This window comes from Bactrocera tryoni, chromosome 3 (assembly GCF_016617805.1).
Source record: "Bactrocera tryoni isolate S06 chromosome 3, CSIRO_BtryS06_freeze2, whole genome shotgun sequence".
Taxonomy (NCBI): Eukaryota; Metazoa; Arthropoda; class Insecta; order Diptera; family Tephritidae; genus Bactrocera; species Bactrocera tryoni.
The window spans coordinates 68145038-68288408 of record NC_052501.1 but is presented as its reverse complement, the minus strand read 5'-3'; the positions used below and the strand labels follow the sequence as shown (position 1 = coordinate 68288408).

Sequence of the window (143371 nt, the reverse complement as noted above, 5' to 3'; positions counted from 1 at the left end):
TCGCCTTCAAACGAATGATCTTTGGCTACCCAGAGGATACTTGGTCTAAGACCGGAAGTCGTGAGCTGCTTGAGTCATATGTAAAAGAATCGTTTCTGGCCACTCCCAAATGAATGGTGCTTAGAGAACTTTTCTCACTTGCTTGAACTTCTACGCATGACTCCATCCGTCCGAATGGATGAAAACACTCCAGCTCTGAGAATATTTGAAGCCTATTCTTCTTCTTTATTGGCGTAGATACCGCTTACGCGATTATAGCCGAGTTAACAACAGCGCGCCAGTCGTTTCTTCTTTTCGCTACGTGGCCCCAATTGGATATTTCAAGTATCCTACTCCACCTGGCCTTTCCAACAGAGTGGAGGTCTTCCTCTGCTTCCCCCGGCGGGTAATGCGTCGAATATTCTCAGAGCTGGAGTGTTTTCATCATTCGGACTACATGATCTAGCCAGCGTCCGATGTCTCTTTATTTGCTGAACTATGTTAATTTCGTCGTGTATCTCGTATAGCTTATCGTTCCATCGACTGCAGTACTCACCGTTGGCAATGTGCAAAGAACCATAAATCTTTCGCAGAACATTTCTCTCGAAAACGCGCAACGTCAACTCATCAGTTGTTGTTATCGTCCATGCCTCTGCACCATATATCAGGACGAGAATGATTGGTGACTTGTAGAATTTGGTCTTTGTTCGTTGAGAGAGGACTTTGCTTCTCAATTGCCTACATAGTCCGAAGTAGCAACTGTTGGCAAGAGTTATCCTGCGTTGAATTTCGAGTCTGACGCTGTTGTTGGTGTTAATGCTGGTTCCAAGATGTCCGAAATTATCTACGACTTCAAAGTTATGACCGTCAACAGCGAATTATTTTATCGAAATCGGAGAGGTCCTGACGGAGCTTTTGGTACTGCTCAACGTCAATTTACACAGCCGTATTAGTTTTGCGTGGATAACAAATTCAGACATAGCGGCATAAAGGCAACTCCTTTTCGTGCTGTCACGAAAATAAAATTTTAAAATCGTTGAGGAGTTGGTGTGTGCCGATTCTCTTTTCACGCATGATAAATATCTGGTCAGTTGTGAATTTTCCATACCTAAAGCCATACTTATAAAATCTAGTCAGTTTGTTAACGATGGACTTTAATCTTTCACACAATACGCTCGATAGATATGCGATGTTGAGGAAGCTTAACCCAAGGTAGTTGGCAAAGATTGTGGTTCTCCCTTTTTGTGGATTGAGCGGATCACACTTAAATTCCATGCTTTCGTCCGACCATATTCTACAAAGAAGCTGACGCATGCTCCTTATCAGTTCTTTGCAGCCGTATTTGAATAGCTCGGCCCGCAATCCATTGGCCCAAGCCGCTTTGTTGTTCTTCAGACGTGTAATTGCCATACGAATTTGTTTATGGTCGGGGAATGGAACGTCTGCTCCATCGTCATCGTTTGTGGAATCGGGTTTACAATCTCCAGGTGTTAGGTGTTATGTTTTCACTGCCATTCAGCAGACTGGAAAAGTTTTTCCTCCATGATTTCAGTATACTGTGGGGATCAGTCACTAGATCACCTCGGGGTTCTACAAGAGTATGCTCCGGTTTTGAAACCTTTTGTTAGCCGACGCATCTTTTCGCAAACATTTTCGAGCATTACCCCTGTCGGCCAGCTTGTCAAGCTTTTCGTACTCACGCCTTTCGGCCCCTCTCTTTTTTTGTCTGTAAATGCGTTTCGCTTCCCTCTCAACTCCCGGTATCTATCCCAACCTGTATGTGTTGTGGGCTCAAGACATTTAGCTTAATTAATGCGCCTAAAGGCGTTTGAAAAAATGTTTTTAATATTTCGGTTATCTTGCCTTACCTTTCTGCCATGTTCCCAAATTATTATCGAGCACGATCTATGCTTTGCTGTAGTCGTTTTGGTTTTTTCGACCACCTTGAACTATGTATTAAAGAGAGTTTAAGTCTAGTTGGTTTTGTTGTTACGAGTACCTTGACCTTGTTTGGGGGAAGTAACATGTTATCTGTTTTTTTTTGATGGCCGAAAATGTTATCTGTCGTCGAGGTCACTTAAGGGGCTATTCGAGGGATTCGGACCAAAGGGGGAAAGGAGTTAAGTGAATTGGCTTCATGAGGCATGCAAAGAGGTGATTTGTATCGTTGGGTATGGCAGGAACTATTCTAGATAGGTAAAAGTTTAAATATCTGTTCGATCAATTGAAAAAATTCTCCCAAAGAATTTCTTTTAGTTTGATGAGTATGAGCAAACGACTCTAAAAATTAAGCAATAAAACCTAGTGTCCGATATTTATAAATTAATTTTAGCAACAAAACTTCGCTAAAGATTCACTTTACTTACAACCTTCTTTCGTTTTGTCGAAATTTAGTTTTTATCCAAGTTTATGAAAACCTAGCACAAACGTACTTTTTAAATATCAGTGAATTTAACTGTTTACGCAATATTACAAATAATTAAATCTTTTCAAACTTCCTTTAGTTGTAAGTATTTATGTACGCACATCTGTATATGTATTTAACAATGCTTCCTTTAGCTACGAGTGCATTTAAAAGTTGAAAGTGTGCGTTCTATTGATATATTTTTGGCGAAGTTTCACTGTCACTCTCATTCTCACTTTCACTTGAAATGGAAGTTTTTTGTTTGTAGCTTGAATAGTAGTTTTCATACACTCATACTTAATAGTGTACATACATCGGTATTCAGTTTATTCTTTTGTGCATTTTCCTTTTCTACTTCGAATAACTAGTTGCGGGAACTAACTTTCATTTCTGCAACCTGGATAGCTGACTCCATATATGTTGGGTCGACACTTTTTGTCCCTCTTTATTCATTCACATAATAATAGTTGGCAGTTTCTTATGTAAATATGTATATTCAAGCTCAATCAGATGTATACGTATGTTTGTATGTTTTTATATTCGTGGAAGGTCAGAAATATAAGTAACTTCTGTTACCTAATGTTTGCTCAGAAAAAAAAAACATATTGATTTATCCATGCTTCTCTGTATGCTCTTGTACAAAATGCATAAGATTAAACATGTCGTATTGCGAAGTATGGGTATTTTTTTCCAAAACTAAAGTAAATAGCTACTACTTCGATTTTCCTATTTTCTTCTCCGCATGAAACATAACCCGCATCCTCAGTAAAGAAAAGCTTTGGATAAAATATTATGTATTTAAATCAAAACAGGTTCATTCAAAGAAATCATTTGACCATAGATGTAACACACTTTTTAACATCATTCATAGAAAGCCAAAAAGGATCACGAAAAAGAACGTTGCTTGTATCAATTCAATAATTTATATTTAAAACTGCAACCTACAGTAAAAAAAAAGTGTTCGGATGCATTACACAAATCACCATGCTCCCTCGAATTTCTACATTTAAAGCCCTTTTCAGTGTGATCCAGACACGTTACATGAAGTTTTAATAAAGTTAGACGATGTCTATAAAGATTATACATATTTTGATAATAGTCCATACCTACATATGTATGTGTAAGTTTGTTCCTTTTGAGCATAATATTTAAAATATAAAAACCCAAATGTATATGTACATAACAGTGATCTTTATTATGCTATTTTAATAATCTTTTTTTATTTGATTAAAATTAGAATTCAACAGGCTTCAAAGTAATGAATCTCGATAATATGAATGCTACTATAATAGTAGCACATACAAAGCAAAATACGAATGTATAAAATGATTCTTCAGTGAAAATGTCGGTAAAAGCTGGTATATCTTCGTATATCTGTTCAATTACAGCTAATGTACCTTTATGTTTTTTCACCATTTTTTAAATCTTTAGAAGAAGAACTTGATGTAAAATATTTTTAGCTATGCTTTTGATTTAGCTTTGGTTTTATTTTTTCTTCGATCCTTTTTTACCACCAACACCTCCTGCTAGTTTTTGTTTTTCTGCTTTAGTAGTTACCTTTGATGTGATCTCCTCAACTGGCGCTAGCGTAGAGACGTGCTTGTTAAGTAGCTGCAAGAGTTCAAGTGTTGTCAAATTGCTGCTGACAAAACGAACTTCTTTCACTTGAGCTTTTTCTAAAAGAAAAATAACATTAGAAATTTAAAATCATGACAATATGAATCCTTACCTTGTGCGGAATCAATTAAAGAAAATTTCACCTCGGAAGGTTGACGATTGCAAACCACATCTGTTTTTATGACACAGCTGGGATTGGTAAGAGATATTTTAGGAGTTGATAGCAAAGATAGAAAATCCCTAAAGAAAGAAAAAATACATATATATGATTTTAAACATATGTTTATATATTATAAAGCTTCAGACTTGTTTTTACTATTTATTTTTAAACAGATTGTGTCGCTATATCTGAAATAGATAAAATAAAGGCCTCAAACTGACACCGACACCGACAAAGATGTCCACGGAGCGTGAGCTCGCTCCGGGAGGACCAGCACAGCTCCATACTTTACCTGTCGCTTTCTCAGATCTCGGAACTACACTACAATTGAATACCGCTGTTCGAATTATTGGCAAAGTGTATGGTAAGTATTCCACCTTAAATTTGATTTAATATTGCATGCGTATATGCCTCTTGCTTGGTCGGTTGTATAAAAAATTGCATGAATATTCTCGAAGCTTTATATTTTATATATCGTGCAATCTGACAGTCGGTGCTCCGTATTGCGCATGCCACAATATGAGTATTTCATTTTGACAATGTTGAAATAAATTACATGGTTTGGCGAATAAGGAGTAAGAGATTATAAGCGATTCGGTGTAATTGTTTGTACCGTGCTTTAGTTACCTTGTAGACCTCACATTTTCAGAAAATGGATCAAACGTAACAGTTATTCTCTTAACTCCCTTTAAATTTACACTTTTCAATTGTTTGCTTATAGCTGCAATTATCCCATTCGATCGTTTTAAAGCTCCACTGAAGGGTATAGACATTTTGTAGCCTTTTATGTTAAGTTTTTAATAAATTAATTTGTATATCTTCGTACTCGCTTTTAGTTGTTTTATAATATGGCATATTATGTTCACTTCCAAGCGCATGACATTTGCTATCAGAAGCACAGAGTTGCTCTTATTAGACTACTTCAGTGGTCTTGAAACTTATATTTGAGTTAAGATGTGAAAATTAGAATTATTTAATATTTGGAAAATTAAGATATGTCTTCAACTTTTTTATATGTAAGACTACCTAATTTTAAGTTATGAGTGTGTAAACATCATAATAAATTCCAAACTCTTCAATTTCTCCAAGTCATATGAGTTAAAAGCAACATTCGTGAAGGGTTCAAAGTTTGTGAGAATGGCAACACTTTTGCTTACGATATGGTACATCAATGTTCGAAATATTTCGAATTTATGCACACACAAACTTTATTCCGAACACCCAGGTGTACAACAGAGAAAACTCTGTAAACGATTGTTTGTAAATATATCTTATTCACTCACACCCTTTGTTTCTCAGTCCGAAATCTCGTTTAGATGTGCAAGGTGGTGGACTAAGGAAAGTCGTGTGAAGAAAGAACGTTGAGAATCGTGAAAAAATTGTTTCGAGTGCTGCTGCTGAAATTTTCAATAGAATTTTTTGCATAATGTGTGGAGGCAAAGTTAGAAAAAATATCAAAAAAGTTCAGGGCTTGTGCTAAATAATATTATGTGTATGAACTCGAATTGTAAAAATAGTTGAACTATCACAAATCAGTTCTCGAAATTAGCAAAGCACATTTTTACGTCTTCAATCGGTTGGTATGTTCGTGTGTTAAAATCAAAGGAGCCCCACTCGGAAGCAGCAGCAGCCAAATTATTAAAACGGGAATAAAAAAAAACTGCAGTTGTAGATCATCAGCAGAGGTCAATAATACAAGTTATAAATCGCGAAAGTTGAACTTTTATTGTGTTCCGTTTCATTGCTACCTGCCATTTAAGGGGGAAAACGCTAGACATATATTCCCTTCACAAATCAAATTCACAGTTACGAGCGATGCTCAAGTGTGCCAGCTTATTCCCAGTATAAACAAACAACCGATTCTCAAAGCATTTTTACTTATAATAAAATGAGTAAACACAGTTGAGTGAAAAATTGAAAAAAATATTACTACATATACATAACTATATAAATACCTACATTTATATATTAATATATCAATATATATAATGCATATTGTGCCTGAGATTGTGTTCTAGATTACTGCAAATCCAAAAACGAAGTTTGTAGTTCATCATAAACTTCAAAGTGTCTGTTAAGTGAGGTTAATATAAATGTGAGAATATTCAGTTCTTCATAAATACGTCACCACAAATTGTAATACATACAAGATTTTGTGTACTACGAACAGGCAGCTAAACAATAAACTAAAAAAAAATACATTTTATTGAATTAAGAGAATTAAACGAATTCCAACATTTAAGTGATAGTAAGAAGGCTGAAATATTTATTTAGCAATAAAAGCAAATGTGCTGAAGTAAAATCGATAATATTAAACAATTAAAAAAGCAAGTTAGAACTGCGGTATTTATAATAATTACAACTCAATACGAAAAAGACTCATTTTAACGTTTAGTAAATATAAAGTTACAAATCGTACTAAAAATAATTTCGAAAAATGTATCCACACGGACAGCGTAAGTTTAAAATTCCCGAATCTATATAACTACGTAGTGACAGATATTACTTACTATTAACGTACTATATATACAATATCACTGACTTAGTACTAAGATATTCGATATGTATTACAAACTATGATAAAGAATGCACATTCTTGTTCATTTGTTGATCTGGAACATTAAATGTTAAGATAATATTGGTGTGATAACTTTTAGCAAGTCATTATGGCTTTTGTTAAAATATTAAATAAAGATAAAACAACACCAATTATTAATATCAAGGGGTAATGGGTCCAAATGGTTAAGGGTCTTCAACTAGGAGAATATAGTAACAATGGAATTTGAATGTGGCCTTCAACCTGCAGTCTCTTGGGGCTCCATCGTTGGTTTTAGGAACATAGCTTAATAAGTCATTAAAGTCTTATATATGGACAGAATGGTAGGCCATTCACATTTTATTAATAGTATAGTGTTCTGCCAAACTAAATTGTTGGTAATCTACAGATTTTTTTTTCAATAAACATTATAAGATTATATATATATTTTTATAAATTCTCCTTATATATAACTTATACATTATAAATTTTTTATGGCCGACGGAAAATTATATTAGAGTGATCAATTTTCTGAACGTGGTTAAGTTCAATCAACATATGCATACCGCATTTTTGTTTGTTTTCTTTAGGGAACATAAGATTTCGTTCTTATTCACATCTATCTCAAAAATTAATGTTATTTAGCCCGCAAAGGAAAAGATCATACCGTGGCATCGGTAAACCGCCACTGGTACTACAGAACTTATTAATAATGTACATAGATATTTAAAAGTTTGGAGATTGTTTTACAATACAAAACCATTCGTAAACATTAATAAATGTAGCATTTTATCAAATTTGCGTTATTGTTTTAGTACTAATAATAATCTAAATAGAATAGCAAACCTTGAGTCATTCTAATAAATATATCTGCTCTTTAAATACATAGTGGTTTTAATACTTTGTCATAAATATTCAATTTAGATGTTTTACACCACTCTGAAAATTTGTAAAATTTTAAAAATGTTTTGATTTATATATAATTAACCTATAAAAATATTTTGCTTGTATCTATTTAATGATGAGCAATATTTGCTATATAAAATTTAACTAGTTGAACATATTTTCCCATCCCATACAACTACTTTTGTCACACTCTCAAAAGATGATTTAGATAGCATTTAAATGAAATGAAATTAGAAACTTTTTAGAGAGTTTAAATATCTGAAACTTACTTGTTTATTTTAAAAAGAAAAACGCGGTCAAATAGTATAGTATGTATTGTCACTAGTATATAAATATATGTATGTAAATATATACGTACGTATAACATCTATAAGTATATGTGAGTGTTTATATACATGTACATAAGTTTTTTTATCTTATCAGATAGGAATAAAAGAACTTGACGAAACGAAATTATGTCAGCTGCATGGAGAAACCATTGTTTTAACAGTTTAAAAAGACATGACATATTAAATAAGAAAAAAATTACTTCGTTTAACACTATTTAGTATATCTATGTAATATTTATTTCAAACACGGAATCAAAATCAGTGCCTTAATAATTATTTATATTATATAAGAATGTTTTTTTAAGGGTGATTACTTTTACGCCTTGTTGGTGTACTTAGCTCCCACTATAAACAATGTTTTTATATACAAAAAACTGTAGCATAAATTAATTTAAACATTTTTATGGGGAACTATACACTATATGTATATCAAAACGTATCAATGCATTAAGGAATATGTATGTATATTTAGTGTTAGAGTTACTCATGATATATTAATTTCATAGATGAATTATATTATTATATAGGTACTATTTATTATACAATATTAGAGGATGTATATAATATGTACAAACATATGTGTGTATGTTTATGCTTTTAATTTAAGATTAATATTATTACATATGTATGTATACATATTTTATTAAATGGTGCTTCGCATAATATTAATGGTACTAATTCCTCTATTTTATCATCCAATCACATTCCTTCCGAATCAATTGAATTCACATAAATTTCAAATTGGATTCACGTTCATATTTTTCGTTTCTTTATTTTTTATGCACTTTTTATTTTTATTTTTACAACTAAATTGTGTATTCTTTTTGATTTTTTCTTTTTATTTTTCAATTATAGAATCTCAATGGACACCTTCGCCCCCGCGGCCTCAGAGCCCCACTCAATCGCAGACCAGTTTCGAAAACCTCACATGTAAATTGAATTGAAATTATTTAAAAATTGAAAATTTTGAAATTAGTGATTTGAAATGTTTTCTATATTGGCTGACAAAAATTCTCTTTAGTTTCGTTTATTTGCTTGAACATCATTTTTGTTTTTATTATTAAACCTGTATACTTTGGTTGGTTTGTCTTTTGTCCTACGTTATTTCCTAATCGCATTATTGTAACTAAACACATTCTCAAACGTATTGCATAATTACTAATAATATAAACAGGGTTATTGCGGAATCTGATAATTGTCGGAATCAGTATTGAAACCGATAAACATTTGTAGTAGTTATCATGAATTTTTGATATTATTGATTAAAATGTTCGAATCAGAGTTTATTGATTTTCGTTGACATGAAAATGTTATAGTTGATTCGAATATGTTTTGCTTACTTTCGAGAAGACGAAAACCCAATCATGCATCATAAAAAATCAGAATTGATTTGTAATTCTGAGAGCTAAGCAAATATGTCGTGAATTCTTCAACAACCCTGAAATTGTAGATATATGTATGTACTCTTATATTTTTTATATGTAAAATTTTAAACTAACCACAGTTTTATTGGAATTATTAAAAAATATATTTATGCATATTTAATGTAATAATATATTGCAAATGGAATTTTCATCGGATAATACATGTAATTTAACTCTTTAATGCAAATATTTTTTTAATAAGCGTTAGTTTGAGGGATATATGTTCGTACAGAACTATAAATAATTTAACTGTTTCAAAATTAGACAAATATTGCGAATGCTTACCGATCCAAACCGGATTAGATCGCCGAAATAACAGCCCTTGACTGGATAAAATCGGACTCAATTCTGCCAACGTAATATTGGCTGCCGTGGCATGCTAAAAACTTCGCTTAAAAGGTGAACATTCTCTAGAAGTTTTTTAACAGGAAAATAGCGCCAAGGATCAGATTCGTAAAATAAGGGCGATGTTGAATGAATTCGAAGCCTAATTCAAGCCATTTTGTCAACGTTTATATTGATGTGTGCCACGGTGAATTAAACGTTTGTGTGATCTCTCTTAACACCCGCTTTGTTAACGTTACTAGCGACGATCTTTTGGCCCCTTTAGCGCGTAACAATCTCGAAAAAGTCTATTTTAAGGACATGTAATATCAGTTTGTGGATATTTTTATTTTCATCTCTATTACGTTCTTTTGGTGGTCGACTCAGAAAAGTGTTTCCACTCTATTTCGGGCTTTTTATGCTTCTAGACATTATTCTTCATGTATTCGATAATCTTAAAAGCTTATAAAAAACGTAACTTTTATCAGTTTGCTTTACTTAAGTTCAGAAATTACAATTGATAACTGTGGCATATACATAAATTAAATAATAAAAAAGCCATAATAATAAAAGAATGTAATCTAAACATTAGGAAATTAAAAACCTGCTTGGATCGATTTTAATTACATTAGTTGAGAACAATGTTGTATTTTTATATGTTGTTGTATCGTTGTTGTTGTAGCGGCATAATTCTGCCGAGTTGACAGTACTTGACCGGATAAGAAATTGGGGTCCGTTCCGGTTTCGTAGGCCCCACTGTCGTGGGAACGGTTTAGATTTTAATCGATTTTATTGGCTTTTATTTTTTTTTTTTCAAATTTTAGGTAATATATATGTAAATTTATTGGTTTTAATAAACAATAAAATCAAACTAACTATAATTTGTGATTTGTCGATAATTATTTTTACTGTAAAAGAAAATATTAAAATGTTTGTAAACTAAATGAATACTGCTAGAAGTGTCGTGGTACAATGATATTCCTCCTTTTTAGCAATAATCATTTTTTTGTTTTTAGAGGACTTACATATGCTCGAGTATATAAAGACTCTTTTTTTTATTAGCCACAGTATTAATACTAATCCATAGCAAATTTACAGTAGATTATCTATTACTAATCGCATTCATTTTGACGTGCGTAGTTTATTTGTTATTTGAAGCTTCTATAGCAGACCATTGCCTTTAATCGTAGTTTTTATTATTTTTATTTATGATATGTATTATGTTAATTTTATACAACTAACAAAATTTGATGGTCTATAACAGCGCCACCAGCTACCGGTTCATCAGTGAATCCCACCGCCGTGACCAGCCCGAGTGCGCAAAATGTGGCCGTTGGAGGCGCAACTGTGGGTGGCGCTGGTGCCGCTGGTCTGGCTACACAAGCCTCCGCAGTCGCCTCGCCATTGGGTGCGACAGCTGCCGCTTCGCCCACCACGCAACCTGAACTGCCAGTATTCACGTGTCCGCGCAGGCCAAATTTGGGACGTGAAGGCCGACCCATAGTTTTACGCGCCAATCACTTTCAGGTGTCTATGCCGCGCGGTTATGTACATCACTACGATATCAATATACAGCCGGACAAGTGTCCGCGCAAAGTGAATCGCGAAATCATAGAGACTATGGTACATGCATACAGCAAAATATTCGGTGTTCTAAAGCCAGTATTTGATGGACGTAATAATTTATATACGCGTGACCCGCTTCCCATCGGTAACGATCGCTTGGAATTGGAAGTAACACTACCAGGCGAAGGGAAAGATCGTATATTCCGCGTGACGATTAAATGGATGGCTCAAGTGTCGCTTTTTAATTTAGAGGAAGCTTTAGAGGGACGTACACGCCAGATACCATATGATGCAATACTTGCATTAGATGTTGTCATGAGACATTTGCCGAGTATGACCTACACTCCTGTAGGTCGGAGCTTCTTTAGCTCGCCCGATGGTTACTATCATCCCTTGGGTGGTGGCCGTGAAGTTTGGTTTGGTTTTCATCAAAGTGTGCGTCCTTCCCAATGGAAAATGATGTTAAATATTGACGGTGAGTGTGACAAGAAAAATATTACTTAAAATTTACCAAACAATTAAAAAATATATATTATTACTAGGTTTGTGTTTTTTTTCTAACAATTGTTGTCGTTTCTTTTAGTTTCGGCAACGGCATTTTATAAAGCGCAGCCCGTAATAGATTTTATGTGCGAGGTACTCGACATACGAGATATTAACGAGCAAAGAAAACCGCTGACCGATTCACAGCGCGTGAAATTTACAAAAGAAATCAAAGGTCTTAAGATTGAAATTACCCATTGTGGTGCCATGCGTCGCAAATATCGTGTATGCAATGTTACACGTCGTCCAGCACAAATGCAATCGTGAGTGTTTAAATTTATAAATTTTATTACTATTTATTTATTTCTATATTATTATACATATATATTTTTTTTAATTCATTATTTTAGGTTCCCCCTTCAGCTAGAAAATGGTCAAACTGTTGAGTGTACTGTAGCAAAGTACTTCTTGGATAAGTATCGTATGAAATTGCGTTATCCACATTTGCCATGTCTTCAGGTAGGACAGGAACATAAGCATACATATTTACCCTTGGAAGTTTGTAATATTGTCGCCGGTCAACGTTGCATAAAAAAACTCACCGATATGCAAACGTCGACAATGATTAAAGCTACAGCACGTTCGGCTCCCGATCGTGAACGTGAAATCAATAATTTAGTTAAAAGAGCCGACTTCAATAACGATTCATATGTTCAGGAATTCGGCCTGACCATTTCGAACTCTATGATGGAAGTACGTGGGCGTGTGCTACCACCGCCAAAACTACAATACGGCGGACGTGTATCAAGTATGACTGGACAGGTGAGTTGAAAAGACATTAGTGGACCGTTATATTCTTTGGCACGCCAAAGGTTTGCAAATAATATATTAGAATAGAATTAACATTTGAATTATATTTTTTAATTCCAAAAATTTTAATTATTTTTATTTTTAATCGTAAATATCGTATTGAAAAATTTTAATTCCAAACTTGTAATTCAAATTAAAGAAAAGTAATTGTTTTTGGTATTTATATTTTTTCGTATTCTAACATTTTGGTTACATTTTGAAATGTAAGTTTTTGATGAAATATCAGCACAGTTTAGCTTTTTTTGACTTATATACATAAATTTCATTGCTTTTATTTATACTTTTCATTCCAGCTCTTAATTAAATTTTTTTGTATATTTGTTAATCCAATCATTAAATTAAAAAAAATCTCAATTTTTAATCTCAAACGACTAGAATTTCAATTATTTTGTTTTTAATTTTTTTTTTAAATCAATCAAATTATTTTTTAATTTCATTACTTCTTTTAAATTGCAAAATTACTAACACTAATTTTTAATTTATAAAATATTTTCTTAATTTTTATTTCAAGTCATATTTTAATTTTTATTGTTAAATTAAAAAATACAATTTTCTCTTCATAACACATTTTTTGGATTAAAAATTAAATTTTCAATTATATATATATTTTTTTGTAATCAATTAAAAATTTAATTTTTAATACAAATATTTTGAATTAAAAAGTCGCAACCTTAGCTACATTTACATATATGGCTACCATTTTTTATTTATGTTTACCATTGTTTATTCCCATCTGATCGGAGTTTACCGACATAGCCTGCATTTGTACGATTTTTATGATGTCACATATCAAGATATGACCGTTATATAACTTATGCTTTTATTCCCGAACAGCAACTTTTCCCACCCCAAAATAAGGTCAGCTTGGCTTCACCCAATCAAGGTGTCTGGGATATGCGCGGTAAACAATTTTTCACCGGCGTGGAAATTCGTGTTTGGGCTATCGCCTGTTTTGCACCACAAAGAACCGTGCGTGAAGATGCTTTGCGAAATTTTACTCAACAATTGCAGAAAATTTCCAACGACGCTGGTATGCCCATAATCGGACAGCCGTGCTTCTGCAAATACGCCACCGGTCCGGATCAAGTTGAGCCCATGTTTAGATATTTGAAGAATTCGTTCAATGCTCTGCAGTTGGTGGTTGTTGTGCTACCTGGAAAAACACCTGTTTATGGTAATACAAATATTTTCGTAAATGATAAACATAATGCAAATACTCATTGTACTTTTCCCCCCCCTAATTAACAGCTGAGGTAAAACGCGTTGGTGACACAGTATTGGGCATGGCAACACAGTGTGTTCAGGCTAAGAATGTTAATAAAACATCACCGCAAACTTTGTCAAATCTTTGCCTCAAGATTAATGTGAAATTGGGTGGCATCAATTCCATATTGGTACCGTCGATCCGCCCGAAGGTTTTCAATGAACCAGTTATCTTCCTGGGCGCAGATGTCACCCATCCTCCAGCCGGTGATAATAAGAAACCTTCGATTGCCGCAGTTGTTGGCTCTATGGATGCGCATCCATCACGCTATGCCGCTACAGTACGCGTGCAACAGCATCGTCAGGAGATTATACAAGAACTCAGTAGCATGGTGCGCGAATTGTTGATTATGTTTTACAAATCCACTGGCGGTTATAAGCCCCATCGCATTATATTATATCGTGACGGTGTTTCGGAGGGTCAATTCCCGCACGTCTTGCAACATGAGTTAACCGCCATTCGCGAGGCGTGCATTAAACTGGAAGCAGAATATCGCCCAGGCATTACATTTATTGTGGTTCAAAAGCGACATCATACGCGTCTCTTTTGCGCAGAGAAAAAAGAACAGAGCGGCAAGTCTGGCAACATACCGGCTGGCACAACAGTGGATGTCGGTATAACGCACCCGACCGAATTCGATTTTTATCTTTGCAGTCATCAAGGCATACAAGTAAATATTAGCTTAATATTGTGTTGAAAATTTAACTAACAAAGGAATTTTCACAGGGAACAAGCCGACCTTCGCATTATCACGTATTGTGGGATGACAATCATTTTGATTCCGATGAACTCCAATGTTTGACATATCAACTGTGTCACACTTATGTAAGGTGTACACGCTCCGTGTCGATACCAGCACCCGCCTACTATGCCCATTTAGTAGCTTTCAGAGCTAGGTTTGTATAATATCATTTTGTTTACCTCGAAGAGGATGTATTAAGTTTGCTAAAAAGATAAAACACCCAGAAATTATATATATAAATGACGAGCGTGACGTGACGAGTATGTTATAATATGTTAATGAGATGAGTCGATTTAACTCTGCTCATTTGTCTGTCCGCCTGTATATATTTTTGAGATGGTCTTCAGCTCCTTCGGCGAATTTTGTTTAATCTCTTGGATCGACTGATAACGAGTTTTACGGAGCGGCAATTTCACTTTGGGGAACAAGAAAAAATCACACGGGGCCAAATCCGGTGACTACGATGGTTGATCGATGATATTCATTGCGTTTTTGGTTGTAAGTTTGGTCACAATCGTGGCTAGAAGCGATGATGCATTATCATCGTGTAAAATCCATGTTTTCCACATTTTCAGCCACTTCAACGGTTGTTCTCGCGCAAACGCCTCAATATGGTGAAATAAATATACCTGCATAATTACCGTCTGTTTCTCTGCAACAAATTCATGATGCACTAAACCACGAATATCGGCGTGGTTTTTTGGTTTCGGTTCGTTTTTTTTGTTTGCTTGTCAAACTCATAAACTCATGTCTCATCGGAAAGCAAAATGTATTAATTTTAATAAATTATTTTTAAAATCCTTTCGAGCTTTGGTAGAAGCATCTCATCCATCGCCATCTGTTTGTCAGTAGCGAAATGTATCACATTGTCACAGCTGATTTAAACACTACAAAGAAAAAAATGTAAACAAACCAAAAAAATTAAAAGCAATGCATCTGAATTCACCTAACAATCGACTTCCAAAATTAAAAAAATGGAAAATATTTAAAACAAGACAGTTTTTATAAAAGAATACGATATTACAATATTTTATTTTAACAAATACAGTTGAACTTCCCTAACTCGAATCACCAAAATCCACAAAAAAGCTTTTAGTTAAAGAAACTTCGAGTTACGGTAGGAAATTTGTATAAAATGCTACTTCTATTGCCAATTCAAGAGTTCGAGTTATGGAAATTAAGCTGTATTAAATGAAGTGATTCTTTTAATATAAAAAATGGCTGTATTATATATCACTAACTGCACTGAGAACAGACTAGATTATCAACATTAATTTTAACAGAAATATTGTTATTGTATGAAAAATTAAGGCTCCTAATTTCTTTATTGATTCAAACGCTTTGTTTCTTCTTAGATACCATCTAGTTGAGAAGGAACACGATTCAGGCGAAGGATCTCATCAAAGCGGTTGCTCTGAAGACCGCACACCTGGCGCAATGGCACGTGCTATAACGGTGCATGCCGACACGAAAAAGGTCATGTACTTTGCTTAAAGGAACTTTGGATTCTTTTTTATTTTTTGAAGCATACTATTGTAACATTAAAAGTGTACTATAATACAATTAGTTAATATGGAGAATTCATGCTCCGTTCAGTACGCTGAAATGAGCAACAATTCAATAACAACTACAGATTAGTAAAGAATGCTATGGAAAATAGTTGTTAGGCAAATAACAACACAAATCGATGCATTATTTTACTAGAGATAAGTATACAAAATTGTATATTAATTAAAAATCTGCAACAAGGCTATGTAGTGAATACAACGTGCAACTGCAGCAGAACAATAAGTTGAAATGATTTTTTAACATACAATCAATCCTTGTCTAAGCGATTCTGTTTCTTCCAACGCTGTTTGTTTTGTTCTTGCTTGGAGTTAACATTTACAAATTTCGCAAATTTTTCAACTTCTTCGCATATACTGCATGATTTATAGAAAAGCAAAATTTTGAAAACGCTATAATAATTCCAATTTTATAAAAAAAGTAAAATTTTGAAAACGCTATAATAATTCCAATTTTGCTTTTTTTATAAATCATGAAGTACATATATGCGAAGAAGTTGAAAAATTTGCGAAATTTGTTTATATACATACATATATACTTTATTTCCATTGCTTTTCTAAATATAACTATAACAATAATGTTTATTAATTTATGTAATATTACACTGTGCTACACAAATATGAACCGATTGTGTCTACTACATGAATTCTACATATTAACTAATTGTATTATAATACACTTGTAACCAGCTCTCGACATACGTTTACTATGTATATATGTAGTTGGAATTTTTTATTATTTTAATATTTGTTTATAATATGAATATAAACTATTTTTATTTTGTACACGTACATCTCCCATAAAGTGAATAGCTTTATAATAATTCAAATGTTAATTCAATTATTTTTTATTTAATGTATTAATTGTGCAACCCTGTTTCTGACGGGTATCTACAAAAGAATGCATTTGTAATTAATTGCTGTACCGATTTGCATAGTTACCCAAAACTCGAAGTATCACGAATATTCGAAGCTTTCTCAATGAACTCAATTGCATTTCAATATATTTGAAATGTGTTTTACAATGGTACAATTATTTAAAATAAATAAATACAAAAAAAAACGAAATACATTCATTGTGCTGATAAAGAATAAATTAACTTCCGTTTTAAGTTTGCCACAACACGTCGTCATCCGTCTCCGCATTAGTACCTTCCCTGTGTAGTGCATATTACACGCAAATTTACGCTGTAGGTAAATGTAAACTCCAAGCAAAAACAAAACAAACACAAAGTAACACAATGTCACTTACGTTTAATTGAACGTCAATGAACTTTAATTTAGTTAAGTCTAGTTTTTAAGCACCTGAGCTGGGCAATTCTACGCAGCTATAATGGCCAATTTATATATATATTTCTCTCAATCAATTATATGTCAATTAATTTGCTCGTTTTTCACGAATTGCACGAAAATTAGAAAATCGGAAAACGCAAGTTAGAAACTCATACAAACAATTATAAGCGAATAACTTTGTACTCAAAACCCACAGTAAAAGGCAACACTCATACTTATATACATATTTTGTGTTTTTCGCATTTAGTAAAGTTATCAAATAAGACGTTAAGTTCAAATACTTCAAAAATGTATTCATGGTAATATTATTATATTTTCTCATACTTTTAAGTATTGCAAACCTTATCGTAATTTCGAAGAAAAATGTGCCAAAATTTTGTATATTGTATTGTAAATCGTTAAATAGTTTCCAAAAACCAACTCAGAGTAATTTTGATTTCCCAAAACTTGCGTGTGTATTTATTATTATTTGTTTTTGCATAGTTTCCTGTAATCTCTTGTGTTAAATCTCATGTATCCATATCACATGCACATGCACCTGCTCTACACAATAAAAGTAAAATGAGTAAATTTTCGATATTTAAACGAATATGTTTTAACAATAATAACTTAAGCATAAAAATACATAATTACTTGCATACATACATATACATAATTATTTCGCATTAAGTCTTAGTTATACAAAACTGTATTTTCGTGTTTGAAACGAGCAGCAGCAGCCGCAGCCGAAGTAACAGAGCTGCTGGCCATTGGGGCATTTACAAAGCGCCTGGCAATTAACATTTATATCAATTTGTTTAATGACACAGCTTAAAGTTAACATTACATTGTTTTTCTCTCTCTTTAATTTAATTTTATCTAACAACATTTGAGTATATAGTATAATAGAAAGCAAAAAACCAAAAACGAAATATTAATTGTAAGCACTTAAAAAAACCGGGAAGCAAAACAAATACATAAGCATATAAAAAAAAGAAGATCGATATCAAAATGTCGTAAATTTAGTGAAATAAATCAAAAATGTAACTTTTATTTCATAAGTTAACTAAGTTAAGCAACACAAAGAGAGGGTAGCGGGAAAAAACCAAGCATTAGACCTTAACTACGAATATGTATTTATAAAGAGAAAAATCAATTTTATGACGAACCGCTGCGGTGATGTCAATAATGCGATGATTTCATTTCTTCTAAACAAGGGATTAATTATAATTTTTTATTAATATATCATATATTCATATATATACATATATATATGTATGTGTATGGAAACTTATTGTAATTACTTAAAAGCATTCAGAATATACTAAATACAAAAATATAAAAAAATTGCGTTTATATCAACATAAACACGAATGTGTCATTGAATGTTTCAAAACAACAAGTTGAATCGTGTTATATATTTCGAACATTCCAGTAGACTACAGAAATTTTTTTTGAAATTTTAGGTCAAAAGTGTAAGGTGTTATATCCACTTGTAAGTCAGAAAAAAACGTGATTTTTTTTAGATGATTTTTGATTTTGGTTTTTTTGTGATCTTTTTTTGTCACGTTTTGTTTTTCTATGATTATCTTTTGTTTTGTTGTTATTTTTTTTTGATTTTTTATGATTTATTTTTGTTTTTTTTTTTATTTTTTATGATTCATTTTTGGGTTTTTTTTATTTTGATTTTTTGTGGTTTTTTTGGTATTTGTTTGTGGTGTTTTGTGGTTTTACGATTTTTTTTTGTTATTAATTTTTTTGCGATTTTGTGTTTCTAATTTTTTGTTTTTTTTTTTTTAAATTTTGTAATTTTTTGTTTTTGTGATATTTTGTTTACTTTTTGTTTTTTGGATTTTTTTTAACGTATTCTTTTGTGTTTTTTATTGTGATTTTTTGTGTTGTTTTTTTTTGTAATTTTTTGTTTTGTTTTGTTTTTTTGTGATTTTTTGGGCTTGTGTTTTTTGGTTATTTGGAATTTTGTGATCTTTTTTTGTTTTTTATTCGAGGTGTTTCCTATTTGTCAGTTTTTTATGATTTTTTTGCGATTTTGTGTTTCTAATTTTTTGTTTTGTTTTTTTTTTTTAATATTTTTTTTTTTAATTTTGTAATATTTTGTTTTCTTTTGTGTTTTTTTATTGTGATTTTTTGTTTTGGCTTTTTTGTATTTTTTGTGATTTATTTTCGAAGAGGGAATTTTATTTAAGAAATTAATAAAAAAGTTGTGGTTTTACAGAATTTAATTTTTATATAAGTTATTGGCCCTGTAGCCGATATCCAGGAAGACCTCCGAAATATGCATGTATGTCTGGCGTTGAGGAAGATTTTTCTGCTTAAAATTGCACAAATCCAAAAAACAAAAAAAAATATTACATAGATGAATGAATACATATGTATTTCTTACGAAATGGAGGTTCCCAAACAAATGTTGTTTTTGTGAAAAAATTTACACTGAAAAGTGGTTTCAAAAAATCGAAATTATTATCAAAAATCGTATACCTTCCATTGTGTTATAGCTTACAAGTATAACTAAAAAGATTATGTTAAAATTTTAAGTCGATAAGGCCAATGGTTTCGAAGAAATTTTCCAGACAGTGTTTCGAGACAAAAACCCATTACAGTTTTGGCAGCATATTACAATTTAACATTATATTATATTACATATTAGAAAATGTTTACAAATTCGCTTCTATAACCAAAACTATTCGCCAGTTCAACTTAAAATTTCCCGAGAATATTTTGAAATATACATACATGGAATATATCCATATTAATACAGAAAAAGAAATCTAGTTTTTGAAATTCACAAGTGGATATAACCCCTTGAGAGGGTATTCTAGTCTGTAAGGATGGTTTTTAGGTTGTTTTTGAAGTGTATAAAGAAGCATATAATATAAAGAAAACTTTCTAAAAATTTCCGTTCAATCGGCGCAGTAGAACCTGATAAATCATGGGTATCGTTTTGAACAAGACAGTTACGAGAATAGCGCCTTTCTTTTTTCCCGTAAAGCCGAACCGGTTTGTATGCTGAGTCGGCAAATCCAACCGAAATATTTTGAATTTTGAAAAATCCTATTGTCGATATATGTTTGAATAGTTAAACTTAGAATATCAATTTTATTTTATTTCTAGACTAGAATACCCTTTTCAATTAAAATGTAGTTGTCTACTTCCACACAAAGAATGGTTGAGACTGTTGCTATATTCCGGTAATTAGTAAAGTGACAAAATAAGATACTCGAATTTGTTAACTCGATCGTGACATTTGTACGTTGTAATTATATACATTAGATCCCTGTGCGAAGCCATTAACAAATTTACAAATCTAGGGTTATAAGAGAGCCTCTTTAAGGAAAATCATTGCGACTATAGACATATCAGCAAATTATGTCCAGTTTCTTTTGCGCTTATAAATATTATTAATTATCAAATCTGCATAGTAAAGTGTTAACCAAGTTCATTTATACATATGTACATATATATGGAAGGATTGAATAGTGTATATCGTTACCTAAAATGCAAAATAACGTATCATCTAAAAAAGTTGAAAATCGTTGTCAGATATTATAATCAGTATATAACCATTTTATTACGAAAACTCTAATTTTGTTGCATTATAAGTATATGATAACCAATATATAACCTTTTATAACCAAAACTCAAATTTTATTTCATTTTTAGTGTTTGCTCCTATAAGGTTTTTCCTTAGCCTCAAAACTCATGAAAGTAATGCTACGTTATTTTGCATTTTAGGTGAGGATTTTCACATATGTATATCGATTTGTATATATCCACATATCTTCATGTACTCAAACTTAACCGAAACTTCCATTTTACACTTATGAAGAGGCGCCTATCGTTTTTATTTTATTTGAGTTTTCCCTTATAAGGGTCGTGCATACTTCATTTGCATATTTTAATTTTGAGTTTAATTGTTAAATTTGCCCGCAAAATTGTTCAATATTTTCCACGTAGTTTTATTTTCGATATCAGCTGCATTTGAAACAGGGTTTTACGGTTTTACTTAATGCTATAATTACAATAACAACGCATATGTTGAATAAAAGGCAGGCGTGTGGGCCAAAAGCAACATTTTTTAATAAACTAAAGTATAAGCAAACGATGAGGTTCATCTTACAAACTGGAAGTAAAAGTGCATTTATAAACATGGCACATTTTAACACAAAAAAAGACATCTCAAAACATACTCAACATTTAATTGTCTATTTAAATAAAGCTTTAATAAACTGATTGCAATGTCGTAATTAATAGCTATTACAGGTATTTTGTCGACCAAAACAAAAAAAAAATGTGAGGAATTGGTAAAATATGCAAATATAAAAAGTTGTAATGCAATTGCTAACGGTTTCTTAATGTGTGTATGTATTATAAAAAGTCGATAAAAAGGCCAAAACAAAGTGATGCTAAAATGCTAAACTTCAATGTGTCACACAGCATTATTGAATATTTTCAAACAGTCAACTTAAACAGTGGAAATCGAATGCTTTAAAATACTTACATAGATGTGGTAATGTGAAAACAAAAACATAGCATACATATGTATATACATACACGAAATACTTTAAATATGATATGTAAATATATGAAACAAATTGTATACCAGTATACTAATGTATGTATGTAATTGCAATATATAACAAAAAAGCGCATTCATCTAACACAGGCCATACATTTTATATAATTCATAGAAGAAATTTTGTTTAAAAACTTTTTATTTCCATAATTTTATTATACAAACTGCATAATATGTGCATATATACGAGTACTTTGTCACATATGCCAATATCCAATTATATCAGATTATGTCGTTTGCACAAAAAATACAAAGTCAAAAGTGTTTGAGTGCATAATGTCAAAATCAGCGGTTTTATTTTGCTTTTGTAATACAAAAATAAATTTTTACATTGTAAATTACAAAAAAAAGAATCAAAATGTAAACAAATAATTTATAAGAAAAACAAAAAAAGATTATTTTTACATTGTGGATTACATTTTTTTTAAGAGGAAACACAGCGAGTAAACGCAAATTCTATGATAAAAACAAAAAAAAAAATCTTTTGACATTATGGATTACATTTTTTTTGTAAGAAGAAACACATTCCGTAGTAACACAAGCTTCTATAAGTGAGCCAAGTACTTCAAGCATTCCAAAAGTTGTTTTTTGTGTTCTCTGTTCGTCCTTTTCAGTTGAATAAAACTCTCTTGAATTCAGTCACATCTGTTATTCCTTTTTCGTTTAATAAAAAAAAAAAAACACTTTTTAAATTTAAATTTATTTATTCTTTTTAAGAATTTGCACCAGCATCTAGAGTGATGCTATCAGCTCAACAGTTACAATAGTGACACCAAATAACATTTTTTGGATAATTATTTACTAAAAAATCATTATGATCATTAAAAGTTTGGGGACTACAAAAATATGTGTTGAAAAATAATTATTAAACTTGATTTTTTAACCATTTCCTTAAAACGGTTACAGTCCCACATAAAATTTTAATAAAAATAATTTTTTGGTCAACGTGACGAGCTGATCCAATTTAGCCATGTCCATCTGTCCGTCTGTATATATGCGAACTAGTTCCACAGTTTTTGAGATATTGGTCTGAAATTTTGCACTCGCTTTTCTTTGCCAAGAAGCTGCTATGGTCCACTTACAGGTCACTAAAAACCTCCCTCTAAGGAACCGTCGCTCACCCTGGGTCCACATTAGCATTACTTCAGGATGGCGTTCTATTTGACTCATTGAGAGATTTACATCTCTGCAACTGCGTCCAGTTCCCGCTTTTTGCTGCGAGTTTCTCGACAATTCCCAGGTTTGTTTCACTCTCCAGCATGACTCTGATTAAATTGTCCGCGTTTATTGGACCAACCAGGTTCCCTACGGCGGTGCGTTCTCCTTGCCAACGTACATATTCAAAGAATGTGTGTTCAGCGTCGTCTTCTGTCGCGCGTTTTGAAGTATTTGTGACCGGTCTCCATACGGCTTGTCCATAGGTCTAAATATTTTATTAGTCTAGCCGTCCATCTTCCACGACTCTCATTCTCTTTTTTGCCATGTTCTTATTGTATCTTTCTTTATTTGTTCTATTGCGCTATTGTTATTATCGGATATTTTTTTTTAGCTCTTACAGCTTTTTCCCTTCATATGCTAGAAGTTCAATTGGGGCAATACTGCAGGTAGGCTGATGCCACTCTGAGGGCTGCAGAGCGGTGTACTCTGGCCACTACCTTACGCCGGTTTTACTTTTTAAGCACGTCTGCCCAGAATCAGGACGCTGATTGTCATCGACTTAGGAGCTTTCTCTTTGCTTGGCTGGGTCCTTCCATGTTTAGTCTGCTCAGTTAGGAGATGATCTTCGTTGCGGCGTAATGGATTTGTACCTAGAAGGTTAGTCTGGGGTACAGACTAGGTAGTTTACTGCTTTTTGTGTCTTAAAAATATCCGTTGTCGTTTACATACTTATTTCCAGGGATATGCGCTTTTTGCAGTAGTAGCTCTGTTTTTTCCGTAGCGAGCTGGAGGTTGTGTGAGTCGAGTCATTCTTCCGTCCATATCATAACCTCTTTAAGCTTTCTTCGCGTTTTTTCTGTGTGTTTTGCTGTAAACCTTGGTATAATGTCGTTCGTGTAGCCAATTGAGTACGATTCGTCTGGAATTTCAAGTTTTAATTTAGCGTCGTTGCCGATGTTCCGCAAGCCTGAGCACAGAATGGATCCTTGTGCTGCTCCTGACGTTACCGCTATCTGTCGTGACCCCTCTCTAGTTTCGTACAACAGTTTTCTGTTGCTAAGGTAGCATCAGCCCTGCGGTAGTCGAGGATTTTAAAACTTTTTTCGAGAGTGTCGATCTTATCTACCCATCTAGCGCTGTTGAAGGCGTTTCGGACATCTACGGTCGCCAGCAAAACTACTCTCTTGTGTTTACGCCATCTAAGCTGCGCGGCTTCTACACTTTCAATTACGCATTTTATAGCTCCTAGAGTTGATCTTCCGGGTCTGAAGCCGTATTGTCTAAGGGACAGTTCTTCAGCTTCGTTGCCAGCCGCTTCGAGACTGGGTTTAAGTAGTGTTTCATAGAGCTTTCTCGCTGTATCAAGCATATTCCCGATACTTTCTTGACAGGTTGTAGTTATTTTTGTATCCTTTTAATGCTACAAAAAAATGCACTTGTGAAGTGTAGTTTCGCTGCAGCCGTTTTTATTGTTTCTTACTGCTGTTGCACTAATTTACGAATGGTTTACTTACATGAAGACATATTTACACAGTATATATGCACATAAACAGGCGTTCATACGTAGTGACAAAGTAAAACAACAACAAACAAAAAAATTTAAATAAAAAATAATTATCGAAACACGACAACATTGAAAGAAGTCAATAAGTCGGGGAGCTGACCACTTTAATATCGAGCTGCAATTAAGCAGAAAAAAAAACATATTTATATAAATGTCTTAATGCATGCATATACATACAGTATTTACAAGCGTGGTTGCCAATGTTGGAACATATACTTATACACATAAGAATAAGTAAATGTGACAAATACATATGTACATATTTACATATGTGTACGGTAGCTGATTTGCCAAATACATGTATGTATGCATGTAAATACACATACAAATACTCATACATAACATATACATACATATGTATATGTATAAGTTTATATACCACAGGTGTATTTTAACTAACGATAATGCCGGGATTAAAAATAATTTTAAATTCATTTTACTTGCGCCTACAAATTTATATTTGTATGTATGTATGTACATTCGTGTGTATGCATGTGTAGGACTTATATGCTTGACATAATCAGCAACGTATGCATATTTAAAATTAACAAACCCACATACTTAGTAAATTAATATCATGATTTTTGTGTATTATATTGTATGTATGTACATTTGTTTTATAAAATGCTGTTATAAGGTAGAGATATTTAATTTTTCGTAAAGAAAACAAATCATACAACGTACATACATATGTACGTATGTAAGTTCTCACTTCTGCAAATTATTTTAAGGTAGCAAACACATTTTTAGGCATTTATGCATTTTCAGAAACATACATACAAACAAGTATAAAGAAAAAAGTCACATGCAACATACATTCATTCATCTCTATGCATATGATGTGTGAATTGTGTGCTTAAACGAAAACGAAATATGGGAATCCAGCAACTTTGGTGATCTTTTAAGCGTCGAAACACGACTAATCTTAAAATAAAATAAAACAACAATACTTCTATATAAATGTAATTTGTAACGAATAAGTAATCAACACCACCACATAAGCTATGTAATGTTAAAGGTAAAAAGATAAATAAATAATCTGAAATAAATCTTTAATTGCGTTGTCTTATTGAATTATGTATTGTGAAAATGATTAGCAATAAGAACAGCAAGGCAATTAGGGCGAGGTATACTACTGTGGGCAAAAAATAGTAAGACTTCTAATTTAAATTTTACTCGAAAACCCACTAGTCGAAATATTTATACCCTGAACAGGGTATATTAAGTTTGTCACGAAGTTTGTAACACCCAGAAGGAAGCGTCAGAGACCCTATAAAGTATATATTATATATAAATGATCAGTATCTCGAGTAGAGTCGATTTAGCCATGTTCGCCTCTCAGTCGTCTGTAGTCCCTCAGATATCGTTTTGAAATTTTGCAAACGTCAATTTCTCATCAAGAAGCTGCTCATTTGTCGGAACTGCCGATATCGGACCATTATAACATATAGCTGTCATACAAACTGAACGATCGGAATCAAGTTCTTGTATGGAAAACTTTCACATTTCTCAATGTATTTTCACAAAAGTTGGTATAGATTATTTCCTAAGGCAACAATGTAATCTCCGAAGAAATTGTTCAGATCGGTTAACTATAGCATATAGCTACCATACAAACTGAACACATAGTTACTAAAAGAAATGCACCTGTGAAGGGTATTTGGCTTCGGTGCAACCGAAGTTAACGTTTTTTCTTGTTTTTTTAAAGCTTAGTTATTAGTATTTAGTACACGCTTGTCTTTTTGTAGTGCATAAAGTGCATTTATATTTATCACGAGCAAGTGTTTTTGATTGGAACGGAAGCTATTGAAAGAGGATCGAGAACGCGTTGGCGATGAACCACGTTCAGGACGGACATCAACATCAACAGACCATCAATCCGTCAATAAAAAAAGGAATTGCGCTTAAGAAACGACGATTAACAGTAAGATATTTTACTGGCATCGTTGAAATATCGAATCAGTGATAACCATTTTGAAGGATCATTTGATCTTAAAAAAAGTGAAAGTACGTTTGGTTCCAAAACCACTCAATTTCTTCGAAAAGCAGCGTCGCGTTAACGTCTGCGAAACAATGCTTTCCGACTGGCAGGATGTCATGAAACGTACTATTACTGGCGATAAGTCTTGGGTCTATGCTTACGACCCCGAAACAGACGATCAATCGACCGAGTATCGTGACAAAGGTGAGCCGAATATGAAAAAACAACGTCACAGCAGATCATCAATATTATTGTGAAAATTTTCTTTGATTAACGAAATATGGCGAACTCCGAATTCCTTCCGACCGCCCAAACTGACAACTAAGAACACTATTTCAGTGCTATGCGTCGTTTACGCGAAGTTCTTCGTACAGAAAGCCCAGAATTATGGGTTGACTACTCTTGGTTTTTGTACCACGATAATGTACTGTCGATTACTGCATAGATTCTTTGAGAGTTTCTCGCCAAATTTTCAACCAATATCGTGTCGCAACCACCGTATTCGCCTGATTTAGCTCCTTGTGACTACTGACTATTCAGTGCACTCAAACGACGGCTCCGGAAATTGACTTTAAAACCGGTTTTAAGGATTGGAAAAAAACTTGGCATAAGTGTATTGGGACCAAGGGGATTACTTTGAGCGAATCGGCATGGATTTTGAAGAATAAATTAAGAAATTAGAAAATTATGAAAAAAGTTTTACGTTGCATTTTCACTGAAACTGAAATATTTTATTTAACTCTTTTATTTTTCCAAAGGCAGATACTTTATAAAGGTTTTGCGAAATTTTCAAAGGCAAATATTCATAACGTCTTTTCCGGCAGGCCCTGGGTTCCGCGTTGACAGAAGAAATTCTTACACGATCAAATGAAGTAAAAAGAAAAAATATGTGTTCTAAATAAAACCATATCAAGAACAAACGTTAACTTCGGTTGCACCGAAGCTAATATACCCTTCACAGGTGCATTTCTTTTAGTAACTATTTGTTCAGTTTGTATGGTAGCTATATGCTATAGTTAACCGATCTGAACAATTTCTTCGGAGATTACATTGTTGCCTTAGGAAATAATCTATACCACATTTGGTGAAGATATGTAGATTGTCAATTGTGAAAGTTTTCCCAACAAGAACTTGATTCCGATCGTTCAGTTTATATGGTAGCTATATGTTATAGAGGTCCGATATCGGCCGTTCCGACAAATGAGCGGCTTGTTGAAGAGAAAATGACGTTGGCAAAATTTCAAAAGGATATCTTAAAAACTGAGGGACTAGTTCGTATATATACAGACGGACGGACGGATGGACGGACAGACAGACAGACGGACATGGTTAAATCGACTCAGCTCAACATACTGACCATTTATATACATATATACTTTATTGGGTGTCCGACGCTTCTTTCTGGGTGTTACAAACATCGCGACAAACTTAATTAACCCTGTTCAAGTTATAAAAATCCGTCTAGACCGATTCAACGCCTGCGATACGAGTATGCTGCTGAAACGGAACGAACTCAGCCCATTTAAGAAGCGGTTGGTGACTGGCGACGAAAAATAGATCACATACGACAATATCAAACGAAAACGGTCGTGGTCGAAGGCCGGTGAATCGTCCCAAACAGCGGCCAAGCCGGGATTGACGGCCAGAAAGGTTTTACTGTGTGTTTGGTGGAATTGGAAGGGAATCATCCACTATGAGCTGCTCCCATATGACCAGAACGCTTAATTCTACCATCTACTGCGAACAACTGGGGGGTATTATGAAGTTGCCGTCTAGATGGAAACAGATTATCGAACGAATCCGAACCGATCACTGTAACACTTTTTTTATAAAGCATTGAATAAAGAGCAAAAAAGCGGAAGGGAGATATTTGACAATCTAATATAATGCAACTAAATCGGCCTATTTTTTGTTCACAAAAATAATTAATGCAACCAAATCTTTTAAAGCCATTTTCTCAAAGTCTTTTTAGCAGGCATTCGTCAGCTATGTTCTGGATAACTTAACGAAGACTCCTTCCTTCGATAAAGAACTTTTTTTAGTGTGGAAGTTGTAATACTACGGTGTAACTAGTAATTTGGAGTACGATAATTGGATAAACCTAAAAAAAAAACTTACATACTAATACATACATATGTATGTATGTATAAAGAAGTGTGAATATGTATGTATGTAAATGCAGTGGGTATCCATCAAATAATTTGTGCATGTGGATAGTTGATATTCGGAAGACGTTTTTTGTTCAACGTTGGACGTTGACATTGGATAGCCGAATTAATGTGAATGAGAGCAAAAAGAGAAAAATGTCATTTAGCACATGTGTTTGTAAGAGGGTTCTATGGTGTAATGGTTAGCACTCTGGACTTTGAATCCAGCGATCCGAGTTCAAATCTCGGTAGAACCTTGGGCCAATGGACCACTTTTTTTGGAACATTATTTAGTATAATAAATATGTGAACGAAATATGCATACTAAATAATATAATAATAAATATATATGTAAATACAAATCCACCTATGTATTTACCAGCGGCAGGAGAACTAAATCTCTTAATGAAATTAGTGTTTGCTTTGATTTTTATTTCAAAACTTTAAAAATACTATATAATAAACTATAAAACTACAAAAAGTTCACTGTGTTCATGTTTCAACATGTTACATTCGTTAAAGCAATTTTTACAAACGTCTGTTTCAAGCTAATTTCGGTTAACTTATTGAGTGATTCAATTGTTAGAAAAAAGTTTTGTTTTGAATAGTTTTTTGTATTTGTTGAAATGTTTTTATATGTCTGCAACAGTTTCAAACGATTATATTTTTAGTTTGAGTAATAAAACATTTATGTACATGTGTATATGCGTATGCATATCTTAATGTTCGATTACTGATTCTCTAATATTTCAGTATTTGTTTTTACAAAAGCCCCTGCACATATTCATCGTGTATGTGAAATCTACAGTATTTATACATATACTTATTACCAGTTTCTGTAAAATACTCTGTTATTTGACAGAACAGACATATCTGTTATTTGTGATTTTTAGAATTAACAGATAATGTTAATGCGAAAATGGCAATGTTAAAGTGGCTGTAGTTGAAATAGTACAATGTGAAAAGTGTAGTAAACGGTTCTATGGTGTAATGGTTAGCACTCTGGACTTTGAATCCAGCGATCCGAGTTCAAATCTCGGTAGAACCTTAATATTACGAAAGTATTTTTTCCATCTCCAGCGATTTTTTTATTGAACATGAATACACTCCTTTTATTAAAAAAAAAATTAATTTGACAATTTTTGAATTATTTCTTACATGTGATGAATTTCTAAAACGCAGTGCTTGTATTTCTTTAATATCAACACACTTTTAGTTATCAATGAATATTTGAAATATCTTATTTATTTATGTTCAAAAATAGGACTGTGTAATCCAAAAGTAAATATGTAATATGTATGTATATGTAAGTATGTATGTATATATATTTGTTTTTTGAAAATCATTGTATTATATTAGTGGGTTACATGATTTTAACGGCATAAAAAAAAACGATTTATTTTATTGTCTTTTATAATTCTATAACATTTCTAGAATATTGTCTGTATAAAAAATTTTAAACGGGTCTTCCAGATATAATTTGTAATGCCTTGAACAGATTTTTTTTTTGTTAAATTACAAATATTAAAAAAAACTTTTCGAAATCTTTACAAAAATTTAATTTTTTTATAAAAACGTCTTCCAAAAATAGAATTTTCACTTTTTTATATTTGGAATAAAAAGTTTGAGTTAAATATTTTTTTTTTCATAACAAACTATTGAAAATAACCCTTTAATAGAACACATAAAAAAAATTGAAATACAAGAAATATTTTTTTTAACTGCTTTATTATTTATTAAATTCTACAAAATTAAAAGAAATGGTTTCATGAAATGTTATCGGTTTTAACGCCTTTCTACACGATCTAAATAAAATATTTTTTCTACATGAGTTCTTTTTTATACATACATATCTCATCCACAATTTCCTAACAAGGATAAAAATCCTTTCGAACTTTGTCCTTTTGATACACCAAAAGTTCGTTCCATTACAATGTGTTTACAGGATCCCACATATTTTAGATATTTTTCAACAATTTCATTACAAAAGGAATAATTTCTATGTAAAATATGATAAATTAAGTCAATTATAATGTTAACATTATATTTTGTGAAGAAAGTAAGTAATACTATATAAATGAAATGAAGTCATACGATGATAAGCACTATTTCGTTGAGGAGCCATCAGCCATTTTCATGATTAAATTTAAATTATCATGTAATGTTTTGATTTGGTTAAGTGTGTCTGCATCAATAGCATCGATAATGTCCGATTTCAGTTCTTCCAGTTTCTTTGGTCGTAATGAAAACACACCATTCTTTGTAGGTATATTCACATTGGCAAATTTATCGGGCAGCCTACATTAAAAATAAATTAAAAAATTAAAAATAATGCTCTTATATGACTAATGTAGCAAACTTACACATGAGCAACTACTGGACTTCCACATTTGGACAATACCACTTCACCAGGTTTCGGCCACCGTAAAAATGCTGCCGCCGGAGATGATGTCGACATTGTCATTGAGAACTGTTGGCCGCACATTTGTGATGAACGATCAGCACTAAAAGCTTTGGAGCGTGTAGCAGTTGGTGTACGCATTTTGCTCCGCGAAATACGTGTGTCCATAACGGTGGAGGAATTTGTTGACTTTATTGTGGATACTTGCACTAAATCATCACAAGCTGATCGACTACGACGCGGACGCCGAGCTCTAGCTGAACTTAGCGGCCCAGGAGTGCGACCACGCTGTTGCTGTTGTTTAATAGATGCCCGACTATATGCACTTAAAGTCGAGGTTGAGATACCTATTGTACTGCCACCGTTTGTGCTATCCTCTGTAAGGTAACCTTTTACCAATTTTTGTTTTTGTTTTTATATTTTTTGAATGCATTCAAGATTGTGACCAAGTATGGAAATGCGGGTGATGTATATTTGTTACAAAATGTGTAAAAGCGTAAGAGAAAAAAGAGCCAACACCAACATTTAATATAATTGCCCCATAATGAAATTCATATTATAATTATGTTAATTAGTTTGTGTTAAAATTACCTTCATCGTTTGGGTTTAATTGCTTTCCGGAGGTTTGTTTGGCGCCACCAGCGCTATTATTTACCGCCAAAGTATTCAAATATTTTTTGCAATCTTCAGGTTTTGTTAAATTCTTCAAATAAAACAAACGCATACAATTATTAAAAATTTGTTTTGAAATAATCATTAGTGATGCATACCAGAGACAATACATCTCCCATTAGTAAATTAAGGACATTTGAATCAGTGCCCATTAGTAACACATAAAACTTGTCTTCAATAGATTTTATTTGCGCTTTTCCTTTTAATTCTAATGCGTGCAAATAGCCATCAAATGATGCTTCAAACTCCCGCAATTTTTCTTCAGAATTTGACGTTTCACGAAAACGTTTGGTAGACTTGGAAACCTTCGTACGCGGCATTTTCTTTTTGCAAATCGTCGGTTTTTAATTAATAAAATGTGTTTTTTAAACCAATATAATATTAACAATTACGTTATGGCTATTTTTCTGTCTTATTGTAAGGAATTCACTTAACAAATATGTATTAATGGCGTTGAAATAATCAAATCGACTTTACACAAGACCGAAAAATGCCATTTTGAATTTCTTAAACCCATCGTTAGACAATTCAGCACTATTCAGCAACTAAAGCAGGGTTGCAAATTCCAGGGTTGTCAGGATTTACATCCAAATTTCAACATTGGAAATACAAAAATTTATTTCCGTTGAGAAGTAATTTAGGCTCGAAAATTAAGAATCTATACCGAAGCTACATATATATATCGAATGCTTATTATATCACAATTAGTTTAGAGTTTATTACGAAAAGGACAAGTGCCTTGAATGCATTATTAAATTTTCGAAAAAAAACCTTGAGCTTTTAATGAACTCCACAATAATTTTTGTAAATTTCGAAGAACTTTTGATTATTTTTACAATGTAAATAAAGCTTTTTCCCGTTCAAATATTATATGAAATTTTATTGAGAAATAGTCACTCTGTGTCAAACACGTGTATAAATTGGTTTTTGTCAAAGATAAATTTTCAATACAACTCTACATTTTGACATCTTGTGCTTCTGACTGTTTCTAACCTTCCTTTCATTCGCCGGACGTGTTGCTTTATAAAACGTGTCGAATATTTGTTCAATAAATTTGTGAATAATTTTAAAATAATGGCGGATATTGGTAAGTGATTATTTGATTATTGTCTAAATTTAAAGAAAAATTCATTTAACTAAGACTTTAATTGTTCAAAATAATGTATATTCCCGTGTTTCTTGTGTACGTTTATTTACAAAAAATACCTCGTGGTTTTTCTTAAAAATTGTAGAAATCAAAAAGGAAAAGAAAAAGAAGAAAATTAAGGAAGAGCCAATTGATGCGGATGATCTTGGAGTGCTACAAAAATCTGGCGACTTTTCTGTGAAGCCATCTGAAAAATCTGTGAAGTTAGATGCTTCGCAATGGCCTTTGTTGTTGAAAAATTTCGATAAGCTGAATGTGCGTACCAACCACTATACACCTTTACCTCATGGCTCTTCTCCACTTAATAGAGATATTAAAGAATATATGAAGTCTGGTTTCATTAATTTGGATAAACCATCTAATCCAAGTTCACACGAAGTTGTCGCCTGGATAAAGAAAATTCTAAAAGTTGAGAAAACTGGACATTCTGGAACATTGGATCCAAAAGTGACAGGTGATTATAATGTTATATGGCGTAAAAACTATTATTCTAAAATGAATGTTGGCATTAGGTTGTCTTATTGTGTGTATTGATCGCGCAACACGCCTAGTTAAGTCACAACAAAGTGCTGGTAAAGAATACGTTGCCATATTCAAGCTACATTCGCCAGTGGAGTCGGTAGCAAAAGTTCGTCAAGGATTGGAAAAATTGCGTGGTGCACTCTTCCAACGACCACCTTTAATTTCAGCAGTCAAAAGACAATTGCGTGTTCGTACAGTTTATGATAGCAAACTCTTGGATTATGATGAGGCTCGTAATATGGGTGAGTGGAGTTAACGTATATTTTTATAAACAATAAAAAGGCATGGTCATATTGATTTAACAACTCATCTCAATATGAGTAGTGTTATTTTCAATTAATAATAATAAATGCTAAATTAAAATAAGCTTTTGTTTAATGATGCAGAAGCACATTTCTTCATATATTGTATGCTTTCTCTTTCTATTTTGCTTCATATGCTAAAAGGTGTTTTTTGGGTTAGCTGTGAGGCGGGTTCGTATATTCGTACCATGTGCGTACACTTGGGCTTAGTGCTAGGAGTTGGTGGCCAAATGTTAGAACTGAGACGTGTACGTTCTGGTATACAGTCTGAGCGTGATGGCATGGTGACGATGCACGATGTCTTGGATGCTATGTACCTGTATGAAAATCACAAAGACGAGTCGATGTTGCGACGAGTAATCAAGCCATTAGAAGGTTTACTTGTTAACCACAAACGCATTATAATGAAAGACAGCTCGGTAAGTTCTTTTTTCTATTTTATACTATGTGGTTTCTTGTCGAATTGCTACAAGTTAAAATTATAAGTTCGTCTAACTTTCCTGTCTGATCTAAAATTTATTAATATTTTAATGCTAAAATGTCTATTATTTATTTTTCAATTTAATATTATTATGTACCCCATGATATAAGCCGGCAGAAAAAATACTCCTTAATTTTTTCTGTGACTATGATTGGGAACAGAAACTTTTTTCCGATGTGTGTATATTTCGAGGCGTCTTACCTGCTTCAAAATAAAGATTTATTCAGAATACATTTATTTCTCTAGTTATACGTTGCGATTTATAAAAATATAATTTACCCCATGATATAAGCCGGCAGGGAAAATATTTTCCATTTTTTCCTGTGACTATGATTGGGAACAACAATGTTTATCCGATGTGTGTATGTGGCAATATCAAACAAATTTATTGCACCAAAGAATGATTCGGAGCACATATATGTATATACACAGTTACATATAAGAATGTCCATTATAAAAATTTTTACACTTGGAAAAGTTTCTAATTGTAACATGTTTTTCTTTTAGGTCAACGCTGTTTGCTACGGTGCGAAAATCATGTTGCCCGGTGTGTTACGTTATGAGGATGGTATTGAAATTGATCAAGAAATTGTCATCGTCACAACAAAGGGTGAAGCAATTTGTTTGGCCATTGCACAAATGACAACAGCAACAATGGCATCATGTGATCACGGTGTCGTAGCTAAGATCAAACGTGTTATCATGGAGAGAGATACATATCCGCGTAAATGGGGCCTAGGACCTAAAGCTTCAGCAAAGAAAGCACTTATTGCGGCAGGAAAATTGGATAAGTATGGACGTCCGAATGAAAATACACCCAAGGAGTGGTTAACCGGCTTCGTTGATTACAATGCAAAGAAGCCTGCGGCAGCTGTAGCGCCACAAAATACAACGCCAAGCCATGGTGGCAGTACAGAGGAGGGTAAAAAGGTAAGACAAAGATATCTTGTCATTTATAACATAACAATACCTTAAAATTTCATATCTTGAAGTTGTGTTAATTTTTTTAATATTTTATTTTATTTTAGCGCAAATTGAGCGTGACCAGCCAAGATGAGAACACTGGATCCGTGGTACCAGCTGATATTGAAAAGTCCGAAAAGAAGAAGAAGAAGAAGCATAAATCCGATAAAGAGGCTCCCGAAGAAACAGTAGTGGTGGAAGAGGGAGCGGAGGTGACAGAAAAGAAAGAGAAAAAGAAGAAGAAGAAGAAGGACAAAGATAGAGAAAAAGAAGCTGAGGAATGAATTAAGCCTTTGTAGATCGCTAAATTCAAGTCTATTGCAGTGCATTTTATAGAGTACCGTTCTATTGCGTTAATTTTAGTTAACTTCCTTTTTTAAATACAAAATTGTTTGCAAAAAATGTTTAGGTTGACTCAGAAATAAGTCTGAGTTCAGTATGTGGTCTTTCTAAGACATATATTTTTCTATGAATTGACAACACATAATAGACGACCTCAGCAAATATACAAAATAATACAATAATTACATTTTATGTATTGTAGCTATAAGATTAAAGATAAGTCTGGTAACTGTAGACTACTTAATTTCTCAGCTGTACAAATGGTATATTACCAATATGTGGCTGACAACAAAAACATGAAAATATACAAAGTAGCCTATAAAAAACGTAACTTTTTCTTAAGCATGTTTAGATACTTAATCTCTGTTGAAATTCTTGTTTACTATTTCCAAGGTCTAATAATTTTAGTAAATCATATCATTAGGGTTAGTATTTTGCTTTATTTATTTATGCATATTACACTATTCGTATTACAGATGTCAGCTGACCACATCACGAGCTTGAACTTAAAAGCAACGTAAACAAAATATGCATGCTGTCCTATATATGCAGGTAATTATGTGAAACCAATAAAAAATATATTGAAATATAATTGATGTGATGAGCAATTACTTTCGCCCCTAACTGAAAATATCTAACTGTTGAATGCGATTGATTGGTCTTACTGAATTCAGCAATGTCTATACATACAAACATTAAGCTTATTTTCTTTACTCAAAACGTCATATTTCTCATTGCAGATTTATTTATTGGATGTGGTCTTCGGAATTCATAAATTATAAAAAAGTGAGTTTTCAAATATACACATATAAAATTAGCAATATTTTCGTTTTCTTATGATGAGCAATTACTTTCGCCCCTAACTGAAAAATATAACTGTTGAATGCGATTGATTGGTCTTACTGAGCAGAGGCTTTATACAATTTTATCGCATCAAAATAAGCGATTTGCTAATTTTTCCATTTTATTTCAGATTACCTGTTCGTCATTTGCAGTCGTTCCGTTAGTTGCAGCCATTTTATGAAATGTAAGTTGAACTAACGTTATGTTGTAAGCAGGGTCGCAAATAATGCATTAAGAAATAATTGAATTAACATTTAAAAAAATTTCCAAATTTCTAACTTCTAATACCGGATTGAAAAGTTAAAAACAAATTTTTAACCCCAAATACTGGATTGAAAATAAAAAATACTGAATTGAAAATAAAAAATACTAAATGCTGAATTGAAAAAAAAAAATTATAAATCACAAATACTGGATTGAAAAAAATTACCTAACATTGGATTGCAAAATAAAAACAAAAAATTGTCCTAAATATTGGTTTGAAAAATAAAAAAAATATTCCATCCAAAACAATTAATAAAAAATAACTGAAAAATCATTCCTAAATACCCGATTTGAAAAATGAAACAATCCCAAATACTGTATTGGAAAATAACAAAAAGATGTTAAGCAATAATTTATAATTAAAAATAAAAAAAGCAAAATTAAATGTTAAACACTAAATTATAATTAAAAAATGAAAATCCAATATTTCACACAAAATGTTTGGAAAACTTAAAAGTGTTAAATTTAATTTTTAACTCAAAAACTTTTAATTGACCCTGTTTGTATGTCATTGAATTTATTTCCTCTATTGAATGATGAACAATTACTTTCGCCCCTAACTGAAAAAAAAAATTCATGTTGAATGCGAATTGATTGGTCTTACTGATTAATGTTATACATAAAAGAATTTTAATTATTCTTTTCATAAAAAAAAGTTTAATTGAAAGTGTTTTTCTTCTCTATTTTCAGTTTCGTTTTTGGAGTACTTAACACCTATTAACTTTATACGTGGTTATCACAATGAAAATTGTAAGTTTGATTTGTTACTTTACTGTTAAGATTTAAATGAATTTTATATGATGAACAATTACTTTCGCCCCTAACTGAAAAAAAATTCATGTTGAATGCGAATTGATTGGTCTTACTGAAAAATGTGTAAACAATTCCTTTTGAAATCACTGTATACCCAGAATACTAACTTATTTGTTTTCAATTTTAGTTATATTATATGGGATCTGGATAACATTTGTGCAGCACTATATATTAGTATTATCACGTCACTTTTGAATATAAACGTAAGTATAAATATGTTAAGGTATTAAATATAATTTATATTAATTGAATTGCATGATGAACAATTACTTTCGCCCCTAACTGAAAAAAATTTATGTTGAATGCGAATTGATTGGTCTTACTGATGTTTAATTTCTCTTCAATGAAATCCAAATTCACAACGAATTTTTGTTAATTATTATTATTTTTATTTCTAGCAATTTTCCTTATGCTACATACGGTGATAGAGGTTATGTAAGAAATCAGAGAATGAATCTGATAAACATATTCAGGTAAGCGTTTAACTGGCTGTTAACAATTATTAAATTACGATTCCTAATGTTGAACACGTGTGTGAGGTTCAAACATAAAATTCTTGGCAAAACTATGTTCGGAGTTTGTTGTGCGTCAGAAAATATCTCTGAAGTAATTAGGTGTGCTGCCAACAAAGTCCTAGGCCAAATAAAAATCTGGCTCCGTGCCGAACTATGACGAATATTCGAAGTTTCGCCATTGCCGGTCACTGTTTGAACTGTAAACTCCTTTGATGTTTGTTTACTAGAACGAAATTCTTGTAAGGCCGCTTCCACGACAGTGGGGTCTACGTTAGCGGAACGGACCCGGATTTTTATACAGCCAAGGACTATCAACTTGCAACGATTCATCGAAATTACTTCAGAAATGATTTCTGTCACTACACCAGCTATAACAATCTCGTCAAAAATTGATAAATATGTACTTTAATCCAATCCGAGTACGTAAGCCTGTCTTTAAAAAATGCCCTATAACATTTTAGAAAATAAATCGTGATTTTTCGTATATGATTTCAATACTTTATGCCGCTGCACTGAGTAACAAATGTTCCTTGGCTTTCTGAAGATTTGCAGTTGGGCGAAATCTGACCATTGTCACATCGAAAAACTGCACTTAAATCAATAATGAAAGTTAGTACAGAAGATCACTGTGAGGAGAATTGCGTCTGTGCTTTGAAAATTTTTGGAAAGTAGTTCTAGCCTCGAACTTCATTAAAGGGCCGAAATAGGACTATATTTTATTGTTGTTTCCCAATTAACATAATTGTTAAATTCCATCTTTTTCCTTCAGTTCTGGTGATATCGGAAACTTTTCACAAATATGTCATCTAAAGCATACCATCTCCCGTCTTAAAATGGTTGAAATCGAATCGGAACTTTTGAAGTCTCAAAATACGGAATATGTGGACCTCAGAGCTGACCCTAAAGTATATTAAGTTTGCAAAGATGTGTGTAACATCCACGTCAAAGACTTTTAAAGTAAATACATATATAAACGATAGGCTTGGCGAGCTAAGTCAATTAAGCCATGTCCGTCTGTCTGTCCGTCTTTCTGTGGCTCAGTTTGTGAGAGATCGATCTGATTTTGTACCAAGCTGCTCATTTGTTGAAATGTTCGAAATCGGACCTCTAAAGCATATAGCTGCCATACAAACTGAACGATCAGAATAAAGTGCTTGTGTGGAAATCTTTTTCATTTGACGAGATATCTTCACGAAAATTGATTATTCCAAAGGCAGTGGTGCTATCTCCGAAGAAATTAATCAGTTCGGATAACTATAAAATAATATATGTACATATGTACATATATAGCTGCCATGCAAACTGACCGCTTAAAGTTCTTGTAAGGCATTTTTGTATATGTGAAGGTTTTAATAGCTTCGGTGCTGCCGAAGTTAACTTTTTTTTTTCCTTTTTTGCCTACTTTTTATTAAAAATATTTCTTAGATTTAAAAATAATTTGAGAGTTTCTATAATTTCAGGAAGATATGGTCAACATTTTATTGTTTGTTGTAAAGTAACAATACTAGCTCGGATACACATAAGTCGTACCGATTCAGTAACAATATGGACAAATTTCTTCAGATAATTTGCCGAAGCGAAAAGGAAAAGATTCAGGTGTGTTTATAAAATTGTTAAATGAGTACTAAAATGCGAAATTGTCACGTTTAAAAAATTCGAATTCTAAAATAAAAATTTTGAAATTTTTTGGGTACTAATATTCTGTAATTTTTTTTTTTTTCATATTATTTTTTTAAGGTTATAATTTTTAATTTTAAAAGCGTACCATTTAAGTTTGCTTGTAAAGATTCAAGTACTGCTTACTAAAACAACATTAAAAAAGTGAAAATTTTCGAGCTGCTTTGTTTGACAATTTCGGATTTCAATACTCATAACTGTATTTTTCTAAAATTATTATATGTATGATGAGAAAAGGATTCTGATTTATGTGGCATGATTCACATTAACCGCAACACAACTTAACTCAAAATAGGTCCTACTGATTAATATAAAAATTTCTATATATGTACATATGTATGTATGTATGTTTCAAAAAAAAAAATGGAGTGAAGCTAACAAGAAATCTATTGTCTTTGGCAGGAAACAAAACTTTCCACTTCCCGATTTAATCGTTGGCCTGCAATAACTTTTTTCACAAAAAAATCCGTAAATTAAAGTGCTTGGTGAACATGGATCTTAGATAGACTATAGCGGTTAAATTTTAAGGTAATTTTTGATTGTTTAACAATATATTTATTTATAAACTTTATCAACTACTTTTGATGAAACAAGGAAAGCTGATTTTTGTGGCATGATTCACAATAACCGCAACAAAACATCCTCAAAAATAGGTCCTACTGATTGTTTGATAAATTATTAAATATTGAAAAGTAGTAAAAATGAATTAAAAATTTTTAATAAAGTCCTGTGTCTTTTTCACAGAATGCTTAAATTGTTGTTGTGGCTAGAAACATGCCTGCAGTAATTTGGAGGAGTGCTACCAAGTTGATAGTTCTTGCCCGTTGAAAAAATCGGGTTCATACCGGTTATGTTAACCCGACTGTCGTGGGATTGTTAACTAACTTCCTTTGTATCTGAAATATATGCCGAATTATTGACGTGGACACCGAAAGCTTAACATCGTGCCGACTGCATACAACACACAATTCAAAATGGTTGCCTCCTGCTTAGTTTATTGTTTTTAGGTAAGCAAAATTTTTTGTTTTACTACATAATTTAGCTTCTAATATTACATATATTTTATTGATGAAACAAGGAAAGCTGATTTTTGTGGCATGATTCACAATAACCGCAACAAAATATCCTCAAAAATAGGTCCTACTGATAAATAGCTTATATATTTATATTTTTTTCAATGAATATATTTTTTATTTAACTAATGATTGTGTTTTCTTTATCAACAGTTTTCTCCACTCAACAAACTCTACAAAAAGGTATGTATTTGCATTAATGACGTTAACTGCGAAACGGAGGGTTTGAGATGTCAAGTTATTACTGTTGCACTGTAAACAAATCCATTAATTGTGTAAATATAAATAAAAAAAATGTTGAATAAATTGAAAAGTGTATACTTTTATTTATTTTTTTATGGCTGTTTGGTGAAAAAACATAAAGAGAATTTTTTCAATGACATAATACATTATTATTGCATTTGGATTGTAAAATATAGAAAATGAGCACAAGCTAGTTGAGCATTGTTTATAAAAAACTGCTTCAAATTTAGTTTAATGCATTTTTGATCCATGAAATTGATAGATAAAATCTTTTAGAACTTTTTAATCAAAATTGTCTTTTTTTTTAAAGTCCCAGCTAACAAGCTATACATTTACAATTCTTGCAAGAATTATGTTTGTTAGGAGTGGGTTATTCTTGCAGATTTTAAGGCATTTCTTATAGTGTATGTGAGTTTTAATAGTTAACTGTCAATCGGTAAACATAAAAACGCAAAAAATATATTTACTAAATAAAGTTTATTTACGGAAGGCATTTTGGCATTTTTTTTATAGTAGGGGGAAGCAACAAAAGCCGGAGTGCTAAACTTTTATCTGCTAAACCTAATCTACTCTCAATTTATGTCTCTCCCACGGAACCACCGGATTAGGTATTACGTCATTAAGAGCTTATATAACCGCAGTGTTAGTTTAATTAAAAATGTTCCTGTTTACAGATGGCAAATATGTTAAAAACATATTATGTTTTTAAATAGTTTTTCTTAAATATTATTTTTAATTTTTTAAATTAATATATTTTTTAATAATGTTTTTGAATTAATATATTTTTAATAATTTTTTAAATTTTTAATATATTTTTTAATTTTTTAAATAATTTTTTTAAAGAACATTTGTTTTAATAATTGTTTTTTTATAATAAATATATTTTTTTTAATTAAGTTTTTTTTAATAAAATTATATTACTTAAATAATTTGCTTTTTTTGTATTTTGTTTTAATAAATATTTTTTTATATGAACGCAGCAATAATAAATGATAGTTTTTCAATTGTTAAACACGTTTTTTACTTTTGGCGCCAAATTGAAACCAACGACGCCATTTTGATTTTCGAATGTATACATGTTTCGTTTCCATGTTCCATTTTCCACCTCATTTCACGTAAAACAAAAAAATCCCACTATTTTGGTTATCGATAAAAGTCGATTATTTCGCCGGACGCGAAAGTTTTTTTGTACAGTATTTTAACGAAATTTCGTAAAAACTACCAAAAATAGTAAATAATAAACTGAATTTTAAAAAATGCTACTACAGAATTTCTACACCTTTAATTTTTTAATATGTTAGTTAATCGTGTTTAAATAAAAAAAAAATCATATTTAATTAGAATTCACTATTCAAACAATGTTTTGAGTTTTTGTCTTTTTAAATAAATTCAAAAGCAATGAATCACAACAATGCAGTCAATTGCCTTGACATGTAGCGCCGCCATTCCGTTTCATTTTCTAGCATTTCGTTTTCACCTCGCAGAACAAAAGTCCTACCGCATTTGTAGTGTACCCACGCGAGATGACAGACTAAATGCGTAATAAACAACTTTAGTGTATTGTGCTTTCAAGATTTACTTACCATTACGACTACGTGTGAGATTACCGTCAATTACATTGAAAACAATTTGTATGGGTAAGCAATAATGTGAAATATTATCTTACTAGTGCGGCAAATGTTAAGCCATATGAATATATTAGTTGGTCTTTTTTTTTGCACTTAAAGATTTCTTCGCAAAGTACGAGCATTCGCTTTCGTATCTACGTGCAATCGTACATATCTACGTCCATACATGCGCATGCATGTTAACACATGTGTATGCGTGTGTTGTGTTGTGAATGCTTGTGGTGTGTTGTATAAGTTCTTGTTTTCACCGTTTGTTCATCTATTTTTTGTTCGGCCCTTGCTGGTGATACATTTCATTGGTGGGAGTAACTACTATTCGTTGTCGGAAGTTACTGATCCACGCTGCATACGTACTTATTTAAAGGCAATCGATTTATGTTTGCATGTGCGTTTGAATTTATTTTTGTATGTATATACTTACATATGTACATAAATATATGGATGTGTAAATATTAATTCTTATGAACTGTGCAAACATGAGCTCTTCGATCGCTTAATAAAGTAACGTAAGAAAGCTGAAAAACATTTTGTAAATATAATTTAATTTTTTTCATTTGCAACAGGCCTGTAAGTTCTAAATTAAGTTGCAATTTTATTGAGAGTGGTAATCTTGGTATGCCTTGCACGCGTACCAGTTTACTTTTACAAATAATGTATTAGAAAAATGATTAGGGGTTTGCAAAAATAGGGAGTGCAATTTATTTAAAAAAAAAAAAAAAAAAAAAAAAAAAAAAACTTTAACTTCGGCTGTACTAAAGCAATTATATATTGTGAGATAAAAAGTACCCGAAAATTGTAAATAAAACGCAAAATGATTACTTATTTATAAATTTATTAATTCCCACCAGATGTAATACACTTATGCTAACGATTTTTCCAGTCCTCGGAGCATTTTTCATAAGCACTTTTTGGGTTGGTTCTCAGCGAATTTTGTTTTATCTCTTCGATCGACTGAAAACGGGTTCCACGGAGCGCCAATTTCGGTTTGGCGAACAAGAAGAAATCACACGGAGACAAATCTAGTGAATACGGTGGTTGATCGATGATATTTATTTCGTTTTTGGCTTTAAATTCGATCACAATCAACACGCTTTTAATATTTTCATCAGTTGAAGAGCTCGAAGGCCGTCCAGAACATTTTTATATTCTTGCAACCAGTTGCTACAGAGTATTATAGTTTTATTCACCTAACGGTTGTACATATCACCTAAAACTAATCGAGACAGATATAGGGTTATATAGTATGTATATAAGTATAAATGATCAGGATGGCAATAGAAATTGAAAACCGATTGTTTGTCTGTCTGTCCGTCCGTCCGTGCAAGCTGTAACTTGAGTAAAAATTGAGATATCTCGATGACACCACGATCTTCGTATGTGAGTTCTTTAGCACAAAAAAAAATTCGAGTTCGTAGATGGGCGTAATCGGACCACTGTCACGCTCATAAATCGCCATTAACCGAAAACATATAAAGTGCCATAACTAAGCACTAAATTAAAATATAAAGCTGTAATTTAGCTCAGAGGATCGGAGGGTAGCCAGGGAGGAGGAGGAGTAGCCAGGGGCGCCTGCGGGTAAAAAACTTTGAAAAAGTTGACCTCTAATAAGTTTAATGTACATATATATCTCCTAAACCACTAAAGCTAGAACAACCAAAGCGCGAATATTACAAAAATTTCTACCGATAATGTAAAATAGATGAAATCGGCTGAAAACCCTGGTCACTCCTCATATAACGGTATTGTTAAAAACTACTGAAAGCGCGATAAATCAATAACAAAATGTGCTAGAAACGCAAAAACTTGTCGCTGGGATGGTATGACAAGGCTTTATAGGGACCGGTGAGAAAATTGGACGATGGGCCTGGCAGCGCCCACTTTTTAGTGAAATCCCATATCTCGGGATCTGACAAACCGATTTCGAAATTTAGTACGTGGTCAGGTTTTGAAAATGAGCGAAATTGGACAGTAACCACGCCCACTTCCCATATAGCACAATTGTAAAGTCCACTGGATTCTTTTACATTCCAGTAAGAAATCCAGAAGCAGTTAATATGAAAAGATTAAACTTTGCACGAATAATGCCTTTAGTATTTGCCACCTTATGACCAAAAATTTTTCAAATCCATATTTGGACTCCAGTACATATAGTTAACTTTTGTTCGAAAATATCTGTCAATGCCTGAGATATATGTATAATTGAAATTCAGGGATAGTACTTCTATGACAATGGTATCTCAGTATGTCAAAAATGGGTTGAATCAGGCCAATACTTCACTTAGTCTCCATATACCTAATACAAAGATAATCGAACTTCCGGGTGACTTTGTACTGTATATATCGACCAATAAGTGAGTTATCTCAATGAGAATGAGCTAGTAGAGCTAGAGTTTTACGTAAAACAGTGATTTTTATAAATTTGAGCGAAAACATGGCCAAGCCTATATATTGCTAATATCAGGATTTTCGAACATCCGGCTGACTTTACTCCATATGATTGGTTTTACACCTTAAAGAATTTCCCGGGCTTTGATTTTTGCAAGTTGCAAGAGTATAAAATGTTCGGTTGCACCCGAACTTGGCCCTTCCTTTTTGAAAAAAAGTTTAGCTTTATCGGGACGAGTCGAGCAAGAATGCGTTTCATCCCCAAAATATCCACCAAAATAAATCGAACGGATTCGCGAGCGATGTTGATCTCTCTTGCCATCTCTTTAACACTTGCCAAACGATTTTCAAGCACCCTATCATTCACTTTTTTTTAATATTTTCATCAGTTGAAGAGGTCGAAAGCCGTCCACAACGAGGCATGTCTTCAACGATCTCTCAACCGTGTTTGAAGGCTTTGTACCAGTCGTAGTTGTGTTTTTTTATAAAACTGAATCACTGTAAGCCTTTTCCAACATTCGCATATAATTACATTTTCCGTTTTCGTCACAGCCAAGTCCGGGTTCGTAAAGAGTATGGACTGTGGAGAAGAAAGTATATAAATGTTTCCATCTCATCTTCCTCATTTCAATCTTTAGTCTTCTGCGCGACTGTCAATGGAACAGTGTCCAGTTAGGACGCCTATCATTGCGGCGATTTGAGTCTTGCTAAATTCTAGGCGTTCAATGGACCTTTTACGTTTCACTGTCGGTCAGAACGTTTTGGCAACCTACAAGTGCTGGTTTGCTGACTAACGCGTGCTCAGCTCGCACAAAGCCCAGAGATCCAGCGCTCGATTTCATGAAGACTGCGGAACTTTTTTCGAGCCCATCCTGATGGGATTTGGTTAATGGTGTATTTAAATCAAACTTCCGGCGTTAAATTCTTCTCAAAGGTGAGGTTTACGGAAAATCACTTTGTAGAGCATTGAATTTCCTGTAGAATCTATGAAACGAGATATTCCTTCAAGAAGTTGGAAGCAAGATATGGATTGTTTTTCCCTGATAATAAGAAAAAATAGAAAATGTAAGGAGGAGGACCTTACCGTTACAATTAAAAGCTCATACTTGGAGAGATTTTCGCAGAGGTGTCTAGGGGTCTATTTTTAGAGAGCTGGCTTTCGCTAAACAGTTGGTATGACAGTTATATTTCCAATTTCGTGAGGATATATTTGTTAAATAAAAGAGTTTTCCATACAATAACTTAATTTTGTACAGTTTGTAAAGCAGCTATATCTTATAGTGGTCCGATATTCTCTATTTATATACATACTTACATATGAGCATCTTCTTGGTGAGAAATGGACTAATTCACAATTTCGGATCAATATCTCAATATCTCAGGGTCATGACCGAAAGGGTTTCCCCCTAATATAGAGTATGACCCTCGATATACCACGGAAAGTTATGTAGGTAGGCCATTATAGTTATGGTGATTTTTCTTGTACAGAAGCTTGGTCCGATTTATCGAATTGAAGATGTACAGCAAAAAGTTATGTTACCATTTTCTGAAGACAACATGCCGCTAAAGTTGATGCTCACTAGGACAATGACCCAGAACACATCAGTAAGCTGGCACAGGAATGGTTTCGCGTCAATGGATTTGAGTTACGTTACGTTATTATGCGTTACGCAAGTAAGCATAAATCAGCTTTTCTTTATTGCAGTTAATTATTCTGCCACATAATTCTAAGATTTTTCCTTGTCCAATTCTGATATTGCCTTATTTATTTTTTAAACAGACAAGAATACATTTGCACTGTCTTGATTAATATATAATCCTTTTTCATTTTGCCGCATGCAAAATGTTGGTATACCGAATTCTTCTCTGGTAGAGTATGCCACATTCAACTCAGCTGTCAGTTTTCCGCTACGAAATCACGTACCCATTCTGGCGTCGCCTAAACTGCTTTTAAATTGCTTCCTGAGTTGATAAGAAACCCCACAAGCGGGTATCCAGTACTCAACTATTTGCTCAGACGTTTTCGTGTTAGTGGAAGACATTGATAAGATGCCAAAAAGCTAGCAATAAAGATTTTTTTTAACGCCTTATTTACAATTACCTTTTTTGAAACTATTTGTTTGTGTAAGATATGTGCATACATATGTATGTATATATGTACATACATATGAATATACTTACGTCATACTATCAAATTATGTATACTTAAAATTATATATGAAGCGATCGGTGTGTTACGTATTTGACAGTTCGTCCTCCTTTTGATAGGCTGACGCTTAATTCGCAGGACGAAAAAATAGGAGACATATTTCTCAACTACTTACATATTTATATCAGCGATTTTTATACATACATATAAATACATAATATATGTAAATATATTTATTATAATAATTATTAAAATTACTTTTTCTAAATGTATAATTTGTTCGACGATTCTTTATGTCAATTCTACTCTTTATTTCGCTGTAAACAAAACGTCAGCTGTTCGTATCTGTATAGACAAAATCCAAACAAGGCATACCAACACTCAAGCACAGTTGCATTTTTATGATTTTCTTGGATGAAAGCACCAACGCTACTGCTGACACTATTGCAGCACATATATACAGGTTATATCGGATTTAGTATGTCCACCGATTGTGATTTAGGTAAGGAATTTTCTGATTTCGAGATTGTAAAAGAAACTTTCAGTGGACACACCCATATTTGCTAGCCATAGATAGCGTAACCTGTTTACTTTAACTGTACTAAATGAACGAAAAAAAACTTTGATTTTTTCCGACATTAGCGCTCTCATGAATTGCTAATGCATATGCATATTATGTGTATATTTATATTTAAAGCAATGTGCTAATCGCTAATTATTTCTCATTGTAGATGTGAATTGTAAGAAATACCTTTTTCTGTTCCAAATAATTTATGTTCAAACGAGAAAAATTTCGTTGCGGCAACTCGTAGTGATAGTGAGCGAGGGGTGCGGAAAGCAGCGAGTTGCTTGTACTGGGAGAGCACGCTTTGTGTTCATGCTCATAGTGGTCCGATGCTACCTTGTATTTTGTGATGGAAATTCCTTTCTTAAATCTCATTTTGATTGCCTACAAACAGTAATAAAACTACATTGACTTGCTCCGACTTACCCAGGCAACACACTTTGTGTTTTTGTTGGTATCACTTCGATGCTAAGTAATTTTACTTTCTACAATATTTCATTCATATGGTATCTACAATTATGCTATATAAGGAGTAAGCGTGGTTGTAATCCGATTGCGCCCACTTTCTCAACGTAAAATAGGATTGGCAGAGCATACTTGAATTCCAATCGTTGGGCATGCTTTCGTCCGATCATATTTTACAAAGAAGCTGATGCATGCTCCTTATCAGTTCTTCGCTGCCGTGTTTGAATAGCTCGGCCGGCAATCCATCGGCCCTCGCCGCTTTGTTGTTCTTCAGGCGGGTAATTGCATATTCGAACCTCTTCATATTCGGGCAATGGAACGTCTGCTCCATCGTCATCGATTGGGGAATCAGGTTCGCCTTCTCCTGGCGTTGTACTTTCACTGTCATTCAGCAGGGTGGAGAAGGGTTCCCCCCATAATTTGAGTATGCTTTAGGCATCGATCACTAGATCATCTTTGGGGGTTCTACAAGAGTATGATCCGGTCTTGAAACCTTCGGTTAGCCGCCGCAACTTTTCGTAGAATTTTCGAGCATTACTCCTGTCGGCAAGCTTATCAAGCTTTTCATACTCACGCATTTCGGCCTCATTCTTTTTCTGTCTGCAAATGCGTCTCGCTTCCCTCTTCAACTCTCGGTATCTATCCCATTCCGCACGTGTTGTGGTCGATCGTAACGTTGCGAGGTAGGCAGTCTGTTTTCTCTCCGCTGCAACACGGTACTCCTCGTCGTACCCGCTGTTATTTTGCATTTTCCGAGAACCAATGGTTTCGGTTGCAGCTGTACGTAAGGAGTTACAAATGCCGTTCTCCAGTTCCCATATACCTAATCGTGCGACTTCTTCAATCTGCTGCTGGAGAAAATAATTCGAGCCGCAGAACTTAATCGAGGCAAGGCAGGACGAAATATCTCCTGTCATCAAACAAACAGTCGTCGCAGTCGTGACTTGGCTCTCACGTCACTGTTGACAGTCATAACTTTGAAGTGGTAGATAGTTTCGTCTATTTAGGAACCAGTATAAACACCACCAACAATATCAGCCTGGAAATCCAACGCAGGATAACTCTTGCCAACAGGTGCTACTTCGGACTGAGTAGGCAATTGAGAAGTAAAGTCCTCTCTCGACGAACAAAAACGAAACTCTATAAGTCACTCATTATTCCCGTCCTGCTATATGGTGCAGAGGCTTGGACGATGACAACAACTGATGAGTCGACGTTCCGAGTTTTCGAGTAAAATATTCTGCGAAAGATTTATGGTCCTTTGCACGTTGGCGACGGCGAATATCGCATTCGATGGAACGATGAGCTGTATGAGATATACGACAACATTGACATAGTTCAACGAATTAAAAAAAAAACGGCTATGCTGGCTAGGTCATGTTGTCCGAATGAAGGAAAAGACTCCAGCTCTGAAAATATTCTACGCAGTACCCGGCGGAGGAAGCAGAGGAAGAGAAAGACCTCCATTCCGTTGGAAGGAACAAGTGGAGAAGGACCTGGCTTCGCTTGGAATATCCAATTGGTGAATTCGGTTGAAATTGGTATATAAAATGTTCCTTAGCATCCAAGAAGGGTTGGTATTGTAGATGAGCTGAATTGGACCATTGCCACGACCACAAAACGCCATTAATCGGAAATCAATAAATTGCCACAGATAAGCTCTGCCATAAAGTATTCGTTATTTCATAGAACGAATTACATATTATACGGGGGAATCTATGGTTGAAAATGCTTTAAAAGTGGACTTGGCCCCGCCATCTAATAAGATTAATGTACATATCTCCTAAACCGTGCAACCTATGAGCACCAAAATTCGCTCAGGAGTAATCTTTTTGGCATTCCCATCCTCTTTGTGACGGAGAACTCGAATTATAACCCTCAGAAACATATAATTTTATACTAGAGATGGTACGAGATGGCTTTATAGGAGTCGGTTTGAAATTTGAACGATGGCCGTGGCACTGCACACATTTAGGTCAATCCCCATATCGCGGGACCTACTCGACCGATTTTAACCAATTTCTAAGATTTCTACATTACAATGCGAAATCAGACAAAAATCACGCCCTCTCCCAATATAACACAATTTTAAATGAGACAAAAACCACGCCCTCTTCCAATATAACACAATTTTAAATTCCGTCGGATTCTTTCACTTTCCAGTATACAAATCAAGAACCAATCAAAACAGTTCCTTTGAGAGTGCCACATTCTGATCGAAATTTGTCCAAATTCGGACTAAAACTATTTTAGTCGAATATATATTCTTATTTGAAAATATCAGTCAATCTGTAAGATATATAATCGAAAAAATTCCTCTCTTGATTGACCTCTTATATGTTAACTAATATCAGGTTTTTCCAACATATAGTTGACTTTACTTCCTACATATTGGTAATGGTATGTGAAGCTTCTTGATGAAACTCAGAGAGCATAATTTTTTGCTATCGCAATGCCAAAAATTGCGTCAATACGTCAAAATCGTGCTTGGCGACTTTAACGCCAGGGTGGGCAAAGAAGGTATCTTTGACGCGAGGGGTCAGTAAATTCAGTCTCCACGAAGAAACATCCCCAAATGGGTTGAGGCTGATCGACTTCGCCGGGGCCCGAAATATGGTTATCTGGAGTACTAGATTCCAGCATAAGAAGATTCATAAAGCCACCTGGTTGTCTCCGGATCGAAAAACCACCAACCAGATCGATCATGTTGTGATAGACGGGAGGCACGTCTCCGGTGTTTTAAATGTGCGTGCGCTCCGAGGTCCTAATATCGACTCGGACCACTATCTTGTTGCAGTCAAGATTCGCACCCGCCTCTGTGCAGCAAAAAAACGCACGCCAACAAACACGAGGAAGGTTCGACGTCGAGAAGCTGCAATCACAACAGATAGCCGAACGATTTTCTACTCGACTTGCACTCCTGCTCTCTGAGAGCACTCGTCAACAACTCGGTATAAGGGAACTGTGGGACGGCATTTCAAGCTCCCTACATACCGCTGCAACCGAAACCATTGGTTTTCGGAAAATGCAAAAGAACAGCTGGTACGACGAGGAGTTCCGTGTTGCAGCGGAGAGAAAACAGACTGCCTGCCTCGCAACGTTACGATCGACCACTATACGTGTGGGATGGGATAGATACCGAGAGTTGAAGAGGGGAGCGAGACGCATTTGCAGACAGAAAAAGAAAGAGGCCGAAATGCGTGAGTACGAAGAGCTTGATAAGCTGGCCGGCAGGAGTAATGCTCGAAAATTCTACGAAAAAATGCGGCGGCTTACAGAAGGTTTCAAGACCGGAGCATACTCCTGTAGAACCCCCAAAGGTGATCTAGTCACCGATGCACAGATCATACTTAGATTATGGAGGGAACACTTCTCCAACCTACTGAATGGCAGTGAACGCACAACGCCAGGAGAAGACGAACATGATTCCCCAATTGATAACGACGGAGTGGATGTTCCATTGCCCGTATCCGCCGGGGGAAGCAGAGGAAGAGAAAGACCTCTACTCCGATGGAAGGACCTGGCTTCGCTTGGAATATCCAATTGGCGCAACGTAGCGAAAAGAAGAAACAACTGGCGCGCTGTTGTTAAGTCGGATATAATCGCGTAAGCGGTGTCTACGCCAATTAAGAAGAAGAATGCCGAAAATAAAATAATCGATAAACCCTATATAGTGGTTTCCGACTTCTGACCTGTCTTTAAACTGTTTAGATTGGTCAAACTGTGTGATATTTTAGTGAAATTATGTGGACAAACTTTCTTAAAAATTATATGGCTTAGCGCGAACCTCATATTCCTAATATAATGAAATCCGATCCTCTGGTTGACGTTTTCATATCATCCCAATATGTTTAATTTAGCTTTTTCGATTGAGCTTATGAGTTTAATATAATTTTCGCCGACGGGAAGTAAAATATATGTTAATAAGTTAATAAGAGACAAATTTTACGATTTCGTCAAACAATGAATGCTGAATTCTTTCGTATTCGAAGTGAACCGCTCCCATATACATACATATCACCAAAAAAACTGAGGCAGTCAGTGCTCGGGAGGAAGTAATTTTATTGTTTAGGAATATTTAATAATCAAAAAATGTCACATAATTATGCATTAGTATTGCACGAGAGCAACAACTATTCAAAGTACCTTGGATAATTATGGTATCATGAGCAGAACTGAACATCTTCAACATAACCTAACTTACTTTTCATAACTTGCAATAAAAATCAATAATTTTGCATTAAATATAATGCGTTTACACCCATCACTTCATTCACCATATTAACCTAACAGCCGACAGAAAGGGTGATTTGAGACGCTTGATCACACAACTGTAAATAAATGTGATATCTTTATTAAACCGATCAGGGTGGTTATGTTGTTTTTGCTTTTGAAAAGGCGTGATTTAGAAAATGAGTAACAATGCGATTAACTACTCGGTAAGTTTTGAGGTTATGTTAATGTTTCAAAAATTCCAAGTGTTTCATGCAGAAGGCATTCGGAATATTCCGAATATTACCTGCCATGCTTATCAACACGTGCGCAGCGAATACTGCGCTGATACACAAAAGTGGTCTTTTTCGTATACGCTTGCATATACAGTATGTGTGTGTATATATGTATGTATGTATAAAGATTTGTGCTCGAAAAACAAGATAAATGTCTGGTAAGAATACACCTAAGAAAATACCTACACCTTGTACATACATAGGTACATGTATTATAAAGTTTGTAATGTTCACACAATGTTTCCAAATCATATGTTTACAGTTGTTGGGATCTCTCCTGGGTCTTGTCAATAAAATAAGGGTTTCAGTAAGAAAATCAATGCTAAAAATTTAACTTCATATTCGTAAAATCAGACTTTATTTGTCAAAACTTTTCGATCGCACATACATATTTGCATTCAAGTGGTTCGCAATAATTAAAAAAAAAAACTAATATTCTCTACACCGAAGCCATAGTAGCCTTGACGGGTGCATTTCTTATAGCCTAAAAAGGTACAATTCCGTAAAATTTTGACTTCGTGTGCTTGTGTCGTCAGCTAAATTCATATAAAGCATTCGTAAAATTTTGACTTCGTGTACTAGTGTCGTAATCTAAATCCATATAAAGCATTCGTAAAACCTCTGGTTGCAAAGTTAGCCCTACCACAATACTTCTCTTATAAAAGTAAAACAAAACAAAAAAAAAATATTGCTTGCTTCCCACAAACCTTTACAAATAAATATTTTTATAAGGTGAACGGGAAAAATTTTTTGTCTCCATTATTTAGATTAGTACATCAATATACAACTGAAATGCTTCCAACCTTGTTGTTGTTGTATGGGTAAAAAATGCCTGAAGAAACTGGGAGGAATGTTGCGGGTACACAGTCCTTAGCTGGATAAAATTCTGGGTCCATTGCGTTTACGTAGACCCGACTGTCGCGGGAACTTCCAACCTTATTAAGCATTGCTCCTTTTGCAGTCGTTTTCTAAATTAAAATTATTTTTTTGCTCTACTTAACCTAAAAATTATTCAAAAAAACTACAGGAGTCTTATACAACTAAAAATAATTTTTTTACCTACATAACCTAAAAAGTATTCAAAAATATTACACAAGTCTTATAACTCATATGTTACTAAGCTGTTTATATTTTCGTATATATTTGGCCATTGTAGAAATATTTATGTCAAATTCCTATTGAAGTGAGAAAAATCTATAATTTTAATAACAATTGCTAAAGCAAAAATAAATACCGTAATTTTCATCAATTTATGTGTATGTATAACAATATCTCCACGTTCCGGGTAGTAGAGGAATGGAACAGAATTCATCGAAAAAAGAAACAACTGTGAACGTGCTTATCGGTAGCAAAATGTCACAAGTCCAACGGTAGTTAGCAACACGTGTTTTTAACATGAATATCTAATAACTATATTTAATATACGCATTTAACAAGCTAATATATTTCATTATTATTATAATTTTTTTATAATTTCGATAATGCAACCGCACATTTCCCAGTATTTTTGTGTGCTGTATTCACAACAATAACAAAATAGTATCGATACTTTTTCGTGTGCTTGCCTTTTGACTCGCTGTCAATAGTTGTATGTGAACGATACGAGCATATATTGGAACACAAGTGAAAAGACATCAAGACACAACGATCGTACATTGGTTGTTAAATATTCGCTGCTGTTTTATTGTTCTAAAATAACGTAAAAAACTGTAGAAATGTGCATTATTTAAGAAAACAATGTGCGTGGAGTGCTAGTGCAAATTTTGAGTAATGAAATATTGAACCGGTGAATGGTGGTAATAGCAAGCAAACGCTTACCCTGGAATTTGTGTTATGCTGTGTAGTTAAAGTAAGTTTGTGCATGTGTGATTGGTTGCGGCGTTCAGTTCTTGGCTAATCGACCAGTGTCATCAGCGTTAGGTTGATATGTTGATTAGTTTCGTTTTGTTTAAGCTATTTCGAATAAAAGTGCTGTGCTGCTGTTTGTCATGTTTTTTGTTTTCTTTGTGTACCAGAATTACTTCATTTCTAAAATGGAGTATATTGCGCTAAGCCAGCTGTTTGTGCCGTTCTCATGTGCTTGCATTTGATTTCCTTTAAGTATGTTACACCATTGTTTCGATTGATAAAAAAAAATGAACATGTCTGTATATCGAGTGTGAGAGTTGCAAAACGCCTAGTGTGATGTGATTTAAATTTTTAACGGTCAAGTATTGCATAACAAAATGTTAATATATTCCGTTGCGTAAGAAAAGCACATAGTGGAACATAGCAAATTTAAAAAAAAATTTAAAACAAATTACCAATACAAATTTTTAATACTTATCCGCATTAGAATTTTAAATTTTTTTTATTAAAATCCAACAGATAAAAAATGTAGTGTATTGTTCTTATTATTGTTATAGCGGCAAATAATTTAAAGGAATGCTATCGAGTTGAGAGTCGTTCCGGTTACGTACTTAGATTCGAGAGTCATGAGAGCAGATAATGCCAGCATTTTCCATCTAAAGATATATGCATCTATTTTAATGAGCTTTTCTGTGGAAGCGTGAAAATTAATTTTTTCTTCTTTTGCAACGGACTTTGAATTTTGAACCAATACGAAAAATATTGCAAATATACATACATACATATGTATATGTAGCATAATATGGAATTAAAGTTATTTTTGCACTATTTAATATGAAACAAATGATTAGAAACAAATTAGTGAAGTGTTAGTGGATATAAAAGTTAAAAATGTAAATAGTTGAATTTTTTAACTTTAAATGCAAATATCTCAAAAACTATAAGTCGGTGGCAGCTATATACATATATATATATAAGTATGTATATTGCTAATCTCGAGAACCTCCTTTATCCGTACATACCCATTTTAACCCCGAAATCGGGGTATGGTAGTCTAAATGTTTAGATAAAAAATACTCTATATAATTAAATATTAAATGTTTAGTTTATTAAATAAAAAAAATATTCGCGTATAAACTCATATAATATTTAAATTGTTTCTGTTTATTGTCAAAAATGAAGCTGAGAAAGCCACATTTCATACAAAATAGGTAAATTAGAACATATATTCTCGATATGCACGACATCGGAGTACTCTATGGAGTAGTTATTGGAAACTATTTTTTAACTACTCCCAAAGCATCTCTTATACTGCTTTGTGGGAATTTTTTCAAACCAAATACTTATGACAGCGGGCGAGCGCTTTAGAGGAATTTAATATTTAGAATTGGCGCGAGAGTAAAGGAATTACTAATTTTTGAAAATTTAAATTAAAACACCCACCTTTATAACATTAGCTATCGTTTACACATTAGGCGGCGATGACGACTGGTGTAAACACATTAGCGGGTACACAACTGCATTGCACTTTATAGAGCATTTCAGCATTCCACATGGTCCAATAATGTTAGGGCCTATATGTTGTGATCTATGTAGATAATAAAATGTATCGAAAATAAAGTTGTACATACAAGTGGATATCGGAAAGTAAGAAAAAATAGTTTAACAACAAAAGAAGAACGGAAAAAAGCTTATTTTTTACGGAAAAAATAGAAATATTTCACGTTGTTTGATAGGTATTCACAATGAGGTTTCACTACATACATATGTACATATGTATGTATATACAGTAAATATGTATGCATTAGTATGATCGATTAAATGCTTGACCTAATTAATACAAAAATGTTAGGTTAAGGAGAACACATAGCGTAAACGCCTAACAAAGGTGATTTCTCTTAATTTTTTTTTAAAGAGAACAACGGCATGAGATTTTTAAACATTTAAGGTTATATTCATTCAAAATTGCCGATTATACAATTAAAAAAAAAAGGTATTTAATTTTTAGCGAGTTATTCACTATTTCCGAAGTTATTAAATAGAGGGTACTAATCATCTGTAAGGTATTGTCTATACAATGACCTACGTTTAAAAAAAACCTAAATAGTTTCAAATTCAAATATAAAATTATAAATACATCAAAATGTGGAAAAACAAAAAAAAAAAATATTTTTTTCGAATTTTCACACTGAAACACGCCTTAATTGTAAAGAATTTTTTGTAAAAAAATTAAAATTTTAATTACATGTTTATAAATATTTAATAATTTAAGTACCTACACGAAACTGGTCTCAAATTTTCTTAACGGTTTTATGAAAATACAATTGTGTTATACGACAAATGATATAAATTATTAAAATGAAATATTAATTAAAAACACAGTAAATATTAAATTAAAAAATAAAAATTAAATAATTTACGAAACCATCTGTGGTTTTGTTGTATTTTTTGGTTAATTAAATAATTTTTACGAAACCATCTGTATTTTTCTATTTTTTAGGTAACTGTTAACGGTCTCACAATGCATTTGACTAAACATCAATTAAAGATAATTCCACGCATTCAACGTAAATACAATGTGTCTATTGGATTTTTAAAATCGAATTTGGCCAATATAGAAAAATTCCTTTGGTATGCATTAAGTCCACGATTGGTAATCAAGCGTGTCGCTATACGAAAAGGGAGCAAACAACGGGTTATTTTAAACTATTACCATTTGCGGAGGGTTTTATTCGATCAAGCCGAACGCAAGGTATTTAAAACACGAAGGCGAAATGTACAGCTCTGGTCCAAACAAATGGTTTCTTATCTGCGTCGAAAATACGGCGTTAAAGAACATATTGAAATAACCTCGATTAGTGATAATACAGATACGATAAATAAACAACAGGAAGAAATAGCTGGCAGTGGAAACATGGCTCCCGACGAAGTGAGTAAACAATTGAAAGAGCAATTGGAAATACTTCGTAGTGGCAAACGAACTGTGCCGCTCATGGAAAGTGAAACCAAACCAATTGTGGATGAGACGAGGAATGATTTAGTAGAGGCAGCAAGTAGCAGCACACTATTACAGGCAACAGAAGTGTTGAGTCAGTGCCCTACAAAGGTTGTAGCTGATAGCAATCAATATAGCCATATTACTTCAGAAGTATTAGATAAGACTGAAAGCGTCGTCCAAAACACATTAGAGACGACGCCAGAAAAACAAATTATGGGCAGTGACGAAACACGCTCTGAACAGCCAAAGCATAGCTACAAAGCAGATAGAAATATTGATATTGACGGTGAGAGTGTTGAATTGCCTCCCGTAGATACAGCTACAAAAACAGCTACCGATATTGCAACAAAATCAACAACAGAAATGTTGCAACAATGTGCCGATAAGAAAACAACCAGATCGTTAAGTAACAATAGTAATTTTTTGGATATGCTTATGAATAAGGTGCGTGGCAAAAATGTACTTACAGAGACCGCCAGCAATACGAAAGTTATTCAGCCTACTCCGCAAGCTAAGGAATCGGATGAAACAAATGTTGAGAAAGCGCCCGATAACAACGAACATTTCACCGATTCAGGTGAAGAGTTCTTCGGTTTCGACGAGACAGAGCGTCTACCCGGCATGTTGCTAACACCACTTGTACCATTTTCGGCACAATCCAAGGGTAATGCTAATGTAGCTTTCATCAGTGAGTCATTGAATGAGTTTATGCGTGAAAATTTGCTTGAAAGTAGTGATTGTGTTGCTGATGGCATTGACAATGCCGCTGGCCGCAAACATCGTCAGGCCACATTGGATGGTTTGGTCACACCCGACTGTATACCGCCGCAAATGCAGATGCCTTTAGTACCAGAAAGTTTGCAAAAGTTACGAACGGTCGCTGAGAGACGCCAGTTTCTGCAAAAATTCAACCGAAATCATAAGTTGGCGATCATAAATAATGAGGCGGCAATTTGCCGAGAACTACAGCGAAAAATGCGTCATCACAAATCGAAAAGCGTCTCACAACAATCATTACAGGCACCAAATTCCCAAATGCCATTTACTCGTCAAGGTTGGCAAGCGGCTTCGTTTGTCACCACAGAATTTAACCATTATTATTACCAAACCTTGGATGTGATTGATGGGAATGAACGCGAGCGCGTACGCCTGCCTGGAGTTCGCGGCAACAATGAGGAACGTAATAAGCAACCATATGTCAGTCGAGTGCCGAGTAACTTTCTGCGGAATAAATGCAATCCAAATACTTGCAGTGATGCCTTAATAGGAAGAGATTTGAAACCTGTAAAAGCTGAACCGGATAAGAAAAAACTCAATAAGACGCCACTGCCGAGTGTGTTCAAACCCTGCCCACTGTCACATAAACCCTTCCAAAAACCGTTAGATGATGAGACTGCACCATTGTTGTTGGCTGGCGGTAGCATGGCGGTGGTGCGCATGCCCATTGTGGAACTGGAAGTTTTTCCTGCACTTGGCAAACCACTACACGACGTAGCCAAACGTTATCTAGATTATATACTCCCACACTGTGATATAACGCGTGAATGGGCTGAGTTCAGCGTTTCTACATTACAACAATCAGCTGAATGTAGAAAAAATGATGATCAGTCGAAAGATGGTGGTGATGATACCAAAGTACCCACTGAATCGTACACATTTCCCATTCCATATATGAACGATCGCAGCCACATACTGGTACGTCGTGTAGTTGATCGTTCAGAGAAACTTGATGAAACATTTGAGGCGACCACATCACCTATAGAAGATTTTTCATTTCGTGCTAATATTGATGAACGCGATAGTGAATTAGTCGAGTGTGCCGATGTTCTAAGTGAGATGATAAATAGCGTCGCTATAAGTTGCAGTGAGAATTCGTTCATCAAAATAGATCCCGATGGACTGCAAACCGAAAAGGAGGAGAATGTGGAGTTGAAGCAAGAGAAAGTCGTCGGCAAACTGAAAGAGGAGAAAAGTTGCAACATCAAAGCTCCGGATGATACGAAGTTGGTCAATCAAGCTGTGACAAATAAAAAACAGAACCGTCTTCTGTAAGTGCGAATGTGTTTAACATTATTTTACTATATACTGGTTTCCTTATTATTATTTAATTGCTTTCATTGAACGTAAAGGAACCGAAAGAGTACATTGAAAGTCAATTAAAACATTATATTCTATGTAGACTAATTTTTTTAAATTAAAATGACATCAATAATTAGAGATGTTACTTTTTTCGTATTGTTTACAGATTAGAATTGCGTCGCCTAAATGCAACTATAATTGACGCCGCTGTAAAGGCTGAAAAAGGTAAAATATTTATTCAAACTTGATGTTGTACAAGGTGGATTCCAAAGTGAATTGAATCTGCTATCTTTATCGATTGTCCAGTGAGAATTTCATGACATTTCATCGATTGGAAGTGAAGTTATTGCGTTTTAAGTGTCAGCATGTTTGTGTTATCGATGCGAAAATGAGCTTCGAACAAAGAGCCAACATTAAATTTTGTTTTAAAATTGGTAAAACTTTTACCGAAGCGTTTCAATTGATGAAAGAGTGCACGAGTGATTTCAACGTTTTCATAGTGGTCGTGAGGACATAAATGACGATCAACATGTGGGCCAATCAAAATCCGTTATCACTGGAAATTCCATCGAAACTGTGCGTGAATTCATCAAAAACCAGCCGAAATCATCATTGAAATTCATGAAAATGGAATTGAACATCTCCAAAACATCGATTTATCGCATTTTGGCCGAACATTTGGGCTTACAAAAGATGTGTGCAAGTTCGTTCCGCAAAAATTGACTGACGACCAAAAATTGCTCAGAATCCATCTCATCGATCGACGCTTGTGACCGATTATTTGACCAAAAATCACATTTTAACCATTAACCACTCCCCGTATTCACCTGATATGGCACCGTGCGACTTCTTCCTTTTCGGAAAAATGCATTTGCCCATAAAAGGAAAGCGTTATGCAGACGTAGAGGCCATTAAAAAGGCTTGCACCGGCATACTGGCGGCCATACCGGCCAATGAGCTAAAACACTCGTTCGACATGCCTTTGGACCGTGCAAAAAGATGTATTGAAGAAGAAGGAGACTTGAGGCTCGTTCCTGTTTTTGTTCTATTTTTTTAAGTCCTGTTTACTTTGGAAACCATCTTGTATGTCTGCTTATAGGCTAGAGATTTTCTCACATTTCTAATTTCCCTCCATAAAAAAAATCTTAAAAGCTGCAATAGTGAATGTTTTTAATTGTAGTGTCCGAAGCATGTATTTACTGTGTTTTTTTCTAAATTTCAGGAGTGAAGCCTTGTACAAAGGAATATTGTACGTTTGGTTGTATATGCCAAAGTCTTGCCGATGACTATCCTTTGCGTCAACATTGTGGCAAATCGAAGTGTGTCATAGAGTGCACCTGCAAAACTCCATCTCAATCTCGCATAATGCGTCTGGAAACAGATGTTAGTATATTTTAATATATTTAAAAATAACTTTCAGAAATATACTTAAAATAATTATTTTTTAACCAATTAGGGGCGATCAATCACAACTGAAGACGCTTTTATGCTACGTAGACAGGCCACTGCCCGACTAGCGCGTATGGAGAAAGAATTCACATCCACAATAGTGTTAACTGAAAATGAAACTCTGCTTATCAATGAATCACAATATGATAAGAAACGGCGTTGTACCAAAGCGCCAAAGCGTTACGAAGACTTTGCAGACACGGAAGAAGATTATGCTGGGCGAACTGCAGCAATTACGCCACCAAAGAAAACACAAAATACCGCCGTTGTGGCAATCGAAGCAGCAACAGACACGACTTTAAATACTGGATTTTCGGAGACAACTACTGAACTACGTGAACCCATATATGTGAATGATAATGTGTTGGAAAAACTCAAACATTGCACGGTGCCACTAATACGTTTGGAAAATATACAAAATATGGCGGTGTGGTGTATGGTGCATGAGTTATACAAATGTTATTGTGGCGGTCGTGCTACCGATGGAAAACCGCTCGTTATCGAAAAGGATTGCAATGTGACCACTAGCAATGATCAAACGAATGCTGGAAATAAACAAAACGCTTCCACAGAGGACGATTATATTGTAACGTCCACAAAAGCACGTTATTCATTTGAGACAGTTGAGCAAGCAGTCGATGAAGCAGATGCAGAGTCGCGCGAAGAAAATGAGATATTCAGAAAAAGAAGAGAGAAACGGAAAAGTGCCGATCGAAAATCTCAAGGTAGTGTTGTGAAGTATAATAGTACAGACGATGAACAAGATGAAAGCGATAGAGCAGATGAGATGCTGGAAGAATCGTTGACTTCAGACTACGTTGGGGATATTGGTCGTGCAAAACGGCCGAAATTGGCTAAACGGCTAGAACGACGTGGGCGCCCAAGCGAACTTACCTTCATTAATAAATATTTCAATACCGAAGTAGACGGTTGCCGGCGTGTGGTTGTGGTGCCGCGCAAAACCTACTTACGTATAAATCGCAAACGGCGTGTGGAAGTTGAAGAATTTATAGCGAAGAACGAGAACAAACAGAGCATGCTATTGTTGAATGAACACATAATGCGTTCAGTTTATTACCACAAACATGAGGTGGAAAAGCAACGTAAAGAAGCGGCACAGGAATCGCTGTTACATACGAAAAAACGCAAATTAAATGATATCGAGTTAACGGAACCGGAGGATACACCAAACAAGGGTAAACGTGAGTTGCTATAATAAATATAAAAATATTTGAATTAGTATTGAATCAAACTTTTTTTTTATTGTGTAAACCCGAAAATCTTAACTAAAAAAACTGTAAAATTTTTAATCTCAAATACCAAATTGAAAAAAAAAATTTTACCAGGTACGGAGTTGAAATTAAAAATACCAAAAATCGGACTAAAAAGTTATTGTTAATATTTAATTATATGGTTTCGATTTTAAAGCTTTTAATCTCAATTACCGGATTGGGAAAAATATTATACCAAATACGGAATTGAAATATAATTTTTTATTTTTATATATTTATTTTTTATTCATTTTATTTAGGGACATATTTTGAGTGCTATCAATTTTAATTTTTAATTTATTTATATTAATTTTTATTTTAATTTAGTTTAAGATTAAAAATTTATTTTTTTATTAATTTGTTTTTAATTTTTAAAATAATTTCTAATCGAAAAAGCAGAATTGTAAATTTATTTTTAATCACAACATTTGAATTGAAAATTTAATTCTCAATCCGATTTCGAGATTAAAATTTATAAATCTAATTATTCTTTAAAAATTGTTTTATTAATACAATGCAGCACTATTTATAATTCACTTGGCGAATTAATAAAATATAATAATACATTTTTTACGGTTTTTCCTTTCCAGAGTTGGACGAAGAACCGATAGAGCCAGCGAAGAAGAAAGCGTTGCATAAAACCGAACGACAAGTTGTTGAACTGATTGATGAAGATTCCAGCCAGTCATCGCTTTCTTCCTTACTTTCTGTGCCTGATGGCAAGGCAACAGCTGACACAAAACTACAGAGTAAACGTAAACGGCTAGAAGAACGTAGACTGCAGAGCGGCAAAAAAATTGAAGATGATACTGCAGTATATGATAATAGCACTCATACTGAGGAAGATAGTAATCCGACCAGTAGCACAGCCGACTCGAAAACTACGCAGGTCAAAACGAGTGAAAATACAAAGATAACCGAAAAGGCGTACACTATCAGCGACGATGATGCACAACCGTCGGTGTCGTCTACGGTTTCAGAAGGTGCCACAGACCTCAGTGCAGCTCCCTCGGAATGTGCGGCAGCGGTATCTTTAAATATGCAACCATCACAATCGCTTTCAACTTCGCGTTTGGATTTCTTCAGAGACGTAGTGCGTAGTATGAATAATTTGGTGAACAAAAAGATGCAAGATATCGGATTAGCGCTAAAACGTGAAAGCAAAGTGATTCCCGCCCCAAATAACGATATACTGTGTATAATTAAATGGTCCAACTTTTTGGATGCCTTTATTGAAGGCTTCGTCTTTATATGGCAAGTTAAGCTGCGCGATGAACAAACTTTCTTTGCTGCCACAATAAATAATATGATGCCAATGGTATTGGATGCTGTCGGTGTGGTGAACATAGCAGCCTTACCAATGCAACAACTGCCTCTAATGGGTCGCATGTTGCTGCAACGCTGTCGTACGCCGCAAACTCGTGATCTGGCGATTGTAATGCAAGGGCGCGCAAAATACTGGCTCGTTAAGGGTTTCTTGCGTGCCGATAAATCTAGTGCTTGTGCTAAGCCAACACCAAAGACACATCCATTGCTGACACGTAAAATTAATGTATTATCTAGCTTGTTAGCTAAGCAACATATACGTGAATTAAACAAAAAGGTCGCACAGAAACAACTGGAGGAGCTAACAGCAACAACCGAAACGGCGAACGAACCAACACCAACTGCTACGCGAAATAACGCGCCTACTCAACAATCCCTGCTGCGTACACAGCCACCGCCATTAGCCCATTTGGAAAAAGAAACAACGCCAATACAGAACAATAAAAATGTACAAAAGACAAAGTTACCCGAAGCAAGTGAAACTAAGAGCACTCTACAAAAGAAACCACAGCCGGCGATAACACGCGCCACCCTACCAACTAGTACATTGAGTACCAAAAAATCAGAAGCTACGAATAAGTTAAAATCGGGCAACGGGTTATCGATGCTGCAAGAATTGATTGGCAACAGTCAGTATTCGGAAATGAAGACAAACATTGTCTTCCGTAAAGTAATGTCTCACGATATTGATGAAATGAATGTACTGGATGTTACATCGGAGCCACATCGTTGGCTAGTACTGGACCTTTATAGGGATTTTTCGCATATATATGTGCCGGATTTCCAAGAACTGGTGTCACTTGATCGCATACAGAAAGTGATGTCATTCAGTAGGCAAAAGCAGAAGATTGTCAAGTTGCAATTCTTCAAGGACGCAGCATACGATGCTTTCGTGATACCAAATTCTGAACGCAAAATCTTTTTTGGTCCGTTAAAACTGAATATGCCACCGCCCTTACTGATTTTGCTACAAAGCGTTGATCGCAAGATGATGCTTCGGGAAACATATCAGCAAATGCACAACATACAAGGTGGTGCAAAAGAGAGTACGACAGCATTTTGGGTTGTACGAAATAATGGGCAGGTAAAAATATGAATTGCATTAGATTTTAGGTTATTTTTTTTTTTAGCTCATTGTTGTTGTCTTTCTTTATACATATACCGTGCTTGTCATGAAGTCCCACAGCTTTTAAGCTATACATCTGAAATGTTGCACAAGTTTTTTTTCTCCCTAAGAAGCTGTTCTTTGGTCCGTTAAAACTGAATCGGACCACTATAGCATACAGCTATCATACAAACTGACCGATTAAAATAAACTCTTCGTATGGAAAACTTTTCTATTTGAAAAGATATTTTCATGAAATGTTGCATGGATTTTTGTCCAAGGCAAGAGCACAATCTCCGAACCAATTGTTCATATACGACCACTATAACATTTAGCTGCCATACAAACAATTCGATCAAAATGAAGTAGTATCGAAACATTTTTTTTATTTTATTTCTGAAGGGTATTAAAGCTTCGTCGCAACCGCAGTTCCCATTTTTCTTGTTAATTTTTTGTTCAATTAAAATTATTTTTTGCGGTTTTACAAATATTTCACAAGTTTCTATTTTATAATTTTACTAGGTTTACTTGGACTGTAAATTGGATGTTTCCGCAACGAATACCGCGAAGTCTGAAAATGCACCCGTTGCAGAATTGCAAGCCAAGGAAACAGGGCAGCTACCTGAATCGGATGATGATGATTGTATGATTGTTGAGGATGAAGAACCATCAGGTTCATTTTCAGTACTCGAGCCACTGCCTCAACCGATCACACACACGAATATCACAGTGAAGCCATTATCAGAATTACACTCAAAACTTAATCCTTCTATATCATCACGGCAGCTTACCAACTTTACAATTCAAAGCAGCGCAAATTCGAATCGTTTGCAAATAACAAATATGGGAACCACACCTATTATTAATAATAGCGCTGCGACCACTGCAATAGAAACGCCTACCGCACAATTGAAAATGCTACAAAGTGGTAATAATTCTGATTTGTTAACTAGCACACAATTGCCGCAGCCACCACCGATAACAATGAATGGACCACTAAATTCTCAATTGGTGCAGTTAACGAATACATCGCAGAGTCTAATACCACCACTAGCAGACAAACAGTCCGCTGCTATACTGTGCAGTCTACCACCAAATGCGGTGATTACGGGTGTGGCGCCAGCACCAAAGGAAGCGCCATACGGTACGACAATCTATATTTCCAATATCGCTTCCACCGTTCCCGTAGTCCCTAATGGGGCACAAGGTAACGATAAATCATTTGCCACAACTGTTGAAAACAATGCTCAGACTTCAGCCAAAACCAGTGGCCAAACTGTCATCAATACGTCGGAAAATATGTCAAACGTTAGATTTCTCACACCTGACGTACGTGTTACGGCTACCGGAGACACCACATCGAACGAATTGTTTACCACGCCCGCTTTGACCACAATGAGTAACAGTAATTCCGGCTTTGTCTCATTGCCTGTCAGTCAACAACTGAATAGCTTATTAGACAAGCGAGGGAGTGTAGGAAGTTCAACACAGTCGCCATCCTCAGCGGAAATCACAACGAAAGCTGTGCCACAGACTGCCACAGAACGACAACACACAACGGGAGAGGTGAAATCTTCGAATAACATCTCACCCGGTGATTGGAAACGCTTTCTAATGGGTGATAATGGTAAACGTTCAACTATAGGTTCGACAACAATCACTAAAATGACTGATAAATATGAATCTGATGGCAAATTGGTGATGAATATTGAGGGTGATGAATTTGAACCCGCTGCATCGGTTCTTATTAAACCGAATGCGCCTACACTACCCAGTGAAGCGCCTGTAGTGTCATCGGTTGCTGGTATGGAGTCAAATACAAATAAATGCACATTAAATGGCACAACTGCAATTACAGTCGGCTCAACAGCAATTGCTGCGAAGACGAAAACAGCAACAAAATCTGCCACGCTTGCCGTTTCCCGACCAAACACTTCGTCGACAAATACGACGATTACGAATGTGCGATTTAGATCATTGCCGACTCAAAAAGAGCCAAAACTTGCGCAACCGGTAACAACGACAGTTATTTTTAAATCGTCTACACCGACACACGGCTCAGCGCCAAGAACTAAACCAACTACATTAAATTCCATAGTTGCAATGTCGAAAGCGCCAAGTGCTTCCACATCAAATGCCACAACTACGCAACAATCTTTCAATCAGCAGCTAAAAATATCGTCACATTCAATGCAGCCGTCAAAGGCACAATCTTTCGCTTCTCGTCAATCGTTACCGAGTACGTCGCGCAGTTTAATAAACTCACCGATGACAAATGGCGGTAGTGTTAACACGCCTAAACCGTTAATAAACATTAGACCAGCAATACCAATACCACAACGTGTGAGCATCACAAAAACTACAACACAACGTTTGAGCGATTCGGCGCTTTTCGCTCCAAATATGCTTAATAATAGGCGGCTGAGCGTCCCAAATTTGCCCACAAAGCCTGCTGAAACTGCTAAAACTAACACACAATTAGCAAAAACCAAGTCGAGTGAACAATATGGTGTGCTTTGCTCAAGCGCGAATGATGGTTCGCCGAAATTCTGGGCGAAGCGTATGCATAATTCATATTTAATTAAAGTACCGGGTCTAAGCAGCGTCGTGCATCGTACAGACTTGGAAAGTGTTGACACGTATTTGAATCAGTGAGTAAAGTAGTCATATATTTTTAACGAACATAATGCAATAAATTATGAGAATGCATACTTACAAATTCTATCTACTCCAGGCATCTGCTGAAACAAAGTCCCGCCATGAAATCGAAGCTTCCCATTAAGTGGAAGTTTGTGCCATCAGAACAATTGAATCTGCCAATTAAAAGGTTGACAGCTAAGAAGGTAGCTAGCATTGTGTATAGAAACTATGAATTACAAATTAATAATTTTTTATTTTTTTTAGAATGAAAAGGTGGTTGTGCGTTGTGCAAAGCCGACAGAAAATAGCGCATCTGAGTCCAAAAGCGTTAAGTTGAGTACAGATTGCAATGTTGTGAAAGACGCAGACAATGCTACAGCCACAACACTGGATAAAAACTGTTGTGAACCAATTCTAATCGAAGATTAAAAACTATAAAAGACACTAATTTTATACTTGAAGTCCAATATGCTTATCTTTTATACATACTTACATACATATATCGCTTGTTAGTAAGCTTATCTATTTTGAAAGGAATTGAATCTCATTTATCAGTTAATGTTATTATTACTATTATTATTATTTGATTAACTTAAATGCAACTTAGTATAACATATAGGTTATATGTGGTTCATTCCGTAGTAATTTTAGTCGCTTTATGCTGTTAAAGTATTCGCAAAGGGTTTGTAAAAATGAAGATATGTTTAATGATCGTTTTTTTGTTTGCTATTAATGTATTGTTTCTGAAATTTTAGGTATACGATAGATTAGTTTGCTTTTTTGCATAGAGCTTGTGTGCATCGTTGTACTTGCACAAAGAATAAATAAGAAATGAGTTATTAAATTACCTGTAAAATAAGAAATATCAAATTTAAATGAAGTAAAATTAAAATTAAATCAACAATTATACTCGCGTTTAATTATTTCTTTGTTGTTGTTGAAATTTCAAGCCGCCTCCGAGTGGTTAATAGTTTTGCATGAAATACTTTTGCATGAAATGCTTTTATCTGTCAAATCGTATACAACGAGCTCTTAAGCGGAATAAAATTTTGATGTTCGAAATAAAATTCGTCAGACTGTTTGGATGTATGAATTTTCACCTGTGTATATGCGAAAATGTTAATTGTTTTTGAAACATTATAATAATAGGCCGAGGCAAAGGGGAACTAATTCGACTCTGCTCGTCATGGTGATAATTTACACTTATGGGTAAAATAATAGGTGTGAGTTTAGCTAGTACTGTTTTTTCGTCAAATGGTGTAATTTTTACGATGTCAACAACTGATGAGTCGACGTTGCGAGTTTTCGAGAGAAAAGTTCTGCGAAAGATTTATGGTCCTTTGCGCGTTGGCCACGGCGAATATCGCATTCGATGGAACGATGAGCTGTACGAGATATATGACGACATAGACGTAGTTCAGCGAATTAAAAGACAGCGGCTACGCTCGTTCCCATAACAGTCGGGCCTACGCAACCGGAACGGACCCGGATTTCTATCCGGCCAAGGACTGTCAACTCGGCAGACTTCTGCCGCTACAACAACAACAACAACAGCGGCTACGCTAGCTAGGTCATGTTGTCCGAATGGACGGAAACTTCAGCTCTGAAAGTATTCGACGCTGTACCCGCCGGGGGAAGCAGAGGAAGAGGACCAGGTGGAGAAGGACCTGGCTACGCTTGGAATATCCAATTGGCGCCACGTAGCGAAAAGAAGAAATGACTGGCGCGCTGTTGTTAACTCGGCTATAATCGCGTAAGCGTTGTCTACGCCAATTAAGAAGAAGAAGGTGTAATTTTTACTTCTTTAAATTTATTATTTTGATAATTTTGCGTTTGAGTGACGAAGTTATCATTTACATTGGGTTGACCAATAAAATTTGTGTAAGTAATATTTAAAAAAAAAGAAGAGGTTATTTCGAAATATTTTTTCATATCTATTTAAGTATTAGGGTATTTATTATTTTATATTCCTTTGACTGAAAACTGGACATACATACATATATTTGTTATGGCAAAAAAGGGCCTTTTTGCGACTTCATGAGAAATTGCAACGGGACTTGAACTAAAAGTTGGCTCGCGGTCAATTCTGCGTCGATTGGTGAAGGGAAATCTACCGGGGCGTAAAGCCTGAAAAAATTCTCTTCTACGAAAGGTCCATATACAGAAGAGAAAAGCTTTTGCCACTGAATATAAAAATTAGTGCGTCTCACCGGAGAAAAAAATTGCGAAATAGTAGGTATTTTTTCAGTGAAGTTAATATTTACGGAAATGTTTGTAAAAAACTGTCCGCTGGCCTGAAGATAAAGAATTTGACTGTAGATATACTGCAAAGGAAATTAAATAAGGAAATAAAATTGGTGTGGGGATGTTGGTATTTTATTTTGGATAAGGAAGCAATGACCGCCTTTGAAACATACATCGAAGCTTATATCTGGGTTGTTCAAGGATGCAAATGTGACCTGTATGCAATAACCTAGTCAATCCCCTCATCTCAAACCGATTGAGAAATTGTGGAATTAAGAGGAGATTGACAGCCTTTTCATTTCAAAATAAAGGGCGATTGCGGCAGAAAGAAAAAGATCTTTGGAATGATTCCTCATTGGAAACCTGCCAAAAATTAATTCAATCAATGCCAAAGAGAATTGGAAAACTTATGAAAAACCACGGATAATATACAGATAATAAAAACCCCATGGACGAAAGAAAAGATAACTTGAATTTATGTTTTTTTAGAAAAAAAGTTTAACACCTATTATTTTGATTAACGCTATTTCTTGTTTTGAAAAAAAATGTCAGTTTTAATATTCGGAATGTAAGAGTTTTAAATTTATATTATTAATATTTAAGTTTAATAAAAGTAAAGCAAAGATATATCTAAAACAAAATTGTTGTCATCGCAGATATTTTCAAGTTATTAAAAGAACTGCTAATACCTATTATTTTGTCCATATGTGTATATATGTATGTACATAGTAGAGGGTCTCCGACATTTCCTTCCGGATGTTACAAATTTCGTGTAAAACTTAATAATAATATACCCTGTCCAGGTTATGAAAAATGTCCAAAAGGGAACAATTGTACCTAAAATGTTAATAATGGTATTAATTGTACCCAATAGAAATTATTAGAGCGATTATCGTATTTTCGACAACATTATACCATCTCTATTGCCAGCTGATTCATACTAAATTTTCGGGCTAGATACCGTGCAAAAGTTATTCAGTTCTCTTTGCTTTTTGGTCGAAATTATAACAAAGAAAAGGAAGTGACGAAATTTTCTGTTGCCATTTATTTACATAGAATAATCCTAGAAGAGATGTTACAAATATGAATTGAATATTACCGTCCTAAGATTGGCAGAGTATAAAAAATACAATAATTCTCAAGTGTTTGATCAATTCAAAGCTGCAAACTGTTTCGTCGAAATATTCGCATTGTTCTTTCAAGACTTTTCGACAAAATGTCTAATTCACGAAAAATTCCTGACGTTAATGATAGTGAAGTGGCAAGTGCAATTATTAATTCAAAGCCTTTGCGATTAGAAGACGTATCCATTTTAAATACTGATAATTGCAAAATCAAGGACAAACAACGTGTTGAAAAAATTCTTAACGAGTTCATGAGTGGAGGTCATGAAAGATTGCAAATAGTTTCAGATTTTGACTTCACCATTACAAAGCAACGAACATCGAATGGTGCAACTGTTCCCAGCAGCTTTGGTATTTTTGAAGAATGTAAATCGCTTCCCCCAAATTTTGTCAAAGCGGCCCGTGAGCTGCATGATATTTATCGTCCTATCGAAGTCAATCCGCATATATCGCGGGAAGAAAAAGTGAAAGCTATGATTGAATGGTGGACCAAGTCAGGCCAGAATTTGATGTAAGTTTTTTGAGTTGAAATAGATGCAGGGAACATTTAGAAAAACGAAACGCATATAACAATGGAATATGCTATATCCCATAACCCAACGGTGATAAAATTTGCCAAAGAGATGTACTTTATACTAATGACTCACAGCTATGTGCTCTGCCGCGTGCCTTATGATTGTATGTATTGCTTATAAATAATTTATAATTATTAGAAACATGCACATTGTACAATACATTTTGGATGATTACGCTAACCAATCAACAAATTTTGACTTTCTATTTCATATTGCTATTGACTGCTACATATAAAAGAAAGATCTAGTAACTTGCAGAATGAAACGTCGGAGAACCTACAAAATATATATACATACATAAATGAAGTATATTTATCCATGTCTGCTGAAATTTTGCTGACGTCCTTATCTAATCAAGAAGTTGCTCATTTGTCCCAACCGCTCATATCGGGCAACTATAGCTTTTACCTGTAATAAATATTGTTCGATTAACTTTTTTATTGGACAAGGAATCTTCGCGAAATTTGGCAGAGATTTTTAACCAAAGCGTGGCTACAATATCCGAAGAAATTGTTCATATTGGTCAAGTATAGCATATATGTAGCTGCAATACAATCGGATCGATCAAACTCAGAATAAAGATATTTTTTATTCTCTTTAATGCTATAAAAAATTTACGTTACGAGTTCAGTGCAGCTGAAGTAACTTTTTTTAATATGCAAAAATGTATGAATACATATATCCCTTCTTATAAAATGTAGTAGTCGAATTTGGACAAATTTTGATACATTTTAAAAATAATGTCAGTTATTTCCGGTAAAGTTCCGCAAAAAGTATTTAATTCAAAGTTAATAATAAGGCTTGCATTTTTCAAATCAAATTTGATCTATCAGCTAACCCAACTTCGAAATAGACTGCCAAAATTTGTCGCCCTGGTTATCGTAAGGGTACCCTCATATAAAATTACTGGATACATATCACAATTTGTCTTTTCAGGAGTTTAATTAATGTTTTTTTTTTCAATTCACAGGGGGTTTACCTTCGACTTAAAAGAAATCGACGAAATCGCTAAGAAATATGCCTATTCTATGCGAGATAATTCACATGAATTATTTAGAAACCTGGATGCTCTCAATATCCCCGTACTTGTATTCTCTGCTGGTTTGGGAAATTGTGTCATTGCAATGCTTCGGCAAGCAGGACTTTTTTTTCCTAATATGAAGGTTATTTCCAATTTTCTTCAATTTAAAGACGAGACTATGTTGAATGGTTTTCAAGAGCCAATTATTCACACATTTAATAAAAACGAAACTATGCTAGAAGGTACAGATTACTACGATTTAGTGCATAGTCGAGACCATATTATACTTATGGGCGATTCCCTTGCTGATTCTGGCATGGCGGATGGTGTGCCAGCATCGTCTCATGTTCTGAAGATTGGATTTCTGTTCCACCATGTAAGTATATTTTTGTAGTATCATAATTAAAAAATAATTCTTAATTCTTTAAATATTTAATTTCAGGCTAATGAATACTTGGAGGAATATATGAACACATTCGATATTGTGCTGATAGATGATCAAACAATGAATGTTCCCTTAACGCTATTGAAACTCATCGAAGGAAAAACGCCTTCTACGGAATAGACGTGAATAATAAAAATGTCTCAAATGACTATACATAAGGAAATATGTATGATCTATGTTGAATCCATGTCCAATTTACTCAAATAAAAGCTTTACTAATTTTGAAATTATATGTTCTTTTAGTAGCGTACATATAAATAAATATATAGGGATGTTTCCCTCTAGGCCTTTATTTCTGCCTACACCTTTTCTTTTCTCAAATTATCGATAATAAAATCGGTAATCGGTAAGAAGTTGGTACTTCCCAAAAGTTTTTTTCTTTGGGGTTCAAGTGTTGATAATATATGTATAAATAAATATATAAAACAATTATATGTATGTATGATTGTTGGTTGAAAACTTTAACCCTAACCCGAATTTGTATTTGTTACCCTATCGTTGTTATTTATTGCAACTCTGTGGTTAACAGATGACTAATGACATTTGAGAACTGTCAGAATTAAAATCTCAATTATTAATGTCATAGTATGACAGTCATATATTGCTACAGGAAAAAACACTTGAAAATTTTAAGACAGGAGTAGAAATATTAAACAGAATAGTTATATAGTGACTATTAGCTCATAAGCGGAGATGAAACTAAAAATTGAAAGAGGCTCAATAGTAAGGGTGTACGCAAATATAATCTAAACGAAAAAGTTAAATAACATTCGTATGTGACATTGAAACAATTGTATTTCTATAAGATCAAAAAATCATAGTTTTAAGTGAGAGAGGAGTTTTGTTTTTGTATACAAGTGAAATTATGTTTGGGTTCGACGGAGATTATCGCCGACGTCCTGTACAAAGTTTAGGCGGTGCTTCGCAATCATGTGATCGTGATACAATTATACGTAAGGCTCAGCAGGAACGACAGAAACGCAATGAACTACGTAGACAAAACAATGGCGCAATTGTCCTGCAATCATATACACGCTCCTTTATTCATAGACAACGTCGCAAGCGTTTGGAGCGTGAAGCTTTCGATGATTTTTTGCGAAGTCATCGTGATCGTGTAATCGAAGATGAATGCTTGGGATACCTGCTAAAGCGCCTGCTTTTCTTTTATACGAGTAGAGAAAGCAAAGATGGCGAACGTCTGGTAAGCTGTCAATATTAATTCCTAACAAAATACTTGTAATTATATGATTACTTTGTTTTATCATTAAATATGTACATATATACATATTTATTTTTAACCCATTATGTTTAGATCGATGTTTGTCAGCAAATTATACGTCAGCCCGAACGTCTACTTCGAAACTCCAGCAAAGAGTTCATTTGGTTATATCGTCTAAAAAAATTGCTTGACGTTTGCTTAACACAAATGACACTGCCACAAACCTCACCAGCCATACCGCTTCGTATGTTAGAGGTGTTTACAGCAACCTCAGTACTAGAACGTTATATGGAGGATGAAACTCGTGTGCAGGCCTACTTAAAAGTGGTTTTCAATTTTCTTGTAAATCATGAGTACTTCATACGTCTTCGCCACCTAATGGAAACGAAGTGCCCACCACTAGATGGCGAGACCTTACATGCGCCGAGTCCATTTGCTGATGCTATCTTCCAATTGATGTTACGTCCTTTACTCCTAAAGGATGAAATATCTGGTATTTATGAAGAATTTTGTAAACATATACTCGCTAAACCCTTCACGGATCCCATACGAAATTATGTTTTGCCTGCGCTGGCGGAGTGTGTGGATTTCCCATTTTCTAATTTAATAAGAATTCTACATCGTTTGACAATTAATCCTCAGGCTGAAAAAATGCAAGTAGACTCAACTCCAGGATCCACAATATCTACATCTTCCTTCACTGACAAAACGCCTAAAGCTGAAAGCTTAGAAATTCAGCGTTCAGCAATATTCAGCAGTTATTTGCTTAATGCAATTTTAATACTTGACCGTAAACAATTAGGTAAACTACAAATCACACTTTCTTCTTTCTTAAAATAAAATAATATTTCTTTTTTAATGAAGATTCTCTAGATACACAAAACCTAGTTAGTGCTTATATAAAAGTAGTGGCGGAGATTTCCGTCAAAATATTGCAATTACCAAAATCAACACTTAAACTGTCAGTGGTTCATCATCAACGCACCGATGCAGAAGAATCCAGCGACGACGATGAGGATGAAGAAGAGCAAAGCAGACGTTCACAGAAGTCGAACAATGATTTGGATGCTGGACCACCATCACTTAGTAGCGAAGAACAAAACGTACTTTTGGAGTGTGTGAATTTGCTAAACGATTCACATCGTGTACGCATGCTGACTGAACAAACTGATACATATCTTGCTGATGAAAAAGTGCTATATGCGTTGTGCGAAATTTGTCACAATCTTATGATCTACAATAAGCAAGCCGTTTTTGAATACAAGTACTAAATGCTAGGTTAAGCTGAAAAGTATATTTATTTACTAGCGTTTTGTCTTACTTCCTTTTCAGATTGCTGTACACACTAGCATTCATGCCAAATGTAGTTCGAGCAATTTGGTTCACGTTGACAACACAATCTAGCCAACTAGGATTCAATGCACCGCTTTCACTGATTTCTAAGGGTGTCGTGCGTAAGTTGATAATTATTGCTATTTACACCATGAACAGTGTATTGTAAGTTTGCCACGAAGTTTGTTACACCCAGAATATATATAAAAGCAGTGTGACTACCTGGGACGATTTAGCCATTTTATTTTTACATTTTTATTTCTTTGTATTTTTTTTTATTAATTTATTTTTTATTTATTTTTTATTTTTTTATTTTATTTTTAATATATTTTTTAATTTATAATTTAATTTTTATTTAATATTATTATTTAATTTTTTTTAATTATAATTTTTTTTTAATTATAATAATTTTTTTTAATTATAATATTTTTTTTTAATTATAATAATTTTTTTTTAATTATGTGCTCTTCCGATTTTTTTTAATTATAATAAATTTTTTTTATAATAAACTGTTCCAAAAATATTTCTGAATATCTCAATTTTTTTCAATTCCCAGCTAAACAAAACGGCGTGGAACAGACAATTCCTCTATTGGCTACATTCTGCATGCTGTTTGGTCGCCTTTTGCCTACATTGCATGACGCGGAATTCTGTGATGAAAAGCTGTTGCTGGCGAAATCGCTGCAGTCCTCATTGGTCGCCGCCACACATATTCGGCTAATGCCCTTCTCAATTGCTGAAATTATACAATTGTCAAAGACATTGAAGGAAATATCGCTGGGTTTGGTCGACTTAGCTTTCCCCGAGACTCGTTCGAATCTCAACGAACACTATCGCTTTGTATTGGGCCGCTCCGAAACGGATGATAAAAAAATGTGGCAACAAAAACAAGTGTGGGCGAATTTATTAAAAGTCGTCGTATTCGTCTTGAATCAGATACATACGCGGGATTTGCGACTAGGTTTTTGCCCTGAGTCACATTGGACCGTGAGTCGTTTAGACTTGCCGCTTGATCGGCCCACTGATTTGCCATTGACGCGTGGTAATCGCACACGTGGCATACGCCCATTTCAACCTATACGTGATTTTACACGCGAAGACTTCGAAAATGGACCACCAATGTCTACAAAGCAAATACGCTCCATTACAATATTGCGTGAAATTCCTTTTGTTGTGCCATTCAACAAGCGTGTGGGTATATTGCAAGGCCTCGTGGCAGCGGACAAGATGCGCGTGCAAGGAAACTATCAAGCTTTTCTGCAAGGCCCATCGATTATTCTGAAGGTTAGGCGTTCACATCTATACGAGGATGCGTACGATCGCCTGCGACCCGAAAATGGTGAGTAATTATCCTATTCACACGGCAAATTTGTATAATGACATTAAAATTTATTTTGCAGAGCCAGATTTGCGTCTGAAGTTCCGTGTACAGTTCATATCTTCACTCGGCCTGGAAGAGGCTGGCATCGATGGTGGCGGCGTTTTTCGCGAATTCCTATCCGAACTTATTAAAACGGCATTCGACCCGAACAGAGGTTTCTTTATGTAAGTCACTTTGAGCTCATATGTCCACACTTACATATTAAAGCAAGAGTTCTCTACTTTCTACAGGGTCACAACGGATAATAAACTGTATCCCAATCCAGATGTAGCCGATCTGGAACCTGACTTTGAACGGCATTATTACTTCATTGGTCGTATACTCGGCAAGGCGATTTATGAAAACTTGCTCGTGGAATTACCATTGGCAGAATTCTTCCTAACCAAGCTCGCAGGCAAATATGCCGATGTTGACATACATCAATTGGCATCGCTCGATCCCGAACTATATAAAAATTTACTCTACCTGAAGGACTATGAGGGTGATGTGAGTGAGCTGAATTTGGATTTTACCGTCGCCAGCAATTCTTTAGGGCATACACAAGTGATCGAATTGAAACCGAATGGCCAGAGCATACCGGTAACTACATCAAACCGCATCGAATACCTACAATTGATGGCCGATTATAAGTTGAATGTGCAAATACGTAAGCATTGCGTAGCATTTCGAAGAGGACTCTCTAATGTATTGCCGGTCGAGTGGCTGTATATGTTCAGTAATAAGGAATTACAAATACTTATATCCGGTGCTGAAATCCCCATTGACTTGGATGATTTGAAGAAACACTGCAAATATGGCGGCGAATATAGCCTCGAGCACCCTTCCATTGTACTGTTCTGGTCGGTTTTAGAGAGCTTCAACGACCTGCAGCGCCGACAATTGCTCAAATTTGTGACAAGCTGTTCCAGGCCACCACTGCTGGGCTTCAAGGTAATTTATCGCAAATTTTATACGTGGAACAGGGAAAACTTTTTTATTTGACAAGATATCTTCATGAAATTTGGCATACAATCTCCGTATGTATTGTTTAGATCGGTCCACTATAGCATATAGCTGCCATAGAAATTAACAAAATAGTCCAAATCCATTAGCCCTGATGGAATTAACATGCTGATCCATGCAAAGCAACTAGGCTCGACGGGAATAAGCTATCTCACCAAGGTCCTCAACCTATCGCTGACCACTCTTATCTATCTATATCCGATGTGTGGAAAATCTGAAGAGTGGTCCCTCCACTGAAACCTGGGAAATCCGCCAACAAAGTGGAGTCCTAATGTCTGATAACTCTGCTCTCCCCAGTAGTGACCTTAATACGCAACCTGAGCATAGCAAACCATCAGCATGGCTTTCAAAAAGTGCACAGTACCACCACAGCACTTAGCGTGATAAACGCCCAGATAGTTCATGGCCTTTACCAGAAACCACCCTGCGATAGGTCCATCCTTGCAGCGTTGGACTTGTTAAAAGCCATTTTCACAGTCAATCACACAGCGCTACTTGAAGACATCGAAAACTCTACGCTCCCTCCAGGACTGAGAGGTGGTCTATGAACTACCGGAGCGGTCGTCAATCGCCCGTACTTTTTCGAGGTAAAAACTCAAAACTGTGAAGAACTAAAGGTGTTTCGAGGGTTGTTTCCTCTCCCAGTTATTTTTTAACTTCTACATCTCGAAACTTCTGCAACCTTTTTCTTCTTCTTTACTCGCGTAGACACCGCTTACGCGACTATATCCGAGTTAACAACAGCGCTCCAGTCGTTTCTTCTTTTCGCTACGTTGCGCCAATTGGATATTCCAATCGAAGCCAGGTCCGTCTCCACTTGGTCCTTCCAACAGAGTGGAGGTTTTCCTCTTCCTCTGCTTCCCCCGCCGGGTACTGCGTCGAATACTTTTAGAGCTGGAGTGTTTTTGTCCATTCGGACAACATGACCTAGCCAGCGTAGCCGCTGTCCTTTAATTCGCTAAACTATGCCAATGTCGTCGTATATCTCGTACCTCTCTCTCTGCCTCTGCACCATATAGCAGGACGGAAATAATGAGTGACTTTTAGAGTTTGGCTTTTGTTCGTCGAGCCTTCTCAATTGCCTACTCAGTCCGAAGTAGCACTTGTTGGCAAGAGTAATCCTGCGTTGGATTTCCAGGCTGACATTGTTGGTGGTGTTTATACTGGTTCCTAAATAGACGAAATTATCTACAACTTCAAAGTTATGACGCGAGAGCCAAGTCGCGAAGGTGACGACTATCAATATCATCGGCATACGCCAGCAGCTGTACACTCTTATAAAAGATTGTACCTGCTCGATTAAGTTCTGCAGCTCCAGCAGCAGATGGAAGAAGTCGCACGATAGCGAGTCGCTTTGTCTGAAACCTCGTTTGGTAATGAACGGCTCGAAGAGGTCCTCTCCGAACCTGACGGAGCTTTTGATTTTGCTCAACGCCAGTTTATGCACGGAACATTAGTTTTCGGGGATACCAAATTTAGACATCCGCGATACTTGAGAGGCTTATTCCAACGGTAGTGGGCATAAAGGCAGCATTTATCGTCTTTTCGCTGGAGTGTTTGAAAGGCGGCCAACACTTTTTGTGGATTGGGCCTTTCACTGTCATATTCACAAACTGGACAAGGGAGTATAGACTTGACCTTAATATTGCAGTCCATGGCGTTAAGATTCCAACTGTCAATAACCCATAACATTTTAGGTGTGACTTTCGACAGTCTGTGCTTCTTCACTCCCTCGTACGGTCGCGATTGTCGCCAAAGTACAGAGCCGCAACTAAATCCTCAAGTCGCTATCCGGCAGCACAAGGGGAAAAGACAAAGTAACAAGGCAATCGGTTGAACTACGCCGCACCTATATGGTCGCCTGGATGCAGTGAAACGCAGAAACTTGTTAGAACACTGCATTCCGGACTGCTTCCAGTTAAGGAGCATAACGAACTCCTCTTTTTGATGTTGTTTTAACGGATTCTCAGTCCCCGTTAGGATGGTAATGGTTATCTGTGTTGTCGTCGACGTCTAACGGAAGGCCCAGGAAACGTGCTTGTGGACCAAAAGGAAAAGGGTGTTAGATGAGTAGGGTTGGCAGGGCATGCAAAGAGGTGGTCAGTGTCATGCGGACACTCGTTGCATGTAGGACATACATTGGATATGTCGGGGTCTATTCTGGATAAGTAGGACGCGCCGTGGTTCGGAGTGCAGTATTCTGACATGTCTGGAGTTTCCTCATCTGCGTACCACTGCATCCAGGCGAGCATGGTGGTTTTTGATCGGATAATTTGTATGTTGTTGTTGTAAGGGGTACTTTTAGTTCAGATCACAAGTTAACGTTTTTTCTTGTTTATAATAAGTTTAAGTGAAATGATAAATATTTTTTGTTTTTGTATTACCTACAGGATCTGGATCCGCCGTTCTTCATACAAAACGCTGGCGATATGGAACGTTTGCCCACGGCAAGTACATGTACAAATCTGCTGAAGTTGCCGCCATTCAAAACGGAAGAGCAAATGCGCGAAAAGCTACTGTACGCTATACAATCGGGTGTTGGCTTCGAATTGAGTTAAAGGGGGGTTTTGTGTTTTTCTTTTGTGGTATAATATTGTCGGAAATTATATTGCGTTTTAATTGTAGTCTAATATTAACGAAAACCCACTGCATGATTTAAGTTTCTTCAAACTGCATAAGAACTAACTTTGTCAGTAGTGTGCGTGTCAGGTGCAGTAAATAGAATTACGCTATAAATTAAATGAAGATAAATTGGTTGGCAGCAAGTACTGGACCATAGTGAATTGTAGCAGAGTGTTTAAGCGAAACGGAATATAATAAACTACCATTCCTTACAATTTGGATTTGATAAATATAATATTTACATGAAATTCTTATATGAATCATAAGAAGATAAATTTACAATTGATTTGATTTCAATAAAAAGCACATTGTTGTTATCAGATTGCCAATTATTGTTCACACATTCGATATGGGGGGCAACAAACCGCGATTGAAAGACTTTTTGTGTCTCATTTCTGCCAAAAGGTCATCGGAATTCCACTACGATTAGGTGAAACTCAAGCATTGTATGATCTGGCACTAGGACCACTCTAAGAATATAATAGTACCAAACTCACGCATTGCCTCCCCACTATCCGTTCCTACGACAGTCGAGCTTAGGTAATCGGAACGAATCCGATTCCGTTCCCACGACAGTCGGCTCTACGTAACCGGAACGGACCCGGATTTTTATCCGGCCAAGGACTGTCAACTCGGCAAAACTCTGCCGCTACAACAACAACAACAACCCGAAATTTTATCCGGCCAAGGACTCAACTTGGCACCATAGCTCAAAATTACTTCGGGAATGTTTTTTGCCGCTACAACTACAACAACAGCAGCTAAAACAACAACTGCTCCGCACCTATGTATGTACATTGAGTGGCAAACTCAGGACTAATGGTTTTCAGGAGCTCAACTAGTTAGCATTACTCTCCATCCAGCTTCAATTCCAGTACGGAAACCATCATCTAATTTCTGGTCCCTTGAACAGTATGTGCCGTGTCAGACCGCGCTTCCTCGTGGTAAAACCCTTTTATTATTAGGCGACTTAAAAGAGGCACCAAGATTTCTGGCATAAATGCTTGTCAAAAGATCTTAAAAGGATGGAGCTGACAACTCCTGCATAATAAATTACTCAGAATTACGGGTAGCAGTAATAGCTCGCTCGATATTGTCATCTGAAACAACATGTCTAACCAATGCTTATCATTAATTATTTCTGTGGAAAACCATCGCTAACCTTAACAAAGCTGTATTCACAAAATTTACCTTAAGGAACTTCACCATCCTGCCAATTCTACACAAATAACCGTTGGCGAACGTCAAGTGCGCAAGGTGACACGAGAGGACATCCCAGGAACCCTAAATGACCTTCGAATCAAATCGCCACCCAAAGAAAAATATTAGCGAGTTACGTTGGAAAATCAGAGTGAGTCTGGCAATGTCGTTCTGTATATTATATAGTCTTCTACTTATTCGGATAAGATCCTGACATAATCCCCATACATATGTCCCCGCATAACACCGAACGCTTAATTTGACCGCCGTGTAAAACACATTCATCTGACACCCCTTTTCCTACGGTTCGATCTCATCGAAACTTGGATCTTTCATTAGTTAACTTGTATACGTAGGTTGCTATATATATTTCTGGCGTTAATAATGTAAATAGGCATATTTATCAAGGAAAATGTTTTTTTATATTTTTTTATTATTTTTTTTTTTGTTATTTTTATTTTTTATGTTTTTAAATTTTTTTTAATTTCTTTTTTTATTTTTTTATTTTTATTATTTTTATTTTTTTATTTATTTTTTTATGTTTTTATTTTTATTTTAATTTTTTTATTTTTTATTTTTTTATTTTTTTTCTTATTTTTTTTTATTTTATTTTTTTTTAATTTTTTTATTTTATTTTTTTATTTTTTTATTTTGTTTATTTTTTTATTTTATTTTTTTTTTTTTTTTTTTTTTAGTTTTTTATTTTTTTATTTTTAATTTTTTATTTTTTTATTTTTTTTTTTATTTTTATTTTTTTTTATTTTTTTTATTTTTATTTTTATTTTTTATTTTTATGTTTTTTATTTTTATTTATTTTTTTTTTTGTCGATTGCTGTTTTGTTTCGGGCTCATACGCATAGATCCATGATTCGTCACCTGTGACGATCTTATAAACGTCTTTTGAAGCACCGCGATCGTATTTTTTCAGCATTTCTTTACACCAATCCACACGAGCCTTTTTTTGAGCGTTTGTCAAATTGTGCGGGATCCAACGAGAACAAACCTTTTTTACGGCCAGGTGTTCATGCAATATCGAATGTATGCTGGTGGGAGAAATGCATAGGCATGCCTCTATCTGAAGGTATGTTACATGACGGTCTTGCTTTATCAGTTCACGTACGGCATCGATGTTTTCTGGCACAACGGCTGTTTTTGGACGACCTTCATGGAATTCGTCTTTGAGCGAGCGTCGGCCACGATTGAATTCGTTGTACCAGTTTTTCAAAGTGCTGATGGTGCTTCATAGCCATACAAAGACTTTAGTTCATCGATGCACTCTTGTGATAATCCGCGTCGAAAGTTGTGAAATGACGAGTTAATTCCATTTTTTGGCCGAGATGAATTTTTTAATTCCCTGTAAATAAAACAATTCACGATTAAATGACAAAACGTTCTGAGTGATGTTATGCTAAAAAATGTCAGATTGCACCTGGCAACACTTTCTGTTGCCCTAGGCCAGAATATATATAGCAGCCCTCGTACTAGGTAAGTAGCAGCAAGTGCTACTGTTAGAATAAAGGAATTATGAGGTTGGAGGATTATGGACACATCGCCATCCTCAAACAGAAAATAAATCAGACCAGAGGATATGATTTGCATAGTCACTTTCGGATCAGGATACCCCCTAGACGTGAGTTGAGAAGAGGTTTAGTAGGGGAGGTAGATACTACCTCTATGTATACCGGTGTGGAGTACTCCTATGATCTATGATTTTGACATCTCTCTTCTTATCCGCTTACCAAACTTAGCCAGTATCTTCAAACAGAATTACTAGGTATAGAGAAGTTCTGTAGAGTTTTATTGAATAATTATGGGGATACAGAAAGCAACCACTGTTGACGCCACAGATTAATTCCAGTGCAATCAGCAACTGCAGGAGCGCTTTAAGTTCACTGGCAGGTCAATTCCACTTGTTCATAATTTGGGTTCCTGGTCACAGCAACATTTTCGATAAGGAAAAGGCAGAAGAGTTGGCAAAGCTGGGAGTCTCTTTAGATGAATCTAAGGGGGGATCAATACCATGGCCGCTGGAAACGATCCAAATAGAGCCTTATATGCAATTTGAACAAATAGCTCAGAGCAGATGGAACTCAATAATAAATAGGAATAAATCTAAGATCTTATTAAATAGGTTCAGAAACGGTATATATAGACCTACAAACACTATATTGGGAAGCATGAGCCAAAAATTGACCTGTCTTACAACAATATTTGCCGCAGCTGCAAGTTAGAAGGGAATACGTTTATTGTTGTCCACATTCTCTGTGAAAGTCCAGCTCTATCACAAACCCGACAAAAAATATGGAACCCATCAGGTACCATAGCTTGAATGGTTATCCACAAAAAGCATAACGGATATAAGTAGTTTCATTGAGAGCACAACACCAAATGGTTTGAGCGCAACGACGACGACAAACGGGATAGCAAGGTTAGGAGGTTCTACGTAGTGCATCAAAATGGCGCATTATGAAGTAATTGAGCCCATAGTGGCAGCACTCCTACCTATCCAACCTTCAATACAACTCATTTCATATTTCGGCAACACAACGGCAGCGCTAGCGACGCATTGCCGAAAGCTGAAAAGGTAAGAGCTAAGTCACCAACCAACCAGTACTTCATATAAAAGCATGCCACTACGATTAACAAGAAACTTTCTCAGAAATCAAAGGAAATAATTTCTTAGATACTTTTTACTATCTCGATATGTGGATATTATCCTTTGTGGTTAAGTATTTTCTTCCAGATTCGTACTTCTTACAGGCTTAAATTTACGATTAATGAAACATTTCATGATCTTAGATTTGTGCATAGAGGCATTATCTTGTTGAGCTTTCCATTCGACGAGACCCAAAAATTTCCAGCAAAAAATGCATTATTCATGTCTCAAAATCGAAGAGTTAGGAGCTCCTTCGACTATTAAAATAGTCCGCTTCAAGATATGCTGTAGCGTTTCCGAAGTTTAATGTCTTCAATTGACTCAAAACGGTGTCGCGGGAGCGGTCGTTTTAATTTGCTGATTAGTCAGAAGTCTCACGGGGAAGCAATTTGAATGCACCACGCCTCGATAATCGATCAGCACAACTTTGATTTTCGACCTGCTTTGACGTGGTTTTTTCGGCTTCTGCTCACCTTTGCCACGATATTCGGGCGATCGAACGTCTGTTTCCGGGTCGTTAGCATAGATCCAAGACTCATCGTCAGTAATAATACGTGCCATGACATCTTGGTAGTCGGAAAGCATTGTTTCACAGTCATTAACGCGACGCTGTTTTTCGAAAAAATTGAGTGATTTTGGAACCCATCGTGCTTTCACTTTTCTTAAGCCCAAATAAACTTTCTAAATGGTTTCCATTATTCCTTCCGATATTCTAACGATGCCAGTAAGATCTCCGGCCATTAATCGCCGATTCTCAAGCACCAATTCCTTTGTTTTATTGACGTGTTGATCATCAGTTGCTGTTGATGGCCGTCCTGGACGTGGTTCGTCGTCAACGCGTTTTCGACCCTTTTTGAATAGTTTGTACCAATGAAAAACTCTTGCTCGTGACAAATAATTATCACCGAAGGCCTTTTCCAACATTATGCATGTTTCGGCAGCAGAAATTTGATTCCGCACACAGAATTTAATGGAACCTCTTTGTTGAATAATTTCACTCCTCGTAAAAATCATCGAGGGCACATTATGTACAGTTGCTTTAGAAAGCCAAGCGTATACTAAACACCAATGATTATTTTGATGTGACATTTGGCAAAGATGTAACTGACAGTCATACCAATCTAGATAAAAAAAAATCGACGAATAAGTTTTCGCGCGAAATTTAAATTAAAAAGTCTTACTATATTTTGCCCACAAAAGTACACTCGTATTAAACAAAATATTCCAAATTTATGGGATATTTTTTTACGGTATGTTTATTTACAATTCATTCTTACAAATATGACTTAGATTCAAGTATACAAGTATAGTAATAAATTCTTATCGACTGGAAGTGTTCCCCATTATGCGCTGGACCCACTTTTGAGCGTCACATTTTTTGCGTTATTAACGATTTTTTTGTAGATAAACCGTGGCGCCATAGACGAGTACAATAGGTCTATATGGTTGAAACCACGCAATTCATGTAGCGTATATTTGGCATTCTTCAGCTCCTTCGTGAGACGTATGGCATCCTTAAAAATTATGGAAAGTATCGCATTAATTTCCGACTGAACTAAACTGAAAGATTTGAACTCACTTCTTTGGTCAGCAGTAAATCACGTGTGCCGACAAATAGGTGCAGAGGTACACGCACATTGCGTAGATTATAATCTGGCGGGATTTGGCGTTTATACTGCCGCAGATTTTCCTCCTTGGATTGGTAGTCATATTTTTGGAATTTACCTGTAAAAAATGGAATGCGCAGATAATTTCTCAAAATAATTAAATTTTATCGTATATAATACTTAAAATATTAATTGATTTCATTAACTAATATTACTCTGTAACATTTGAATCCAACCTATAATTTAAAACCAAAATCTTGTTTGATAAGCTTTACAGAGCAAATTGTTTAATTAAAAGAAGAATTGTTTCATATCTTCTCAACTCGTCGAGCATCTCATCTATTTTTCTCTCTAAAACATCAAGTTAGGTTAGGTTAGATGACTAATCCCTCAACAAGGCTGAGACTGTTAGACTTTTATGTACAGTCCTTTGTGAAATCAGACGAAAAACTTCTAGATATCAGCTATCGCCAAAAACGCCCTGAAACTATCACAAATCTGCTTATGTGTTTCATTTGTATTTTCTTTTTTTTTTTAGTTGTCTATCAAAAGCATGAGATCCGAGCTGTTTTTAGCATGATCTGGTAAAAGACGGGACATTCGAGAAGGAAGTATTGTGATTATTTTATCTCATCTTTTTCCAGACAGCTAATACAGCTGGTAGCCGGTAAGATATTCAATCTTACACCACTAATCCCGATCGGAGAACTTCTACACTTCTATGTGGATCTTGTTGGGAGAGAAATTTGTCCTGAGCCAGAAGGACCTTGCGACTGCACAGCTGCTAATTTTAGAACCCTAATAACGGTTTTTTTTTTAATTAACGCCATATTTTTTCCCATTCTTTTGATTTTTCTCTTCAGTAAAGTTTGCCATTTCTTCATGGAAAGTTATAGGATCCAACAACGAGTCGAAAATATTAAAATTTACTACCTAAATTCGGAAGTCAGTAGTCTCATTTTTAAGAGCGCTACGCCCAATTTATGGTCGTCATAATCGTCCTCTTAGATCAACAATTGAACGTCTCGTAGAAAAATTTGAATCTACAGGCACAGTACAAAATGTTTCCGTTCGAGTGAGACAAAGAAGTGCCCGTAGTGTTGAGAATATTGCTGCCGCTAGCGCAACAATTGAGGAAGACCCAACTTAGTAACTCACACGTCGTTCTCAAGCGTTAGGCATCACTGTGACGTCGTTGTGGCGAATTTTTCGAAAAGATCTTGTTCTACGTCCTTACAAGATCGAATTGACGAAAGAACTGAAGCTTGACCACCAGAATCTTAGTCTGTTTGGAATTGGACTGGGCAACAACTTGAAAATTATTCGGATTTTCATCGAAAAATCATGTTCAGCGATGAGGCTCATTTCTGGCTGAATGGCTCCTTCAATAAGCAAAATATGCGTTATTGGTGAGGCAGCAATCCACACGTACTCCACGAGTCACCATTTCATCCGGAAAAAATTACGGTTTGGTGAGGTTTAGGAGCCGGCGGTAAGTTTCTGTGAATGATAATCGTGTTCTATATATAGGTAATGGCATCGAATGTATCCCAAATGGTTTTTGTTTTATTTAAAAAAAACTTTTGTAGCGCTCTTCTCTTACAGTTATTTATATCCATACGTAAATTATAAAAATTGGAACGAATTACAGTTTTATATAATGGATTGTCAAAAAAGTTTTGCGGTGTTTTTATTGAATTTTTTGTTATTATTGAAATTGAAATGAATTTTTGATAACGCATGCCCAGCTCTTGACCGATGCTACGGCTGCTACTATGCCGGTCTCTTTCGATCAATTCAGCGATTTTATCGCAATTTTCGACGACAGGCCTTCCGGAGCGTGGCGCATCATCGACCGCCTCTACACCGAAAGCGTTGAAACCATCGTTGTGCGGTGGAAATGGAAACTGTATCGGGTCCATAAACTGCACAAATTTTATTGGCGGCTTGAGATGCATTTTTGCCTTTATCGTAGTAGTACTGTAAAATATGTCGTATTTTCTCTTTATTTTGCTCCATGTTTGCAACGCTATAACTCACGAACGACTTAAAAGAAACGACAATCAATCAAACACGTGTTAACGCGTGAAATGAGCTTTCCAAAAAGGTATAGCATGACCCGATGCGACGAATAAAACTAGAACTACGCGCTTTCAGCGCCAACTAGCGAAAATACCGCAAGACTTTTTTGACAACCTAATGTCTAAAACTAGGGCGATGCTGTCCAAATTTTTTTTATTATGCTTACCTGTTCTTATAAGTTGGCCAAAATGCTTGAATTGATTTCTTGAAATACCAGCTGGAGTCGTCTCGAGAATTCGTGGAAAGAGACTCTGTTAAATAAAAATTATTTGTTGTTAAATTAGGAATGGTCCACGCATTTATAATTGAAACTTCAATTTCCAGAGTTTCAATTACAACCGAGTATAAAAACTATCCCGAAACATAATACTTACATAAATTTATAAACAATGCTATATAAAAAACAAGCTTTGTAAACTTTTAGGGACAGGATTTTCAAGGGATTGAACTTTAATGTGATATGACAAGCTCTTGACGGAATAAGCAGGTGTTCAATGTACTACCATATCGTAATTACTCAAAGGCAATGTGATTCGTTGGGATAACCTAATCATGTTGTCTGGTTGTCTTAGGTGGTGATTGCACTCAAAGGACGCTATTGACTAGAAATGACTGCATGAAATTATTAATGGTTCCTTGATGAATAGTGTTTAGTTTCACCGGTCATATGTTCGATGTCGATAGCGTAATTTTGGAATGAACTCTCGATGTTTTTAGAAAACAGTTTCTCTTGAAGCAAGCGACTACAAGGTTCTTCGAAAATCGGTGGAATACCGTGGGAATGAACTTTTGATGTTTTTATAAGACGGTTCCGCTTTAGGCAAGAGGATCCAAAGTTCTCAACGAAAACATTCCAGCAGAAACTTTCAAGTAGGAGTTTGCTATGTTTTTAACAAGAATCTAAAACAGCAAGGATTATCTTGAAATAGTGCGGAGTATGGTATTCTGGCCAAACTTTATGTATTTATTCATTTGTGATTTACTAATTATATGCGAAAATATTGGATGAAGTAGTTTAAGACCGGCCGGACATACAGTTGACTTGCACATAGCCAACATCTCTTTGCTACTGCTTTATGTGCTGCTAGCCAACTATTTGAGGATTTTGTTGCGACACGGTACTTTAGTCATATGAAGAAACGTAGAATCATAGCTTAGGTACAGTAGAAGGCTAGATTCACAATCGATGGATCTCACTGGATATTCGTCTTTTGTGTTACGCAAAAACTCCTTAAAGTGCATCACTCGACAGATCAACGAAGCGTTTTGAGCTCACCTCAAATTTATTATTAAGACGGTTAATGTCATGCCCAGCCACTTCCCTAAGTTTTTCATAGCTGTGTCTACCGAGGTATTTCAATATCATTCTGGCCTTCTACCATACAGCTTCTACAGAAAGCGTCTGACAAAATAGACAGACGTTGTGCGGGGCTATGCTGTCCAGAGGTAGGAAGGTAGAGTGGCTGTCTGACGATACACCAAGGCCTTTAGTAGGCCCATTCTGAATCAACCGGGACTAATATTCACTCAGTTTATTGTCTTTTCTATGAACCTCCCCGTGCTTCTGTTGAAGTTCATCAGCCTTGCATTCGCATAGAAGATGTTTTACTGTCTACACATCTTCTACCTCCTGACAACTTCTAGAATAGTCATTGTATGATGTCTGCCAATTACATAGTGGCATAAGACGGCGTTTAGCAGCCGAAACAAGCACAGGTCATTTCTAGGCCGCGTAGCTAGCCTCTAATTACACTGGGTGTCAGGTCACATAGAAGTCGAGTGCAATGAAATGGTGGATGAGTTTGCCAAGAGCGGTGTACGGCTGCCTCTTGAGACTGGAGAACGTGAACAAGATTGAAAAATCCATACATTGTCTATACGACGATCTGGTCAGGAGCATGACAAGGAAAATAAAGAAGCGCAAAATCGCAAAAGTTATATGTAAAACGGTAGATCGGAAATTTGCAATACTCCTACTGGCACTCGAAAAAAGGGAATTTAGAAATAAGACTGGAATATTCCCTGACCATAGTCTGGTGGGTGCAGACTCCTGCAGAATACCGTAAAGACTGCAGGAAATGTCAATAACAATTCACCAGTGAAACAGTGAAGAAACTCTTGTGCATTTTTCCCGAATCGACAAAGCTACGCTTTAAGTATTTGAGGGCGAAGGCATCCACTTCATCGCAAAGAACCAAAACTGGTCTACGCGTAGCTCAGTGGTATGTTGCAATTTTTAAAATGGATAAAAATATCGAACAAATAATTTGTCTCAAATTGTGTGTTTCTAACCAAATTTCGTGTGCGGAACCGTTGCAAATATTGGAAAGTGCTTACGGTGATTCAGTTTTATCAAAAACAAAGCCCTCAATATTTCTTACGAGTCCGATTTTGGTGGATATTTTGGGTATGCAACGCGATTGCTCGACTCTTCCTGATTTTTTTCAAAAACAGTACCGTAATCAGTTCTCTTTGGACATGTTAGATCGTGGGAATTCCGATCCCACATTATAACTGCCGATGAGACATGATCTTATGAGTTTGACATGCAAACAAATCAACAATCGTCGAAATGGAGGCAAAAAAAAGCCGAAACCAAGAAAAGTCGCCAAAGCCGCTCAAAAATTAAGATGATGTTCATTGCTTCTTTCGATATTCGTGGTTTAGAGCATCACGAATTCGTTTCGGAGGGTCAGACGGTCAATAAGGACTTCTATTTGGCTGTATTGAGGTGTTTCCGTGAGAAAACGGCCAGATTTGTGGAAGAACGATTCATGGACTTTACACGATGATAATGTACCCTTGCATCGAGCCACGATTGTGACCGAATTTAAAGCCATTTTGGTTCCATAGCAACTGTATTTAGACCACTCTTCGAGTAACCCATAGAGGTTTCAGCATAAACTACTGTTAGAAAATGTTTGTAAAATAAATATTGTGTCCAAATTAAAAAAAAAAAAAGAAAACTAAAACAAACAAACTCAATGTATATAAACCGTTACGAAATCATGCCTTGTCAGTATGTACATTCATGTAAATATATATATGCGTTTGTTTGTGTGTTTGAGTTGTGAAAGTGAACCTTTTGTTTTCATATCCGCTTCCGTTTCCGCGCTACCTTTCCGGCACAACCTTGCTGGCGTTGAGACGGTAAATTTACAATTTTATTGCCATTTAAAGTTGAGTGTGGCTCTAGGGTAGCAAGTGTGCTCTCTCCAACTATTAGCTGCATATGCTCATGCCTGTATGTATGCTTGTGTGTGTGTGTGTGTGTAAGCGTATGTGGGAAGTGCAGGATTATTCTAATCTCTGATGTTCACTTGTGTATATGCTTCCAAAGTGCACGCTGTCATTTTTATTGTCATTTATTGTGCTTTCGTAAAGTTCCTTAGTTACTTTTTTTAACGATGAGCTGTTTGCTGTTTTTGTTTTTCTTAACACGTTGTTGTCCAACTTGTACGAGTATTTGAATGTTAGCGAGAGACTGCCACAACAGGAGGAGAATACTTTGTAATACCTTTGTGAATTTAAACAATTTAAGAGTTGATGCAACATATCTTGGAAATTATCGTAGACAAACCGGCTTTGTGGTTGTGAAATTGAAATTTTCCTCGACATTTTTGTTTTGTTGAAGTAGTTTAAAGTAGTTGTGAATATACGTTACATAGTTTAGAAATTTACGTTCAAAATGTTCTGTAAGTTATGAGTATGGAGGATGGAGTCATGTGTAGAAGTTCACGCAAATGAGGAAAGTTCTCTGATCGCCATTCGGTTAGGAGTGGCCTGAAATAATTCTTTTCGGTCTTAGACCAAGGATCCTTTGAGTAGCCATAGAACATCCGTTTGAAGGCGAGCTAAAGTGAGAAGACGAACCATCTCTCTCCAGGGTCGTGGACGGGATTTGGGACCCGCCACGTAAAAAACACTACCAATGAAAAGTAAAAAAACAGCCTCGGAAGAGGAACCTCCCTTTTGATGACGGTGATGGCAAACGCACTAAGGACAATGATTTATGACGATTGGAATGTCCGGTCCCTTAATTGGGAAGGTGTCGCTGTCCAGCTGGTTGATGTCCTCGTAAAAGTAAAGGCTGACGTGACCGCCGCCCAAGAAGTGCGATGGACGGGAAAACGACTGAGACGTGTAGGTACTTGTGGCATTTACTACAGTAGCCGTATAAAGAAGCGCAAATTCGGTGTGGGATTCTTGGTGAGAGAGAGACTCCGTCGCCGAGTCTTGGCACTCACCCCGGTGGATGACCGTCTAGCTACAATCCGCTTCAAAGCGAAGTTCTTCAACATATCGCTGATTTGTGTCCATGCTCCGACGGAGGAGAAGATGCTTTCTATGAGCGCTTGGAGTCAGTAAATACAGCCTCCATTAAAAAACAAATGGCTGATTGGCACGTGGCCCCGTCTTGTTGGATCCAAATGTTGTCAAGATCAACTTTTTGCAATTGCGGTCATAAAAAGCTGGCTTTCATCGATCTATACCGTGCTCTATTGACAGCAACGGTGTCAGCAGCTTCATTTCGAAAGAGGTACGAACCGATGATTCCATCAGACCAAAACCTATACCAAACCGTCAATTTAGGTCAATGTAATGGTTGTTCATGAATAATTTGAGGATATTCTACGCACGAAAATCAAAAATTTTGTTTATTTACCGCACCACTCAGATGAAGGTGAGTCTCATCGGACTAGATGATTTTCTTAAAAAAATCTTTAGCGTTTCAAGTTGTTCCAAGGCAAAATCAACAATTCACGACGTTTAGGGTGGTCTGATGGCTTCAGTTTTAGAATGAGAATAATTTCATACGCATGCAAGGCCAATATCTTTCTCAAAGTCCGACACGTTGTGGTTTGAGACAGTCCCAATTCTTGAGAACGGCTTCAAATCGTCAAAATACGGTCTTTAGCAACACTTGCCTGAACGGCAGCAACATTTTCATTCATTCGAGCGGTTCTTTGTCTTGAACATTATCGACGAATCGCGAGCACACAATGAAAAACAAATTAAAGATAATGGCATATTAAAAATGGCCGTAACGTCACTTAGAACTCATATCATACCTATTGGTAAACAAGCTACAACAAAAATGGTGGTAAAGTTTAAGCAAAGCGGATGAACTTGAACTTTTAGAAATACTTCTTCATCGAGAAAAGTTTAGAGTTAAGTAAAGTAAAGTCACAGGGATTATCCAAAATCAAAAGATCTACCTTGGACGGATACTATTCGTGCATTGTGTTACCCGCAAACACCAAAAGGTGGATCAGCAGGTCCTCATAGATAGACGAAGCATTTTGAGCACAAATTTATTAAGACGCTTAATCTCAATCCCAGCAACTTACCTAGATTCACCAAAGGTACATATGTCTAACGAGATTTTTTCAGTTTGGCAAAGAGCGTCGGACAAAATATTTAGCAGCATCGCGTATAACTCTATTGGATAGTGTCCAGTCAGACCACCGATAACACCGGAGGGATTGCATTTTCTAAGAGGTGCTGATTCGAATGATCTTTTACAGTAACCTCTGGGTCTGAAGTTTCTCGCACAAGTTTTGGTTGTTGACCAGGGCTTGCTGAGCTCACTGGAGATCCAAACTCACAACTCGACCCTCTACCGTCAACAGTTGGAAGTCTGAAGAAATCAATCGCGCAGGAGCGGTCAACTTTTACTAAAATTGTGTTCAATCAGAATAACGCCAGGCTACACGCGTCGACAGTGACTCGCCAGAAGCTCCAAGAGGTTGGTTGGAAGATTCTTAAGCATACATCTTATAGTCCGCATCTGGCAATAAAACTACCTGACTTGAAATGCTGAGCTAATTCACTTCTCACTAAATGCCCTTTATCCAAATTTAAGAGCGCATATTTGAATACAAGATTAATGCAATCTAATATAGAGGGCAACCGACCGAAAGGAAAACTGTTCTGCATACTAGGATGTAGATGTGTTTCGGCCTTTGTGCTCTACCTTTGAAAATCTCAAGTGCATTTACGCCATGGATTACCGAGCGCTTCAAAGTTAGACACATAAAAATGCAAATTTTGGCAACTTTCTCGCATGCGACCACAGGTAAAATTAAAACGAATACCTAAAATGAAATCGACACCAAATATATAACGGTTTTCCAGAGTGAGCAATAAAAAACTTTCGGTTACGGGATATTTCCTGCGTAAAGATGTGAATGTGTATGTGCACTCGTCTATATATGCCCTGTGAGGAAAGTGGTTCCTAGTTGATGGAGAATGATTGCAAAATTGATGTACTATAAATGATTTCGTGGATTCAGCTTTTGAGGGTTCTATCATTCTATATTTTCGATACCCTTTTTATATTTACTTTACTTTGAACAAGGGAATATTTTGTTTGCCACGAAGTTTGTAACAACCAGAAGGAAAAGTCGAAAATTCTATAAATATAAAAATATCAGTTCGATTCCGATTTAGGACACAATGGATCTTAGGTTGCGGTATAGTCCTCATCTATTTATCTGATGAGCTGAGCCAATTTACTCATGCTTGTCTGTCTATCAATACACACGCGAACTAGTCCCTGACTTTTTCAGTTATCAGTCTGAGAATTTGCACACGGTCCGTTAGCTTCAATAAGCTGTTCATTAGTGGGACGAATGTTGAACCATGGGAACTGTTCGGACAAAATGTCTTCAGGAAATTTGACACAGCGAAATTAAACTATAAACTTTCGCTTTGGCTTGCATTTCCCTGATGGGTTTGTACTGCACCTTCTGACGCATTTTTGGAAGGTGCTATTATTTTAATTCTAAAATAAAATATCTATAAAATTAAGGCTAGCTTATGGGCATACTCACACGATCCATTTGGTATTCGCTGAAGCCAACCGTGAGAAATGTAAACAGCAGGCAGAGATTCTGTGTGGGCGCATCTTGGCTGCAGAGCAGATGTCCACCCAGTTGATTTAGGGCGGTTGATGGAAAAAGTTCGTATAATCCCAAATGATTTAGCAGCACCTACGAGTCGTGCGGAAATGCATACGATTGTACGTACATATGTATGCAGGTATATTTATAGTTGCGTTGTTCCACAAAAGCCGAAAATTGCCGGTGAATGGTGTTGGATTTGTGTCGTTGTTGTTGGATAACGGTAGTTGGTGGAGTTGTTGTAATTGTTTTGCACAGTTGTTTGTTTTAACGAATAGATAATATCAGCGAGTAACGAAGCAATTGCAGGAGTAGAGATCGTGGTCCGGATGTAGAGCAGACAAAATGGAGATTATAAAAGAAGAGAAAAAGAAAATCAATATTCAGGCAATTTTCTCTCAAATATAACACTGGCAAATAAACAAAGTGAAAATGATAAATGCGTTACTCAAGCTATTGCAAAATTGTGTTTTAGATTAAGACTAATTCTCTTCAAGTGTACTCTGAGAGAGATTTAGGGATGTTTCTCGAAGGAGAAACGAAGATAATATTTTATAGAAACTAACGGTATAAATGTCTTTGGACTACATATTTTTATAAATATATATAAATAATCTGCAGCTTTTTCAGCAAAAATCAGCCAAAATAAGTCGGTTTCCTATATTCTGGCTTCCGTTATAAACCAAAACCGTTACTCATTTTTAGGTTAATTTCCTTAAATTTTATTTTAGACGACTTGGATTGGAAGATACCATATTCAAATTACACACATACTTGTATAAATAAAGGGTGATCCATTTCGGGGTTCCCTACTTTTTTTAAGAAAAAAATCAGAAACTTTAAATTTAATGGGGAATCATTCGAAAGAATATTCTTTGGCATTTATTTTTTAAAGATTAGCCCTTTCAAATGTTGTTCGCGGCTGCGTCTCAGATGGTTCATCCGTTGAGTCCAATTTTCCATTTTTCGTTCGAGCATTTCGACTGGTAACTGGCGAATGACACGCATGATGTTTTGCTCCAAGGCCTGAATCGAAGCGGACTGTCCGCATGGACTGTAGACTTTGCATACCTCAGAGGAAAAAGTCTAAAGTCTAAAGGTGTGATATTATCCGATCCTGGTGGCCAATCGACCGGCCCAAAACGGGATCTCAATTAGAGCCAAGATAACGAGTATCAGTTCCAGGTATCAAATAGCATAACGGTTACATTCCCACCGGCATCATTTATGAGGAAATATCAGCTCACAAACCACACCAAACTCTTGTTTTTTTTCTGGATGAAATGGCAGAATCTCTTCAGGTTGCTCTTCGTCCCAAATGCGACAATTTTTCATTCAATGGGTATGTATTGAGCCAGAAATGGGCATCATAGCTGAACAAAATTTGGCTCTAAAAAGGCTACAGTACTTGCAGAAGTTGTGTTCTGTACGCTTTTAATTTAAGATTTCGACGTAAAATACGCCAAATCATTCAATACGTCAGTCCGAGTTGCTGCGAATGGCGCTGAATCGACTATCCACGGTCTTCGTGTGCACTCTCAGCTATGGCTGTTATATTTCCTTCACTGCATGCTGGACATGGTCTATTCAGTCGAATATTATCCAATAATGAATGCTGGGTCTTAAGAAGGCCGATGGTGTTGCGAGTAGTGCGCTCAGCGCGCGAGAAACTTTCTTTACGGATCTGTAACCCTACTTGGATCACCCGTTATATAATTATATGGTTCTATTGAGTTGCGAGAATGTTCGGGTATATACACTAGAGCTGGTCGATTTACGGGGAGTCAAAAAAACGGAAAAATCGCGTATGCGTGAAATGTTCTACGGATCATTCTGAACAACTTTGTTTAAGAGATTATGGATCTAGAACCGGTTTCATGTAATCGGTTTTTGAGCCGAAGTGTTTTAGGGCTCACAAAAATTTTTACGTCAGCTTTTGAGATTTTCGAATGAAATATAATAAGTAGGTGGATTTTGATATTCTATTGATCAATTGTCGGAATCGGTCAGATCGGACAACTTTCTCTCATATTTCGCACACAACCGATTATTCTGATTTTTTAAACTTCGCCTTAAAAATAGCTAGCTCGAAATCGCTTTTAGAGACATAGTCTCTTAGGCAAAGTAGTTCAGAATGATCCCTGAAACATTTTCCGCCAACGCGATTTTATAGAAAAAATAATCGACCCGCTCTAATATAGATACATACGTACATACATTTTATGCATATATGTATGTATGTATGTAAAGGTGGCTGAGTTGCTGCAAAATTTATGTTTGGTTTCGTTCTTTGTTTCGAAACTCAGTATTAAGAACGATATTACTATGGATAATGGCCGATGCACTCGTATCGCCATGAGGATTAACAATGAATTATATGAGGGAGAAACACCACCTATTATGTATGTGCACATGTGCATGCACATAGATAGGTTTAATAGGTGATATACCGAGGTAGATACAAGCGAATGTTTAAATTTATTCAGGTAGGCTAAAATGAAGCTATGCTACTCTCAAACGGACTAACTGCGTTCCCTCACTTATAATGGAAAGTTGTGATGTATAAAGTCTATGGGAAGGAAAACTTTTATTTTTGCTTTGATTTGTAGGTTTATATAGTAAAGTTAGAATGAACCTATTTAGTTGGCCATAGTCGGAAAAATTAAAAGCAACAAAGCGCCTGGATTAGATGGAAAACCCAAGAGAGCCTTAAAGGAAGCAATGACTTTGAAACCAAAATTAGTCATAAAAATAATGCCTGCCTAAAAGAAGGAATATTTTCCGACCTATGGAAAGTACAGTGATTGATTCTACTTCCTAAACAAAAAAAGGCTCAGGAGGAACCTTTATCATAACGACCTCTGTGCCTGCTTGACACCATTGGCAAAGTGTACGAAAGCACAGTAAGAAACCGCTTGGAGTTAGCAATCCAGAAGGCTGGCGGATTATCAGAATGACAATATGGCTTTATGAAAAAGAGGTCCACCATTGACGCACTATGCGATAACGGAGATACTGCGAAATGCGGAGTATGTGGAATGCGATGGAAAGACGGAACAAAAAAATAATGTGCCCTGTTCAATGGATGTGAAGAATGCCAAGGCTCTGTATGTCATATACGCTCCTCAATATCTTATGGAAATTTTTATGAGCTATTTTGAAAACACTCGACTATTATTCGATACAGTTGAAAGCTACTCTATTTCAAGTGGAGTACAGCAAGGCTCGGTACTAGACCCACTTCTATGAAATGTAATGTATGATGGGGTGCTAAGGAGACAGCAACCGAAAACCGTTAAATTGTCCTTATTGTGGTAGCAGTGGCTAAGCACCTCGATGATCTCCGGAGTAAATGCAATGAGTGCATAAACGGTCTGCGCCAATGGTTCTCCTCAATGAGTTTAGAACTTGCTAAGCAATAGACAGAAGTCTTGCTCATAAGTACTAGAAAAGTAGAGGAAAGTATATCTCTCACCATAGGGGAGTGCGAGAATCATTCACAGCCACACCTAAAATATGTGGGAGTAATAGTCGACTCAACGCTCAAATTTAAGGATCACCTAGAATACACGGCAGGTAAAGCGTATAAAATCCTGAACGCAAATACTAAGTGGAAATGCGTGCTTTAGAAGCTACCTACACAGATTTCAGCACGACATTAGTCCAAATTGACGGACGTGTTCAGAGTGCATTGAAGACTCTGAGCAGCTTCAATCATGAAAAAATTATGACATATAGAGCAGAGTAGACGTCCGTCAGTCCGTGCTATAGTCACGAAGGAAAACTTAATCAGGTGGTTCCGTGGGAGAGCCTGGGGTTGGAGCAGGATTCACATATGGAAATTAGATCCAAAGATTTTTTTGCGAGGGTTCCATCTACCCAACGAACTTGTTTTTGTATCCAGCCTTAAATAATTAATTGGTTCCAAAAGCTTTCTTGAGCAATATTCAGCTCTAGGGCAATCGAAGATGTACTTGACGGCAGTCCGACTCAACGGTTTTCAATGTTCAGCTCCAGGGCAATCGAAGCAATGCTTGATGGCGGTCGGTCGGACAAGACGGTTTTCAATGTAACGGAACGGAATCAATGAAATCAAAATTGCGCATGATTGGCTGCTATAATATTAGAACCTCAAACACTTTTGCTTTGCTGAAGTCCATTTTAGACGCGAGCTCAAAAAATGCCGAGTCAAGCAATCTCAGATGTCTGGTACGTTTTTTTAGTACGAAACTCTTTCTAACGCCACATAGACGTGAGATACAGATTACCGAAGACCTCTATTGGAAAAATAATTGATTTTTTTCCTTGACCTTATACCTAATACCAACCTCAATTTCCTCAATTTTGGCAGTCATTATCTTAAACGGTGGACTGCGTATGTTTGCCAAAAATGCCACCGGCGCCAGCAACGAAGCCGATGCAAATTTCTCATTATACTCTGGTCGCTCCGATAGCAGTACAAAGAACACCGTAGACCCTTGCGAATGGGCGACAAAGTGCACCTGCTGCTGCCCCGTCGTCGTGCGTACATAATCCACAATAGCTGGCAAATCATAATAGCCAATCTCATGCCAGCTAAAGTTCCAGAAGCTCGAATTCGATGAGTCCATGTGCGAGTGACGCTTCGAGTAGGTGGTGCCGCGTGCATTCGCCAGCCACACATCGTAGCCCTGCTCATGCAGTATGCAGCCGAGCGAGCGTTTGCGTCCAGGTAGCACGAAATCAGCTGCTGAGCCAATCAGGCCATGCATGAGTATGAAGGGTGGATATTTCTGTGTAGTATTTTTTGGCGGTATGCGATGCAGCGTCAGCTCATAGCCATCGGCAGTGCGCACCAAATGACGCTCGCAGGCATACTGATTCGTTGTGATAATGCGACAAACGAGATCACTAGAAACGGCCGTGTTGAGCGCGCCAACGCTAAGTGCGCATGCGAGTGTTAGCAGGAGTGTCGCTAACAGTTTGCGCATGCGCGATTGCATTAGCGGGAAACGCTTGAGTGATGCGACCATCGCGGCGTATGAGCAATTGTGTAGTGGGTATAATATGTTAAGTTATATAATTAATAGCTTTTGCGGGTTTGATAACACACGATTTTATATATCACAATAATAATAAATTTATCACAAATCAAATCTTATGTTCTATATTTTTAGTTTTTGTTTGTTTTGTTTTTTTTTGTATTTGAAATTCAATATATTTATGCTTTTATATAGTACAAGAACCGAAATTTTATAGTCTCTACCGTTACACCGTTTCACTACTTCACACTGCGCTGTTTTCTAGCCGACTGAAGACTCTTAAGACTCTTAAATTAGCCAAAATCTTTGTTAGTTCTAAAATTGTCCGCGTAAATTTAATTCGTAAAATTTCAAGTTCAATGTCAATCAAGCGCTTTCGAAAAAACGTACGCTTAACGGCTAATCATTTGTTAAACAACAATCACGGCGCGGAACAAAAGACGCTTGCGCAAACTAATTTATGCTTTCGCGCTTCCGCTTCTTCGCGGAATCTTGCTCAAATGGCTTGTGCCATGGAGTGCCAATGAATTAAGTCACATCTACATTTATGCTAATTAACTTTTTTATTGTAGAACTAGATGTTTCGTTTGTTTTGTTGTTATGGATTCTTCTAGTTGTTTAATTTTTATTGCTTTTGTAGGCTTTTCTGTTATTAATTTCAAATTACAATAACAATTTTAATGAACTTCCGTTTAATTTCTTTTTTTTTTTAAATGCGTCTTAAAACATACGTTTATGTATCACTAGTTATAGTTGTTGTTGTGGTCAATATATGCTTGTTGCTAAATATTTTTAGAGTAGCGCTAATTGTTATCTTTAACTTCGAGTTTATATACAGTGCGCACGCCGTCAGATTTTTGACTGCCGCACGATTTTTTTAAACAGGCGCTTAACACCTAAATTTACTCATCATTCTGTATTTTCGTTGGCGGCAAAGAGCCAGCGTAAGAGAAGGTTGCACAGTGGGTTGTACATAAGTACCAACGTAGTGTTATATTTTGTTCGATTCGCTGGAGAGTAATGCTTGGTGAATATATATGTTTATAAACAAGAAAAAAACGTTAACTTCGGCTGCACCGAAGCCAAATACCCTTCACAGGTGCATTTCTTTTAGTAACTATGTTCAGTTCAGTTCAGTTTGTATGGAAGCTATGCGCTTTCGGAGATTATATTGTTACCTTTTTGCAGTAATCCATGTCAAATTTTGTGAAGATTCCACGTCAAATGCAAAAGTTATCCATACAAGCCCTTGATTCCGATCGTTCGGTTTGTATGGCAGCTATATGCTATAGTGAGCCGATCTGAACGATTTCTTTCGATATTACATTATTTCTATGAACAATAACTCATACCAAAGTTCGTGAAGATATATCGTCAAATGAGGAAGTTTCCCATGTAAGCATTTGATTCCGATCATTCAGTTTGTATGGAAGCTATACGCTATAGTTAACCGATCTGAACAATTTCTTTGGAGATAACATTGTTGCCTTAGAAAATAATATATACCAAATTTCGTGAATATATCTTGTCAAATGTGAAAGTTTTCCATACAAGCATTTGATTCCGATTCTTCAGTTCATATGGCAGCTATATGTTATAGTGGTCCGATATCGGCAGTTCCGACAAAGAACAGCTTATTGAAGAGAAAATGACGTTTATAAAATTTCAAAACGATATCTTAAAAACTGAGGGACTAGTTCGTAAATGTACAGACGGACAGACAGACAGACGGACATGGCTAAATCGACTTAGCTTAAAATACTGATCATTTATATATATACTTTATAGGATCTCCGACGCTTCCTTCTGGGTGTTACAAACTTCGTGACAAACTTAATATACCCTGTTCAGGGTATAAAAATCGACAGAATTAATGTATGCGGCTGCAATATGAATCCAGGCTGTAGACATCAAATCCTATGCAAGACCACAGTCCATCGACTTTGTACAATATGAATAATTAGTGCTATCCGGACTATATCAACAGACACAGCTGAAGTATTACTCAGTATGCCGCCCATTGACATCCAGAGAGAAAAGCTCGAACGGTTATATCGGCTATCAACGCCTAAAACAATATTGACAAGGACAAAGGCGAGAAACAGCATCAAAATATGGACCCACAGACTGATGCTGGACATCCGACGACATGGGGACCTGGATTTCCGTCTGACCCAAATACTTAGCACACATGGTTGCTTTAGAAGCTACGCTTATAGATACCACAATGACATTAATCCGTATTGATCGACGTGTACATAGTGTATAGAGGACTCTGAACATGTATTATTTTATTATTCTTCTTCTTTACTGGCGTAGACACCTCTATTGGAGGTTCCAGGTGTAGCCAGGTCATTTTACACTTGTTCTTTCCAACAGTGTAGAGGTCTTCTTCTTCCTCTGCTTTCCCCGGCGGTTACTGCGTCGAACACTCTCAGAGCTGGAGTATTTTCATCCATTCGAACGATATGATAGCCCCTGTCTCCTAATCCTCTGAACTATATCAATGTCGTTGTATATCTCGTACAGCTCATCCTTCCATCGACTACAGTATTGGTCGCAGGACCTTTCTCTCGAAAGTTCGTAACGCCGACTCATCAGATAATGTCATCGTCCATGCCTCTGCACCAGATATCAGGATGGGGATGATGAGTGACCTGTAGAGTTTGGTCTTTGTGCGTCGAGAGAGGACTTCACTTCTCTTACTTCTCAATCACCCGCTCAGTCCGAAGTAGTACCTGTTGGCAAGGGTTATTCTGCGTTGGATTTCGAGGCTGGCATTGTACTTGGTGTTAATACTGGTTCCAAGATAGACAAAATTATCTACGACTTCGAAGTTTTGAATGTTAACAGTGACGTGTAAACCAAGTCGCGAAAGCGATGACAGTACCGCATTTTTGAGTATGCAATTGCGTTTCCTTCCTAGATCTTACAGGAGTCACCGAAGACCACACTACCAAAGTGAAACGTGACATGATGAAATAGTAAACCTTACTGAACACACTGACAAAATTTGACATAAACCCGCACCACCACGAGCTGTCAAAATTACGTCATCTTTATTGGTAGATGCTGAGTGAAGGTCGTGATGTCATCGAATACTTGCCTTATGCGAGTCGTCAATATCTAATTAATGACGGTAAGATCGAAAAAATTAAAGAAACAGTGCTTGAAAATCGTGTTGATCTGATCTCAACATCTCTTGTGGATCGACTCAATATAATGTATTTCAGTGTCAGCGTGTCAATGCAAGACTTGTACTAAAAGACGTGAATCGTTTGGAAAAATTACGTCGAGTAGAAATCTTAAAGCTTGCCAACGTAGCTTAGAACTCTGATGAGAACATTTATCAAACGATTCATCACTGAAGACAAGACGTGGGTTTATAAATATGGCGTCGAAATCGTTCAACAATCTAGCGAAGGGTTTTTCAAATATGAACCGAAACCGGGAAAAATAAAATTCTCTGAAGTTACTGAAGGCCAACCTAGTTAGTCGAAGCATATCACAAGTATATGGAAACTTTAGTTACTAGTATTGGCTCAGGATCTTATTTTGAAAGCAATAATAATGATTGAAAAACGAAAAAATCAGCTTATTTTTGTTAACGTGGGTCAAACCTGATCAGATGTTTTATTTTGAATATGCCTAGTTGAAGAATTATTGAAGACGGAAACAGTGTATCCACTTAAACACATAAATCGTGAATTCCCGAGTAATTGTTAAGCAGTAATATTTATGAAACTGAGTTTTATTTCAGGAGGTTAGGCCGTTCGCCCTAAGAAATTTCCAAAAATTTGCTTTGAAACTCAGGAAACAATTTCTTTGTTTAGAGTAAATCAAATGATATGAAAGTTTCTAGAGCAGGGTTGATGATTCCCTTTGGAAACGAAGTATTAAAAAATGGGAATAAAAGGGAAAATAATGTTTCGACGATTTGATGTCGTGAAGAGGTCGTGGTTGAATTTTTAAGTGTTAAAACGATTTATCTCTATTTCAAAAGGATGTTATCCTATTGATAAAAATTATATAGCAGAGTTGTAGGGAATAAAAAGATCCACAACTTTTGTATTCACACATTTTTTACACAAACCTCAAAACTTATGTGAAAAATTGAAATATCCAAGGTTTCGGACTTTTTTTCGTTTATCTTTTACGAAATTTGGCGAAGACGCCTTTTTTATTTCAATATAAAATTTCAATGAGGAAACCTTATTTCGATTTAAAGTCGAAAGATGCCTAATTTTCCTTCAAAAACTCCTATCATAAAATATCAGATATTTAAAAAAAGTCAGGTTTTGTATTAGTTGACGTCTCTATTTTCTGATGGTATAACGAATGAAACTTTGAAAAATTTTCTCATAAAATACAAAAAAAAACACATTAAAGAATTATAAATTTCTTTCAAAAATAAATTAGGTTTTGATTTGTCTGTCCGTGGTAATTTTTACCGACTATTTCTCCACATCTTGCACACTGTTTTTTTGCTGTTATTTGTTTTCTTTAAAGCGAGTAACTAAACAACTTCAATAACATGAATCTGCAGCATCTTCAATATTTGCATGCTGTCTTACATATCTTATTGACACTGCTATTGTTGTTATAAGAGCGCATGCACTCGACCGGTATTATGTGGGCCCTTCTGATACCTCACACTTACACACATGCACATACGCGCAATTAAGGCGGGTAAAATTAAAATTATTGGATAAAATGGTAAGAAAAAAAGTAAGTGAAATATATTGCTGCAAAAAATATAAACAAATTATGCTTATGAGTCGATCAACATGCTTCAAGTGTTGAGCACTTTGCGCCAATAATTTTTTCGATCATAAACAGAGCTTTTTGTAAGAAAATTTTTGAGGTTTCGATCGGTGGTTTTTGTACTTTTAAGCTCTTTTCAGCTTCCTGAAGCTTTAAACATTCATAGAATTTTGATTCAGTCAACTTAAACATTTGTAAACTGGTTCCGGAAGTAGTTATGTATTTAATTAACTAAGAAGAATCATTTACCAATATTTGGAGTCTTCTTAGCATTTCAAAGGAAATATTGGCTAAATTGAAAAGTCCCCGGCCTACCATAGTAAAACTCACTTTTTTGATAATATTTGTTTTAATTTATACAATATAGTTCCCTTCAAGGCTGATATACTGATTATAGTGAGCCTTTACCTTTTAGATACCATTTTTATACCCTCGCAACAAAAAGTTGCTAAGAAGAGTATTATATAGTTTTGTTCACATAACGGTTGTTTGTAAGTCCTAAAACTAAAAGAGTCAGAAGTGATCAGGGTGACGAGTCGAGTTGAAATCCGGATGTCTGTCTATCCGTCCGTCCGTCTGTCCGTGCAAGCTGTAACTTGAGTAAAAATTGAGATAACATGATGAAACTTGGTACACATATTTCTTGGCTCATAAGAAGATTAAGTTCGAAGATGGGCAAAATCGGTCCACTGCCACGCCCACAAAATGGCGAAAACCGAAAACCTATAAAGTGTCATAACTAAGCCATAAATAAAGATATTAAAGTGAAATTTGGCACAAAGGATCGCATTAGGGAGAGGCATATTTGGACGTAATTTTTTTGGAAAAGTGGGTGTGGCCCCGCCCCCTACTAAGTTTTTTGTACATATCTCAAAAACTACTATAGCTATGTCAACCAAACTCTATAGAGTCGTTTCCTTCAGGCATTTCCATATACAGTTCAAAAATGGAAGAAATCGGATAATAACCACGCCCACCTCCCATACAAAGGTTATGTTGAAAATCACTAAAAGTGCGTTAACCGACTAACGTCAGAAACACTAAATTTTACGGAAGAAATGGCAGAAGGAAACTGCACCCAGGCTCTTTTTAAAAATTGAAAATGGGCGTGGCGTCGCCCACTTATGGACCAAATACCATATCTCAGGAACTACTTTACCGATTTCAATGAAATTCGGTACATACTATTCTCTTAACACCCTGATGACATGTACAAAATATGGGTGAAATCGTTTCACAACCACGCCTTCTTCCAATATAACGCTATTTTGAATTCCATCTGATGCCTTCTCTGTATAATATACTCATTAGGAACCAATGATGATAGCGGAATAAAACTGTACACAAATTACACTTTATGATGCGAGAGTATAAAATGTTCGGTGACACCCGAACTTAGCCCTTCCTTACTTGTTGTAGTAAGATTTGTTCTTTGCTTTAAAATAGGCTTCTGTTTCGTAGATTACCTTTTCGTTCGACGGAAGTTTCTTCCTAGCGAACATTCTTTTGAGATCTGAGAACAGTAAAAGATCTACGAAATATGGTGGATGCGGAAGCAATTCATGGAGCATTGCCACTGACACGATGCATTGTCTTGATAAAACAACATTTTCTTTTTCAGCAAATGCGGACATTTTACGACGATTTCGTCTTTCAAACGGTCTAATAACGCAGTGCAATAGTTGATGTTGGTGGTCCTTCCGTTTTCAAGGTATTCCATAAAAATTATTCCATGCGCATCTCAAAATACAGACGCATTGTTTGCCGACTTTCGCGTTTTTCCACACTTTGGAGCGGTTTCGTCGTGTGCAGCCCACTCGAATGACTGTCGATAGTATTCGGGGTGAAATGGTGGAGTCAAGTTTCATCCATTGTCATATATTGATGCAAAAGTTCGGGTTTATTACGCTTGAACATATCTAAACACTGCTCCGAATCATCAACTCGTCGTTGTTTTTGGTCAAAAGTGAGCTCGCGCGGCATCCACATTGCATAGAGCTTTCTCATACCCACATATTCGTGAATGAAGTCATTTACACGTTCAGTTCATATCTCTAGATTACCTGCTATCTCGAACAATTTGACTTTACGGTCATTCAAAATTTTTTTGTGGATATTTTTTGATGTTTTCGTACGTAACAACCTCTTTTGGGCGTCCACTGCGTTCACCGTCTTCGGTACACATTTCGTCGCATCTAAACTTAGCATACCAATTAGTGATGACTGATTTTCCTGTTCTACTATCCGGAATCTAATCATCAAGCCAAGTTTTTGCTTCAACTCTATTTTTTTCCTTCAAAAAGCAATATTTTATCAAAATACGAGATCCGAATTCGAATAAAAATATTATTAAAAATTTAATGTTCCCATTTAATCGCCTCTACGAGACCCTCTCCCCCAAGTGGGACAGCAAATGGAGTAATTTGCCAGTTATGAATAAATTTCAGCTGGTATTTAAGTACTTATTACGCCCCGCAAAAAAAGCGAACCACCTTAATATGCAAACTCACATATACTGCAGTATGTCAAGCGTTGCCCAAATAATTATGTTGATGACAATTAGTCTTAATCTCAGTATTTAATCTCACCTTTCATTACATCTAACATTCGCTATTTCTAATTTCCCACTTCATCAGCAATAAATAAAAGTATCAAATTGTTTTACTAGAACTTAATGTCTCTTTGCATGGCATCAGTAATTGATAGCTTTTAATTATGCGCTGAGCTTGAGCATCAATCCGCCAAGCAAGCGTCAAGCCAGACTTTTGCATAGCCGTCTGCTGTTTGCTTCCTTAATTGTTTACTATTTTGCTCATGTTTAATTATTACTTATGACGCTCGTTGCTGAGCTGCTTGCTTACCGGCTTTTTGTTGTGTGTCATGTTTACCTGACTGCCAGCAGTTTGTTGTATGTTAAATTAACATAAACAGTGGAAAAATTTATTAGCTTCAAATGCCTCAATCAAAATCGGACGTGCTATGTGCACAAAAATTATATAATAAATTTCATTTGAATTTCTAAAGTGCGCACATGGCTTAATTATTATGTATAGGTTGTAGAGTATGTATGGTATGTGTGTAGTTTGTTATTACGTTGTGACATAAAATTAAACCCAAGCGCCACGCGTTGAGCAATTTTAGATAGAGATCAAGAAAAAAGTTAACAGTCAACTTTATTATAGCATACACCTTTCTATGAAAGATCTTACTACTAATTTTGATGGGTCAGTTTGTATGACAGCTATATATTATTGTCGTCCGAACTGAACAATTTGTTCGGGGACTATAGCATTGCCTTGGATTTTTATCTATGGCAAATTTCGTGAAGAAATCTTGTCAAATAAAAAGGTTTTCCCCAACAAGGATCAAATCCGAAGATTTATAATTTATTTTATGGTAATGCTTTGGTTATTAATTCATAACAAATTTTTTGAACAAATCTAGTCAGATAAAAAAGTTTTTCCCACAAGAACTTGATTTCGACCGTCCAGTTTGTATTGCAGCTTGTTGGGAAGAACGTTTGATTACCGAATTGCAAGCAATATTGAATAAAGATGATACTTCCAGCCAAAAGCAAATTGCAGCCATGTTGCCCAGCAAACAATTTCAGACAGTTTGAAAGCTATGGGAAAGATCCAAAAGTGTAGAAAATGGGTGCCACATTAGTTGAGTGAAAGACAAATGAAAAATCAAAAAAACACTTGTGAAATTTGTGATAGAAATCGGATTTGCATCGAATTTTCACTGGCGATGAAAAATGGATTTATTTTAAGAATTCTAACCGGAAAAAATCATGCATTAATCCGGGAAAACCATTATCATCGACTGCGAAAACAGACCGATTCGGTAAGGAGGTAATACTTTCTGTTTGGTGGGATCAGAAGGATGTGATAAATCATGAGCTTCTAAAACCTGGTATAACTGTTAATACTAATTGCTACAGACAACAAATTATCAATTTGAACCATGCATTGATCGCAAGTGACGAGAATCGGTCAGAAGACACGACAAAGAATTTTTGTTAGACTACCATGCAAAATTGATTCAAGCTAATATCAAAGTACTTGACCTCAAGCTTTCAAAGGACGAACATTTCCATTGGCATGGTATCTAGAAATTTTGAGAAAGGTGGTCCCATACTTAAGAACATCAGTTTGAACAATCAGTTTGTTTGACAGGTAGTACTTGTATATGCTATAGTGACCTGATATCGGCGGTTTCGTTACATGAGAAGTTCTTGAGAGAGAACGGTATTTACTTACTTTTAGAAGATTATCGCTTTCAAATGTTGTTCGCGGCTACGTCTCAGATGGTCCATTCGTTGAGTCCAATTTTCGATGACTCGTTCGAGCATTTCGACTGTTAACTGGTGAATGGCACGCGTGATGTTTTGCTTCAAGGTTTGAATAGAAGTGCGATTGTCCGCATAGACTTTAGATTTTACATATTAACATAGGAAAAAGTCTAACGTTTTGATATCTCTCGATCTTGGTGGCCAATCGGACATCTGCTCATCGAAGTGTTTTCTCAATAAATCTATTGATTGATGCGTTGTGTGTGTAGTGAAAGCATGGCGCAGTAATGATCAACATTGACGTTTCTCATTGGCTTCGAAACATCGGAACTTCTTGGAAGTTTTCAAGAGACCATAGAGCAAAGCCCTACTACTTGAGAAGGTCGAGCGCCTTCAGTTCTTGCAGAAGCTGTATTTTAATTTAAGATCTCGACGTAAAATGCGCCAAGTCGTTTAATATGTTAGTTCGAGTTTGTGCGAACGGTACCGAATTGACTCTCCACAGTCTTCGCGTGATATATTTTCTTCACTGCGGGATGGACGTGGTCTATTTGGTCGAATATTATCCAATAATGAATGCTGGCTCTCATGTTTCTGCAATGCATATCGCTTTAAATATTACTCTCTCGCTTTCCGTCCGAACTTATACCTCCCTTACTTGTTCATTTAATGCAAGAAGCAGCGTTTATGACGAAAATCTTAAGAAACTTATAATATCGTAATTTCTTTATACATTATTTTTATAAGAATCGTAATTTATCAAGGCGGAAGCTTAATTTCTACGTAATAAATAAACTATTCTTAAAGTTATGTGAGTACTACGAACAATTAATTTAAATTATTTATTACTCTTCAGTTTTGTATAAAAAATATTAAGATCTAATTTACATGCTGGAAAGTAAAATGACCTCCCACATTACTAATGTCAACAATTTTTAAGGCCCACTGTCAAAATAACGTAAGGCTTGCCATACTTCATTATTTCTTATAGCAGTTACCAGTTAATATCGACTTTTATTTTAATATTTTTACTTTTGGACCATTAAATTTAACTGTTATGGTATCCAAATGAAGTCATTTGACCTTCATAATTTTATCTCCCTGCCGTTGAGTTGCTTTACCAGTTGTAATGCAGGAAAGTTGCCGGCCGGTTAATATAATAACTTGTTAATTTACGAATGCATACACATATATTTGCATATATGGTACTACTTATGCAATGGGAAACCAATGAAGGGCATAGTAGAGAGCAGACAAACGTTTAGCGAGCGAAATGAGAAATTAGAGGTAAGATGAAAAAATATATCTTTTCCTCTCGATGGTCACCTTATTGTACAGTGTATAAATGTTGATAAGTGGTACAAGTCGCAATGTTTTCACACAATTTAGTGACTCTCAATTTGATCGATTTATATGGATTTGTTGTCTGATAATTTGGTAATATATGTATATTGCATTTTAAAAAAATATATATTTTTATGAAGATAATTTTTACAAAAAGTTTTAATAACCCATACACGAAAGCTGGATCCTGTGAAATTGCGAGTTTAGGAAGAATGAGGATAAGCGGAAATTGCTCTTTTGCTGTTTGAGAGTTCGAATAGATCAAATTAGCAATCAGTTCTATTGGATTAAAATATTGACTTCTGTTAAGCTCTCAGTTAGTATTGAATTAGTTGAATTAAATAACGAAGTTTTTCAAAATTAACTTCACATTTGATTACCTTTGAAAACATCTGCACCAAATTAACAAGCTTAAAAAAGAGTTATTAAAAACGTTAGCAACTTTACCGTAATCGTCAATGACCCTTAGGTTAGATCAACAACTTCAAGGCTCATCACCACTATTGAAGAGGAGACCTTGTTAAACGTAAACAACAGGGTCACTGATCTCACCACAGTCATTGATCCTAGGATAAGTTATTGACCTCACTAAATGTAAACAAAAGGGTCATTGACTTCCCAAAAGTCTTTGACCTTAGGTTAGGTTCTTGACATCGCTGAAGGTAAAATAATAGATAATTCTCAGAATGGAAGTTGACCTCGCTAAAGGCGAATAATACGGTCATTAAACGCACCAAGGATCATTTACCTTAGTAAGGGTTGTTGACTTCGATAAATGTAAACAAAAGAGTAAGCCCAGCATGGATTCTTTACATCGGTAAAAGTAAATAAAAAGGACAATTACCACAGGAAAGGTAAACAAGGCGGTTATTGCCTCTAAGCGGAGTTTTTGACCTCGTTATATGTAAACAAAGAGATCATTGAATTTAAGATTGGTTCTTGACTTCGCTAAATGTAAACAAAAGGTTCACTGTCTCCGTGAAAGGTTGTTGACTTTGCTAAAGGTTGTTAACTTAGCACAAATATTTTCTCTAAGATTTGGCAGTTTTCAGCGAAAAGAGATTTTAAGGGCTCTTTGGGATGTTCTGTGAAGGAAATATAATATATAAGTCACACAAATTAACCTTACAAACTACTTGAATAGACAAACAATATGTTAATAATTGAGTTCCACATAAAATTCACCAAAAAGTCTGATCTATCAAATAACGATAACGAGCTGAATTTTTCATATATATCTGTGGGATTTTTAATGAAAGCTTGGAGTTCTAACTGTCCATATTTCACAGCAGCCAATAATATTTCAAGAAAAGTACCAATTGAAGGGTCATCGCGTAAACGTACGAAAATTCTCGGAGAGAATTGTATGAGGGTGCATATATCAATCATATATGTATATCACCTTATAAAACAACCAAGCGCCTTTCTTCTTACCCATTACTATTGCTCGTTTTTAATTTTTCTAAAATTACGAACACGTCGCTTCCACACCCAGTCAAAACAAACCTACGAGTTCATTTCGGAATGAAGTTTTGTAGTCTGGGAAGCAAAGTACTTACCGGCGCGGTCTCATATGTTTACTCAAATCGAGGTTGCAGAGTACTTGTGGTTCAAGTTTTGTTGAAAGAGGGAGTATAAGTGGGGATCTAAGAAAGTTCTATCCATCTGGCTACCGCACAAATAAAGGAATTACGAAAGTCACTAAAAACGATATACAACGAAGTATCCGAAAGGGCTGGCAAGCGGATCAGGGCGAGGTGGAATGCCTTAAGTACATGTAGAATCGCCAAGATCATATATACGAGCTCCTTCTAAAAACTCGCTTGCTTCTTACTCCCACAGTCTCAAAAGGACTGCCGGACGGCTGTTGGCCTCTCGACAGGTCACAACCTACTGGCATCACATACAAGCCGGATGGGCATAAATATTGACGATACATGCAGAAAGTGCAGAGAAGTTGACATAAGAGAGAAAGAACATCTCCTACACCTGTGTCCTGCACTATCTAGAACTTGTCTTAAGTATCTAAGCGCTACATACGTAGTTCAAGGGACTAAACCAAGTAGCTAACTTAGATATCAAGTCGCTCTTAATGTTTGCAAAAAGCGTTGATGTATACTTCACTTCAAACTAAACGGAATCTCTATTTGGCACTACAAAAGACCAGTAGGTCTAGGTATGGCAAGATTGGCGGCCAGTAAAACCTAACTTTGTTGAAGGCACTATGTTTTACTATACTTCGAGAAACTCGCATAGAAATAGTTAAACATTGTCGATTTATTTTGAATGCCATATTTTGGAACTAACACAATTTAAATATATCTTTGCTAACCAGATTGCATAAGTCATACATACAGACATTGGTAATTTTAGTTACGAACACAAATTACATTAATACTGACATGACATAATGAAAAATGCCGTAAAAGGTTTGCAAAGTATGCAGTTTATTGGCCTTTCTAATTATTAATAACATACTAATGAGTATGCTAATTGGTTGACACTAACGCTTATCTTCTTCTTTATTGGCGCAGACACCGCTTACGCGGTTATAGTCGAGTTTACAACAGCGCGCCAGTCGTTTCTTCTTTTCGCTGTTTGTCGTCAATTCGAGGTACCAAGTGCAGGTCCTTCTTCTCCTGATCTCTCCTACGGAGTGGAGGTTTTCCTCTTCCTCCACTTCCTCGGCGGGTACTGCGTCGAATACTTTCAGAGCTGTAGTGTTTTCGTCTATTCGGACGACATACTTTAGACAGCGTAGCCGCTGTATTTTAATTTGCTGAACTATGTCAATGCCGTCGTATATCTATACAGCTCATCGTTCCATCGAATGCGATATTCGCCGTGGCCAACGCGCGAAGGACCATAAATCTTTCGCAGATCCTTTCTCTCGAAAACTCGTAACGTCGACTCATCAGAAGTTGTCATCGTTCGTGCTTCTGCACCATATAGCAGGGCGAGAATAAGGAGTGACTTATAGAGTTTGTTCTTTGCTCGCCAAGAGAGGACTTTATTTATCAATTGCCTAACTCCTTGGTTCTGCAGTTCGATTTATATTTTCCAAGAGTAGATTGAAGAGAGTTTCTAACGCTTATATATACAAGTATATGTATATGGTGTTGCCGATCTACATTCCGAGATTCGTCTACGGGTTTTGTTAAAAGGCATATAAAACAATTTCTTCTTTTTCAAAAGGTAGCAATTGTTCAGAAGCACAGGTCAACAGGAGAGGAATTGTGTTTCCATCGGTACAACGTTTGGCCATACATATCGATAGCGAATCATCAGAAGCACTTGGAGCTTGGTTGGGAGGTTCTAAGGCAGCTACCGTATAGTCCGAATTTGGCATTAAAAGGTTACTACTTGTACCTGTCTATTGCGATTGATTTTTCTGCGAAAAAGTTAGTCTCAAGAGAAGCTGGCAGTTTTTCACCAATGGGGACGAAGGTTCCTATGTGAGTGACATTAAGAAATTACTTTAAAAATGGTAATAAGTTAACGAGACCTAAAGAAGTGGAAGATTTCGTTTTTAGTGCGAAACATTTTTGTTAGTTTAAATATATCTCGTCGCGTCGCCATTTTGCAACCTTTCTTGGTGAAGACCACGGATAAAGGAACAAGGAACAGTTTTCCTACAAATTAACATATACAGCAATATGAACGTTTATTTGCAGACTTCAAGAATTATAAGCTACATGTGTAAGTATGAGAGGTCACTGTGCCTTCTCCATATTCTCTCTGAGTTTCCTTATTTACCTCGTTGTGCTGCTGATTTATTTTTCAAGTTTAATGAATTTCAAACATGACCGTAGGTCAGTTGCTTTCACAAACATTTTATATTCTAGAGACACACACTCAACCACACACACACACATTTCGGTTTTGTTTCCGTATACGCGGTCAGCACTCTCCAATGGCGCCTTTAAATGCGGGGGTTCAGTTAGGTGTTTAAAAAGCTATTTAGTTCATTTCTTTTAACTTCCCGATGCCATTGCAGCAAATGCAAACAATCATTAAATCCAAGAATGGCTGAAATAACTTTTCCCCTCAGCTGTGCTATGTGCCTGGGGTCGGGAGTATTACAACAGCAGAGAAAGTTTAAAATTGAGTTGAGTTGTCAAGTTGCTTTGGTGAAATTTGTGTTTGTATGCGGCCGCAGAGAATTGCGGTCCCGTCTGAAAAGGATAATGGAATGAAATGCATTAATTTCTGGTGTGTGTAGTGGTGTGATTGTTGGTGCAATAGAAAAAGTTCTTTGTGGGTTGAAGTCATTACCGTGTCAAAAGATTTTGGCACGAAGGCAAAATGAGATCTGAAAGAAATTGGTGGAACTATTTACTTTAATGCGTTAGCGTTAAGTCCAATTTTCTCATCTCTTCTGACTCGTTGAAGCATTTTGACTGGTAACTGGCGAATGATACGCGTGGTGTTTTGTTCCAAGGCCTGAATCGAAACGGGCTAGTCCGCATAGATTTTAGACTTTACATATCCCCACTGGAAAAAATATAACGGCCTGCTATCACACAATCTTGGTGACCAATCGACCGGCTCAAAACTTGAAGTTATCTGCCGTGGCGCCGTTTTGTTGAAACCAAATGTCGCCGAGATCGCGAGCCTCAATTTCAAGCATCAATAGCTTATAGTCAGTTATCATGGCGCGATAACGGTCACCATTGACGTTTACGTTGTCAACGACATCATTTTTGAAGAAATATGTGCCAATGATTTTCACCGGTCCACAAACCACACCAAACCATGTTTTTTTCTTGATGAAATGACAGCTCTTGAATCTCTTCAGGTTGCTCTTTGTCCCAAATGCGACAATTTTGCATTTTTATATACCCATTGAGATAGAAATGGGCCACATCGGATCTTCTTGGGACTTTGCAAGAGCCCATAGACCGAAGCGAAGCCCTTGAGAAGGTCGAGCGGCTTCGGTTCGTGCACAAGCTGTATTTTGTACGTTTTCAATTTTTAAGATCTTGACGTAAACAATATCAAGTCCTTCCATATGTCAGTCTGAGTTACTGCGAACGGCGCCGAATCGATTCTCCACAGTCTTCGTTTACACTCTCAGACACGGCTGCTATATTTTCTGCACTGCGTGCTGGACGTTGTCTATTCTCGAATCATATGCAATAATGAATGCAGGGTCTCAAAATGGGATATGGTTTTACCAATAGTACGCTCAGTGGGCCGATTACCATATGTTGAGTGAATTTTCGTAATAAAGTTGAACAATTGGTTGAACGATTGGTTTCATCACATCTTTAGCACATCCCGAGAGAATTTTTTTTAAATATAGCTCTAACGCCTTAAGAAATAATAATACGTTATTTCGAGTGGACTTAATCTCGAGAAAAGCTGCATCTAAGGTAAGGCATTTGTTGTAACTGTTCTGTAAAACTTTTATACTGGTTCAATAGTGTAAAGCTTTTTGATCTTAAAAATTGACGCTTATTTTCATCTTTACTTCCTCAGTGAAGAGTTATATCTTTTTGTAGCGTGGAGCTTTTTGAGTCTGGAAAAAAGAAAGCACCCAACGAGAGGTGCCAAATCCGGCGAGTTCTAGGGGATGGGAGACTGGTACATTGCACAAATCGTTCAAGGTAACTATCGTTTCAAAGACGAACTTGTTTCTCTTTTTGTTTGATCTCTGCGTTGCTTTGAGATCGCAATGATGTAACTCACTCAATTTCATTTTTCGGTCAATTAGCGGAGATAGTGCCACTTCGCGACCAATAACTTGAAAACGATTGGATGAAAAGTCATGAAACTCTGTCATCATTCTAGCGATGTTTTGGTAGTCAAAGACAGGAGTGGAGAGTTTTTGTTTGTGGCACGAACTTTCGGCAAGGTGAAATAGTTTTCGGCTTACGTCGTAAAGGTGTAACTATCAATGTTTCTTAAATGTGCTTCAGATTACTTGCGCGAAAACTGGCGCAGAAAATCCGAGTCCGAATATGAATTCCGGCTTCCCTAAATATTAAAATATCTAATTCATTCCATAGCTTCATAAAAATCTCCATTTTTCTTCCATTAGAGTAACGAAAGACAGAACCTTACTTTTTCAAAAATTACATTAATTACCAGAGGTAATAACTTTGATTTATCATGGTCGAGTTATTTATGTTGTTGAGGTCTTAGTTAGGAATGAATCTATAGTAGATCCGGTCGATTTGATTTAAAAAATCGCGTAAGCGGGAAATGTTCTACTGTTCGTACTGACCAAATTTCCTAAGAGACTATGGATCTAAGCCCGGGCCAGCGATTTTAAAGTTCAAAAAATTTGAATGAACAGCTGTATGAAAGATATGTGATATAGTTGCCCGATCTGGCCGATTCCGACAAATTTATAGAATATCAAAGTGCACCTTCGTATTAAATTTCATTGGGATATATCAAAAACTGAAAATTTTTATAACCTCTGAAAATTTCGCCTTAAAAATCGCTGGGTCGATATCGGTTTTAGTTCCCTTAGGCAAAGTTGTTCCGAGTGATTCGTAGAACATTTCTATAGAAGTTCCTGCGAATCATTTGCCAAAAATGTCGTAATATTAAACCCTTAAGGTCCACGTCACTCCTTTGCACTGCTGGGTTACTGTAAAGTGGAGAAAACAGACTTCCTTGGTGTGTATTAATCGGCATTTCGTAGCACACGAAGCAACTGCAAAACAGAAACTGCAAGATTTCCAGGATGATGTCAGGGCAGTGAGGTGACATTTTAAATATTTAAGCGGAAGTAAAACAGACGACGAGCTGAACAACGAATGAGCTACTACAGCGCAGGCAGCGAGTTTACGGCTGAGAAGGTGATGCGTTCGTTTGGCAGCTGTGGGTGTTTTCATTCTCCTTGAAAGACTATGTACGCTTAGCAATTTATTATTGTTGGTAATAATAGTAACAGCGTTTGCGCTTTTGTCTTGCCGTTGTTGTCTCGTTGTCTCGCTGCATTTCTTGCTGTGCTAACTGCCAGCTGGCTGCCACTTGTGGGAGTTGTTGCTTTTAGTTGTTTGCACTGTCAGGTTGTATTCGCTTTGGCTTTGTCTGACACAACAAGTGCCACTCGACCCAACGCCGAAGGACAACCGGGCTGCAGGTGGAAGCCAACATCGTTAGGGGTCGCTTACGTTGCTGCAGTGTCAGCGTGATGCTACATTCGTTAACGGCAGGAAACAGATTTGTTGTCGCTTTGCCGTGGCTTCGAGTGGGTCACAAACGGAAAAAGCCAATCGAGTAGAAAAGGGCAGCGCATAAGTAGGCGTTGAAAGTGAAGAGTTGGGCTTGGTAAATACATCAAATTCTTGACGAACGCGGCAATGTGGATGGAGTAAACTTCGTGAAGCGATTTAAAAAAGAAGAGCAAGGCTTTAAGATGTAAACAAATAACAAACACAACCGAGTTGCAATTAAATAAAATCCTGTTTTAGAATTCAGATTTTCTTATTAAGTTTCGATTTGATTCAGAGTTGAAACTATGATCTGCTGGCCTAAAGACAATATGTTTTGCTGCGAAAGGTTTGCCTGCCGAGATGTGTACATACTTAAGCTCAAGGCAGAAGAAATATATTAGTTTTGTATTAAAATGATTATTTGATATGTTATATTTAGCATAGATAGAATGATCTAACTTAGATCAAATATGCACCGTCGTCTTCTTCGATAACTTATTGGCAATTGAATGTAATTTCATAATGTCATACTCATAGAAATTCCCGTCTCTCCTGCTAAAATTGACGCAGTCCATAGACAGGAACAGGTAGTAATTACTTGGTGCATTGGAACTTGGAACTTCTGGCGAGTCACTATCGACTCATGTAACCTTGCGTTGACCTGATGCCACACAATTCTTCTTCTCTTGTCCAAATCTGGCAGTTTCTGGGGTTTTGCTTCCTTCAGACTGTCCAATTGTTGATTGTACAGATCTGGCTTAAGAGATTAGGCGTAAGGTACCACCTCATACTAGATGGTTCCCAGACAATTTCGCTAATCACGATCTTTCTGGCCGTCAATTCAGGCTTGGCCGCTATTCTCGTCGATTTAACATGATTCGACTACGACCATTTCGCTTGAAGTTGTCTTAAGTGGCCCATTTTTCATCACCAGTAATCATCCGTTGTCCATCCGTCTCCCTCCATAGGGTTGTGCGCTGGGCTTGTGACTCATCACATAAAAAAACACCCCAATGAAAAGAGCACAGCTTCGAGTGAAAGAAAAAGGCTGACATCACCGCCATCCAAAAAGTGCGATGAACGGGACAAGGTTGAGATGAGTAGGTCCTTGTGGCATTTAATACAGTGGCCATATAAATGACCGCAAATTCGGAGAGAGACTCCGTCGCCGAGTTCTGGCATTCACCTCGGTGGATGAACGTCTAGTCACGATCCGTATTAAAGCGAAGTTCTTCAACATATCAATAGAGACACATCATAACGACTTGGTTCCCACGTCACTGTTGACAGTCATTACTTCGAAATCGTAAATAATTCCGTCTCTCTTTCAACCAGCGTTAATACCACTAAATCCAAGGCAGAATAACTCTTGGAAAAAGGTGCTATGTCGAACTGAGTAGGCAATTGAGAAGTAAACTCCTCTCTCGACAAATAAAGGCCAAATTCTACAAGTCATTCATCATCCCTGTCCTGCTATATGGTGCAGAGGGATGGATGGATAAAAAGGTTCTGCGGAAGATTTGTGGTTTTATGCACATTGCCAACGGCGAATACCGCAGTCGATAGAACGATGAGCTGTACGAGATTTACGACGATATTGACACATTTCAGTGAATTAATATATCAGCGGATACGGTGGCTAAGTAATGTCGTCCAAATGGATTGAAACACTCCAGCTCTCAGAATATTTGTTGCAGTAACCGCCGGGAGAAGCAAACGATGACTTCTACAACGTTGGAAAGACCAGGTAGGGAAAGATTGTAAACTCGGCTTTAACCGCGTAAGTGGTGTCTACGCCAATAAGGAAGTAGCAGAACCAGCAGTGATTCACAGTTGGAAATTCGGCCAATGAGGTTTGTTTGCGTAAACTCGTATGGCACTTGTGTATCGAGCTGTTTTTGTATCCAGTTTTATTTTATTTAATTCAAACGGTTATTTGTGGAATGTTTTAGACTCTGTGTAATCGAAAATATCGGCTTCAGAATGGCTTTCAGAGCATCTTTGAGATCAAAATTTTTGGAAAGAAGTAGGACCTTATAAAATAAAACTCTATTCACATTTTCAGCCGTTTGATTTAATTTTTGCCTCTACCGAAGCGAAACTGTGAAGTAGATCCTCATTTCTCTTTGTTGGCGTCAATCATTGTGCTGTCGTCTTAGGCAAGTAGACTTCGCATTCCACTTCTTCGTAGTTAAAAACTCAACACCACTAGTTCTTGTTCCCCCTCCTCCTGCTCGATAATGTTTAACGCTAAGATTAATAAGCTCTACTCAGATTCCTTCAAACACTTATACATTTGTATACATTTTTTGCATATAGTATTACTGAGTCAGAAAATGCATTACTGCAACTCATGAAACTTTAAAAATCCCACAAAATATTTGTATACTTGGACATTGGCTAGAGATGATATTTCAATGTCATTGACATTTATCACAGCTGACGATGGTCCCGCAAACCGAAATATGTTGAGCTTCTATCATATTTCAAGCCAAATCAAATTAGTTTCTGATGATGTGACAAAAAGCTGTAAGCTGCCGAAATCTTCTGTTATTAAATAGTCTCACGTAGTCATACAACACTGAAGCATTTTGCCACGTTTTGCGGATCGGATGGCTGAGAGAGTAGGCAAGTAGCATATGCAAAAAAAGTAGAGATGAGCGCGTCCGTGTGATGTGTGAATGGCTGATCGACTTGCAGCCAAAACAGCAGACAGACAGACAAGCAGACATATTCGTTGCAGCAAGCGCTCAATAAGTAGGTACACACACGCGTCCATATCGATGTACATAAATAGGCAACCATGTCGCTGGGAGGGCGGGAGCGCGACTGTCGGTGCCAAATGAATGTCTCTATTTTCGAACGAAACCGCAGCCACGATGCCAGCTGCCATCTGTCCGCCGCACAGCAGCACCGCAAAGACAACCATGCCAGCTGCAGCCACATTTGCAGCAGATGCAATTACAAGCGCGGCGTTGACATTCAACGCGGACGCGGTTTCGGATGCGGACGCGGTTGGCAACTGCGGTTGCGGTTGCCGCGCTTTGTTTGGCGTTGCCGGAGTTTCATGCCTTCGCATTGACTTATGCGCCATCGTCGACGTCCGCCCGTGTACGCCAACGGACTGGCGTCCTCTCAGCCGCGTCGCCACGTAAGGCAGCAGCAGTGACGCTACTGTCATCTTGGCTGTCTGTTTGCCTCTTATAATTCTAATTCGTTTCTAAATTTATTCATTTCACGCGTAATGCTGTTGTGGCTTCTTATTTGGACCAAAAAAAAAATCAGACAACGAAACAAATAAAAAACAAAAACCAAATTAAAAATTGAATAGAAACATTCTTCGACAACGCCGCCGGTAAGTCTGCGACGTTCACGAGTCAATGTGACGCACACACACATACATACACGCATAGATGCAGCGGTAATTCGTTAAAGACATGTTAGTTTTCACTAGACTGTTTGTTGTTGCTGTTAGACGTGTTGTTTTTAGTTAGCTGGTGCAAATTAATTTCGCTTCATGTGGCCCATTAAGTTGCCGAATTGCATTGTCGGGAGCGATCAGTGCCGCTTCATTACCCAGACAATGTATTCTCAAATATATGTATGTATACATATGTATATAGGTATATACAATGCAGTGTATGTGTATGTAGGAAGGTGTGTATAATTGGAAAATATATGCAAAACCGTAAATAGTCTTATGGAGCCAGTGGTCTTGAAGTTTCTGCCGTCAACACGTCCACAGCTGTTTAAGAATTGAGTGAGTAACTGGGAAATTGCAAGGGACTGACTGTTTAATCTGTTTATTGTGTATTTGGCATATTCTTACATCGAAAATTGATGTGCATAAGAACAACGAGGGCGGACTATGCAACTTGAATTCGATAAAATAAAAAAAAATAAAATTTAAAATGCCCAGCTTTAGGCAGGTATTGTAAATCTTTGGAATAAATTTAAAATTTATTGGCCTCTCATATATGTACAGACACTGCTTGGCATCCGATGAAATACATGAATTTCTCGGTAAGTACCGGGATATTCATCTAAATAAAAGATCTAGTAGAAATATTATATTTGGATAGTCCATCCGTTGAGTCCAATTTTCAATGATTCGTTTGAGCATTTTAACTGGTAACTGGCGAATGACACGCGTCATGTTTTATTCCAAGGCCTGAATCAAAGCGGAATTGTACCCATAAACTTTAGACCTTTCAAATCTTTACAGGAAAAAGGCTAACGGTGTGCTATCACACGAGCTTGGTGGCCAATCGACTGTCCCAAAACGTGAAATTATCTGATCACCGAAGTGTTCCTTCAATAAATCCATTGTCTTGGTGATACCTAATGTCGCTGAGATCACGAGCTTCACTTTAAGACATCTAATAGATAGTCGGTTATCGTGTCGTGATTATGGTCGCATCATTTTTGGGAAATATGGATCGAGGATTCACCAAACTGTTGTTTTTTATGGATGAAATGGCAGCTCTTGATTCTCTTTAGGTTGCTTTTCGTCCCAAATGCGGCAATTTTACTTGTATACACTCCCATTGAGCCAGAAATGGGCATTATCAACAAAATTTCAGATCGGATCTTCTGGATCAAGAGCACATACACCGAAGCGAAGTCACTTGGGAAGGTCGAGCGGCTTCAGTTCTTGCACAAGCTATATTTTGTACGCTTTCAACTTAAGATCTCAACCCCAAATGCGCCAGGTCGTTCCATATGTCAGTCCGAGTTACTGCGAACGGCGCCGAATCGATTCTCCACGGTCTTCGTTCACACTTTCAGCGACGACTGCTATATTTCCTTCACTGCGTGGTGGACGTGGTCTATTCGGTCGAATATTATCCAATAATGAAAACTGGGTCTCAAAATGGGAGATGGTGTTGTGAATAGTACGATGAGTAAGTAAGTAAGTAAGTCTTTCCATGATGAAATGCCAAAAAATACTGAACAAAAGTGACATGCCAGCTTGACACGACTCACGCGTGATCTGTCAAAAAAATACTATTGAAAAAAGTATCTCCAAAGGATTACCTGTTAGAAGATTGTACTTTAACTATTTAGCTCTGTGGTTCGTATTACTTTCTCTAGCAATAGGTTGAAAAAGTCACACTATAAAGAGTCTCCCTTTATGAAACCTTGCTTGGTTTCGAACAGCTCGAATGATCCTTTTTAGGTTAAATATTGACCGCTTTGAAAAGAAAGAAGATGCACCGCTTTGTTCGAGTAAACGCCCTCCATTTGAAAGGATATTCATGATTTTCATCAACAAATTTACTCTACATAGACAGGTACAGGTAGTAATCACTTGATTTCAGTTCTGTATTATAACTCGCAGGCCAAAGTGACACATTTTTCTTCCCTCGTTTGTGATCGTTGTGGTATTGCATCGAATTGGACGAATATTTTAGCGTAGTAGAGCTCTGTGACCATTTTATCTTTCTCCAATTAAACGATGTAAATCTCCTTGGCCGGTAGGATACGGAGACATACACATATAGCCAGGTGGCATTGCTAGTATTGTCGTTGCTAAAGATAAACTCCAGCGTGGTTAACAAATGTAGAAGGGCTTTAAGCTCACTCACGGTAAAATCCTCTTGTCCATAATTTGGGCTCCCGGTTACAGTAACATTTTTGAATACGAAAAAGTAGACGAGTTGGCCAAGTCAGGAGCTCCTTGAGACGAGCCTGAAGCGGAGACAGTACCGTGCTCGCTAGGACCGCTTTAGAGAGAGCTGAATACGCAATTGGAATAAATAACTCAAAGCATATGGAAATCTACAATCAAACGCAAGCTAGCGAAATAGAATTGGCCAAAACAAGAAAAGAATAAACAACTTATTAAAAAACTCCAGGCAAAGTATACTATATATAGATTTATATCTACCTTAACGGTGGAATTGCCCATTTGGCATTGACTACATTAGAATAGGAATGCTTCATAACATTAAAACGTTTCTATACTTCCTCTGCGAGTGCTCAGTTATATCATAACCCCGACATAGAACTCTTCAAATCCATCAGGCATCAAACCTGACATAGTTTATGTCGTTGTATATCTTGTACAGTTCATCGTTCCAACGATTGCGGTATTCCCCGTTGTCTTCCCTAGAACCTTTCTCTCGAAAACTCGTACTAGAGGACGGAGCCATGTTAACGCAAGTGAGGAAAGTTTTCTCAGCGCCATTCCTTTGGGAGTCGCCAGAAAAGATTCTTTTACACATGATTGAAGCAGCTCACGACTTTCGGTATTAGAGACCAAGTATCCTCTGGGAGCCTAAATTTTCGAATAGGCCATCAAGTAGAACTTGCTGGTATGGACAGATACAATCAGCCTATATGAGATTGATCAAGAATTTACGTGTTCTCTTTCTTTCAACACCTCATAGCAACAAGGAACAGCTGAAAACTTGAACTTAAGAAAATTGGGACGCTTTTCTTGCACCGAGATTTCAAGTGAGCATCCACTGTTAATTTTCTGTTTTGCGGCGCTCGAACACTTTTGCTGGTAATTTCCGCTTCCTTGCTTTGCTGTGTTTTTTTCTTGCCAATTTCAGATACATTTGGACCCCTACGTTCAAGTACGTCTGTATGTATTAGCTATTTATCGCGCGGCAAGCGTTATAAATTGTAATAAATTGGCCAAGCCCAGTACCGCTTGCGAAACGGAATGATATTTTTACCGTCATATTTCCAATGCAAATCTCGTTGAACTTTGCAGCAAAGACACAAGTTTTGTGTATTCGGCGCAGCTCATTGGCGATGTGATTTATTATGCGACGAGCCCTACCCCACGGACCACCAGCCATCAGCGTTTAGTAGACGTAAGCGGATGTGGATGTGGCCGCGGCGGTTGGGAGTGTCGGTATGTACGCGTGTGATTCAAAAAGCTTGACAATTATTGCCTGCTCCAGTTGCTGACAGGCAATGAAAAATTTATCCTTTGGCTTCTGTGGGTGTAGCTGCCATTGCATTGTCTGTGCGTGTGTGCGTGCGCTTTTAGGCGCAAGGAGTTTGGCAATTGCACAGTAAGGCAATAATGTTAGACTACCCAAACAACCTACTGGATAATTCCGAAGTTGGCGGAAAATTAATGATAGAAAATTTGCAAAGTTCACAGAATTTCTTATTAGTGTCGCACGCGCAATTTCCCGCCCTCACTTTTGCTACACCACACTTTCCGGCACAGTTTCGCACTCCTTTGATAACCGGTTAGGTTCTTTCATTCAGCTACAAACATACATACCGGTAATGTAGGCGCGAGAAATGAATTGTGGCAGTGCTAAGCAAGTTTTCTTAGTTGTCGAGAATGCGCGCATTTTATTGCACAATATTTATGAAGATGAAGCGGTGCAGAATGCTTGTCAACAGAATACCGAGTTGAAAATTGCCTACTATTAGAGTTTTGGATTTTTCCGAGGTATTTTCTTTTTAAACCATTTAATTGTAATAATCCTCAATGAGAGTTTAACTGAAGAATTGATCATATCTGTCCCATGAGGTCTTGGATCCGATTTTTGAAAACTCTGTAAATTAGAATTTTTGACTTGAAGTTTTTTGATGCCAATCGTTCTTCCTTTTCACTGTTTGGTGTCAATTAGAGAGAAGTGCAGCCAAGTCCTTCACCATCTGTGCTGAGGTCTTCCTCTTTCTCTGCTTACCCCGCCGAGTACTGCGTCGAACACTTTCAGAGCTGGAGTGTTTTCATCCATCCGAATGAGATGACCTAGCCGCTGTCTCTTAATTCGCTGAACTATGTTAATGTCGTCGTATTTATTGTTCCATCGACTGCGGTATTCTTCGTTGCCAATTCGCAAAGGACCATATATCTTCCGCAGAACCTTTCTGTCGAAAACTTGTACCGCCGACTCATGAGATGTCGTCATCGTCCATGACATATATCAGGACGGGGATGATGAGGGACTTGTAGAGTTTGATCCTTTTTCGTCGAGAGAGGACTTTACTTCTCAATTGCCTACTCAGTCCGAAGTAGCAACTGTTGGCAAGTTATTCTGAGTTGGACTTCTAGGCTGATGTTGTTGTTGGTGTTAGTGCTGGTTCCAAAATCGACGAAATTATTTACGGCTTCGAAGTTATGACTGTCAACAGTAACGTGGGAGCCAAGTCGCGAATGCGATGACTCTTTGTTTAATGACAGAAGATGTTTCGTCTTGCCTTCGTGCACTGCTACACTTCCTTGGAGGATGGAGCCATGTGTAGAAGTTCAAGCAAAAGTGGAAAGTCCCTCTAATAAGTGATACATGAAAATATTTTACTGAAGTTTAGGCACAGCAGCTACCAATTCCCGGCTCCTGTATCGGAGTCATCTCAATATAGTTAATCCAAACGGGAAACATGTGCCACTTGTAACTTAGCAGATGAATATCGCAACAAAACTCCTAAGCGCTGCGCCGAAATTTTCCAATTCTACTCAAAAGAAGGGAGAACGTCCTAGTGCTATGCAATATGTAGGAACCGACTCAATTCCGACTTCACCTTCATTGTCAGAGGCGTCCAGTTGAATGCGCCGTCTTTTTGTTGAAGAACCTACCAACCCAAAGCGAGGTTAAGTTAGGTTAGGTTATATGAGTCGATCCGATTACCTAAAACTCCTATATGATAGTTCATAAGATCTTTAAAAACCGATAAACCACTTTGAGCCTATCACAAATTCGTTAAGAAGGCCAACGTCAGTTTCGACTATGTCTCCTAGTTCGCCGAAGGTAAGACAGAAGCGAAATTTCATCCTTACTCTTGCAAAGTCAGGATAGTGGAGGAGCAAGTGTCTATATGTTCTACTCCTCAGCCAGTAAGAACTTTTACCTTTGGGGCAAGATGATCATTTTTAAGGGAGTGGTATTTCAGAAGCTCTCCCGTGTTCTACTCTTAGCCAAAACGATGCTGCAGTCTTACAGAAGTAACTAAGTACAAGCGAAGTTCATTGGTCCAGTGCTAGAGCGCAAAGATGATTATAGAGATCCAACTCGGTTGCTTTCGAATGTGAGCGGATGCACCTCTGACTAGCTCATCGCTTGAGCAGTTGCCAGTGATTCTGCAATGCTACTACCAGACTGCCAAACGAGTCTGATAATGAAGTAGCTTGGGACTATTTCTAGCTTATATTTCTAGCTTTTAGCGCACGGTTAGCGAGCTCTGCGCTTGTATTGCCGTCGGAGTAAATGCTCACCTCCCTGAAGGAGGCTGCTTTTCGTAGCAGTAAATCTACCGCCATCTTCTTGGCAGCCACTTCTGCCTGAAAAACACTATGGTGGTCCGGTAGCCTCAAGCTAAGGTTGACCATGAGCTGCTTAAAGAAAACTCCCCCTCCAACCTTCTATCATAGCTTCGCACCATTTGTGAAAGTGCTCACTGAGTCCCTTATCCCGTGACAATATGATGCAATTAATATTCGTTCGACCACTCATTAGCCCGATGTTTCCCGACCGAAAACTTTTGGCATCCTCACATACTTTTGCTTTATTTTCGTTATTGTTTCGTTTTAAGAAAAAATATCAACTCATAAGATAAAAAACACTTGGAATAATATTCTTTGTTCTACTTTGTTCGCATTTCGCTCGGTATTTCCATAACAAACAATCCACTTTTATTAACTCCATACTTGCATTTCTCATTATTGCTTTATTTCCAGTTTTTCATATCATTAAATGATTTTTCCATGCCTATTGTTTGCCTTTGATTGTGAGTCTGGAATCAATAAAAATGCAAATGAGCTGAATTTATTGCGTTCGGTGAAGGAAGGACAGCGATAATGGACGAAAACTGAACAGGGAGTAAATGGCAACAGATTGGCAAAAATTATTAATATTCTTTTAACAATATTAAGGTTTCGCTCGAAAATGTTATTTCTTTTGAAGCGACGCATGATTCCCATACTACTGTGATTACGATGGAAGCATATCGCATTTTAAAATGAACTCCAACTGCTTTGGGAAAAGTGAAATTCCGTGTTTATATCACTGAAGAATGCAGATGGTACAAGCCTCATAATAGTCTCAGTATTGTTTGAGACGCAGCAAAGGTGAACACCAGTAAAGAGAAAATACGGTATATTCGATAAAAGCGAAAACACAATATAGTTTTTTTGGTCCTGATAGTGTAACAGCCAGCCACAATTTTGTCGATTCTATTCCGGCAATTGTCGATAATATTAAACAAATAGTGGAAACTATCGAGTCTGGCAGTCGAACGATCGGCAAACACTGTTTGGATTGCCCAGGAGCTTAATATTGGACACATTTGAATACGGATGGATACTAAAAGAAGTTCGATGTATGGATACTACTCAAGCTAACGATAAAAATATCATAGACCCCGAACTTTGTTCTGCGTCCTGTTGTTGAATCGCAACCAAATCGATTGATTTCTAAAGCGGTTGGTTGCTGGTGATGAAAAGTGTGTCGTGTTCGAATCGCGGTGAGTCGGCTCAAGCGCTACTCAAGACACGGTTAGGAGGTTTTTGCTTTGCGTTTGTGGGGTAGGCAAACGTACTGAGCTGCTTCGTTATGGCCAAAGTCTTAATTTGTACCTGAACTAAGAATAATTAGAGCATCTGAAGAAAGCAGATTTGATTAAAGTCTGGTGGTGACAAACACCTGCAGAATAGAGCTGATAAAACGAGAAGACTGCAGGAAATGTCAAGAGCAAAGCACCAGGCAAATAATGGAGCATCTCTTATATACATACTGGTCCTGAATTGGTAAGGCTAGGCTTCAATATCTTCTGCCATTTTCGGGCAAGAGAATGATTCCACGCTAATAAAATTTTGGATTCTTGATTGGAGGTGAAACTTCCAAAAGTTTCTCAGATCCCGGATCAAGTAATAGTCCGAAGGTTTAAAATCCGGAGAATATGAACTTGTGAAACACAAGACCTTTTCTATTGTTTAATTCTGGCCTTTTTTTGTTTGAGTGCATCACTCGATCTGTCCAGCTGATCACAATACACTTCAGTATTAAACGTGATAATGTCCGGCAAAAGCTCCAAATAAACGATGTCTTTGAAATCCCACCAAACAGACAACATAAACCTTATTATAACTATCGGCTTTCGAAGTGGTTTAAGCGTGTTCATCATTTTTAGACCATGATCTCTTGCGCTTTACATTCTTGTAAACAATCCACTTTTCATCGTCAGTAGCAATATGTCAAACGTGGAAATTAATCGCTGTGAACAGTCGCATTAGACATATTTAATCTTTCCGCAGTCTCGAGTTGTTATTCGACGATTTGCATCGATTAACGACTTTATTTTATTCACATCGGGGTCAAAAGCTCTTATAGGATCCTCATGATCGAAGTTGTTGGAACTAAATTTCGCAAACTAATTTTGGCATTAACAACACATCTTTTTCGTACACATCACGGCTTGTTTGAACTGCATGTTTGATAGTAAAACAGTAAAATATCTCGAAAGTGCTGCTTTCGCTTTTCCATCTTCAATGGATCGCCAAACTAAAACTATTCCAAAAAGTTAAGACAACTTTTTCGAAACCAGATTAACTTCACTCATCACCTGATCAAATATACGTATATAGCGGTAAAGCGGTTAAGTAAATGACAAAGCGGCGGACCGATGGATTGCCAATCGAGCTATTCAAATACGCCGGCGAAGAAGGGATAAGGAGCATGCTTCAGCTTCTTTGTAGAATATGGTCGGACGAAAGCATGCCCGACAAGTGGAATTTAGGTGTGCTGTGCCCAATCCACAAAAAGGGAGACCCCACAATTTGTGCCAACTACCGTGGGTTAAGGCGCCTCAACATCGCTTAGAAGATCCTATCGAGCATGCTGTGTAAAAGACTGAAGCCCACTCTCAAGAAACATCTTATGAGTGTGGCTTTAGACATGGAAAATCTACAATCAATTAGATTTTACCAAAAGCAAAATCTTTGAAAAGATTCATGAAAAGAAGATCGACACACACTAACTTTTCGTCGATATTAAATCCGATTTTGAGAGAACGAAAAGGAGCTACCTTTATGCCGTTATGCTTCTTGAACTTGGTATTCCCGCAAAACTAATACGGCAGTGTAAGCTGACGTTGAGCAACATCAAAAGCTCCGTCAGGATCGAGAAGGACCTCTCCGAGCCGTTCGATACCAAGCGAGGTTTCAGACAAGCAGATCCTATCGTGTGACTTCCTCAATATATTGCTGGAGAAAATAATATGAACCGCAGAGCTAAATAGAGAAGGTACGATCTTCTATAAGTGTATACAGCTGCTGCCGTACGCCGATGACATCGATATAATTGGCAATAAGAACCGCGCCGTTAGTTCTGCTTTTTCTAGACTGCATAAAAAAGCGAAGCAAATGGGTTTGGTAATGAACGAGGTCAAGACAAAATATCTCTCTCATGTCATCAAATAAACAGTCGTCGCACTCGCGCCTTGGCTCCCATGTCGCTGTTGACACTCATAACTTCGAAGTCGTAGACAATTTTGTTTATCTTGGCACCAGCATTTACGCCAATAACATCATCAGCCTCTTGCCAACAGGTACTACTTCGAACTGAGTTGACAATTGAGAAGTCAAGTCCGCTCTTGACGACCGAAGACCAAACTCTACAAGTCATTTATCGCCCCCGTTCTTCTCTATGATGCTGAAGCATGCACGATGACAATATCTGCTCAGTCGATGTTACGAGTGTTCGAGAGAAGATTTATGGCCCTTTGCGCGTTGGAACGATGAGTTGTATGAGATATACGATGACATTGACATAGCTCAACGAATTAAAAGACTGCGGCTGCGCTGGCTAGGTCATGTCGTCCGAATGAAAACGAAAACACTCCAGCTCTGAAAGTATTCGACGCAGTACCCGCCGGGGAAAGCAGAGGAAGAGGAAAACCTCCACTCCGTTGGAAAGACCAGGTGGAGAGGGACTTGGCTACGCTTGGATTCTCCAAATGGTGAAAACGAAGGACGACTGCGCTGTTGCAAACTCGCAATGAAAAAGAAAAAGAAGAAAGCGGTTAAGTGTGAAGTTTAAGAAGCTCAGCTACAGTCATCAATCGAAACTCCTTAGTGAAGGTTCTAATAGAAGAATTTTTAAGGAGCTAGTTTTTCAAAATGAAACTCGTGAATTCTTTAGTTCTCAAACTTTATTGACATAAATCGGTCTTTGCGTATCTGTTACTAATTCTTTATGTTCTCTTTATCGTAAGCAATTTTGTTGATTGCAAATTTCTAAATTGTCTTATAAGTAGAAGCGTCCTAATTAATTGCGGTTGAGCATTTTTATGAGCATTTTGGAAATTTAGCTTACATATCTACACAGTTTCCGCCTTTGCTGCAAATAACATTTGATTATTTGATTTTGTTTTTGTTCGGCTTAATTACGTCAAATACTTGGCTTTCAATAAATTGATGCTCACAAACTATTACAGTTGTTGTTTTTGTTTGTATACACTAAAATATTTGTTCAAGATTTTATATTTAGCTGCACTTATATGCTAATCAGTTGTTGTATTTTTGGTTTTTCATATATTACTTTTTTTATAGTACAATAAATTATTTTTTTATTATATATAAGAAGCTCTTTTGTTTGTTTGCGTTTATTTGTATAAATAGCTGAAATGCTTTCATAAAGTTCTAGCACAATTAAGTAGAAATTTTGACATTTAACGGTACATTTACTAAGCCATTGAAAATATTTTACAAAATACTTTAGATGCGCATTTTTTGCACATTCTCCATGCATACGAAAATATTTATGTAAATTCTATTCAGATACTTATGCGTTGCAGAAAAATACTTGCTTCTAAATTTACTACCAAATTTAATAAAGTTTTGGTTATTTAATCACAATAAATTTGATAATGACAAGAGGCAAATTAACTATTTTGATTTGAATTCATTGAAATACTACTGTGGGCAAAAAATAGTAAGACTTTTCAATTTTAATTTCGTCAAACATTTGGGACTAAGAAAAGTGAAAGCATGATTGGTTCCAAAAGCACAAAATTGTTTCGAAAAACAGCGTCGCGTTAATGTCCGTGAAACAATGCTTTCCGACTACTAGAATGTCATGAAAGGTATAATGACTGGTGATGAGTTTTCGATCTATGCTTAAGACTCAGAAACAGACGATCAATCGGCCAAATATCGTGGCAAAGGTTAGCTGAAACCGGAAAATCCACGCCAAAGCAGGGCAAAAATCAAGTTTATGTTGACAGTTTTCTTCGATTATCGCGGTGTGGTGCACTACGAATTCCTTTCGATGGCCTAAACTGTCAACAAGGAACACTGTTTGAGTGTTATGAATCGTTTGCGCGAAGCTGCTAGTAAAAAGAGGCCGGAATTATATGCCGACAAGTCATCGTTTTTGCACCACGTTAATGCAACGTCGCAAACTGCATTAATTCTTCGTGAGTTTTTCGCCGAAGTTTCAACCAATATCGTGCCGCAATCACTTGGTTTAGCCCCGTGTGACTCCTAGCTATTCAGAAAACTTACACAACCGCTCCGGGGATACCGTTTTGAGTAATTGAGTATATTAAACGAGAATCGCTACGCGCATTGAAGACTATTCCGGAAATTGACTTCAACAACTGTTTCGGTGATTAAAAAGCCTTAGCAAAAGTTTGTTGACATAGATTTCAATAATAAGAGAAGAATTTTAAAATTATGAACAGAGTCTTACTACTTTTTGCTCATAGTAGTATGCTTGCTAACCGTTAATCATTTTCCTCGAAATCATTTGTGTTTAGGAAAGAGTAATCTGAGTTCCGGCAAGGCAGTTAGCACCAAATTAGTTTAAATTAAAATTAAACAATACATTTTAAAATCGATAAAACGGCTGGAAATAACTTTGAAGTTAAGTCTTACAAACTTCTTGATGAGTTTTTCAAATTTTAAAAGAGTCTATTTGCATATTTCTCGGATTGTTTGAGTTATAATTTCTGCTGTAGTATAGTCCTTATGGTAAATTACCATCATCTATATAATCCCTTTATGTAGGTAGGTGTTTAATATTAGAGATGGTTTGGCATTATCTCTCGGAACTAAAAGACATGGAACTGCTACACGTTATAAATGACGGCCGTCAAAGAACAGAATTCATTTCAGGAACAGCGAAGGGATCCATACTTGGAACAGATCTTTGGGACACCAGCTACAACGGAATTTTAAACGTCGCAATGCTAAGGGACTGCTAACTTGTTGGTTATGCGGAAGACATCGCCAAAGTCATAACTTCACGTAGATGGTTGGACTTACACGGCCTTGCCTAGCCTGAACTGATTCTGCTTTCTAGGAAACACATTAGGCTGGAGATGAACCGCGGTAAGAGAATGGATAAAAACTGACGTACTGAACTCAAACTCAGCATGCTACTAAAAAGTCAAGGTAATTATGTCGCTATCAAGGTTTATGGCAAATACCGGAGGTCTACATGCAGGTTGAAGAAAATTTCTCATGGACATGATACAGTCAGTATTATTGTATGGCAGCGATATATGGGCCGATCCTGGTTAAGGAAAAATGACGGCATAGAAAAACAAATGCTCACAAGGCAATAGGTGAGGAAACAAACACTTGAACTGTGGCAAGATATCTCAGCGAAAAGTTAATTTCTATCCAAGACCAGATATTTGATTAAGGAAACAAGTTTTCTTTCATATATGGCATAACTGTTAAGCTCTCAGTACCCAAATGATTATATAAAAAGTGAGAATTTAGAGATGAATCAACAATTAGTAACTAAATTAATTAAGAAATGACCAAGGAGTGGGATTCCACAAATATATTTTCTGAAATTAGTTGCAATTTCATTTGCTTTAAAAGATTAAATTAAAAAAGTTTTTTTACAATACAATAATATTAGTTAAATTGACATTAATAATTTAATTAATTAATCTAATTTCAATAATTAATTAAATTAGTGATTTCAAAATTTTAGCAAATAATTATTATTAATTAAACTACTAATTTAAATAATTTAAAAAATATTAAATTAATTATTTAATTAAATGAGGTAGTTAAGTTAGTGTTATTATTTAGTTAATTAAATATTTAAGTTATTTTAAGTAATCGAAAAGTTACTTTATACTACAATGATATAAGTAATTAATTATACATAATTAAGTAGTCAAATTGAAGTAATTAATTAAATTAAATTAATGAATTAATTAAGTAAAGAAATTAAAATAGTATATAGTTTGAATTGAGGTAATTAATTAAACTATTACTGGCGACCAAGGTCGCTGAAGCTAGCACTCCATACTTTGTTAAATATAATATTTTATTGGAAATGTATCTAATAAATAATAATATTAATAAACTATTATATTAAGTAGTTAAAATAAGGAAATTAATAAACAATTTAATTAATTATGAATTTGATTAAAGTTATTCTTTATTTAATTAGGTAGTTACATTACATAAATTAATTAAAGTAATACAATTAATGAGTAAGTAATAAAATTAAAGTAATTAATTATGTTAGGTGGGCAAATTAATTAAACTACTAATGAAAATTATTAAATAATTAAATTAATAAATTAATTAATAAATAATTTAATTAAATTATTTAATTAAATGAAGTAGTTAAGTTAAAGTAATTATTTATTTAATTAAGTATTTAATTTATATTAATTAATTAAATTAAAAAATAATTATATTACAATGCGATGAGATAAGTATTTAATTAAATTAAGTATTATAGTTAAATAGAAGTAATTATTTAATTAAGTATTTAATTTAATTATTCAATTAGCAGATTAATTAATTTATTTACTTAACATAATTAATTACTTCAATTACTTAATAAATCATCAATTCGATTAGTTCAATTGATATAATTAATTTAACGACTTAATTAAATAAAGAGTAAATTTAATTAAATTCTTAATTAATTAAATAGTTTATTAATCACCTATTTTATTAACTATTTATTGATATAATTTATTATTATGAAATTAAAGCAATTAATTGTATTTAGTACCTATATATAATAAGAAAATTAATTCAACTACTAATTAAGTAAATAAACTGAATTAATTAACTAAATGAAATATTAAAATTAAAGTCATTCTGAATTTGGCTAAATAATTAAATAAAAATTAATTAAAGTACTTAATTAATTGATTTCAATTACTAATTTAAAATAATTAATTTTACTAAACTAATATTTGAAATAAATATTATTGATTTCGATATTAAAATTAAATTCATTCTGCACTTAATTAAATAATTAAATAAAAAATTAATTAAAGTACTTAATTAATTGATTTCAATTACTAATTTAAAATAATTAATTTTACTAAACTAATATTTGAAATGAATATTATTGATTTCTATATAAAAATTTGTAATTTGCTGAAATTACAACAACTTTTTTCCTGGCTTTTCCGGCTTTGATTTCGAAAATGATTTTGGTTGCGTGTTGCAAGCTGTGCGAAACGTTTACTTCCATAGCGGAAATACAACTGTTTACATGGGCTAATTACATAAATATCTTAATTTAACAGCGCGTCAAATTCGACTCAATCATTTTCATTTTACTTTACATAATATTCTGAATATTTGCAGGTACTGACACTGAATGCTGGTTTTTATCGCAACTTCTTTGCTATTTACTATTTTTAAATTGATTTTATGTTTGCTATAAAATTACACAAAGCGCTTACATGTATACACACACGCACACACACACCTACATATGCATATAATGAACACGAATACAAATTGGCAAATTGCAACAACATACAAACAGGCGCATAAGCCTAAAAACACATAAATTCATACGAAAGCACGTACTACATACATGTATACCGTAAATAAATATATAAATTGTATATGAAAATGTGTGTGTAAACAGTTAAATGTGTTTGTGTGCGCTTAACTGTTTAAGCAGACTGCGGTGTATGGTGTCTGTGCGAACACGCCTCACACACACACTGCCATTTATATAAGCAAAATTTTTTCTACGAAACGTACATATGCGCACATAAAAAAAATTAATTTTATATTTGTATATCAAAAGTTGACATTTTTACTTTTTAATTATCTGCTTATTTGCTGGCATCATTTATATTGCACTTTTTTTGGCGCCAAATAATTATAAAGATTTTGATTAATCGTTAGTCATAGTTAGTTACGAGTAGCTTTGGTTTTGTTTTTCTTTTTGCATACGCATTTCTTTTTGTTTTTGCATGTGTGTTTTTTTTCTTATTTGTTTTTGTTTTTTTTTTTTCTTCATTTTGATTAAAGTTTTAATTTTACGCTTATTAAGGTATTTAATTGGAGCGGATTTGTCTGGCACAATGCAACGCTGTGCTTTTAGGTGTCGAACGCATGTTGTTGTTGTGGTTGTTGGTGAGTGTGGCAGCGCGTAGCGTGTTGTGGCGGGCGGTGAGGTAGTGAAGCGTGGTGTTTGGAGGGAGTTGTGCGTGATGCTTGTTTTTGTTGTTGTTATTGTTGTTGTTGTAGTAGCGTTAGTTGTGTGTTTTGTTTGGTGCGTTAGCAGTGTTGCCATTGTGTTCGCGCTCCAATTTAATGGACGAAATTTTGATATATTCTTCTGCTTGAACTTCTCGCGTTGCACTAGCACAGTTGGACAGTATTCTCTTTGGTTTCTAATAAAGTCTTGATTTGCATATATTATATAATATACTATGTATGTTTTAGTTTGTTTTAGTTTGTTTTATAGCGTCTACGGTTTACTACGAGTACATTAAGATATAAAGTTAGCCTTTGGATGTACATATGTATGTGTAAATACTAGAAAATGCTTGCTGCAATGCGTTTTGTGGAGTTTTTTTTGTTTTAAATTGCTGGATTCTTAAGCAAATCTGGGCACAAATTTGTATTATTTGCTTGCTATGCGGGAATTTTTTTGGTAAACGACATATTTGTATTACTCTAGATACTCTTGATGGTAGATGAGATTATAAAGAAAAAAAAAAACGTTAACTTCGGCTGACCCGAATCTATAATACTCTTTACAGGTACATCTCTTATAGCAGTGGCGGATTCAGAGGGGGAAATGGGTTAATGGAGGACATTTCAACCAACACAGTACGCCCTTTTTCCCCAAAGTTTGATTGTTTCAGTTTAGCCTCATACTTCGTTGAGTCGATTTCACTTCTGCTGCACTTGCTTAAGGGAAGATTTTACGACGTTTTTGGATGCATTTGCTGAGCTGTCAAAAAATTATGCTGTAGAAGAAATTAAGCCTTCTAAGACTGTTAGCGAACACACTCAAACTGACGAAGAGTTACCTCTCACTGGGTTTGCCCATGGGACGAATCGTGCTTAAGGAAATGAGAAAATGAATCTTAATTTGAAAGCGGGAAAAGCGCTCATCGCTGCCGTGTCCAAAATTGAATTTATAATTAAGATTTTATGCTTATGTGATATTCTAGCTCTAACTCATTCACACAGCGAGATACAGAAAGAATCGATCGATCTGGTAGAGGCATCAAATATGATAGATACGCTGCTTTAAACGTTTCAAAATCGAAGACAAAAACCTGAGAAACATTTTCGATCCATTTATTCAAACACGAAAAAAATAGCAGCGGGACTGAAACATGACGAAGAAAGACCAAGAATCTGCGGCCGACAAAAAAAAAACGAAAATTTTTGCTTGAGAACTTGTGAAGAATACTACAGGGTCTCAGTGTATATTTCTCTGTTAGTTACAAGAAGATCTAGAGAAGTATTGGATGTATTTGAACTGAGTTTGCTGCTTCCTGAAAAAGATTGTGCCTTGAAAACCAAAGAAATATATAGATTCAAAGTCTTTTTGTATAATGACAACGTCGTGCGCTGTTTGAAGCTCAAAGTTGTACTTGAACACTGGCAGTGCCATTGGGGGCCGAAGCTAAAGATAAAAAGTTACCGACAACTGCATTGGAAACGTTGAAGAACTGCGATATAGACCTTTACACCAAGATACATAGTTTTCTTCGTATATTATGCACACTTCCTGTGAAGAATGCGAGCGTGGCTGAGGACGAACATGCTTCAAGATAGATTGATCGGCCTGGCATCCACGCATCATGACATTGAAGTCACTGCAGAGAAAGTTCTCGAAAAATTCATAAAACTTAGACCACAACGTTTTGTTTTGTGAAATTTTTATATTCAGTACACGGACTGACTACAGGACTATACATACATTGCAATAAAGTATGTCTTCCATTTATAATGTATTATTTCAATTTAGTAGAATTTGATATGAGAAGGTCGATTTGAAAATGGATATTTTATATATTAATCAAGTAAATGTTTATTTAACCCCCAAAAAACGATTTCTAGATCCGCTCCTGCTTATAGCATGAAAGGGTATAAAAAATTTTTAATTTAATCGAGCAATTTGTATGGCAGCTAGCATGTAGCCAGTGGTTTGATCCGAGTAATATATTTTGAAATTGTAGCGTTGTTTTATAAAATACTTCACACCAAATTTCATGAAGATATATCTTGTCAAATGAAAAAATTTTCATACAAAGTTTGGTTTTGATTGTTCAGCGTGCATGGCAGCTATATGCTATAGTTGTCGGATATCGGCGGCTCCAACATATAAACAGCTCTTTGAGGTGAAAAGAAAGTATGCAAAATTTCAGCTCGATATCTCATAAACCTAGTACTCACTTTCCGCCCAAAAAATATTAACCTAGTAATAAACCAAAAAATTGAAGACAAGCAATCCTGCATTCTCATTACAAACAGAATTTTTTGCGCTTTCTAGAAAATTATCTACGTATCTACTTTTGCCTACTTCCTACATGTCGCAAACTATTTCATTTGTATACTTTTCATTTACAGTTTCTAGTGAGATTCAATCGGTTATTGGCAAATTTCAATATCACACTTCACTTGTCAGATAATCTTCGCATTTGATTATGGCTCTGTGCAAAAGTGCGCTCAAATCAACATCTCTTGCAGGCGAGGCGCTGCAGTTTGGCTTCATTGCTAGCCTGCAAGCTAAGCAAAAAATTAATGAGAGTTAGAAAAAATGTTAGCAATTTACAAGTTCTTTGCAGCAGTGATAGAGAATCCTTTTTTTCATAGCAGGAAAGCTGTAATAACACAAATGGCCCTCATAGCTGGGTTTACATACTGACATGTAATATTTGAACACATAAAAATCGAATTTCGGTGCAATCAGAGTTCGATTTTACATACGAAGGAATCCTTGAAGTTCTACGACGTGTTTTATTACGACACCGATGAAACGTGAATTTTGAATGCATCAACGCACATCGCTCTTAATGCAGAGTAAGGCTTATGTAGGCGGATTTTTTGCTCCGTAAATATGCTTATATCGGTTATATGTTCAGGCTGAAATCCCACTTTTCGCTGACAGTGAGCTCAAATCTAGTCAAGAAATGTGTGACCTAATTAGCAGTAGCATCAAGCTGATTCCATATTAAACTCGTCTGGTAGCCTGGCGAAAGCAGAATTGCCAAAAAGCCGATGAACTTGCAAGAAGAGACACCCATACCCAAATTTCTTCAGAATGGGAACGAGCAGGGTTTTTCCGGTCTGCATACATTGGGCGCAGGATCTATAGGCTTCGCGTTAGCTCAGCAAGCGTTGGTCAGCAACCACTACTTGGTCCAGAATGGCACGTAAAAGGTGCATAAAACTGCTAACTACTGCTATACACTTTCTCATCTACTGTCCAATTTTTGTCTCACTAAGGTTGAAGCAAACTCTATAAGTCACTTATAATTCCCGTCTTGCTATATGGTGCAGAGTCTTGGACGATGTCAACAACGGATGAGTCGACGTTGCGAGAAATTTATGGTGCTTCTGCGAAAGATTTATGGTCCTTTGCGCGTTAGCCACGGCGATTACCGCATTCGATGGAACGATGAGCTGTACGAGATATACGACGACATCGACATAGTTCAGCGAATTAAAAGACAGCGGCTACGCTGGCTAGGTCATGTTGTTCGGATGGGCGAAAACACTCCAGCTCTGAAAGTATTCGACGCAGTACCCGCCGGGGGAAGCAGAGGAAGAGGAAAACCTCCACTCCGTTGAAAGGACCAAGTGGAGAAGGACCTGGCTTCGCTTGGAATATCCAATTGGCGCCACGTAGCGAAAAGAAGAAACGACTGGCGCGCTGTTGTTAACTCGGCTATAATCGCGTAAGCGTTGTCTACGCCAATTATGAAGAAGAAGAAGGTTGAAGCATCTCGGTTGCCATACTTATTACGAATCCGTCAAATTACCTGGAACTGATATTAGCCACCTAAAAAAAATTTTGTGGCAAGCTCGATATGCGACGGTTTTTTTGATCCATACCTAAGAGTTTTGGACATCACAAAGGACAAGTGTCTATAGCTGTTCAAGTGAGATTATTCGTGGCCTCACGAGAAATCAGTCTACTAACAAAACCTAATCTAACTTTTAGACATAATCAGTAACGTGATGAACAAGGTTTTGAGGATATTGTACCTACTTTTTACAAAGAGATATAAAATTCCGACATGGAAACATTCGAAGCTCAATGGCGTTGAGTTAATAATTAAGGAGCATACGAAATACCTGGTAGTAGTTTTGTATAGCAAACTTATTTGGAAACTCAATGTGGAGGATACAATGAAAATGCCGGCGGGGTACCCTTCGCATGTAAGCAGATGCTAGAGTCTATTTGGGCCTATCACCTGATTCAGAGATTGGTGTTACACAGTGATAGTCTAGCTTTGCGGTGATTTGGTGTGATGCACCGCTGTCACCAAAATCACAATCAGAAAACCATTGAAGAAGATAGATTGACTGTTTGCATAAGGGGAGCGCTAAGAACCACTCCAACGGCTAAAGTAGAAAATCCGCATTCTAATGTAAAGGGTCGGCAGATAAGTGAATTATCCACAATGACTCAATAAGCAGGGGGTTGCTGAAGAAAATTGATCACATACCTTCAGGCTTTATTTAGGAGAGAAGGTTTCAAGTCACACCGGAAGTTGGTGGATGCTGAAAGAGCATTTCACTGGTTAGCGGTACTTACAGCATCTTCGCAGATGGATCAGAGAAGACTAATAGTGTGGGGCTGGAATGCATTGCTCGTAGGTGGATTTCAGTTTATTCCAGCTTCCGGAATACTGCAGCATCTTCTAAACAGCTGAGATAACTTACAACACAGGAAACAATATAAATAAGATCAATACGTACCGAGAAAAGGTGGAAGACACACTAAAGTGGTTTGCACAGGAGCATGCGCCTCGCTAGCGGAACTTAAAACATCTACCCAGACGGATCAAATATGGCTAATAGAGTGGGAGCCGGAATCTATTTCTTGGAGCTGCATCTAAGGCGACTAGTTAAGCTTTCGGAATACTGCAGTATCTTCCAGGTGGAAGTCTTTGCCACGAAAGCGACTGGGAGAGTTTACAACGCAGGAAGCAACATTAAAAGGATCAATATATACGTCGTTAGCCAGGCAGTAATTTAGGCAATAATCTCACATCGCTTCACGTGAGAGTAAGCCCTTAGAAGCACGGATATGATTAAGCGCGGATATGATATACCAGGTTTTAGGCCACAGAAAAGTTCCGGAAAGAGAAAAATGTATGAGATTGTTAAAAGTATTATTTGACTGACTGCCCAACCAATAAAGGAAAACCGGTAGACACTAAAACTGACATAAACCCGAAATTTACGATAGGACTGACACATGGATCAGTGCGAGATGGAGTGTCTTAAGAACATTCAGGATCGCCAAGATCATGGGCAAAAGCCTCGAAGAAATAAACGAATTAATTTTTCTCACACGATCTCGAATGGACTGCAGGAGAGTTATTGGTGTAATGACAGATCTCAAGTTAAGGACATCACATGCGAGCGGGATGGGTATTAGTAACGACAATACAAGCAGAATTATTCAAAAGAAAGGCATGAGAGAGGCGCTGGAACATCTCCTGTGTTTCTGTTCAGCTTTATCTAGAGCTTGTTTTAAATATCTCCAGTGCAAAGGGCTACCAGAAGTATCAAAAGTAGATATCAAGTCGCTCTTAAAGTTCGCAAAAAATGATGACGTTCTGTATGACGAATACTTCTAATTAAATTAAACTGAACCTTCAACTGTCATGATACTAAGTATCAGCAGTCGGCCTGTATAAGCTAACCTAATTCACTCTCATGACAGTCAGGTCTAAGAGCGGATCTGGATTTTACCAAGCCAAAAACTGTTGACTCGGCAGCATTCACATACAACAACAACAATCTGACTCAAGCTATGTTTAGATCATGAACATATTTAGCAACATCTTCAAAATATCGTCACCCAAAATGCAAAACAACGTATCGTCAAAAAAATATCGCATAAAGTTGTCAAATATAATAACGAATATATAATGTAATTATAACTAAAACTCTAATTTTTATTCAATATGAGTCTATGATAACCGATATATAACCAAAATATGAGCGTATGATAACCAATATATAACCATTTTATAACCAAAACTTAAATTTTGATTCAATATGAGTGTATGATAACCGATATATAACCAAAATATGAGTGTATGATAACCAATATATAACCATTTTATAACCAAAACATAAATTTTGATTCAATATGAGTGTATGATAACCGATATATAACCAAAATATGAGTGTATGATAACCAATATATAACCATTTTATAACCAAAACTCAAATTGTGATTCAATATGGGTGTATGATAACCGATATATAACCAAATATGAGCGTATGATAACCAATATATAACCATTTTATAACCAAAACTAAAATTTTGATTCAATGTGAGTATTTGATAACCATCATATAACCATTTTATAACCAAAACTTAAATTTTGATTAAATATGAGTGTATGATAACCGTTATATAACCAAAATATGAGTGTATGATAACCAATATATAACCATTTTATAACCAAAACCGAAATTTTGTTTCAAGTTGGGTGATTTATGTTATATCGTGTTTCCTTCACCTGCATTTTAGTTGGCGATATGTAATTGGGTATTTTAAAAAAAATCCTTGTCTTTTCCATGGCCTTTGATGTTGCACTTAAATTTTTAAATAATTATATAATATATTGGCATAAATTTCACGTGAGTCCACTTAAAGCGATTTCACATAAATTGCAATTTTTTTTTGATATTTAACATAAATAAATAAACACTGCGTGATACATTTCGAAACAGTAGCAGGAATAATATTTTAGCGCTGCCAACGAATATCGAATAAATGCGTTAACTACACTGGCAAAGGCTGGGTGCCACAGAGTGGGCGTGGCAACTCAACACTACTATTCACACTGTTATTTCGATATATGTATATTTTGTATCAATGTTATTGCAATATTTTCATATTTAAATGCGTCATTATTATGAATTTAAAATTGTAGCGCCTGCGGATATGCAATGACATTTGGCGTTCTTATTTTTCGTTCAAAATTTTGATTTTGTTGATTTTTCAATACGATTACATTGTAAAATGAAATGAAAAATTCTGATTTTACGCGCTTGCAGGCAGATTTTCAATGTTCAATATACGATATTGGCAAGCGTCAGTGTGTTGCTGCAAATGCATTGTTCAATTTTGTGTGAATTTTCGATTGTTTTATCACAAAATACCTGTCAAGTCGTGTTTAATAAAGCAAGAAAAAAGGGTTTTACATAAATTTCAAATTATTTGCATTCCCGCATAGCAGCAACGAATAACAATGTCGGTGCAGATTTAAGGACGACTGTCGCTTACTGCATTTAAGCGCCTAAAAGTAGACTGCATTTGCCTAAAACTAGCATTTACCAAACGAATCGTACTTAGCAACTCGCCTATTTAATACACTAAAGCTATGCC

At 36.1% G+C, this 143371-nt stretch overlaps 10 protein-coding genes, 1 long non-coding RNA gene and 9 other non-coding genes across 27 annotated transcripts in view; 15 read left to right on the top strand and 5 right to left on the bottom strand.

Annotated features, from left to right (window-relative positions):
* Nucleotides 1-3553: 3553 nt before the first annotated feature.
* LOC120770340 lies at nucleotides 3554-3866 on the bottom strand. Its single transcript, XM_040097738.1, has one exon. It carries the CDS (start codon nucleotides 3797-3799, stop codon nucleotides 3617-3619), a length of 183 nt encoding a protein of 60 aa, XP_039953672.1. The 5' UTR covers nucleotides 3800-3866; the 3' UTR covers nucleotides 3554-3616.
* Nucleotides 3866-5037, bottom strand: LOC120770339 (39S ribosomal protein L53, mitochondrial). Its single transcript, XM_040097737.1, has 3 exons — nucleotides 4788-5037; nucleotides 4113-4240; nucleotides 3866-4059 (listed from the first exon to the last, which is right to left on the bottom strand). The coding sequence occupies exons 1-3, from the start codon at nucleotides 4931-4933 to the stop codon at nucleotides 3869-3871; spliced, it is 465 nt and encodes a 154-aa protein (XP_039953671.1). The 5' UTR covers nucleotides 4934-5037; the 3' UTR covers nucleotides 3866-3868.
* LOC120770338 (protein argonaute-2) lies at nucleotides 4320-16601 on the top strand. 3 transcript variants are annotated; one of them, XM_040097733.1, is made up of 9 exons: nucleotides 4398-4524; nucleotides 8787-8861; nucleotides 10944-11720; nucleotides 11829-12051; nucleotides 12139-12550; nucleotides 13433-13772; nucleotides 13847-14532; nucleotides 14589-14758; nucleotides 15960-16601. In XM_040097733.1, the coding sequence occupies exons 1-9, from the start codon at nucleotides 4398-4400 to the stop codon at nucleotides 16096-16098; spliced, it is 2949 nt and encodes a 982-aa protein (XP_039953667.1). In that variant the 3' UTR covers nucleotides 16099-16601. The 3 variants fall into 3 exon arrangements, with proteins under 3 accessions (XP_039953668.1, XP_039953667.1, XP_039953669.1); XM_040097735.1 differs by lacking the exon at nucleotides 4398-4524 and adding an exon at nucleotides 5471-6616 and having other exon boundaries at nucleotides 15960-16098; XM_040097734.1 differs by lacking the exon at nucleotides 8787-8861 and having other exon boundaries at nucleotides 4320-4524; nucleotides 15960-16098.
* Nucleotides 16602-29067: 12466 nt separating this feature from the next.
* Trnaq-uug lies at nucleotides 29068-29139 on the top strand. Its single transcript has one exon. It is a non-coding gene; the product is annotated as a tRNA-Gln (tRNA).
* A 719-nt stretch (nucleotides 29140-29858) lies between these two features.
* Trnaq-uug lies at nucleotides 29859-29930 on the top strand. The gene has a single exon. It is a non-coding gene; the product is annotated as a tRNA-Gln (tRNA).
* Nucleotides 29931-30900: 970 nt separating this feature from the next.
* LOC120772908 (borealin-like) lies at nucleotides 30901-32444 on the bottom strand. Its single transcript, XM_040101795.1, has 4 exons — nucleotides 32054-32444; nucleotides 31875-31986; nucleotides 31246-31672; nucleotides 30901-31180 (listed from the first exon to the last, which is right to left on the bottom strand). The coding sequence occupies exons 1-4, from the start codon at nucleotides 32273-32275 to the stop codon at nucleotides 30988-30990; spliced, it is 954 nt and encodes a 317-aa protein (XP_039957729.1). The 5' UTR covers nucleotides 32276-32444; the 3' UTR covers nucleotides 30901-30987.
* Nucleotides 32445-33029: 585 nt separating this feature from the next.
* LOC120771089 (H/ACA ribonucleoprotein complex subunit 4) lies at nucleotides 33030-36043 on the top strand. Its single transcript, XM_040098915.1, has 6 exons — nucleotides 33030-33042; nucleotides 33188-33556; nucleotides 33615-33866; nucleotides 34071-34345; nucleotides 34915-35337; nucleotides 35436-36043. Exons 1-6 carry the CDS (start codon nucleotides 33030-33032, stop codon nucleotides 35652-35654), a joined length of 1551 nt encoding a protein of 516 aa, XP_039954849.1. The 3' UTR covers nucleotides 35655-36043.
* On the top strand, nucleotides 34503-34640 carry LOC120773141. Its single transcript, XR_005705125.1, has one exon. It is a non-coding gene; the product is annotated as a small nucleolar RNA snoR639/H1 (small nucleolar RNA).
* On the top strand, nucleotides 34685-34822 carry LOC120773143. Its single transcript, XR_005705126.1, has one exon. It is a non-coding gene; the product is annotated as a small nucleolar RNA snoR639/H1 (small nucleolar RNA).
* Nucleotides 36044-36303: 260 nt separating the features above from the next.
* On the top strand, nucleotides 36304-36389 carry LOC120773148. Its single transcript, XR_005705131.1, has one exon. It is a non-coding gene; the product is annotated as a small nucleolar RNA Me28S-Gm1083 (small nucleolar RNA).
* A 153-nt stretch (nucleotides 36390-36542) lies between these two features.
* On the top strand, nucleotides 36543-36627 carry LOC120773147. Its single transcript, XR_005705130.1, has one exon. It is a non-coding gene; the product is annotated as a small nucleolar RNA Me28S-Gm1083 (small nucleolar RNA).
* A 719-nt stretch (nucleotides 36628-37346) lies between these two features.
* Nucleotides 37347-37433, top strand: LOC120773146. Its single transcript, XR_005705129.1, has one exon. It is a non-coding gene; the product is annotated as a small nucleolar RNA Me28S-Gm1083 (small nucleolar RNA).
* A 177-nt stretch (nucleotides 37434-37610) lies between these two features.
* On the top strand, nucleotides 37611-37697 carry LOC120773145. The gene has a single exon (XR_005705128.1). It is a non-coding gene; the product is annotated as a small nucleolar RNA Me28S-Gm1083 (small nucleolar RNA).
* LOC120771090 lies at nucleotides 37633-41210 on the top strand. Its single transcript, XR_005704950.1, has 6 exons — nucleotides 37633-37835; nucleotides 38031-38105; nucleotides 39608-39743; nucleotides 40227-40352; nucleotides 40569-40831; nucleotides 41051-41210. It is a non-coding gene; the product is annotated as an uncharacterized LOC120771090 (long non-coding RNA).
* Nucleotides 37882-37966, top strand: LOC120773149. Its single transcript, XR_005705132.1, has one exon. It is a non-coding gene; the product is annotated as a small nucleolar RNA Me28S-Gm1083 (small nucleolar RNA).
* A 1460-nt stretch (nucleotides 41211-42670) lies between the features above and the next one.
* Nucleotides 42671-68461, top strand: LOC120770216. 6 transcript variants are annotated; one of them, XM_040097494.1, is made up of 9 exons: nucleotides 42671-42777; nucleotides 57189-59734; nucleotides 59932-59990; nucleotides 60988-61148; nucleotides 61222-62416; nucleotides 63076-64895; nucleotides 65439-67567; nucleotides 67651-67759; nucleotides 67821-68461. In XM_040097494.1, exons 2-9 carry the CDS (start codon nucleotides 57210-57212, stop codon nucleotides 67983-67985), a joined length of 8163 nt encoding a protein of 2720 aa, XP_039953428.1. In that variant the 5' UTR covers nucleotides 42671-42777; nucleotides 57189-57209; the 3' UTR covers nucleotides 67986-68461. The 6 variants fall into 6 exon arrangements, with proteins under 6 accessions (XP_039953428.1, XP_039953426.1, XP_039953425.1 ...); XM_040097492.1 differs by lacking the exon at nucleotides 42671-42777 and adding an exon at nucleotides 54507-54636 and having other exon boundaries at nucleotides 61222-62410; XM_040097491.1 differs by lacking the exon at nucleotides 42671-42777 and adding an exon at nucleotides 54507-54636.
* A 2278-nt stretch (nucleotides 68462-70739) lies between these two features.
* Nucleotides 70740-73195, top strand: LOC120772038 (7-methylguanosine phosphate-specific 5'-nucleotidase). The gene is made up of 3 exons (XM_040100409.1): nucleotides 70740-71435; nucleotides 72470-72896; nucleotides 72963-73195. The coding sequence occupies exons 1-3, from the start codon at nucleotides 71017-71019 to the stop codon at nucleotides 73083-73085; spliced, it is 969 nt and encodes a 322-aa protein (XP_039956343.1). The 5' UTR covers nucleotides 70740-71016; the 3' UTR covers nucleotides 73086-73195.
* Nucleotides 73196-73575: 380 nt separating this feature from the next.
* On the top strand, nucleotides 73576-80850 carry LOC120771095 (ubiquitin-protein ligase E3C). The gene is made up of 8 exons (XM_040098928.1): nucleotides 73576-74166; nucleotides 74278-74986; nucleotides 75049-75448; nucleotides 75517-75638; nucleotides 76073-76855; nucleotides 76917-77061; nucleotides 77128-77827; nucleotides 80290-80850. Exons 1-8 carry the CDS (start codon nucleotides 73831-73833, stop codon nucleotides 80455-80457), a joined length of 3363 nt encoding a protein of 1120 aa, XP_039954862.1. The 5' UTR covers nucleotides 73576-73830; the 3' UTR covers nucleotides 80458-80850.
* Nucleotides 80851-85709: 4859 nt separating this feature from the next.
* LOC120770744 (lipase 3) lies at nucleotides 85710-99983 on the bottom strand. Its single transcript, XM_040098332.1, has 5 exons — nucleotides 99300-99983; nucleotides 94903-95061; nucleotides 88233-88317; nucleotides 85957-86102; nucleotides 85710-85891 (listed from the first exon to the last, which is right to left on the bottom strand). The coding sequence occupies exons 1-5, from the start codon at nucleotides 99981-99983 to the stop codon at nucleotides 85721-85723; spliced, it is 1245 nt and encodes a 414-aa protein (XP_039954266.1). The 3' UTR covers nucleotides 85710-85720.
* Nucleotides 99984-142457: 42474 nt separating this feature from the next.
* LOC120771644 overlaps nucleotides 142458-143371 on the bottom strand; it is an 82651-nt gene continuing 81737 nt past the window's right edge. The window contains exon 2 of the mRNA XM_040099755.1: nucleotides 142458-143371. This exon is cut by the window's right edge and continues 638 nt beyond it. The gene's annotated coding sequence lies outside the window, so the exon portion shown is untranslated.

What these genes read in the sequence shown, in the direction of transcription:
- LOC120770339 (XM_040097737.1), bottom strand. Translation starts at nt 4,933, where the DNA reads ATGTCTATACCCTTCAGTGGAGCTTTAAAACGATCGAATGGGATAATT. An exon ending in GAAAATGTGAGGTCTACAAG is followed by an intron (nt 4,241 to 4,787) that starts GTAACTAAAGCA and finishes TTCTTTCTTTAG; the next exon opens with GGATTTTCTATCTTTGCTAT. An exon ending in TTTAATTGATTCCGCACAAG is followed by an intron (nt 4,060 to 4,112) that starts GTAAGGATTCAT and finishes TTTTTCTTTTAG; the next exon opens with AAAAAGCTCAAGTGAAAGAA.
- LOC120772908 (XM_040101795.1), bottom strand. Translation starts at nt 32,275, where the DNA reads ATGCCGCGTACGAAGGTTTCCAAGTCTACCAAACGTTTTCGTGAAACG. An exon ending in TGGGAGATGTATTGTCTCTG is followed by an intron (nt 31,987 to 32,053) that starts GTATGCATCACT and finishes TTTTATTTGAAG; the next exon opens with AATTTAACAAAACCTGAAGA. An exon ending in ATTAAACCCAAACGATGAAG is followed by an intron (nt 31,673 to 31,874) that starts GTAATTTTAACA and finishes AATTGGTAAAAG; the next exon opens with GTTACCTTACAGAGGATAGC.
- LOC120770340 (XM_040097738.1), bottom strand. Translation starts at nt 3,799, where the DNA reads ATGGTGAAAAAACATAAAGGTACATTAGCTGTAATTGAACAGATATAC.
- LOC120770338 (XM_040097733.1), top strand. Translation starts at nt 4,398, where the DNA reads ATGTCCACGGAGCGTGAGCTCGCTCCGGGAGGACCAGCACAGCTCCAT. An exon ending in AATGATGTTAAATATTGACG is followed by an intron (nt 11,721 to 11,828) that starts GTGAGTGTGACA and finishes CGTTTCTTTTAG; the next exon opens with TTTCGGCAACGGCATTTTAT. An exon ending in CGTCCAGCACAAATGCAATC is followed by an intron (nt 12,052 to 12,138) that starts GTGAGTGTTTAA and finishes TCATTATTTTAG; the next exon opens with GTTCCCCCTTCAGCTAGAAA.
- LOC120770216 (XM_040097491.1), top strand. An exon ending in CGCTGTAAAGGCTGAAAAAG is followed by an intron (nt 59,991 to 60,987) that starts GTAAAATATTTA and finishes TCTAAATTTCAG; the next exon opens with GAGTGAAGCCTTGTACAAAG. An exon ending in TACACCAAACAAGGGTAAAC is followed by an intron (nt 62,417 to 63,075) that starts GTGAGTTGCTAT and finishes TTTCCTTTCCAG; the next exon opens with AGTTGGACGAAGAACCGATA.
- LOC120770744 (XM_040098332.1), bottom strand. Translation starts at nt 99,983, where the DNA reads ATGGTCGCATCACTCAAGCGTTTCCCGCTAATGCAATCGCGCATGCGC. An exon ending in GCGAATACCAAATGGATCGT is followed by an intron (nt 88,318 to 94,902) that starts GTGAGTATGCCC and finishes TTTATTTAACAG; the next exon opens with AGTCTCTTTCCACGAATTCT. An exon ending in TGGCCAACTTATAAGAACAG is followed by an intron (nt 86,103 to 88,232) that starts GTAAGCATAATA and finishes CATTTTTTACAG; the next exon opens with GTAAATTCCAAAAATATGAC.
- LOC120772038 (XM_040100409.1), top strand. Translation starts at nt 71,017, where the DNA reads ATGTCTAATTCACGAAAAATTCCTGACGTTAATGATAGTGAAGTGGCA. An exon ending in AAGTCAGGCCAGAATTTGAT is followed by an intron (nt 71,436 to 72,469) that starts GTAAGTTTTTTG and finishes TTCAATTCACAG; the next exon opens with GGGGTTTACCTTCGACTTAA. An exon ending in TTGGATTTCTGTTCCACCAT is followed by an intron (nt 72,897 to 72,962) that starts GTAAGTATATTT and finishes ATTTAATTTCAG; the next exon opens with GCTAATGAATACTTGGAGGA.
- LOC120771095 (XM_040098928.1), top strand. Translation starts at nt 73,831, where the DNA reads ATGTTTGGGTTCGACGGAGATTATCGCCGACGTCCTGTACAAAGTTTA. An exon ending in GCAAAGATGGCGAACGTCTG is followed by an intron (nt 74,167 to 74,277) that starts GTAAGCTGTCAA and finishes CATTATGTTTAG; the next exon opens with ATCGATGTTTGTCAGCAAAT. An exon ending in TCGCCTGCGACCCGAAAATG is followed by an intron (nt 76,856 to 76,916) that starts GTGAGTAATTAT and finishes TTTATTTTGCAG; the next exon opens with AGCCAGATTTGCGTCTGAAG.
- LOC120771089 (XM_040098915.1), top strand. An exon ending in ATTGGATCCAAAAGTGACAG is followed by an intron (nt 33,557 to 33,614) that starts GTGATTATAATG and finishes TGTTGGCATTAG; the next exon opens with GTTGTCTTATTGTGTGTATT. An exon ending in TGATGAGGCTCGTAATATGG is followed by an intron (nt 33,867 to 34,070) that starts GTGAGTGGAGTT and finishes ATATGCTAAAAG; the next exon opens with GTGTTTTTTGGGTTAGCTGT.